The following is a 142,703-nucleotide window of genomic DNA, read 5'->3' on the forward strand; positions in this document are numbered from 1 at the left end:
CTCAGGAAGCTTCTACTTATTGTGGAAGGCAAAGCAGGAGCAGGCACATCACATGGCAAAAGCAGGAGCAAGAGAGTTGATGGGGGATGTTGCCATATACTTTTAAACAACCAGATCTCACGAGAACTCACTATCATGAAGATAGCACCAAGCCACTGAGGGACCTGCCCCCATGATCAAAACACCTCCCACCAGGCCCATGTCCAGCATTGGGGATTATAATCCAGCTTGAAATTTGAGCAGGATCAAAGATCCAAACTATTATTACCTGGTGAGAGGTAATGGTGCCCTAGACTACAGCAATGATAGTGGAATAGAGAGGAAGGGGACAATATTGAGGCTATTTAGAACACAGATGCATTGATTCAATAAGGGAGATGAGGTGAGGAAGATTGAAGAATCTAAGATGGCTGCCATGTTTCCAGTTGGGTGATGATAGTGTATTTACCACGATAGAGAATAAATGGAGAGGAGCACCTTGTGAGCAAGGTGACATGTTCTACTTTAAATATGTTGAGTTTGAAATGGATATCTGGGTGGGCTGGACATATTGATACATGGGTGGTAGTTGAAGCTAAATGCATGGATAACATTTTTGGAAAAATAATAAGTGCACAATAAATGTCTGTTAATGATCCATACATCATTACGGTCCCTTTGCTTTCTCTTCTGTGGTGTTCTTCATGTTTATTTTGGAGTTCCACCAAAGCCTCCAAGCCAAGCTTGTCCAACCCACCGCCTGTGGGCTGCATGCAGCCCAGGACAGCTTTGAATGAGGCCCAACACAAATTTGTAAACTTTCTTAAAACATTATGAGGGGTTTTTTTTTGTGATTTTTTTTTTTTGAAGCTCATCAGCTACTGTTAGTGTTAGTGTATTTTATGTGTGGCCCAAGACAATTCTTCTTCTTCCAATGTGGCCCAGCGAAACCAAAAGATTGGACACCCCTGCCTAAGTCCTCTCTGTCTGTGAATGTCAAGACTGTGGCCCCCTTAAGGATCTTTTGGATGTCCTATTTTTCGAAACTTAAAGTTCTTATACCAGCCTTGCAGGCTGGCCCTCAGACCATCTCACCACAGCCCCTCATCCATATTGACTTAGGAAGAGAGGGCGTTCGGAGTGTGAAGAAGCAAAACTGGAAGACTGTTTCTTTTTTCTTTTTATTTTGTGTTTTGTTTTGTTTTGTTTTTGGAGACAGAGTCTAGCTCTGTCCCCCAGGCTGGAGTGCAGTGGCGTGATCTCGGCTCACTGCAACCTCTGCCTCCCAGGTTCAAACGATTCACATGCCTCAGTCTCCCGAGTAGCTGGGATTACAGGCGTGTGCCACCACGCCCGGCTAATTTTTGTATTTTTAGTAGAGAGGGGTTTTGCCATGTTGGCCAGGCTGGTCTCAAACTCCTGACCTCAGGTGATCCACCCACCTCAGCCTCCCAAAGTGCTGGGATTACAGGCATGAGCCACCGCGCCTGGCCTGTTTCTAGTACATTGTCTGGTTTCTATTTCTCTCTTCTCTATGAGTAGAGTTCTCAAAAGTGTAACCTATACTTGCTAACAGTTTCTCACTTTCTAGTGGTAACTTGTAATCTGGTTCCCACCTTGCTCACTCTTCTGAAATTGCTCTCAAATGTCACTAGAGACTTTGTCACTGCCAAACCCAATGCCCCTTCTCTCTGTACCTGTTGGCACTGTTAGAACCTCCTCCTTAACAGTCTCTCCTTTCTTAGCTCCATGACATCTCACCTTCTTTGTCTCTTTCCTGCCTGTGTGGTGGATTCTCTTTCACTCTTTGGGGGTCCTTCTTCCCATCCCTAAACATAGGTGTTCCCTCTGTGCCAGGCTCTCATTTCTCTGTGCAGTCTTTGTTGGGAGCTACCCTGTTCTCACAGCTTCAACTCACCCTGCCCTGGCAGCAATGACCTCCTTTCTCTCTCTGGTTCTGACCCCTCTCCACAGCTTCCAGCTCTGAACTCATCACTTCCTCTTCCCCCACCTCAGTCTCCTCACCAGGTGTGATCCCCACCCAGGCTCCCCTATGCCTGTGAATGACCTCGCAGTTCTGATCACCTGACTTGAGACTCTAGTATGATCTCTGAAGCTTCCCTCTTTTGCTCATGTCAAGTTGGCTTCAAAGTTTTTTCATTTTCTTTTGATTTTTCTGTACTCCAATTCATTTTCTGTGTTCCACTTTCCACCATTGCCACACTGATTTGGGCTCTCATCTCTTCATGCTTGTATTATTGCAATTATTTTCTATCGTCTACTTGCCTACTATATCCCCTTGGTTCAAACTATTTTGTCACCTCCAGATTAATTTTCCTAAAATTCCATAGCTTTCTCCTACTCCATCCTTCCCAAGAACCTTCAATTGCTCTCCGTAGCCTACAGAAACTCTGGCCTGATCACAAATCAGCACAACTCTGTGTTTCTTCCGGATGTTGCCCTTAACACAAACACTGCCTATGGTGCCTAACCTTTAGTCCCGTCCTTCCACCTTCTCCAGTGAGGCTATTTGAATGGACATTTACTTATCTTATGGCTTTTAGCGGTTAAACTAAGCTACATTCCTAGTTTCTTTCCTTTTTTTACCTGAATTTATAGCAACTCAATATGGTAACACTTGATTAGCAGTTAAATGTTTATGATGATCAGAAATGAGGAAATAATTATATTCTTCTTTAATAAATGTTGGGGGTGGGGGTGAATTAAAACCTCTCAGCACATAGATTCAGAAAATTAGAGAAATCTTTGGTGATGAAAGGGTTGAGAACCATCACCCTGCACTCTAATCTAGTAAATGGGACAGTTTGATGCTGTTTCCCAGTGAACTTGTATTTTCACGTCTCCCCAGGACTCTGCTATGCTGTTCCCTCTGCCTTAAATGCAACAGAGTCCTGGGGACCATCTCTCAGCACCTGAATCTTCTGCTTCCTTTGGGACCCTAATCAGATGTTACCTCTTTCCTCCCACATCTGCTAGGAGCCCTCTGAGTAGAATGACCTCTCCCTTTTAAAACCTTCAGTACCTCCCGCACTTCGCTGCGGGTTCCGGCCTTATCTTTCCTTACAGAGAAAGCCGCTGCAGGTGGGCACGGTGTGCTGCGCGTCTCGCACCCAGCACCGCACCTGGGACTTAGGAGACGGTGAACAACACGGGAATTGTGCCCAAAAATACAGTCCTGTGGCCCAGGGAGCCCAGGCCTACTCCGCCCCAATCTCACTTCCAGGCGCCGCCTTCGGCGCTGCCTGCAGGACGAGTGGGCCGGTCCTGAATTCATTTCCACTTCATTACCTCGGCCCCAGTCCCGCCCCCCGGCTCCAGCTCTCGTAACCCATCTCTGACACGACCGCCTCCCTTTTCTTCCTTCTCCCTTCCCCTGTCACCCTGCCAGCTCAGCTCCTATGGTTTCGCATATCGTCTCTTCATCTCTCTTTCTCCCCGGGTCTGTCTGGGTCTCTGTCTTTGGGTATTTCTCTCTGCGCCTGCAGCTGTCTGGGTCTCCGCTTCCTTGCCCCGCACGCCCCGCCCCCTGCCCAAGCCCCTCCAATCCCGGCGGCTCGAGCCTGGCGCTCCACTCTCCCATTGGTCCGCCCGGAGGGCCCCCCCCCGCCTGCCCGGCCCCCCTCCGGGCCCCTCCATTCACACAAAGTTTGGCTCCGGCGCTGCGGAGGGAGGGGGCGGCCCGGCCCGGCCCAGCTCTGCCCCCGGCCGGCCCGACCCCGGCCCCGGCCCCCGGACAAGCCCTTATCTGATCCCAGCTCCGGGTTTAAGAGTCCTGGCCCGGCCCGTCGCACAGCTCTGCTCCTAACTCCTGCCCGCCCCGTCCGTCCATCTGTCCCGCTGCCCCGCGGCCCATCCAAGGGGCCACTCCACCTCGGACCCAAGGTAAGACCCTGGCCCTGATGAAGGAGTGTTGCCGCCCCGGCCGGGTCCTGTCCCCCTAACTCTCCAGAGACATCGGGGTCCCAGCTCCTCAGTCCCTACCCTGCCTGGCCTCAGCGGTACCGTCTTGTTCCCCTGCCTCCCGCCTTCGGCAGTCCCAAATGGAGCCTCCTGGGAAGGGCTCCCCACGAGGAAACTAGCCAGGCTGGTCACCTCAGCCCTTTCATCTAAGGAAGGGGCTTTCCCGATGCCCCCTCCCACTGGGCAGACCAGCAGTTGCATCCCCACTCTTCTAGTTAATACAGTGACAACCACGCATAACCAGGCACCCCATACACAGGCACACCAGACAGTGCGCCCTCCTCCCCATGTGGACAGGTTACTCCCATCCCCAGCCCCTCCCCCACTCCCCATACAGTGACAGTCACATAGTGACACCCATGATCGCTAGTTCCCACATGGGGAGAAAAACAGACACTGGCAGCTTAAACCGGGGAGACACCAAAGCCTGGTGTGCTCCAGACCCCTGCCCACCCAATCTCTTCCTTCCATTCTGAGTGGCTCCCATTTTAAGACATCCCTCCCCATTGCCCCTCACCCTCACCCCAGCTGTTTCACACTGAGATTTCCAGAAGGAAAGGAGCAGGGCCACTTCTGCTAGAGTGAGAAGGGCAGATTGGGTTCTATAAACTCACCCTCCAGACGGAGACGCCCCTTCCCATTCCATCCCTCCTCTCACCAGAACTAACCCAGGGCACTTGTGTTAGGGAACAGATGAAGGATGGAACTTCCTGATTTGGGGGAGGAGAGCTGAACCCAGGAATGGGTAGAAGGACAACACTGGGAAAAAGTGAGAGTGGGTTCTGGTGTCTTGAAGTTTAATCCCAGTGAGTGCCCCAGGCAGGGTGAGGCAGATGGGGAAATGGAGATGGTGAAGAAGCTGGTGCAGATTTGGACCCCAAAGAGGCCAGTGCTTAAAGCCTGCTTCTGTTGCTTACCAATACAAATTCTGACTAAAGATGTCTGGCCAGTCTGCTCTTGCTGTGGTGTTTGAATTTTTTTCTCCCCACTGGGACTGCTTTAGGCTGTCTGGGTGGGAGGGAGATAATGACGGGAGATTTAGGGCCCCCATGTGAGAGATAGCCTTGTTTAAGGGTGCTGAGGAGGGCCTGGAGTGGTTGTCATGAAATTAGCCCCAGGAGGGGCTGGGCAGCCACTACTGAGTTCAATTTAGTTTCATCCTGAAACTCTCTCCCTAATCTCCAAGGATTTTTGAACATATTCCCGGCATGATGGTGGGTACCATCCTGTGCCAAGTGGTAGGGCTTGTAAATTTCTCTGGGGGTAGACTGGGTATAAGGGACCAAGTTTGGAAGGAACCAGGCATCCTGACTCATGCTGGTTCTTCAGGGAGGAAGAAACGAGGGAGGAGGGGGATGGAAGGCATCATGCCAGGGAGAGGGTCCAGGGCTGGATTGCGGAGGCAATAGGCACGGCCCAGGCAGTGCCAACTCCTTTCCCCGCTGCCTCCCCGCAGTCCTTTGGTGGTAGTGGCAAGGGAGGAAGGGAGGGAGAGGGTGTTGGGGGGTGATCTGGGCTGGTCCAGCCTCCCAAAGCCCTTGCCAACCTGGGTCCTGAAAGGAGCTGCTGTTTTCTGAGCCATCCCCCCACCCCCCACTCAGAGCCTGAGCAGCCAAGTTGTCTCAGCGGATATCAAATGGCAATGACTCCACTGATGGAGGGTGGGTGGGGAGTGGGAGTGGCAGGGGTAGCAGGGTTATGGTTCCAGCCCCTCTGTGGCTCTAATGCAGAACCCCTCTGCTATCCCTTACCCTGAGGAAAAAAAAAATCCATCTCCCCCAACATCTGACCCACATCCAGTCTATGGGTGCATATGTTTGTGTGAGGGGATTAATGATCTGCCCGCTGGTATCCCCTATCTCCTCCGTGTGCCCCATTGAACCACATTCTAGCTCCCTCCCACCTGCATCACTGTGCATAAGCTCATTTACAGCTCCAGCTTGGTTGGCTTGAGCTACAAGGAAGTGACTGGCAGAGGACCCAGGGACCTTCCTTCCCTTGACCTTCCTAGGGACCAGAGAGGCTGGGACACTTGGATCATGGTGGGCTCAGATGAAGTCCTCTAGAGTCATTCTGTGATTGGTGGGATAGGGGGTTTAAAGCTCTAGGGGGTGGGTCATGCAGAAAGATCTGTTTCCTCAAAGGATACTCCTGAGCCTCCTAGTAAAACGCTTGGTTTCTGCACACAAGATGGAAAGATAGGCTGAGCCTCCTGGCATTGGTGGGGAGGAAAAGAGACATTGGGCAATGGAGTCCCTAAACTTTCCAGCCACAGGTTATTTAGGACGGAAGAAAAAAACCTCCACTCTCCCTCCCCTCCTCGGCCTAGATTCTTCTCTTGCCTGACTGGTCAGTGCTACTGTCCAGGCTGAGGCCAAGCTGTCCAGGATAGCAGTGGGGCCCTGGAAGGGGGCAGAGAAGGAATCAGCCAAGGCACATTGTTGAGATGAAACTACAGAAAGATTGGAGAGGAAAGGGAGATTTAAAATCTAAGTGTTTTAGCACCCAATGATGGGTTGTTGGCTGGGCAGCTCCTGGGAATGAGAGTTTGCCATGTCACCTCAGTCTCTCCGGCAGGCTGAGTTCAATGCTTTTCTTCCCTCATTTGAGTTTAGCCTACATGTTTGCCACCATTCTTTAGGGAGAGAGTGCATCTGGTGGCCCCTCTTCCTCCCCTCCCCATCAGAACCTTGAAAGGGCAAAGAGAAAGGGATTGTGGGAAATGCCCTCCCGTGGGTGTTTGCCAGCTTGGAGCCTGGATTTGAGGTGGTGGGGGAAGGGAGGGGCTGGCTCTGGAATGTGAGAGAGAAGTAAGAACAGAACTTTGTGGCATGGAGAAGGAGGTTGGAGAAGCAGGAGCTAGAGAGGACTGAATCAGACCTCAAGCCTCCAACAAGGTGCAGCACAGAAAGGGTATACATGGCCATTGTGCAACTTTTCTGATGGCAGAACACCTGGGGAAAGGATTGTGGCTGCAGCTAGAAGAACTTAGGTTAGATCTCAAGAAGCACATCCCAGAAAAGGAAAGACATTTGAAATGGAGACTGGGAAGGAAAGAGAGACCACTTTCTGGACCAAAAAAACAAACCAAAACAAAACAAAAACCACCAACCAAATCCCCAAACACAGAAGCCCATCCTTAAAGCTTCCAAGAGGAGTGATGGAGCTCAGAGTGCAGGGATTATTATGACAACTGTCAGGGGCCTCCCCTGGGTGGCTGCTGCACCTCTCTCTTGCTGTTCCAGGGCTACTTTCCGCTCTGAGAGACAGCAGGCACTATGGTTAAGAGCATGGCCTCGGAGTCCGACTTTGTGGGATTCAGTCCTGGTTTACCACTTAGTAGCTAAGGAAGTCTCATCCTCACAATAGGGCTCATAACTGCTGTGAGGATGCACAGTGACTACTGTAAAGGGCTTGGAATGGTCCTTAGTCTATAAAAAGTGGAGTTGTGGGCCATTACGTTTCTCCCACCACTCTAACGTTTTCTACTGTGTCATCTTTCCTGGTTCCTGGGCTTTGTCCCAGCCCTTCATTGTGGGTTTTGTTTTGAGATTCTGTCCTAGGTTTTTTCTTCCCACCCTTCTGGGGTTTGGGAAGGTAGAAGAATTATCAAGTAGTTTAAGATGCATTTCCTCCCTTGATTCCAATAGGCTGGGCATCGCTTGAGGTGGGATCTCCACACCCACAGCCCCTGCTTTCCACAAGTTTTTGCCAAGCAGATGTCCTGTCTTCAGATTCAATAAATGAGAACTGAGCTGTTGAGCTTTCACCAAATAGTCTCCTTCCCCATTCTCAGCAACTTCTCTTTCAGCCAAAGACTTCTGTCGGTCAAGACAACCCCCACATCTCATTCCTGCTCCCATGGTCCTGCTTATCGCTCTTTTCTTCTTCATCCTGCCTCTCCCTCTCCCGGCCCAGGTTTGCCCCCACAGCTTCTCTCAGGTTTATATGCCCTCCTCTTCTTGTGTCTCCTGATTGGCTTGTTCATTCCATCAGCCTGGATGCCCACAGCAGCCTCCTTAATGACCTCCCTGACTCCAGCCCCCTCTCTCCTCGACTCCTTCCCTGTACCCTATAATGAAATTATCACTGGAATTGTCATCATGAAGCATCAGTTTTATCTTGCCCTTTCTCTACCCAGACACATCTGTTGGCATTGGATAAAAATTTCCCAATCACAGTCTTCAGGAGACTTTATGCCTTTCTCCCATCCCCTCCAGCCCCACATCTTGTGGAACTGCACTCTTCAGACCCTGTTCCTGGGGAGCATATCCCAGGCAGTCTCTGAGCCATGCTCCTCCCCGCACTCTGGGCCCTCACAAAGGCCATTCCAAGTCTCACCCCTCCCGCAGACCTCTATTCTCCTGTTTCCTTCTCTGCTCTGCCATCTTGCTGTTACTTGCATCTGCAACTTGGCCCAGGGTTCTCCATGCATGGTGATGTTGGAGGAGACATCTTGTCTCCTTCATTAGCCGGGGGTTTCCTCTAGGGTAAGGCCTGTACCTCCGTCAGATTGGCAAAGGCATCTCTTCTCTCTCTGGACCCTCTGGCACCCAGCAAAGGGCCTGCCTCCTAAGACACAGAGTAGCTACCGTCCAGTTTGACTCTAGGTAGGAAAGATTTCTGATCACTTACTCTTGGGGGAGGAGCCTGACTTTGGAGGTTTATGTGAGCATCCTGCAGCAGGGTGTGTATAGGATCCTATTATCTAATTCTATAGGAGACCTCAAGAGAAACCCCTCTCCTACTAATGACCCCATCCTGTAGACATGGCTTCACCTTAAGACTACAAGCCCTAGAACCCCCAATTTATAGTCTTCTAAGCATTGTTGCTCCACCCACCCCCCCAACACAAATGCAGGTATGTAGGCCCCAGAGAGCCTTTCTCCCCTCACCAGGGCAGTCTGACTCCAGCCTGAGGCTGGGCTTGTCAGCAGCATTCTGGAGTGAAAAAGGGGGATGAAGGTCACAGTCTAGTCTGAGGCAGCCCCATTGTCCTGAGCATACCTCTGAGCAGGGGCTTGCAAGGTGGCAGACATGTGAGATCACCTCCCAAGTGGGGTATAGGTCTGATCTCTTAGCGTTGCATTCTCCCTGGACCAGCCTCCTGAGCTCCACTTCTGATCCCAGTTCCAACTGGTAGAGCCAGGCACACTCCTTCTCCACGTGTCTAAACCTCCTGGTTGACCCTGTGATAAAAAAGATATGGGCAACTGGCAAGAGGGGAGGGTGAGTGTATTAAAGTCTAGAGCACTGGTTTTTAAACTTTTTGACCTCAGGACCACTTTACATTCTAAAAAATTACTGAAGACTCCAAAGACCTTTGGTTTGTGTGGGTTCTATCTATGAATATTTACTGTGTTAGAAATGAACACTGGGACACATGAAATAATTATTAATTATTGCATGTTAACAAAATGACATATTTTTAATGAAAAACAGCTGTATTAAAGTAAACAAAAAGTTAATAAGAGTGACATTGTCTTATATTTTCACAAGTCTTTTTAAACGTCTGGCTTAATCAAAGATAGTTGGTTTCTCATCTGCTTCTGCATTTAGTGTGTTGCAATATCATATGTCATGTAGCTTCTGGAAAACTCTACTGAACACTGTGAAATAATGAAAGTGAAAAGGGCAAATAATGTATTGTTAGCATTATTATGAAGATAAGTTTGACTTTGTAGAGCCTCCGAAAGGGTCTCAGGAACCCTCCAAAAGGGTCCAGGGACCATACTTTGAGAACCGCTAGTCTAGAGGAACCTTAGAAAACAGTTTCAAAAACCTGGGCCAATTTGAATATCCTCGTCGATTTCCTTCAGCTGCCATGGTCTTTTGAATGTTCTCACCAGGGAGGTAGTATAGGGTAGTGGTTCATCATGTAAGTTCTGCCTCTGTTCTACTACTCACTAGCTATGTGGCCATGGGCAAATTATAAATATCTCTGTGCTTCAGTTTTCTCATCTATAAAATGGGACTTTAAAAAGCACCCACTTTTAGTGTTGTTGAGAATTAAATGATGTAATAGGAAAGGGCTCAGTGTAGTGCTCAATGATGTGAGCTCTCATTAAATTCCAGAGCCTTGACCCTGAATCCACTGTGCATTGTCCCGAAGGCAGGGAGCTGCAGAGGAGATCCATCCAATGCTACACATAGGAGCTCGGCCCAGAGAGGGAAAGTGACCTGTGAAAGTTCCCAGAGAGAGTTGTTGGGCCCTGAACTCAGGAGTTCTAAGGCCTAACTCCATCTCTGCTCTCCCCACCAGAATTTTTTTGTGGAGAGTGGAGGAGCAAGGTCCTAAGATGGGGAAGGAAGCAGACTTTACCTTTCTTTTCCCCAGCAATCTCAGGTGAGCCCAGGGCCAGGGCAGTACAGTGGGAAGCCTTGAGGGCAGACAGCAGGGAGAACTTCCGACATTGACAGCAACTGAAAAGAGGAGAAAGAAAGCTAGGAAGACATTGTCAAGCCCAGAGATTGTTCTGTCTTGCCTTGTGGGGAGCAGTTCTGCAAAGTGTCCCCAGCCTTCTCTTCCTGGGGCTCGTAGGAAGTCTGTGATTGGGCGACCCTGCTTCTCATGAGGTGCTCAGTCCCACTCGCTGCCCTCCTCTCAGCTCTCCCACCACCCAAGGCTCAGAAGCCTCTCCCCAGATCACGCCTTCTGGCCCTGCCCTTTGTGCTGAGGCACCACAAGGCACAACATGGTGCCTTGGAAAAGGCAGTTGGTGGTGCTGAGGGCATTAATTGAGGATAGGGGTGCCTGCTGGGGTTCCCTGGGCAGGAGAAGGGAAGCTTCTCCCCACAGACTGTAGAACAGGAGGAGGCAGATGGGGAGTTAGACATATATGGGAAGAGCTAGTCCTGGCTCATTGGCCCTTCAGCCAAATTCCCCTGAGCTGGGCTTCCAGCTCCACCTTCACTAGTTCAGGTTGAATTCCCTGGAAGAGCACAGGTGGCAGGCGACTCTTGTCCCTAACCCCTGCTTCCCCTGTAGTAGCTTCTTCAGCCTCCAGAACCACAGCAGGTGGAGATCTCAAAGAAGGTGGCACCCCAAGGAAGTAGAACCCCAAAGACCCCAAACCCTGAACACATGCCCTTCCTGCTGGGGTTGGAGAACTTGCTATGTATTACTCCGTTTTTCTTCTCCTGCCCACACAATTCCTTTGCATAGATGGTAAAACTGAGGCAAAACGTGGGAGGACTTAGACTGCCCACCCACTTCTTTCTAGAGCCCAGCCTGGGACCAAGGGGCTTGGCATCCCTCAGCCCCTCCCGCTCCACTCCTACCAGTCCCCATGGCTTTTTCCATTTGGAAAGTCCTTTCTGGCGAGTGGCAGGTTTGGAGGCCCTGGTCTAGTCTCCTCCCCTGTCTCCTGGGCAGTGCCCCCAGGGGAGCCCCTGTGGGCCAAGATCTCCTCAGTCTCAGTCCTGGGCCCCCCTCACCCTCTACCAGCAGTTCCCCAGCTCCCGCCTCTCGGCTGTGGGACAGGGAGAAGGCTGAGGGGCTGGCTCTGCATACTAATGTCCTGCCCATTGTCAAAGCCCCTTTGTGCCAGGGAGCTCCATTGAGGCGGCTCCGGGGCGGGCACAATGGGGGCTCTGTCCCCTAGTTCCCCCAAACAGTCACCTGCTTTCAGAGCCTTCCCCACCACCCCCCCCTTTGCCCCAGTGTCCGGAGGGCCCAGAGAGCACGGGGGAGTGGGCCCTGGGCCAGGGGGGATGGGCAGGAGGTGACCCCCCCCCACTCTCTGGGCAGGCTGGGGAGATGGGCATTTGACAGGACAGGCTGCAGAGGGCACACAGAGGGGAGAGGCCCTAGGCTCACAGGGGCGGGGGCAGTCTGTGGAGGAGTTGGAATGCAGGTTCTGTGAGGCCTGAGAAGGGGAAGGGGCACTCAGAGCCTGCCCACTCCTCAGTTCCATATGCCCAGCCTGGGCCTGTGGCTGCCACCTCTCCTCCTCCCACCACAGGACTCCCCGGGGCTCATATATGCAGAGACACACAGGCATACACTCATCTATGCGGCCCCACACACGGCTCCCAACACACACCCAAACGGATGTGCCCAGACACAACACACTGACCCCAGCACACAGATTGCACGTCCACACCACCACCTCCTGGCATATGCACCTGCACACCCACCCTCCCTCCACCCCACCCCCCTTTCCCTTTTGCACCCCCTCCACGGCCGCAGGCATCTCAGCACCATGTCCCTCCCCCCATGCCCTTGCTGCCCTCTGCTGCTCTGACACAGGTTATAACAAGTTTGCACTTGTGACCTTAAGAATGTGGCCCTGAGGCTGAGAATGTCCCGCTGCCCCAGACTGTACCTGCTTATACGTTAACCATGGACACAGCCTCTTGCTGCACTCTAAGCAAGGCTCCCATTCTTGCCTCAACCATGGAGGCAGTTAGGTGGGCCAGGCCCCCCACCCCAGAGCTGAGTCAAGTACCCTGGACTGAGCTCTGTGTGAATAAAGAAAGCCCCACCTGGCCTCGCTGGCACAGGTCCAGTGTGTCTGTCTTTGCATTTGCCCAGGGCACATAGGTATTTCCTAGCCCTTCCTGGCCCTGGGAGGTAGATGGAACAGTTATAATTTTCCCAGCAAGGCTCTGAGAGGTAAGATGATGGTGTCCAGGCAGCTGGTGGCAAGGCTGGGACTAGAATGGAGGTCTCTCACCGCTAGTTTTTTTGTGTTTTTTTCCCCCCTACTATTTGTTTCTTGGTTTCACTCAGATGACCCCACCCCCAACCCTATCTACAATTCCAACAAAGCTGTCTTTTAGCCACCTTTTTTTGGGAAGGAGTGGGGGCATGGTGAGGGGAAGGGGTGGGGAGAAGAATGGGTCTGGGGGCCTTAAGTGGGCCTCTGGGTCTAGAAAGAACCTCTGAAGGTCACCTTGACCCTTGCACTACTCCTAGGCAGAGTGAGCCTACCTCCTTTCACTTCCCACCCTCCTACCGGCTCCACTCCTGCTACGAACTCTGGATCACTGGAAAGTAACCCCACAGCCTTCTTAGCTAGGGTTTGGAGTTGGGGATCTCTATCAATTATAAGTCCTTCATGCTGCCTAGCACTGGCCTTTCCAGTTATTATCCTACGTCTGCATGAGGATCTGTAGGCTGTATCTATGGCTCGCCTGCTATTCTGGTCCAGAGCATCTTCTAGCAGTCGGGAGCAGATGCCCTAAAAAGGGAAGAGAGGAAGGCCCATTGGGATCCCAGAGACCTGAGGGCTGACTGCACAGTGCTGTGCTGGGGCCTGGGAGGGTGGATGGGGTCACAGTTGCAGAAACTCTGTTAGATAGAGAACTAAACTGATATTGGTTTGCTCATCAGCAAATATTATTGAGTGCTAATCTCTATGATGTTTCCTCACATCAAAATTGCATGGGAGAACCTCAGGGTCCTTCTACTCCTTCTCCCTTCCCCTCATCTAAAATGCTTCCCCTCTGGCTACTGGATTCTCCTTAAGCTGCCTCACCCGTCTGTCTTCCTTCGTGCAGGAACACACCTCCCCCAGCCCTTATACTCTGGTGTGATTCTTTTGCCTCCAAATGTTCCCTGCTGGAGAAAGAGAACTGCCCAATGTATGTAACTTCAGCTTTCCCTACTATGCTCGGGCAGTTAGTTACTATAGGAGACAGAGGACAGTGAGACACTCACCTCTGAATCTAGTTCTGTATCTAGTAAGTGTCCTCATGCCATCCCTACCCCATCCTCCTTCTTAAGGGAGGAATGTGGATAAGGAATAAGTAAAAAGTTGAGAGGGGGCAGAGAGATTGCCTCCCAGAGTCATGGTGAGCTCCCTAGACTTCTCTGAGTAAGGGTCAGAGGCTGCCCTTCATGCAGGGAACAGGAGCCCCAAGAAGGAAAGGGAGCTGAGAGGACACCTGTCAGGGAAAGAGGCTCAATTTTCTGAATATGAATGACAGGTACAGAGTACCTCTGCGTCTCCAGCTCCATTAAGGGTACAAATAAGAAGAAATTGCTCAGATAGCAACAGGTAAATTTTGACTTAACTTGAAGAATTCCCTGGGCATAAGGGGAGGGACAGAAAGAGGTGGAGAACTCATTGCCCTGATGAGAAGGAAAAGTCCCCCTTTAGTCACCTACTGAACAAAGCTTGAGTGGCCTGGAAGATAGTTCCAATGACTCCCAGAGCCCCTATGGGGTTTCCAGCAGCCTCAAAGGAATCCCTTGATCATTTCCACAGACCCCAGTAAGAGCATCACTGAATGTCTCCTCCTTGTGGACCTCACTATTTGCTGCTTATTCTAACTCTTCTTGTTGGGCCAGCTTCTGCAGGGGTGAGGGAGACCCTGAGACCTACTAGGTGGGAGGGCCAGATTGAAGATAATGGGCTGTGGTTGGGGTTGGCTGGGGAAGAGCTTCTGTGGATAATGCTCCAAGGTTGGCTCCACAGAAACTGGCACGTTCGGACCCCAGGGTGAGGAAAAGGATCTTGTAGGAAGAGATAAGTTGAGATGAAGAAGAAGGCCAGGGTTGTTGCTCTGATTCTGATGTAAAATAACATGAGCTACCAGCTAGCAGTGTGATCTTGGGAAAATTACCCACCTCTTCTAGGCCTTGGCTTCCTCTTTAGTAAAATGTGGGTATTGAACGTGATGACCGTAGAGGGCTTCCCAGCATGAATACTCTGTGACACAGTCCAGTAGCAAGTTGAGAAGCCCAGACTTTAAGCAGATTTAAGCAGGCCTGGGTTCAACTTGCAGTGCACCCCTATGAGCAGTACTCCTGGGCAAGTTAGTTAACCCCTGTAAGTCTAGTTTCCACCCATTCATCTGAGGGCAATGCTATTGCCCCCCTAGGGAGGCTAGGATGAAGCACGGCATGGAGCACCCAGCACAATGCCTGGCACACCCTAAAGCCTGAGGTAGGAAGTTCACGGTACTGTGGGAACACAGGGGGATAGCAGCACATGTTGCAGGTGGGGGCATCCAGAAAGGCTTTCCAGAGAAAGTGACATCTAAGCTGAGGCCTGAAGGAGGAGCAGAAATTAAGCAAGGTGGGAAAGGAAGAGTGTTCCATGCAAGAGGCCCCATTATTTACTAAGAAAAGCTTGGTCTGTTCAAGAACCCAGAGGTTTTGTGTGGCTGGGGACATGATGGATGCGTGAAGTGGGTGGGTACATATAGAGAACACTGATGCTAGGGAGGTCAGCAGAGACCAGGTCATAAAGGACTCTGTTCCACCAGTAATTCTAGGGGCTTCAGAGATAGGGTCTCTCCACTTCCTCTCCTCTTTTTCCTACTTTTCGTTCATCCTTTCTCCCAAGACTAATTTCTCTTGTCCTTGGTCACACGAGCACAAGGAAGCATTGGGCTCCCCTAGGATGACCTGGCCAGTGCAGGGAGAAGATTTAAGTTCAGAGTTCTCTGCCTCTGTACAAGTTTTGGCTTAGGCCCGAAGTTTTCTGCCTCTGTCCTTTCTCACCACTAGAGAGAGATGTGCCTTCCACAGAAGACCCTGGATTTTATCACTGAGGCACTCCTACTAAGCACTCCCACTGTGGGCCTCAGTTTCTCCATCTGCCCCTCTCATTGTAGAGAGTAGGGAGAGTGTTGACAGGGTGGGGCTGAGCACTGCCTGCAGAGAAGAGCTAGGGAAACTGACTCAGTGCCCCCAAGTGTCCAAACGTTGAAACTTCAATGGGAAGCTCAGAGGAAGGACTTCCGAAGGAAGAAGCAGGTGGCACATGGAAAAGGGGGCCTGAAGGAGGAAAAGTGATGTAGAACATCAATCCTACAGGCTCAAAATTTTAAGTCAAGAAATACCAGGCACTGAGAACGACACAAAGATGAACAAAATACAGATTAAGAAGCAGTCCAGAAAAGGTTCTCTGTTTGGGAAGATGGGGATGGTTCTTCCTGGAAGGCGCGGAGCTGATGAAATAGCCTCTACAGGAGCTGGCCCTGGGGGTGCTCTCACAATAGGGAGTAGCTCTTCTGCCTCCCCTACCCACCACTACCTCTCGGGCCCTCCACCAACTAGGTCCAAGCCTCCCCTCATTTCCAGCCAACATCACTTCAAGTTCAAAGACAGGAAAGTGTATAGAGAAGGGCCCTTCAGCTGGGATCTGGTCAGCCTCCCCTCCTTCTCTCAGGTGGAGAACCCTGTCTTGGCCCTGGGACTCCAAGGAATAGGCCTCATCATACCCTCCCTAGTTTCTCAAACTCTTCTGGTAGATCAGGTGACAAGTCAGTAGCCTTCAGCCCAAGAACATTATCTCCAGGGCCCTGGCCATCCTGGGCCTTGAGAAGGCTGTCAGCTGCCTGATACTCCTGAGGCTGGGGGCAGACAAGAGGGCGAGAGGCTGAAGGATAGTAATTAAGGAACTTGGCTCTACTCAGCAGTCCTCAGCACACACCTGCCCACCTCTTGGCAGGCTGAGAGGGTTTTGGAGGAATTATAGAGAGGTGGGATAAAGAATAGTGGGTTGGAAGTCCCCTTCAATTCTGGGGCTAGAGTAAATCTTACCCCACAACTCACCTGGAGAAAGGAGATCGAAGGAATGGTGTAACTTGAGCATCATCAAGGCCACTGGGGTGTGGAGAGGCAACGTGAGGGAAAAGCCCACAGGATTTGGAGACATGGGGTCTGGCTTTGCCATTAAATAAATGTCAGCAAGTGACTTTATGTCTCTGAACCTTAGTTTCTCTAATTCAGTAATATTTTTCATTCATCTGCAAAGTAGGATAATAACATCTTTATTTGCATAAGGGCCTTACAGATTTCATATGCGTTAAATCTTGTAATCCTGACCACACAGTGGAAGGTTTTATTGCCTCCTTAGATGAGGAAGCTGAGCTCTAGAGAGATTAAGAGATTGACTGAATTTCCCCTAGCTAGTAAGTGACACAGACAGGATGGCAAATAGCGGGAAAGGAGAATACATAGGGACCTTTGTGACTCAGACATGCCAGCATAAGAAATAGGTTTCATTTGTTGGGCTAACTCCATTTGATTGAAAATGACTCTCTGTATCACCATATTGAGGATGATTCTGAGGCTCAGTCAGATAAAAAGCACTGTGATGAATTAGTGTTATCTGCTAAGGGGTGGTGGGGTGATGAGTGATGGCTTACATGCTGTATAGTTGACATTCCCAGGCCAGAATCACCCAGAGATTCTAATTCCTCCCTCTATACTAACCAATTAGGTTAAATTTAAGGTAACAGCTTACAAAAGTGACTAAAATACAGTCTGTGCCTTCAAAGAGCTCACAATCTCTAGAGAAGAACAAAGGATGATGTGGCAAATGTCCCGGGAACATAGAGGGAGAGTAACTATTTCTACCTGGGAGGTGGGGAAGGCTCCACAGTGGAGAGGGCACTGGGGAAGGGCCTTGAAGGAGGAAGGGGATTTGAAAGGGAAGACAGCAGTCTGGAGGGGAGTCTTGGAGCAGGCAGAGGGTGTTCTAGGTAGAGCGAGCTGCCCAAGCAAAGACATGGAGACAGACAAGTGGAGCACAGGCTATGTTTCAGGTGGCTAGAATATGGGCTGCACAGGGAAAATATTCCAGGGGAGGCTGTGAACAGTAAGGTGGAGTCAGACATTGAAGGATTTTGCCAAGAAGTTTGAATTTCATCACGAAAGCTGTGGGAACTCATTGAAGATTTTAAAGCCAAGTGATGGGGTCAGAATGTGTGTACTGTGGCAGCTGAGGACCGAGGTGAGCACGGTGAGCCTGGGTGCAGGAGGACCAGGAGACCATTGCAACACCTCAAGTGAATGAACTAGGGCAGCCTCAATGGACATGAAGAGGAGTCGTGAAGAAAGAAATGATGGACCTAGTTACCAATCAGATGAGGGGGAAGAGAGAAAGCAGGGGTAATTCTAAGGCTTGGGCACCTAGTGGAGGGTAATTCTGTGAACAAGAAGGAAAACACAAAAGAGACTCTTTTGAGGAGACAGGATGCTGAGTCTGAACATGTTAAAATTGGAATGCTCCAGGTAGGGGGAGCCTGTAAGTACTTGGACACCCAGGGCAGAGGTGACGTGGAATCCACAGAGCAGGGGAAGTAGTTGAGGAAGATGGAGTACAGTGGTCAGGGATGAGAGCCAAGAGTGGATAGATTCCTGAGAAACACCAACACTTAAGGTGCAGAGGAGAGATTACAGCAAGAGAGATGATCCAAAGTAAACAGAGAGGTAGAGAGAGAACCCCAAGAACATGGTGTCCGAGAGTAACAGTGAGACTGTGCACACGTGTAGTGTTCACAACCCATGCAGCGTTCTCACACATATGATCACATGGAACTCTCCCGTCACCTCTGTATTATTATGCCCCTTTTGCAGATAAGGGAAATAGAAACTCATGCATTTAAGTGATTTGTCCCAAATCACAAAGCCTAGAAATGGCAGAGCTACTTAATGGCTAATCAAGGTGGATAAAATCAGTGGATTCCCACCACACCTCAATAAAAGCCAAAAGAGAGTGTTAAGAACAGACCGGTCAGTCATCAGTCTCAAATGCAGCAGAGACTGCTGGGGTCAAGGGCTGAGAAGACACCCTTGGATTTAATGATGGGAAGGTCAGCTGTGACACTGGAGAGAGCTTCCTGCTTCCTGTTGCTTTAACTGCCCCCCGCCCCCCCCAGATTGGCTGTGTGGGGCAAATGGAGTAATTCTGAATTTATACAAGTGTTTTGTAGACTTCAAAACCCCATATTACAGAGGTGATTGTTACTGTTATTTTTACTGTTATTAGGTATTGTTAGATTGAACCCTTTGATATTGCCAATAGGGAACCCATGTATTAAATGGACTATTTCATAGAATTCAACCTAATAGTAAAAGGAGTGAGCTGGAGTGGGGGTGGGGGCTGTGAGGTTATGAGACAGGCAACTGCGCAGGCAAGGGTGGCCCCAAGGGACTGGGGAGCCTCACCCCCTGATGGTTGGGGAGGTCAGTCTTCCGCATGGGGTGGAGAGTGGTAAATCGCTGGTGAAGCTTGAAATTTGCAGGAGTTCCCTTTCACCTCCACCACTTCCACACTCCCCATCTGCAACCTGGCCAGCCCCCTCTGCAGAGACTAGGGGTGGGGGTACACTCTCGTGAGGGGTTCTGCCTGAAAAAATACTTCTGGTACCTAAACTAGGTTGATCCCCTCAACTAGTGTCTTTGGAGATAAGTTGGGGATGGATTCTTCCTATGGGGAATCTCGGGGCCAGGTGATGACTGATTGGAGATCCAGACAGAGCTGACACAGGAAGGAGGGTCCTGAACAGACTTCTTGTTTATCACTCTGACTCTCCCTAACCTAGCTTGGATCCTCTTGAGATTTTCCCTAGTGTCCTTGGGAACCTTTTCAGCATCTCATGTCTTAGCAGTAACAACAGGAATAACAATAGCAACAAGAGTTATTTCTATAGATGCCATTGCTTCCAGCTGACTCTTAGCACTGATACTAATTCTTCTGGCTGTTCAGTCAAGATGAGGAGGGATGGGTTAACATCTCCCAGTAGATGTTCTTCTGAGATGAGGACCCAGATGGGGCCAGGCTGGGAGGCTACCAGGATTGCTGGAGCTGGAGCTGAGGAGACAGTGGTATAGCCTCTGTCCTCAGTTGAACCCTGCCTAGTGCCAAGCTCCTCACAAAGGACCAGCTCCTGTTGAGACTTGCTGGCCCAGACAATAATTAGCAGCAGATACTGGGATGGGGTGATGACTCAGGAGGGCGTGCAATAGGGGTAGTGTGAAAGGTTGAGAGGGCAGGTGCATCGAAGAGGCAGCACCCACTTGCCACAGGAACCAGGAAGTCCTCCTCCCTCTCCAGCCGGTGAAACAGGGGGCCCCCAAGATGCCACCCTGTGGGCAGTTCTCTACAGAACACTGTTCCTTTCTTGCAGGGGACAGAAGGCACCGCTTGGGGATTGAGGTGGAAGGGGCAGTGGTCCTAGTCAGCTCACATTGACAGGCAGGGGTGGTGTCTGGACAGAGAGCATCTGATGTGGCCCCATCTTTTGTCCCTCCCTCTCTTGACTGGAAAACACACAGGCAGGTCAGAAGGGCCATGCAGAGGTTACAGACTCCCAGGAAATGCTTTGAAGGCTTTTATCCTTTTCTTTTGATCAGACTATGAGAACTTTCCAAACGTTGACACAAGAGAAGAAAAGCCTATTCTTCCATGGGCCAGGGCCTCGGTGTCAGGCTGGGGCTAGAGGATGGGAGGGAAAGGGGGAAGGAGACCAGGGAGTGGGAGACAGAGGCAACAGTGATTCAGCTGGAGAGTCAGGCCCCAGGACACACACACACACTGCCCTCTTTTTCCCCACCTCAAGATTTGTGTGCATCTGGCTCCATTTCTATTTGTTTATTTTCCTTGGGGCAAGACAGGAGGCGGATTAATGCATAAAGACATCAAGTTTGAAAAGAGCCCCAAATCCAGCTCCATTCTTCTTCCAACCTTGAGGGCTTACATAACCCTGCAGTGCTTTTCTTCCTGCCCTTCCTCTCTTACCCCTCTCCTTCCTTTTCTCTTCCCCAACCCTCATTAAGAACACTTGGAAGCCCAGAAGTGCTTCTTTTTCATCCCAATGCAACTGATCTCCTTCTGGAGGACTCTAAGGTCGCTATTCAAGTTGGAACTGGTATCCAAAAAAGAGATAATATGGTTGGTGAGAGGAGGCTGAGTAGCTGTTTGCTCTCTCCACCGAGGCCAGGGGGAGGAGTGGGACCAGACTGCTGTGGGGGCAACTCAGGCTGGACATAGAGATTTACAGCAGGAAGTGACCCTAATCATCCTCTAATGTAGCACCTCCCAGACTGACCTCGCAATGTGTCCTGAAAGGCAGAGGAGAGGGAATTTGTGCCCTAGAATCTACAGGGATGAGCTGTAAGTGGCCACACACTGGACATCCTTGAAATCTCTTTTTGTCTCAAGCCATTCAAAATGTTTATTCTACTTCATTGTACATTGTTGGCATAATATTAAAATAACATTTTCCCTCAAAATCTGAGCAAAATTGATAACTTCAGGAAATATACTAAATTTGGTCCTGTGGCTTTGAGTGCCTCCTGACACACTAGTGCATGCCCTAGTTTGAGAAGTGTGGAACTAATACCAACCCCTATTCCACAATGAAGGAAATACAGACCCGAGAGGCTGAGAGGCTTGACTGAGGTCACAGCTAGTCAGTGGCAGAGTTGAGATCGGCACCCAAGTCTCTTACTTCCCAGTCCAGTGCATGTTCCACCAAGCAGTGCTGTCTCTTAGTTCTGAGCGGATTTTACACATCCTTGAGCCTAATTCTCTCACTCTATCTTCAGAATGCTGGGCATGGACAGACACCTAGCTCAACTGTCTAAGATAAGTATGGGTGTGGAGACCAGCCTAACCTCAGGTGCTGAGACATAGTGCTCAAAACCCCTCTACTGCATACAGGGCTCTCCCAACATGGAAGAGGAAGGAGAAGGATAGGACAGGAAGGGAAGGAAGAAAAGTACTGCAAGGATTATGTAAGCCCTCAAGGTTAGAAGAAGAACAGAGCTGGATCTGGGGTTCTTGAGCATGATGGACAGATAGTAGGACAGAGAGCAAGCTGAGTCCCTATTTCTATCCACCTATTCATTTGTCTTTACCAAACAGTGATTGATTCAGAAAGACCTTCAAACCTAAGATAATTGGATTAGTTAATAGCTATAGTAGGCACTGTTCTTATCTTCCAGGAATCTGCCTCCCTTTCTGATCTCATTTCCAGATCCTTCAATCAAAAGGCTCTTTTCTACAGGGAAGAAATAGGGAGAAGAATAGGAGGCTTTGGGGCTTAGAATATCTCTATTAATATGGACACATAGGCTGTGGGATACAGAAGAAGAATAGAAGGATAAAGTGTGGTAAAGAATTTGAAGGCGAGAGTTATGATTAGATGGATAGCATACTATTCCCAGGATGAGATACAGGAAGCTGGAGAAACTATAAGGAAAAGAAGGGACAGCCAGAGAAACGTATAGGCAATACAAAGGCAAAGAGGGAAGTGAGAAGGAGGACGGGGTCGGGGAGACATTTTAGTGACAGCCAGGATGAAAAGAGAGGACAAGCAGAGAAGCACCATTGATAGAGATGAGAAGACTGTTGGGAGGAGAGTCCACATGAAGGAAGTGGGGAGAATAAAGACAAGTCATGCAAAACTAGGGGAGAAACAATGTGATCAAGCAGCCATGAAGGAAGGGCGTCACCTCCAACCCTTGGATACAGCCTGGGCATCACTGCTGGTGAATTTTTCATACCTGTCTGGCTCCTGCTAACCTCCACTATGCTTAAGGTGTCATCTCTGCTTGTTGAGTGTTGAGTTTGCTCAGCGAAGACAAATAAACTATAGTATTAATTTGAAGTTATGGTGGAAAGGACTTTGGAATCTAGCCAGAAAGAGGCATAAATTTCAGCTCTGCTACTGATAAGTTGTGTCACCTGGGCTCTCTGAACCTCAATTTCCTCAGCAGTAATTACGAAGATAATAAGATTTGTTTTACAGAATTGCAAAGATGAAATATGAAGTGCTGGTCTAGAGTAAGCATTCAATACATGATAGTTCCCCTCCATCTCTCCTTCCATTTCCCTGAACCAAGCATTTGCAAGAGGAAATACTCCACAGTCAAAAAACAGAAATCATCTAGTGGCTTTAAGAAAGAATGACCAGCAGGCTAGGCTGGGCACCGTAGCTCATGCCTGTAATCCCAGCACTTTGGGAGGCTGAGACAGGTGGATCATGATGTAAAGAAATCGAGACCATCCTGGCCAACATGGTGGCCAGCTGGCCAGCTGGGCATGGTGGCTCATGCCTGTAATTCCAGCTACTTGGGAGGCTGAGGCAGAAGAATCGCTTGAACCCGGGAGGTGGAGGTTGCAGTGAGCTGAGATTGCATCACTGCACTCCAGCCTGGAGACAGAGTGAGACTCTATAAAAAAAGAAAAGAAAAGAAAAGAATAGAAAAGAAAAGAAAAGACCAGACTAGCAGGCTAGAGCACCATGGAGGAAGCCAAGGCTGTGTATCTGACCCTTGCAGGAGCTGCAGGGCCTGACCCTGGCCCTGCAGCTGGCCATGAAGGAATCCACAGGGGCTGGCCACAAAGCAGGAGGGTGTCGAGGGGTCACAGCACATCACTGTTTTCCCAGTGTGTCCTATTAAGATCTTTCATGTGCTCCCAACGCTTCAACCAAAATGAATGGATCCTTATTTCCTTATTTCCTGGGTGGCCCTGGATTTCCTCATCTTTCCCAATCCTGTTCCCTTGCACTAGATGTCAGTTTTCCCTTCACAAGCTCTTCTTGTACTTCGCTGACGCCTTTTCCATGGCACTTATCACTTCCTGCCTGTTTTACAGTTGTCTCCTTTATTAGATTGCAAGGTCTTCAAGGAAAGAATCTACATCTGATCCATCTCCATAATTCCATTGTCTTGTTTAGAATTTGGTACCCAGTAGTTGCTGGAAAAAAAAATGTTTACTGAGGCTGGGCATGATGACTCATGCTTGTAATCTCTGCATTTAGGGAGGCTGAGGTGGGAGGATGGCTTGAGCCCAGGAGTTTGAGACAAGCCTGGGCAACATAGTGGGATCCCATCTCTAAAAAAAAAAAAAAAATTAGCTGGGCGTGGTGGTGTGCACCTGTAGTCCCAGGTACTCAGGAGGATGAGGTAGTAGAATCACTTGAGCCCAGGAGGTCGAGGCTGCAGTGAGCCATGACCACACCACTGCATTCCAGCCTGGGTGACTCAGGAGTGAGACCCAGTTTCAACAACAATAACAAAGTGTTTATTGTATAAATGAACAAAAACACAACTCAAACTGAATGTAGTGGGCAACATTAATACAGATGAAAACATTTGGTTTGTTTGCATACCTATTAGTGTTGATAATTAGTTATCTGGGGTTTCCATGTGTACAAGGAAAAAAGAAAACATCATTAAAAAATCAAGAGAAGATACAAACAAGAAGGGGGAATGAGAAGGCCCCAGAGTGAGAAGTGCTGGACCAGAGTGAAGTTCCATCCATTCTACCTAGGACAAGAACTTCCACACCTCCCTGGCCCTGTGATGATGGAGTCAGTTAGATTGGCCCCTATGGCTGGAGTGGGTTAGGAGTCCCCTCCTACTTTTAATTCAATCATAAAATACTTCTTGAGCACTCACTATGTGTCATACATTGTGCTAATCTTTAGGATAACATATATATATAATGCTGGATCCTTCTTTCAGTGACCTTATTTGTAGTAGAATAGAAATGATACATCATGTACTAAGAGAGGTGCCATTACAGGTATAGTTGGATATAGATATACATACGTGGAAACTCAGAAAAGGGAGGCATTACTTAACGTTGTAGAAATGAGAGAAGGCTTCATGGAAGAGGGGTTATTTGAACTGGACTGTGAAAGATAAGACTTGGATAGGTAAAGACAAGGAGGAAGGGGAGCCCAGGAAGAGAGAAGTGCAGGATCAGGGAAGGCAGGAAAGCATGGGTGTGCACAACAGGGAGCAGGGAGTGGTTGGTTTGCTTGCAATATGCAGTGTGCCATAGCAGAAAAGTGGTTGGAGATAAGGCTGGAAAGCAGGTTCAGAAGCAGACTGTGGAAGGCCTTATATGCCAGCCTGGGTTTGGCCTGTCTTTGATAGATAATGGGGAGACATTAAAACGTTTTTAGCTGGAGAAAGAACTAAGACAATTACAGTAAAATGAAAAGTGGATGGATTTGGGAGATGGGACCTGAGCATGAATCTAATTCCACAGTTTACTGAGTCACACCATCTCTCTGAGCCTCAGTTTCCTCATTCATAAAACAAGGATTATAATCTTAATATCTCATAGGAATGCCATGAGAATAAAATTTGAAAGTGCTTTCTAAAGTACTGGATAAATGTTCATTGATTCCTGATCAGAGGTGTATTTGAGGAAGAGAAACCCAGGAGCAATGTAGGATGGATTTCAGGACAGAAAGAACAGAGACACGAGATGAGTAGGAGGCTGATGCAGTGATTCAGCCACAAGGCATTAGGACCTGAAGTAAGACAATGGAATGAAGGGGAGGAGGCACAAATAATAAATCCACAGCACATGGCTTTAGATAAATGTTGAGTTGAGGCAAGAAGAGAGTTTGAGATGATCCTGGCTTTGAGTGTGGGTAATGGGTAGGATGATGGTCCCTTTAACTATTTTAGGAACCAAAATAGAGCAGCAAGTAGGAGAAGAAAGGATTTGTTTACAATTGGAAGTGAATGCATTTAGTATTCATATCCCAAAGCTCCTTTCAGTCAGCTTGCTCTTGCAACAGAGAAAACAGACAAAGCACTTTCCCTGTGGGTGCAGCTTTTCCCCTCCCCCTGCACCTGCTGCCCCTGGGAGGGGGTTGAAGCATCTTTTCTAGTCACCTAATTTAGCATAATCAACTCCAATGCTCTGTAGCAGTTTACAAAGCTCATTCTCTCCCCAATCCCCTGCAAATGGAACAGTTGACCCAGAAGAGAGCAGGGACTGATATCTTGGGCTTTTATTTTCTTACCTTCTGAAAACAGGGTCGTAGGCATCTGCAGCATTAGCAAAGCCTGTGTAATCCTGGGTCCCCTCGCACTCTGAAGTGGCTCCTCCTGAAGGTCTGTGTGAACTAGGTGTCTCCTGTGAGGCAGATAAAAACTACAGCCCTCAGGGGGGCCTTGGCCCGTCCAGATCAGGCTTTCAGTCATTCCCTTACTCTTTCTTAACAAACTATACTAGGCACTGGGGAAACAGATGAAAGGCAGAGTCAGTGGTCTTAAATTAGGAGCACAAAGATGGTAAACAATGATAAACAAACCATCTCAAAGCACTATAATGCTTCAAAATAGGAATATGTACAAGAGGGCCAGGCACAGTGGCTCACACCTGTAATCCCAGCACTTTGGGAGGCCAAAGTGGGCAGATCACTTAAGTCCAGGAGTTTGAGACCAGCCTGGGCAACATGGCAAAACCCCGTCTCTACTAAAAGTACAAAAATTAGCTGGGCATGGTGGCACACGCCTATAGTCCCAGCTACTTAGGAGGATGAGGTGGGAGGACTGCTTGAGTCCAGGAGGCAGAGGTTGCGGTGAGCTGAGATTGCACCACTGCACTCCTGCACTTCAGCCTGGGTGACAGAGTGAGATCCCATCTAGGGGGAAAAAAAGAGAATATGTACAAGAGCAAGCATAGTAAAGTAAACCCATTCTGGGCAGGGATGGGAGGGACAGAGAAGATGAATTGTTTTTTTGAGAGTCAGGGAAGGCGTCAAAGGGAGTAACTAACACTTGAGTCGAGTTCTGAAAGATAAGGAGATCATCAGGTAGGGATGGAGCAGGGCAGTGCAGAAACAGGTCCAAAGGTAGAAAGGATTAGGTAGTGAGGCTCTTTGCTGGAGTTCAGGGGGCCTGTGAAAGATTGTCAAGGGTAAAGTCAGAAGCAGGCAGAGACCAAATCAGGAATAGTGTGCTGAGAGGCTACAGAGAAAACAGATAAAGCACTTTCCCTGCGGGCGCAGCTTTTCTCTTTCCCCTGTACCTGCTGCCCCTGGGAGGGGGTTGAAGCATCCTTTCTAGTCAGAAGTGTATTTGAGGAAGAGAAATCCAGGAGCAAAGTAGCAAAAAGCAAAGGGGAGCCACAGATCAAGTTATTGAGAGTCACAAGAACAACAGTGTCCTTACTGAAGAAAGGCCCTGATAAATCCATGTATTATCCTGGAGAATAAATGACTCTCAAGTAGAATAAATGACTCTCAAGTAAAATAAATGAGTGCTCAGGCAAAAAAAAGACAGCTCCAGGAAGAACTTCCGGGGGTAGCAGTGAGTGGGAGTGGTACTTGCTGAGGGAACCTGCTGATCATCACTGTAGCTATGACTGGCCTTTGTTTTAGGGAAAGGATCACTAGTTCAGTTCTTAGAGGAGAAAGAAGGTGAATATCTCTGTTTCTGTCTCTTTCGCCACTCAGAGGCTGGTCTTCAGAATTCTGTCTCTGGTATTTGGCTGGCTGGGACTGTTTTGGGGAAATAGCACCCTCTAGAGGAAAGAGTATGTTTTATTTTGCGGGGGTGCCCCGGGGTGGTGGGGTACGCAACAGATGATTTCCAGAGCTTTGGCTCGCTTCCTTCCCCAGGGGCCTGGCCAGATTGGGGGTGGAGTGTAGCTGATTGTTTATCCGCTTCTGACTCTGGCCACCGCAGAGAACAAAGCTGCCTGGCTGTGGGAGGTGGCACAACAGCTGGGAGCAGCAGATAACAGCTGGAGGTGGCAGATATAAAGGCTGGCAACCACAGGCACAACAGCTGGAGGTGGCAATCACAACAGCCAGAGGCAACAAAGAGGCTAGCAGTGGCCGAAATCTCCAGTGCCCATGAGTCTAAAGCCTTAACCCTGGGATGTGTGGTCTTACATACAGGGTACCGTAGTGGCACCTGCTGAGAGCATGAGGTCCAAGAGAATGAACCTGGGGCATACAAAAGCAGTTGCTACAATTAAAAAGTTCTGGACCAGGAGCTGGGAGACCTGGATTCTTGTTCCAACTTTACCACTAATCTACTTGGGGAAAAGCCCTCTGAGCCTTAGTTTCTATGGTGTCTTTCCTACCTACCTCATGGTGTGAGGATCAAACTATATATTTCATAAACTTTAAAGTGAGAAGGAATTATAGACTAATATTTTGGGAATGATAAGCAAGACTTTTCTTGGGCCCTAAGAGCTTCCATTCTCCAAGATATGTAGACTCTCCCCTCAACATAAACAAAGCTAGGACTTCAGTTAAGGATCCCTGAATGTCACCATGGAAAAGTGCAGGGGTAGAAGTGGGGTGGAGAAGGCAGGCATCCTGACCCACCATGAGTATAGACAGAATCTTCAAGACAGTCTTTCAATCTCCCATCCAAAGCTTTTATCACCGCCATAGGATCTCTGCAAAGTGCTTGTCCAAAGTGCCTTCCTGATTGTTACAGTGCTCTTTATAATATCAATTTGCAATCTTTATCCCTGCAGTATGAACTCACTGATTGTTCCTCTTGGAGCTCAAAGGACAAATCCAAGCCTTTGATCACATGACAGCCCTTCAAACCAAATATTTGCACACATCCATTATATCTTTCTGATTGTCTCTTCTCCTGAATGAACTTCCCTATTTCCTTCAATCATTTCTCATGTGGTCTGGTTCTGAATCCTCTCATATCCTGAGCGTTCCTTGATGCTGGATACTGCAAGTGTGGGATGAACAGAGCAGAGTAGAATCAACTACTTTTTTGTTCTAGAGACTTCAGTTCAACTGAAGTAGCTTAAGATTAGTTTGCTTTTTTGGCAATCAAAACACGTGAATAACTCATATTGGATTATTTTCTGCTAATGTGTTTAATTTTTTTATATTGTACTGCTTTGCTAAATCACATCTTCTCAATCCAGAACTTGCTCAGGTAATTTTTGGACCCAAGTACATAATCCAGCACTTAACATTTTTGTTAGACTTGGCCTACTTATTTGACTCCTTTTGGATCCTAATTCTGCGCCAGCTCTTGCATTTGCTATCTGTCCCAGCTTTCTGTCAGGCACACAATTGATGGCCATAGCATTCTATAGTTTTGAATGAAGTTCATGTTAAGAAAATTGAATACGGCTAGGCCAAAGATGAAGCTCTCTGGTGTATCCATAGAAAATGAATTCCAGGCTATCACGGTCCACTCACCAGTACCACTGATTTTTAAAGTCACTGAATTAGATTAGCATTCTCCTCATTTTTCTTTATCTTATCCCCAGGTCATAATGAGAGATCTTGTCAAAAATCTCCTGAAGTTTAGGTACACGTTCTCTGTTGCACTTCTTCGATTTGTCAATTTAGTAGCCTTATCATAAAAGAAAGTTAGGTTATTATTATTTTTGAGACAGGGTCTCATTCTGTTGCCCAGGCTGCAGTGCAGTGGCATGATTATAGCTCTCTGCAGCCTCCAACTCCTGAACTCAAGCGATCCTCCTGCCTCAGCCTCCAAGTAGCTGGGAGTACAGGTATGTGCTACCATACCCAGCTGATTTTTAAAAATTTTTGCTGATACGGGGTCTTGCTGTTTCCTAGGATGGTTTTGAACTTCTGATCTCAATTGATCCTCCTGCCTCAGCTTCCCAAAGTGTTGGGATACAGGTATGAGCTACCACACTCAGCCAAAATTAGGCTATTTTGATGTGACTTGTTCTTAGTAAATCCACACTGGGTCCTACTGATAACTTCCTTTCCCCCATCCTGCCTAAGTACTCATAATCTTAATATTCCATTCTAGAATCTTGCCTAGGATCAATATTTTACCTGTTTGTAGTTTGTGAAAGGTACTTCATTTTTCTTTTTGAAAATTAAAACTATGTTCATTCATCTCCAATTTTACAGCACTTCTTCTGTTCTCTAATATTCCTCAAAATCTCTTATAGGAGTTTACATCTTTTTTTTCAAGAGTTTGAGGATCAAATGACAAGGTATTCTAATGTGTGAATTCTAAAATGGTATATAGATACAGACAGTATGGTCGTTATGTTATTATTACTACTACTGAGTACTAAATAGGGCTTTGTTTAGACTTGACATACAAATTCTTCAAACTTCAGAGTTGCAGAGCTTCCTTTTTGTTCCAAAGCAGCCAAGGATATAGGGAAGTGAATGACATCCAGGTCTGGTTGAATAGTCTTGCATGAACAGAAGTTCCAAATGGCCTGTGGGCTGGTAAATTGGGCATCCTTGTTGCCTCTGAACATTCTCAGGGTTCTCATCCATTGGTGATCTCCAATTCAGTGCCTACCTGGTTGGGCATATGGTCAGGCCCAAATAATTTGAAGTTTTCCAGGGGCAAGGCCATGGGGAAAATAGAGATGGGGGGTGGGGTGGGCAGTGTGAAGAATCATAAAATGCAATGGTTCAGACATTTTCGAATGGAGAATGTAATGAGCCTCTCCAAGAAGGGCCAAACTCCCCAGAGATCACCCTGCTCCGCAGAAGATCTGGCTATCAGATCCAGGGTCCAAGGGCTCAAGTGATTAAAATTCTTTCTGTGCTGGAAAAGTACAAGTTACTGCTTGGGCAAGGGTGCCAGGCACCTTGTATTAAGTGAATTGTCTCCTATTTCAGTGGCTTGCCCCACTTTCTGCTATCAGAACAAATAGCAGTCCTGAATTTGAGCCTGTGCAGACATAGCTGCTAGTTAATATACACCCCTAGCTCTTCTACTTCATTCCGTCAAAACAATTTTGCCACCCACAATCTGGCATTTCTGCCAGTCCTTGAGAAAATGTCCCAGTGCTGCCAGGAAGTTTCAACATGTTGTTTCTCCTCCACCACTGCTTATTTCTTTTTGTTCAAGTCCCATCTGTACTCTTCCTAACACTGCCCTAGACTCTAACTCAGAACAAATTTCCCCAGATGATGCAAACAGATGATGATGATGATGATAAAAAATGAAATGGTCTGGGTGCTTAGAGAGCATCTTGAAGGGTAAAAGAATGGGTAGTTTCTGCTATTCTCTGAACCAGATGAGTATCTTAGTATCACCAGTGGGTATTGGCTTGGGGATAGAGCAGAGAATGAAGAAATTAAGGGTGTGTGTGTGTGTGTGTGTGTGTGTGTGTGTGTGTGTGTGTGTGTGTGTGTGTGTGTGTGTGTGTTAAGGGGGATTGGCCTGGAAGGATTTCAACAGGATAGCTTGTCTTGCTTCATAGCCATTCATGAGGGTGGGGAGGGATCCTATTTCAAAATTAGAGATCTTCGGAGGACTGGTTTTGTGGTGAAGGCTCTCATTAGTCTCACCCTCACCTTCAAGGAACTGTGAAGCTACTACTCTTTCTTTTCTGCCTCTCTTCCTCTAAGAATTACAAATATCAGACTGTGTTGCAATTATTTGCTTACTAAATAGGCATCTTTCTCACTAGGCTGTGAGTTCTTGGAGAGCAGAATGATGTCATTTTATTTTATTTTATTTATTTTATTTTATTGTTTTGAGACGGAGTCTCGCTCTGTCACCCAGGCTGGAGTGCAGTGGCGCGATGTCAGCTCACTGCAACCTCTGTCTCCCGGGTTCAAGCGATTCTCCTGCCTCAGCCACCTGAGTAGCTGGGACTAAAGATGCATGCCACCATGCCCAGCTAATTTTTGTATTTTTAGTAGAGACAGGTTTCACCATGTTGGCCAGGCTGGTCTCGAACTCCTGACCTCAGGCGATCCACCTGCCTCGGCCCCTGCACAGTGCCTGGCACATAGCAAGTGCTCAATAAATATTTGGTAAGACAAGAACACATAAGCGACACCCAAATGAATGTTAATTCCTCCCTCCCATGGGGTGAGGGTTAGGAGTCAGCCGGATTTCTACGATAACCTCCATTATGCTGTCTTGCTCCCTCCAGATGACGTCAGTTGCCAAGGTGTATTACAGTCAGACCACTCAGACAGAAAGCCGGCCCCTAATGGGCCCAGGGATACGACGGCGGAGAGTCCTGACAAAAGATGGTCGCAGCAACGTGAGAATGGAGCACATTGCCGACAAGCGCTTCCTCTACCTCAAGGACCTGTGGACAACCTTCATTGACATGCAGTGGCGCTACAAGCTTCTGCTCTTCTCTGCGACCTTTGCAGGCACATGGTTCCTCTTTGGCGTGGTGTGGTATCTGGTGGCTGTGGCACATGGGGACCTACTGGAGCTGGACCCCCCGGCCAACCACACCCCCTGTGTGGTACAGGTGCACACACTCACTGGAGCCTTCCTCTTCTCCCTTGAATCCCAAACCACCATTGGCTATGGCTTCCGCTACATCAGTGAGGAATGTCCACTGGCCATTGTGCTTCTTATTGCCCAGCTGGTGCTCACCACCATCCTGGAAATCTTCATCACAGGTACCTTCCTGGCAAAGATTGCCCGGCCCAAGAAGCGGGCTGAGACCATTCGTTTCAGCCAGCATGCAGTTGTGGCCTCCCACAATGGGAAGCCCTGCCTCATGATCCGAGTTGCCAACATGCGCAAGAGCCTCCTCATTGGCTGCCAGGTGACAGGAAAACTGCTTCAGACCCACCAAACCAAGGAGGGGGAGAACATCCGTCTCAACCAGGTCAATGTGACTTTCCAAGTAGACACGGCCTCTGACAGCCCCTTCCTTATTTTACCCCTTACCTTCTATCACGTGGTAGATGAGACCAGTCCCTTGAAAGATCTCCCTCTTCGCAGTGGTGAGGGTGACTTTGAGCTGGTGCTGATCCTAAGTGGGACAGTGGAGTCCACCAGTGCCACCTGTCAGGTGCGCACTTCCTACCTGCCAGAGGAGATCCTTTGGGGCTACGAGTTCACACCTGCCATCTCACTGTCAGCCAGTGGTAAATACATAGCTGACTTCAGCCTTTTTGACCAAGTTGTGAAAGTGGCCTCTCCTAGTGGCCTCCGTGACAGCACTGTACGCTACGGAGACCCTGAAAAGCTCAAGTTGGAGGAGTCATTAAGGGAGCAAGCTGAGAAGGAGGGCAGTGCCCTTAGTGTGCGCATCAGCAATGTCTGATGACCTGTTCCCACTCCCCCATTCCTCTGGTCTCTTTTCCTCTCTTCCAATGCCCTGGTAAGGAATACTACCCGGGTTTACTGGAGCTCCCCCGAAGCACCCATCCTCCACTCCCTCTTCTTTAACCCAGTGACCTGTTGGTAGCTTAGGCCAACTGGAGTCCAGGTTCACCTCCCACTGTCCCCTTTCCACTCCCCCAGCTTCTGCCCCAATACACATACCTCCCTTAAGCCAGGATGGGGGAAAGAGAGGGATTAGGCTGAAGTGGCTTAGAAGGCCTCAGCCATGCTTGGATACTCACATTAGGAGGACCATGTGTTTGGAAGGATAGACTCCCCCCACCTCCCACCACCACCATGAAGTTTGGTGACTTGAGGCTGGAGCTCCCTCTGTTACCTTTCCATCTAGCAAGTTCCCAAAGGCAAGACTCTCTCTGATGGTCACGTTGTGGTCTGTGCTTTCAGAAATATAGGAATCTGATATCAACATATCCTAGGGTTTCTACCAATCTCTGTTGAAAGAAGCCAGGGTTTGCCACTGTGAAGCTGATTTCTGCTGGTGACTTCTGACCATAACCTAGAACCATGGTCACCACTATTTTCCCTCTGTAGTTTCTCAAGTGAACACTCTCAGGATACCCAGTTCCCTCATAGCCTCTGTTCTCAGAGAATTGGAGTTGGCCCAAGAAACATAAACATATAACCACCCCTATCTATCCTGGATTCTGAACTCTTCAATTTGGAGTGACTAACACAAGTTGTTATCTAAACCTTTAAACCTATCTTCCAGGCAGCCCAGAGAAGATCTGTTTCCCTGTGTCCTGTGAATGGAAGGACACAAGCCAATATGTTCCTTTGAAAAGAGTCCAGTACCCAGGCCCCATGGAAAGGTCTGAAAATAATATTCCAGATTGTACTGTACCTGGCTTCTCTTCTTCCTTTCCTGCCCAGCCTAGATCCTTCTTCCTTAACCCCAACTCTTTGGGAGAAGGGAGGGAAAATGCAAGGGCCTTCCTCTCTTAACACGGATGCTCAAGTAAAACTAGATTCACAGGGCACAGTCTCCCCAGAAAGTTAACCCAATCCGACCATGAGGGATGGGTAAATTCTCAGATTTCCAAACTGCTGTACAGAGCCTCTGAGAATTGGTGATGCTTTGTTAAGATTTGGGCAGAAGCAGAACTCTGTGGCTGGCAGCCATTATTCTCAGTTACACCTCCCAGTGCCCTTCTGAAAAGTGCCAGCAATTTCATTAGTCAATGCTGGAAGGAAAGGAAATTATACCCTCTGATCAAATAACCATGGCTTCCCTCAGCCATTCCTGAGACTTGGTATAAAATGAAGAAAATCAGTGTCATCTCTACTCTCCTCTGCCATGAGGCCATTTTCAGGCAAGTTAAAAAGCAGACTTTAAGAGATCAAACTCAGCCTATTCCTTGTTCCCTGGTGGGGTCTGTGGTAAGGGTCAGGGAAGGGCATATAGGCACCAGAGCTTTATCCAAAGCCCCAAATCCCTAGAGTGCTTTCTGGTCTCACTTTGGTACCAAGGAAGCCCCACACAGTGGTACTGCATAGTCCCACTATGAGTCAAGTGGTAGTTTATTTAAGGTGGTCTCAGCCAATTGTTACAAGCTACAGAATATATACATGCATCTATGTACAGAGCCTTGCAGAGAAACACAAAATTTTGAGGCTAGACCCATGATCACCACCAACTATAATCGCACAAGGTCTTGTTATATTGATCTCTCCTCGAATTCAACTAACTATATCTTGAAAACGAAGACCCTTCAGTGTCCATCTACTGTAAACCCCACCATTACCTTCTAGTTGGCATAAAAACAAGAACAACAAAACTTGAAAAATCTGAAACAGAGAACAGAAGGCCAAGAGCCAGCTTCTGTGTTCTCAACTTTATTCAACATTAGACTTACCTGATTTCTTTCAGTGTGTAGGGACAAGATGTACTGCTGTGTGTGTGTGTGTGTGTGTGTGTGTGTGTATCTGTACCTTCTTATCTATTGGCAAGTTAACCTCCATCTGGTTTATTTTGCCATGCTGTGCTTTCTTCCCATTCCCCTGCTGTTTATTCTAAGCCCCCAGACTCAAGCCTCTAGACTCTTGGATGAAAAAGTGAGAAGAAAACATTTTCTGACTTACCCTTTTGGAATCTCCTCCATTATTATCCCAGGCTTTGCTTTAAGTTGCACTTTAAATCACACTGTCCTATTAATGCAATCTGGCATCTTCTCCCACAAGCCCCTCACAGGGAATAACAAGCCCCTCACAGGGAACATCTACCCCCAACCTTAACTCTAAATGGTTCTTTAGACTATAGTCTGTCTCCTCTGACCTGAATCCTCTTTTAGGCAATAGGCCGAGCTTCAGAAGCAGCCAGGTCTGGTGAGAAATGGGCCCCCATACCAACCGTGGACTTGGAATATCAGCAGAGTAGTAGGCACAGGTGTAAAAAGGGGAGATTTCAGTAGGCACAGGTGTAAAAAGGGGAGATTTCAGAAGACGGGCAAAACAACTGATGGGGGAAGATACCTGGGGTATGAAGATGAGAAAGAAATGATGCTGAGGGACCTAGTGAAATCAATGAAACTCTTGAGTCTTGCTTCGGCTCGCAAACAAGAAGTGGGGAGGCTTGGGAAATTAGGATATGACACATATGAAAGGTTTATCTAAGAAGAAAGAAACAGAGATAATATATATATAGACAGATGTATATAGATGTATATATGCCCAAATATATTGAATGTACAGAAGGGAAATATTCAGAGACTTTAGCATTGGGGGCAGATATCTCGGCCTGGTTATGGGGTAGGACACCCAGATTTTCAGACTTACAATCAGTGGTCCTGGTTTCAACATGGAAGTGAGATAGCTGATGAAGGATTTCAAGTCTGGAAATGGGAAAGGGAGGGGTAGAAGTTCCTTTTCAGAAATAAAGAGGCACTCATGAAGGCTTTTGTTGAATCCTATGCTACTGATAGGACCAGGAAGAGAGGAACTCGGAGGACAATAGGGACAGGAAATCTTGGAAAATCTACCACTTACACTGTGTGCCCCCATCCCCAGCAGCGTCCTGCCACTGTAGCGCCTTTTTAAAATAAATAAAATAAAATAAAATAAAATAAAATAAAGCACCCTTTTGTTTCCCTTTCATGAAGTACACTGTATTTCCCTGTCTTCCACAGGGGTGGGAGCTGCTATTGCTCTAGGCCCTGAAATCAAACTCAGGAGCTGAACACCTTGGTGTATGGGAGGCACTAATGGGAAGCCTCAACCTTGGAATCCAAACGCCAGGACTAATAGCTGTTGGGCTCAAGATCTCCCAAGGTCGAGGTCCAGCCTTTTGTGTGGCTGCAAGCAGCCCAAAGAGAAAGCCATGGATTCCAGAAGAGTTCCAATCCTGGCATTCGGGCATGGAGGGTGATGCTTTGGTTTTGATGCTTCTGAATGAAAATGAGGAGTGGGGTTACCAGCAGCTCTAGGGGATGGTGAAGTTCCATGAGAAGCTTCCGAAATCTCTGCAATGTGCTTCACCCCATTATTCCCCCAACCCCTGTCAGCCTAATAAAATCATCCAGGAGTTTCCCTGTAAGGTCTGAGCAGGGAAAGGAAGCCAGTTATACTATTGCTACAAGTCCAGGACACTGTGCCCTCCCCACGGCTGCTGCCCTGGTCCTTTATTCTTGCTAGCTAACCTAGTTCACTTGTACAGTAACACACTACCTTTGCTGGAAAGTTAGCATGGGTCTCCAGGCTCAGTAATGGCCAACTCTACTGATGCAGAAGTATTTAGGGATGTTTTTTCCATTCATTGCACTAAAGACTAAACCAGGTCAAATTTATCTAGGAAAACAAGGTGTGTAAGATTTGTTTGTTTTTTGTCTGTTAAGAACAAGCTACTAAATAAAATGGATGACTCTTTGGTTGTCACTCTAGCTTCTTTTAGAAATCTAAACCACGACTGTCAAGGTCTGAACTCATAGGCCTACCCATGAGTGTGGAGGGTTGAATTCGGCTGTGCTGGAAGAACTTCTGACTGCATGGCCAGGCCCCTTCTGTTTAATTTTTCTCTCATGCTTTAGCAAGTTCCTTTTACATTCAGTTTTCATGGGACAATACTGAAAAAACATTAAGACCCAGGAGTATGAAAATTGGCTCAGCTTAATCCATAAAAGTCAAGTTGCTTTGGATCCTGGGCATTGTCCCTTTTGGCCAGTGATCACAAGCCCAATTTCCCTTCCAGGCTACCATGTAATCTTGTTGCCAGTTTTCCTTATATATCCTCAAGGTTCTTTGTAAGCTTATTCCTTTAATCACCAGGCATTTCTTCCCTCAAATCTCAAAGAAATGGATTTCTCTTCTACTTGTTTGTCTGTCAGTAGCCTGAGAAAGGTCTGGTTGTTAATATCCAGCCCTGAATTTTCTCTGATGAGAGGCAAAAGACCCTATGGTCACTGATTTTTGCTCTCCAGAAGTGGAAGGAGAGAGAGAGGAGGAGGGAGAAAACTGGGTCTCTTATCATGATCAATAAATACTTAAGTACAACATTTAGGAAATACTAGGAATGAATCCTAAGATATATGAGATATATAAGATATAGGACATGTATAGTTCCTAAAAGGCCTAAAAGGTTGAAGAAACCTACAAACTTGTAAGAAAACAGAAATAAAACAAGTAGCATATAACAAATATAATGAAAAGCAATAGCAGGTACCATGTACTAATGCCAGATATAACATTAGCAAAATGTTCCAAAAAGAGTGAGATCTCTGTGGGAAACATTTCACAGGGACAGAAACTAAGCGAGGGATGGTATCAATCTAACATGTTTGGTTAGAATACATTAAGATTTAAGAAAAATCAGCAAACGCTGAGTCCCTATTATGTGGAAGGTATCATTCAGCTAACAAAGAAATATAAGACATGATGCATGAATCAAGGGATGTACAATCATGGCACTTTCCACCTGCTATTCCTTCTGTGGAACTCTCCCCACTGCCTGCCAACTGCCAATTTTCTTTTTTTTTTTTTTGAGACGGAGTCTTGCTCTGTCACCCAGGCTGGAGTGCAGTGGCACGATCTCAGCTTACTGCAACCTCCGCCTCTCAGGTTCAAGTGACTCTCCTGCCTCAGCCTCCTGAGTAGCTGGGACTCCAGGCACACGCCAACACGCATGGCTAATTTTTGTAATTTTAGTAGAGACAGGGTTTCACCATATTGGTAAGGCTGGTCTCGAACCCTTGACCTCAGGTGATTCACCCACCTCGGCCTCCCAAAGTGCTGGGATTACAGGCGTGAGCCACTGTGCCTGGCCAACCTTCTTAACTCTTACACTATGCCCATCTGAGATCAAATAAATCCCCTTAAAAGCTAGAGCACTTACCACAACTGCATTTGTATATTATTTGTCAATTTATTCGACTAATGTCTGTGTAGCTTACTAGACTTCAAATGTCACGTGAATGGGATTCATGTCAAGTGTTTGGTCATGAGTACAGCCCAGCACCTCATATAGTGCCTGACATGTATGATGTTTGATAAATTAGTAGGAGGGAAAGAAAGAAAAGAGAGAGAGAAATGGCCTAAAGTATGCAGTGGAGCTTGTATATCTTGTTAAATAACTATAAAAGAGTTAGACAATGAGCATGACATAATTACTGTTAAAAAAGAGAACAGACAATAAACACCACTGTTTTGAGGAGGGAGAGACTATTTCACTTGTTAAGGTCTAGGAAGAGTTTACAGAGGAGTTGAGGGTTGGGTTCAACATTGAAAAACCAAATAGCATTTAAGTAAGTAAAGAGAAACAGGTGTCTTTGTAGGAAGTACAGCATGAAGAAAGTATCATGAGAAGAAAGCACAAGGCATATTTTGGGAAAAGTAAACCTAAAACAGAGGCTTTATAGGTGAATAGGATGGAAAGCTAAGGTAAAGCCAGAAAATAGGGGAACTCAATATCAGGCTAAAGCGTTCATTATTTTTTTCTTTAGGCAGTCAGGAACCACTGAAGATGTTTGATGGAGGAAAGAATCTAAGTAAAGTACTATTAATTAATATCAATCTGGTAGTAGAATTGAGACATAAGACTTTAAATCAGTTAAGAGATTTTTAAAGCTTGAGGGAAAGGCAATTATCACAGATCCTGGTATAGTATAGTATAGGTGTTCGCTACGTATTATTTGAGTTGTTGAAGGTCTGAACTAAGGTGCAGGATGCTGGGCATGGAAAGAATTAGAAATAGATTCCAAAGAAATGACAAAGCAAGACATATGAACAAAATCTAGTGAAAAAGAAAGTGATTAAAGTAGTCAAGGTTCTAGCAGGAAACAGATGGTATACTCAAAGGGCCAGTGGACGTGTTTTAATGAAGAAATTATTTGCAAAGGCATGGACAAGTTTAATAAATCAACAAGATATGGTGATGTACCCAGGCACTCGCAAAGTAAGACGCCTTTACCAGACTTAAGCCTGAAGGGACAGTTACTGGAACCACGAGACTTGTACCCAAAGGAGAGAGCTATAGCTTCAACAGGAGCCATGGCTTTAGGTGAGGAATTCCAGACACTGCCAAAGATCTGCTAGCGCCTCCCACTGGTCTATTCTAATGGGAAGACAGAGAACAAGGGAGATTGAGTGATGCTACTGATACAGCCTAACCTCTTGGAACAGAGAATAGGGCAAAAAAGATGAATAGTGGATATGGAAGGGTAATGAGAGTATATGCAGCATAGTGAACAAGGACAAGGTTCCTGCTAGGGAAACTAAAGTTGAGCGATCCATGTTTGTGCTTTCCTTAGTCATTGGCTCTAAAAGGATAGAAATCTAGGAGCAGATAGTGAAAGGGGGAATTAAGAAGGATTGTAACAGTCCAAGAGGTAAGGAACAGTGGAGCATTTGAAAAAAATGTAACTCTTTCAGAAAGAGGTAAGAAGATACAATCCCTAAACCCAATGCAAAAAGTTCAATATGGGGTCCTCGGACCCTGTGATGTATCTCTTCCATCCAGAAATAGTAACTAAAGTTGGACCTCTCTGTCCAATTTGTCTTACACACTCCAGTCTCTTCTTCGTTCCCACAACTACTATCTACATCTCACTCCTTTGACTTCAGTGACATGCTTAGTTTTTTATTTTTTATTTTTTTTTAATTATTATTTGTTTCCTTATCTGCCTAAATTTGGTGCCTCCCATTTGTCTACTAGGACAGCCATGTAGGGGCAGATTGACTGAAACCTTTCTGCTATACTACTGAAACCAATCCAGCCACAAGAACCCTTACTTAGTTAATCCTCAGACACCTACCTCCCATATTTTCTATCTTAGGGAACTAAGCCTCACTTATCTATTATTTGCAGAAGAAAAGAATAAATCAGAGGTAGAAAGAGTCACAGTGAGAGAGAACATCCAGAATATCCAGATGAGAGATCAATAAGAGAAAACACAGGAAAATTAGAATTTGTGATCAACATTTTACTGGCAAGTCAGCCACATAATGATTAAGATATTCTAGGTCACACAGACTGGGTTTTGAGTTCTAGCACTGCCACTAGTTAGCTATGTGACTTAGGAAAATTACTTAATCTCCATAAGCCTTGGTTTTCTTCATTTGTAAAGGTGGGAATATCTACCTTACATGCAAAGTACTTAGCATAATGCCTGGTACATTGCAAATGAGTCCTCAACAAATCCAGCTATTATAAATAATAGTAATCATCATAATCATCATCATCATTATATGAGTGGTGATGTGCTGCCACTATATGTATGGCTAATATACTGCAAAAAAAATGGTTAGAATTATCAATCTAAGGCATGTAATTATACCAAGGCGTATAAAAGGACATAGAGCTCTCACAATATGAATATGGAATATATAAGATTAACACAGTTCATCTCCAAAGGATAAATGTGAAGTGTAGGATGGATGAGCAGCAGGTAGTCCTGGGAGCTGCATGTTCAGACTGGATGAAGTCACCTCTTTTTCTTATTCTAGTCTAGAAGACTTCCCCTAGGAAGCAGGCTCATTCTATAAAATCCAATTAATCTGTATTTACTAAACATTTACCATGTGCCTAAGACTACAACAAATTACACATAATTGAAAAAAATTAAGGACAAGATATAATTTCTACCCCCAAGAACCCTACAATCTCTTGTGAGGGCTGTGAATACAATCTAAAATAAAGTATCAAATTCTACAATGCGGACTATGTAAGTGCACTAAGTAACCACGGAAAGGGAAGATCTAATGGGTTACAGTCCTTGGTAAGAAATTCACGGAAGTAGGGTTGGAGTGGGGTGGGGGGAGCAGGGGACCTTGACATACATAAAGGATATTTAAAAAAGAAAATAACTGGGAGTTGGGAGCAATCCAAAGATGCCACTCTAGAAATATTCTGGTAGGAGGAACCTCTAAAATCAATTCAACTTTACTGAATGGCTACTAGTACTGTGTTAGATGTTGAGGTAGAGAAAAGAACAAGATAATCTCTGATATCGAAGAATTCAAAGTGTCCTGATGGAAAACTAGGAGAGCAAAACAAACAAAAATAGTTATTACAAAGCAGTGTGACAAATGCTGTAACAAAGGAATGACCAGGGAGTTCTGGAGCACTGGGAGAACTTTTAGTAGCATGGCAGGGTCTTCTGTGTGAGTGATTTTCTGGAGCTTAGATCCCGTCCGCCCCAGTCCACCTATCCTCGGACAGGAGAGGGGACTGGCATCTAAGTCATTCATTCTGCGTGATGAGGAAGTGAGTGGGAGCTGGGAGCTAACACTTGCACTGATGCCTGAAGGGTTGGGTAGGTATTCGCCAGAGTGATTGGAGAGCGGATGGCAACTTTGACAGAAGAAATAGCAAACACAGAGATACTGAGGCATAAGGGGCTGACAAGTTAAGGAATTTTGTGACGCTTTCCTGTCTTCTTTCTCATCACCTTCACTTAGGGTTGCCGGATAAAATACAAGCTGCCCACTTAAATCTGAATCTCTGATTACCAACTAGTAATTTAAAAATATAAGTATGCCTCCAATATTGCATGGGACATACACACTCAGCTCCCTTCAACTCATCCTGTCCTGTCCGGGGGCCCAGAAATCCCCGGTGAATACCGGCGGGCTAGTGGAGTAAAGCATGAGAAGGCTTATCTTCCTTTCACTCCTACATTTTTCACTCTCGGATCTCCAGCCCAGGACTGAGGGATGTAGCGCACAGCCCGCAGCTCGCTACGCGTCGGAGGGTTTTCCTTTGAGGACTGGAAATGGGGCGCGGGAAGAGGGCGGGGGGCGGCGGGTTGTCACTTACAAAGAAATCTCACTCCACTCCATAAAATCCTCAAGCCAGTGCCGGATTTCCCGGCAAGCGAACACCTCCCATCCCAGGGACCGGAAATCCCGCCTCCGCCGGAAGAAGAAGCGGAAGCGAGACAGTCCATCCAGAGGAAGGCAAGTTTTTGGCTCGGGCGGCTGAGGAGCCCGCGCGGGGCTGGAGACAGGTAGCAGTACGGGGGCGGGGCTTCATGCCGGAAGTGATAGTGCGCAGCAGTTTCGGTTGGCAGCCTGGCGGGGGGGAGATGCGGCGGCCACCTGCTGCGAGGAACCGAAGGGAAGGTTAGAGGTACGAAGGCAGTTTGGAGGTGGGGCTAAGCAGCTGTCGCACAGTCCGATCATGCGCTCGACCAAGCACTGGGGCGAATGGCTCCTGAACTTGAAGGTGGCTCCAGCTGGCGTCTTTGGTGTGGCCTTTCTAGCCAGAGTCGCCCTGGTTTTCTATGGCGTCTTCCAGGACCGGACCCTGCACGTGAGGTATACGGACATCGACTACCAGGTCTTCACCGACGCCGCACGCTTCGTCACGGAGGGGCGCTCGCCTTACCTGAGAGCCACGTACCGTTACACCCCGCTGCTGGGTTGGCTCCTCACTCCCAACATCTACCTCAGCGAGCTCTTTGGAAAGTTTCTTTTCATCAGCTGCGACCTCCTCACCGCTTTCCTCTTATACCGCCTGCTGCTGCTGAAGGGGCTGGGGCACCGCCAGGCTTGTGGCTACTGTGTCTTTTGGCTTCTTAACCCCCTGCCTATGGCAGTATCCAGCCGCGGTAATGCGGACTCGATTGTCTCCTCCCTGGTCCTGATGGTCCTCTACTTGATAAAGAAAAGACTTGTCGCGTGTGCAGCTGTATTCTATGGTTTCGCGGTGCATATGAAGATATATCCGGTGACTTATATCCTTCCCATAACCCTCCACCTGCTTCCAGATCGCGACAATGACAAAAGCCTCCGTCAATTCCGGTATACTTTCCAGGCTCGTTTGTACGAGCTCCTGAAGAGGCTGTGTAATCGGGCTGTACTGCTGTTTGTAGCAATTGCTGGACTCACGTTTTTTGCCCTGAGCTTTGGTTTTTACTATGAGTACGGCTGGGAATTTTTGGAACACACCTACTTTTATCACCTGACTAGGCGGGATATCCGTCACAACTTTTCTCCGTACTTCTACATGCTGTATTTGACTGCAGAGAGCAAGTGGAGTTTTTCCCTGGGAATTGCTGCATTCCTGCCACAGCTCATCTTGCTTTCAGCTGTGTCTTTCGCCTATTACAGAGACCTCGTTTTTTGTTGTTTTCTTCATACGTCCATTTTTGTGACTTTTAACAAAGTCTGCACCTCCCAGTACTTTCTTTGGTACCTTTGCTTACTGCCTCTTGTGATGCCACTAGTAAGAATGCCTTGGAAAAGAACTGTAGTTCTCCTAATGTTATGGTTTATAGGGCAGGCCATATGGCTGGCTCCTGCTTATGTTCTTGAGTTTCAAGGAAAGAACACCTTTCTGTTTATTTGGTTAGCTGGTTTGTTCTTTCTTCTTATCAACTGTTCCATCCTGATTCAAATTATTTCCCATTACAAAGAAGAACCCCTGACAGAGAGAATCAAATATGACTAGTGTATGTTCCACACCCTCTGCTACTGTGTTACATTCTGATTGTCTTGTATGGACCAGAAGAGAGCTTTGGGACATTTTTTCTGAACGTTCTAAGCATTCTAGTGAAAGTTCCCATGTTCCAACGGAAGTTAAAAGCAATGTTTGCCTTATATATAAAAGGGACACAATAATTGAATTCCACCTTCTAGGAAATCCTAGGACTCGTTTATTTGGGACATGGTGGGAATAAAGGTCACATATTGGAAAATGGAAAAGCTGATGAAACTATCAGATACTAAAAGATTCTTAAAATAGAGGAATATAGTTAGAGACATCAGGTTTAAGCCAGTATTTGTTCCTGTTTTACAATGCTTCTGTCTTAAGCTGTGTCTTAACTTTTAACCCCCATCTTTTCTTTCTAAAGCTTTCCTGACAGCTGTGAAAATCCAAAAAATATTCTTAGACTGGGTATGGTGGCCCTTGCCTGTAATCCCAGCACTTTGGGAGGCTGAGGTGGGAGGGTCGCTTGAGTCCAGGAGTTCTAGACCCACGTGGGGCAAGGTAGTGAGACCTAGTCTTCAAAAAAAAAAAAAAAAAAAAAATTAGCCGGGCGTTGTGGTGCACCCCTGTAGTCATAGCTGCACGGGAGGCTGAGGTGGGAGAATTGCTTGAGCCCAGAGCAAGACCCTGTCTCAAAAAAAAAAAAAAAAAAAAAAAAGGAAAGGACAACTTTTTAGATATAAAAGTATTAAATAATACTAAGATGCTTAGTATTATTTTAGAGAGTTTTAAACTTCTATATTAAATGTGGGGGCTTACAAGATAATCCAAAGACTTTGGGAGGCCAAGGCGGGCAGATCACGAGGTCAGGAGATTGAGACCATCCTGGCTAACACGGTGAAACCCGTCTCTACTAAAAATACAAAAAATTAGCCGGGCGTGGTGGCGGGCGCCTGTAGTCCCAGCTACTCCTAGGGAGGCTGAGGCAGGAAAATGGCGTGAACCCAGGAGGTGGAGCCTGTAGTGAGCCGAGATCGCGCCACTGCGCTCCAGCCTGGGCGACAGAGCGAGACTCCATATCAAAAAAAAAAAAAAAAAAAAAAAAAGATAATCCAAAGAATTTAAATTGTAATCATGTTTCATGTATTTTATTACGTAGTTTTATAGCACTTAGTCCCAGTGGTATTAGACTGCTATTTGGTTTCATACAAAAAGGATTAAATTTAAATTCATTCATGTTTAGACTTGAGTTATTACATTTTTAAAACTATCATCTTGCCTTTAATGTTTGAGGTCCTACACAAACTATTAGGACATTTCAGTATCCTCTTACCCCTTTGTTTTTAAGTTTTTGATTGCTAAAGCAAGACTTTTTTCTTCTAGAATTTAAGTCAACCAAGTGTTATCTGTGTTGTAAAAATGGATTATAGTAGATTTTAGGTGATAAAACAACTTGTTAGTAAGACATTTCCTAGCTTAAAAAAAAAAATCAAAAATTCCATGATAGAAATGCAGACCTGTGAGGGAAACTCCTGAAAAGCATAAGAAGCATCACAAAGAGCCATGGGTTTTCTAGACCAGGAAATTTAGAGGGAGATTGTGGAAATGAGGCGTAGGTGGGCAGATCGTTTCCCTTATCACTATAATATTTCTGGGGGAAAAATACTTTCTGAGTTGTTTAAAGAAGCATCCTTACTTTTTTTTTTTAATTAAACAGCCTGTCTAGGCTTGGGATTCCCTAACACTACAGTAGCAGTATATGAATATGATTCTGTGATTGTGTTTTTTAAAAGATAAGTAATTTGATAAACTGTTCTTTTGCATCAAAAAACACTCACAAAAAGACAAAAAGATTTCCATAGTAGTATATTTCATGTCAGTTCAGGCCTAAAAGCCTTTGCAAATGAGATGTCTATAGGCTGGTCACAATTAACAATGTTATTATTGGCAGCACTTCTTGGATGGATACCTTTTGGGAACTTTCATTAGAAAGAGGGAAAGAATGGGGTGGTTTTGTATGGGCTCCTGTTTGGGGTAAAAATAGAGTCAGTTGCTGAGGACAATGACCTTCCTTATAACATTTAGTTTCATACCCATATTAGGTCTTGTCTTGAGGACTCTTTATATGTGCTTGTTTACTAGTGGCCTTCCAGCCATAGCATTCTTACCTTTTTTTTTCCTATTCTAAGAATTTTAAAAAAAATTATACAGCCAGCAAGGGAGGAGGCAGGAAACAGAAATCAAATTTCATCATTCCAATATAATTGTCCCTTTTTTTGTATTTCTGACTTGGTTTTATAATTATATTTACTTACTAATTATTATTTTTTAACATTCTTTAGTGTGGCTTACTCTTCATACTTAGAATTGAAATTGTTGGACATCACATGTATGTTCACATTATAAATACATCATTCTTCCACTGTTAGACCTTTAGATTGCTTCCAGTTTTTAATATTCTAAATAAGACTTTCAACATTTTCTGTGTTTTAGCTCATTCTCTTAGGACATTCTTAGAAGTTAGAAACATTTCTGCTGGGATCATTGGAGGGAACTTCAAACTTTAGAACCTTTCCTGCAAGAAATTCTTTACCAAAGAAAGGCAGGTGTTTCTTAAAGGGATGCAAAAGATATTTTGCAGTTTGTATGTTGTAAAACATTTAGTAAGTTAACTAAAAAAATGAGTTAATTTGGTTTCTTGGGGGATTTTAATTTTTTAATTTGTTTTCTGGTTATGTAAAAAAATTTTTTTTTTTTTGCTTCTTATCACAATCCTTTTGTTTCCTTTTTAGTCCTTTAATAACACCTTCAAATTTTATAAGACTTTGGCTTATTTCCTACATACTTCTTTTTTTCTTATACCACCCCTTAAGATTGATTTGTTCATTTACAGATAAGCATTAATCATTAGATAAAGAGGGATGGTTCTCAAGATTGTGTGTGTTCTGAACAGAGGGAACTACATGACATTTTCTTCTGTAATTGCCTTTGTAACGTCTTTAGAATGTGGTTCCTAAATATTCCTAGATAAATTCTCTTGATAGGCCCATTGGAAAGGCTAATACTCCCACCCACTGCTTTGTTCCTTCCTGGCAAAAGAATTCTTAAAACCACTGATTTTAGTTACTGACTTCTCACCATCTGGACTCTTACAAGATGTTTCAGAAGTTGTGTAGAACTTGTCTTTCAGTTAGTTGACTTGTGGCTGAATTTATTGTTACTTCTCTAATATCAGTTGTTTTCTGCATACCACCCTCTCCCCTAACCATCTGTACTGTGAATAGAAAAGGAAAAAGGTGGAAAATTATACCTAGGATTGTCCCTAAATGCAACCTCTTGGTTCCCCCCTCCCCTCCTGTTTTATTGTCAACTATTTTAAGGGCTGGGTGTGGTGGTTCATGCCTATAATCCCAATGCTTTGGGAAGCTGAGGCAGAAGGATCACTTGAGGACAGGAGTTTGAGACTTAAGGGCTGGGTATGGTGGTTCATGCCTATAATCCCAATGCTTTGGGAAGCTGAGGCAGAAGGATCACTTGAGGACAGGAGTTTGAGACCAGCCTGGACAACATAGTGAGACCCCCATCTGTACAAAAAAAAAGTGCTACTTGGGAAGCTGAGGTGGGAGGACCACTTGAGCCCAGGAATTCGAGGAGGTTATAGTGAGCTATGATTGTGCCACTGCACTCCAGCCTGGGTGACAGAGCAACACCTTGCCTCTAAAACAAAAAACTCCAACTATTTTATTTTTTTATTTTTCTGAGACAAGATGTTGCTTTGTCACCCAGGCTGGAGTGCAGTAGTATAAACATGGCTCACTGCCGCCAAACTCCCAGGCTCAAGTGATCCTTCCTCCTCAGCCTCTCAAGTAGCTGGGACCACAGGTGTTTGCCACCATGCCTGGCTAATCTTTTTACATTTTGTAGAGACGAGGTCTTGCTATGTTGCAAGAGGGAGATCGCTTAAGTCATCTTCCCTCATTGGCTTCCCAAAGTGTTGGGATTCCAGGCGTGAGCCACTGCACCCAGCCTGACCTAACTATTTTAAACACTACTCATATTGCCATCATCTAAAGTCAACAACAATTTTCCGTATTTGCTTTATGTGTATGTATAATTATATATCTATATAATTTCTTGAACCATGTGAAGTTGCAAACATCATTGAACTTCACCACTAAATATATCAGCATGCATCTCCTAAAAATAAGGTATTTTCTTACAAAACCATAATTCTGTTATCTATTATGATTTAACATTCTGTCATTTTCACATTTCTTCAGGTATTTTTTGTTACATCTTAAAGAACAAACATTCTTGGATCTCAAAGATTCTGAGGAAGGAAAGAACATGATGGATAATCCATAATTAAGAAGTTTGAATCTTTTCCTAGTCTTAAAAACAAAGTGAGAACTAAAGGGGTTTACCTTCCATCAAAGTTGAACAAATTAATTCTTTTGTGTGTCATAGTTTCTGTCTCTCTCCCTAAAAACATGGGGGTGGTAATCTCTTTGTTTTATCTGGTAGGTTTTCCAGATAAAAGATTATACATGTTTGGAATCTTAATATCCAACCTCCAACTCCAAGCCCTGCCCCAACAACAACAGCTAATTATTTTACATCTTGATGATGGTAAATTTTTCATGATTAACCAGTTTTGGGCACCTATTCTGCCATATATGGTTTTATTTAATTTTCACAGCAACACTTCAAAGTTGATATTCATATTCTAAATTTATAGATGAACAAAGAGGCTCAAAGATTAAATAACTTTCTAATAAGTGATTTTTACCCATGCTTTTTCCATTATATTATGTTTTGGATTTTTCCAGAGTACCCAAACCCAGCAGATGCATACTGCTCCAAAATAAATGGAACTCAACACTGGCTCTGTCAAGTGTCTTGCCAATCAATTTGTCTTTCTAATCTTTTGAGGGGCAGTTCTCTCAGTTGTACCAAGTCACTGTCATCCCCAAACTTTTCTCTTCAACGATTCCAGGCCTTTAACAACTCCCTTCCACCTCCAAACCCTCTCTCACCAAATTGTGTAATTTCTTTGTTTACTGCTGGCTTCATCATGCACTTTTCCTTCATAGCCTATTTTAAGAAGTTGATTTGCTGAACACTTTTTAGCCAAGCTATTTGTAAATCAAGCTACAGAAAGTATGTGGCCATAATTTCCAAAAGGCAAATGATCATTGTTCAATTTCTCTTGCTCTGCAGTGTGCATTCATGCAGTTAAAAATTGTCCTGCACTGATAGTACGGCATCAGAGTATAGACTCAGATCACTTAGGTTCAAATCCCAGTGCATGATCCTGAGCAAGATTATCATATCTAGATACATTAGTTTTAATGTGTGAAATGGGAATGATAGCACAATCTTCATAGAATTGTTGGTAAGGATTAAGTGAGTTGGTATGCTCAAAGTGTGCATGCTGGCATAGAACAAGTCACTGTTTACAAGCCTTTAAAGAAGGAGCTGTTCTGGCACTGTAAACTTGAACCTTTTTTCCCCAAATCTAATGGATATAAGGCAAGGAAATTATATTTATATAAAATAAATGTTTGACTACCTTTGGTCATAAACTTTATTCTCATCTTGACCTGTTCCTTTGAAAAGATAATAAATACTGATATGTGAAAAATGTATGGACAGATTATTCAGATGTCTGGTTGAGGCTTTACAGTTTTGTATATTTCTGTCAGACATTAAGCTGACTCTAAGCAGTGGAGGTTTGGTTTATGCCCCTAAATTACACAGCACTTCTTTTCTCCATTGTATCAAGGGGTCATTCAGGGGTTGCTGTTCTGGAGATGGAAGCACATGTCTCCTGCCTGGGTCAGAAGCGTCACAATAGCACAAGCATTTATTCAGCACTGGCCTAGGCGAACCATTCATTTAGTCAAAACAAGCATTTATATTCATTATCCTGAACAAAAACCAGACTAAATGAGAACATTTCTAGCTGCTCAGGCACTCTGCTAATTGCTATGTCTGCTAGATAAAGTGAAATGACACTTATAGTGACTATTTAAAAATAATTTGGAGCATGAATATTTGAAGCTCAGTTCATTTTACAAAGGAAATGTATAACCTTTGCTCTTCATTTTTTTTGGCAATTATTTATAGATCCAGGCCCTGTGTCAAGTTCTGTGATAGATGAATAGACAGTTTATGTTCTTGGAGAGTTAACAGTAAAAACAGAAACCCCACTGATAAAGTGTTCTATAACACCCCGTTAAGTTCCACAATGATGTGATTTATGAAATGGAGGGGCAGTAGGGCAAGGTAGAGGATATTTTTATTTGTATGTTACAGATAAGAAAACTGAACTCAGAAACAAGTGACTTTCCAAGGCCAAATAGCTAGTTAATGGCAGGATTGGGGTGGGACCCCGGATCTTCTGATTCTAATCTTTTTTTTTGCAAGTCGTTTTTAATGCTATACAATGACAGGTGATTACAGTGGAAAACTTCACTTATTTAGCAAATGTCATTCACTTAGCAAACTACTTAGCAAAATGCCATGAGTATCTTCTGTGTGCCAGTCATTGTTCTAGGCATCGTAGATGCAGTCAGTGAGAGAGGGAGGCAAAGACCCTATCTTTATGGATCTTACATTTTCATGGGGAGGCAAAGAATAAGCAAGTACAGGATTGTGATGATGATATATCATAAATAAAAATAAGACAAGCTAAGGAAGTAGAGAGTGATGGCGGTGCGGAGAGTGGAGTAGGTGCTTCTTTAGATGAACTGGTTAGGAAGGTATTGTGATGAGAGGGCACTTGAACAAAGACCTGGGAAGTGAAGGCGTGACCTTCATGCAACCATGGTGCGGGGAGGTAAGGGAAGAGCATTTCACTCAGCATCCTTCCCTGCTGAGTGAAAGCAGTGCAGAGGTCCTGAGTTAGGAATGAGCTTGGCAGGTTTAAAGAACAGTAAGGCAAGTATTACTAATAGGAGTGAGCAAGGAGCAACCAGAATCTAATTCACATTATCCAGCAGAACGACATGAATGCTAGTTGAAAAATACAATTAACATTAGCATTTTTACTGGCTTATAATGCAATAACTTTGAGTCCAACCTATTTTTTTTCTCTGACTTCTGAGCATATGCTAATATGTAAGGAAGATGAAACATATATGTAAACAACTTATATTTTAGTAATGATACAAAATATTTTCACAAATTTTGTGATGTGGGAATTTAAAAAAATTCCATTTTCACAGATGAGGCCCCTAAAGCTCAGAGTATATGCACTTTGCCCAAGGTCAGAGCTAGTATGTGAGACAGGACTAGACCCTAGATCTTCTGGAGCTAAATGTACTACTCATTTCTCTGTACTACCCTTATCATTTAGCTATAGTGAACAGAAGATGAACCACTGGATTCTAGAAAGCAGGGAGTTCAGGAAAAATGTTGTCCAACCGATGATTCATTCATCTAGTAAATACTTAGGAGCCTACTTTGTGCCAGGCACTCAGCTAGCCTGGGGGTATAAGGATGGTTAAGACTAGAGTCCTGCCTTTAAGGAATTCATAGTGCCTGATGGAGGAGACTGGTGGAAAGAGGATTATAACTCATTTATAAATCAATGGCTAGAGTAAAATACACCTAAAGTAGTTCTAATATATTAATTGGACAAAACTAGTGCAGAACCTGATATATACTAGGTACTGAGATGTTTGTTATCTTACCTGTTTTTCTTTAACATTGTTAAGTACTGGGGGATTTCTTTGAAACTTTCCTGCTTAAAATCAGTCAGTGATTGGCAGGCTCCTTTGCACAGTGTGAATGGCGGGGGCTGTGAAAAAGAAGAGAAAACAGTTTCTCAGTGCCTGTCATTTCTAAATGCCATCAGTATCCACCTAATTTTCTAAGCTAGAATCTTATAATCACCTCCTATTCCTTCTTCTCCTTCACTTGTTACCCGCCCCACATCTAATCAGTCACTAAATTCTGTCAGTTCTACCTTTTAATGACCCTGGAGCCTGCTGGCATCTTGCCATTGTCATTTCCAGTACTACAGTTCAGGCCCTCATTATCTCCCATCTGGAATCGATAGCTCCTGACTGGTCTTGTTGCTTTTCGTCTCTCTCGCCCTTCATTCCACCTCTCATTTATCCTCCCCAGTGCTGCCAGAGTGTGCTTTCCAAAGCAGATCTGATTGTGCCACCATTCTGAAAAAAAGCATCCTGGGGGACTATGTGACCTGCAGAAAGACATCCAAATTCCTTAGCATCCTCCATCTTGCACCAATTTCCCCTACTCAGCCTCACTCTAGCCTACTGGATAATGCAGTTTCCTGAAATTACCACACTATTAAGCCTTTGCCCATGCTGGGTTTGTGTGTGTGTGTGTGTGTGTTTTGAGACAGAGTCTCACTCTGTCGCCCAGGCTGGAGTGCAGTGGCATAAACTGGCTCACTACAACCTCTGCCTCCCAGGTTCAAGTTGATTCTCATCCCTCAGCCTCCTAAGTAGCTGAGATTACAGGCACGTGCCACCATGCCCAGCTAATTTTTTTGTATTTTTAGTAGAGATGGGGGTTTCGCAATGTTGGCCAGGCTGGTCTTGAACTCCTGACCTCAAGTGATCTGCCTGCCTTGGCATCCCAAAATGCTGGGATTACAGGCATGAGCCACTGCGCCCAGCCTGCCCATGCTGTTTTTTCTGCCTAGTGTGCATACTTCTCTTCTGGCCTTCAGATGACCTGTCACTCGTTTTTCAGGACCCAACTCATAGGACACTTCCTCTTTCAAGAGGAATGCCAGATGAGCTTTTGGAGAGAGAAGGTTAGCCATTAAGGGGGAAAAAAGAAAGATAGGGCCAGAGTTGTAACATTTGGTAAATAATCTCTATTAATGGACTTGATATGTTATGGTTATTTGTGCCTTTGTCTCTTTCTCTCAGACTTACTGTTTTATGTTTATATCCTTAGCATACAGCATAAGTGCTCAACAAATGTTTGTTAAATAAGTGAAGTAGATATGGGGAGGGAACAACTGTTTATTGAGCACCTATTGTAAGCCTATATGCTTTTCACACATCATCTCATTTAAACCTCAAAACAATTTTTTTGATTATTATTTGCTAATAAGAAACAGCCGCAGAGGACATAAATACTCCCCTCTCTCCCCACCCACCAAGATTATGGGTTTGTGAGGAATGGAACTAAAGTTGGAACCTAGGTCTGTCTGACTCCAAACCTTTCCTCTCTTGTGTGATTCTCAGACAGGGACAATTTTGTCCCCCCTTTCTGGGGACATTTGGCAATGTCTGGAGATATTCTTGGTTATTATAATGGGGATGTTACTGGCATCTAGTGGGTACAGGTCAGGTATGCTGCTAGGCATCTTCCAATGCACAGAAAAGCCCCACAACAAAGAATTATCTGGCCCTGAATGCCAGTAGTGCCAAGGTTCAGTGTCTTCATCTGTTTGAGCTGCTGTAATAAAATAGCATAGACTGGATAGTTTATAAATAACAGAAATTCATTTCTCACAGTTCTGGAGGCCAGGAAGTCCAAGATCAAGGTGCCAGCAGATTTGATGTCTGGTGAGGGATACTTCCTGGTTCATAAATAGCCATCTTCTGTTTTTGTCTTCACATGATGGAACGGGTAAGAAAACTTACCAGTCTCTTTTGTAAGGGCGCTAATCCCCTTCAAGAAGACTCTACCCTCATGACCTAGTCACTTCTCAAAGTCTCCACCTTCTAATACCACTACCTTGGGGGTTAGTCTTCTTTCCTTTCCTTCCCTTTTCCTTTCCTTTTCTCTTTAAAGCAGTTGTTAACATTTAATGAACCTCCTTCTACGTGGCTTCAAGTCACCAGGACAAAGCTCCCCCAACTGAATCTTCTCCCGAGCTGTTCTGCTGAAGAATTTGGTGTTCACGATGACAGGCTGGTTTGGGAACTTTTCCCTTCCCAGAACTCTGTAGTAGCCCGATGACACCACATCAGTGATGGGAGCTGTTCCAGGCTTGTTTTTAGCAGCATTCACCTGTGTCTGCTTCCTGACCAAAGCCCACAATTTGTCAAGGTTGACAGCTGGGTAGAAGCTCAGGTTCCTCTTTAGGTGGTAATGCCTCATACCAACTTTCCTAAAGTAACCTGGGTGACATTTGCTGAAGTCGATCTTGTGGTGACGCATGCCACCAGCATTGCCACGGCCTCCTGGGTGCTTTCAGTGCTTGCCGACATGGCAGTGGCTGTGGCTCACCTGGCCCCAAAATTTCTGGTCCTGTGGTGATTACATTTCCTCAGTCTGGATGGCTGTGTGGAAAAAGAAGCTTAGTGGTAAGGCCTAAGGAAGAAGGAGCAGGGGCAATGCTTGCCAGCCTGAGATGGGCCCGTAGGCCTGTGGGCCAAGGACCTGCCATCTGGAGCATTTGGCAAAGTGGAGGGGCCCATGTGTCTTCGAGACCCGAATCTCAGGCTGAACAGGGCCCTGCCCCAGACCCACCTGAGCCACACTGCCCTGCTGATGGTCAGGTGTGGCCTGGAGGTCCCAATCAAGGTCAAGGGTGGGTGGCTGAGGGCAATGGGAGTAGAGCTTAGGGTCCCTGCTAACAAGGAAGTGGAGGCAAGAAAAGGATCCTAGTTTTCAACATTTGAAATTTTGGAGGACACAGACATTCAGTCTATTACGTTGAGAAATCCTGCTCTATTCTATGTTGACTCTAATGAAAAGCAATTCATCAGACAAAATAAATGCATCCATGACTCCATGGGGAGTCAGACTGGGCTTAAGAGAAGTCCTAGGTGCTTGGGGCTATTCATGAGCCACTGGCATTGGTAGGATAAAAAGACTATTCTGTCTAGTCCCTGACCTGCCTTTGGTCATATGGTTCTTTCTCTACTGCATCCACCCAGTCCTTCTGTCTCTTCTCCACCTTTCCTTTTCTTCAGTAGACTCTAATTTAGCTTGGGGAAGACAACCCAGAAAGCTCCAACATTTTCTAACCTCTTTTCCAATTAGAAGGTAGAGGTATCTGCAGGTTTCAACTTGACAATATCTCTAGAACTAAGAACAAGGCCAAAAATGTCACCCTCTGAAATTGACAGTAAAATAGATGAGATTATTCACTGTGACAATCTTCCCAGAAAATAACCCACCTAAGAAATTCTTGGTAAGTGTGCTGCTAAGACTTGGCTGTTTCATAATCTCAGCCAGGGTCCAAGAATGCCTCCCTGTAAAGAAAAGCATTTAAAATGTAATTTGTGCATTCAACTAGTAATCTAGGAAATTATAAAGTGTTTGCCCTGGGGAAGTGTTCTAATGGGGGACGCTTTTAATGACTCTTAAGTGTAACTGCCTATAATTGTTGGGGATGCTTTGTGTTTTTGTTTTTCTATCTCTCAGCATAAAAAATATTAGGAGAGAGGAACCAGGTTTATTTCACTGGTGTCCGGCAGCAAAGGCATGGGTGAGTCACTGCTAGTGAAGGCTAGGAATTAGTGGTGTGTGTGTATGGGGGTGGCGGATGGTCACAGAAGTCTTTTCCTTGGTAAAGTGATTTTAATTAGAAGCCCATAAACCTTGCTTGTGTGCAAAATGTGTGTCTATTTGTGTGCATTTTTTCTGTAAAAAGTGTTTGTAGCATTCAAAGCATTCTCTGACCTCCAAAAAGTAAAACCCCTGCCTTGGTGATTGGAACATAGCTACTAGGGACAATGAAATAGAAGATAACCCAGGAAAGGCAAGGGAAGTGAGTGCCTCGTAGGAGAGAAAGGATTCATTTTGAGCTCACATTTATTGATTGTGCATGCAGAAGGCCTCTTTACATACATAAATAGGGTTCCTAATTTTATAACAAATATTGGGAGCCCAGCATGCAGTGGTAGGATGAACTGTGAGAAAACATCAAGGCAGAACAAATCCAGCCTGGTGGATGCTGGAGAAAAGTACAAAGGGTGATGAGAGGGCTTGGAAAGAATGCAGTGTGGGGAGAGAAAGGGGGAGAGAGAGAGAGAGAATATGTGTGTGTGCGCACGCATGCATGTGCACGCATGAATATGAGGTGGGGAAGATGAATATTAAGTTGTTCTACATATGTCAATATCCATGCTGAGTTTAGATTCCACAGATGCCCTGGGGTAGCCAATACTAAGAGAATGGTTCTGTAAAGCTGAGTTCTAGGAAGCTAACCAGACAATTAAGAAGGGATTCTTCTAAAGTTCTTTTCAATTTTAAGTTACAAAAACCAACTTTAGCTAAAGGACTTAAAGGATACTGGACAATCCATAAATCCCAAGGAAAGAACTGAACAAGGAAGTCTGGGGAGGCAAGAGATTGGACAGTTTGGGGACTTCCACAGCAGGTGACCAGCTCCAGTGACCTCGTTTCCAGATCTCTATATTTGGGTTTTAAATTAACAAGAGAGGAGTTAGCTGTTAGGACTTGTCCCAGAGAAGGGGAAATCATGAGCCAAGGAATCACCTTGGTTGTTGACCAAAGTCATTATCATATTGGTTTAGAGCAGGTGTCCTATCTTGAAAAGTGTGCAAGACTAGTACCCAAGTCTTCTGATTGCCACTTACACGCAGCATGCTCTCAAGGCATATTCATAATTTCTTAATATTTTAAAAACTAATTAATAGGGTTTGGGCAGGAATAGAGTGGGGGACATTCAGGCAAAGGGAACAAAAAGTGCAGTGGCCCTCAGGTAGGGTGAACTTGGCATCCCAGAAACAGAAAAGGCTCTTGTGGCTAGAGAATTATCTGCAAGGAGTAAAGAGTAGCAGAAGGGCATTCAGAGGCTTGATTGCATCATGGTGAGAAGTTCAGAGGTTTTTTTTGTTTGTTTGTTTATTTTCCTATGTGCAGCCAAAAGCCACTGAAGAGATTTAAGCAGATATGAATTACATTTTTTGAAAAACACTCCAGCTGCTCAATGGAGAATGGATTCTGTGAAGGCTTGAATAAGAGTGACAGTACTAGAGATGGTAAGAAGTGGGTTGATTCAGCATGCGTTTTTGTATCTTGGAGAGAGAACTGGCAGAACTTGCTGACGGATTTGGTGTCAGGGAAAAGAAAAGGGAAATCCAAAGTGGGTGCTAGGCTTTTGGCTTGGGCAACTAGATGGATGGTAATGTTCTTCACTGAACTATGAAGACTGATGGAAGGAGTAGTTTTAGGGAGGAAGACAGTTTGGAATCGATCATGTCAAGTGTGAGATGTCAGCAGTCTTAGTGAGGAAGTCAGAGGGACAATCAGATATACATTTGGGAATCACCAGATTATAAATGTTGCTTAAAGACAAGGGCCTGGATGAGATTGCTTGGGGGGCCTAAGACTGAGCTCTGGGCACTGTAATATTAGATAATCTAGCTGGGCAGCAGTGGGCAAAGGAAACTGGGGAGAAGTCAGTTAAGTCAGAGAAATGCTGTATTATTTTTAAAGTGTGGGTTTTTGTTTTGTTTTGTTTTTTTTTGAGACAGAGTCTCACTCTGTTGCCCAGGCTGGAGTGGAGTGCAGTGATACCATTATGGCTAACTTCAGCCTTGACCTCCTGGGCTCAAGCAATCCTCCTGCCTCAGCCTCCCAAGTGGTTGAGATCACAGGTGCATGCTGCCATGCCTGTCTAATTTTTGTTTTTTGATGTTTTGTAGAGAGGAGGTCTCACTTTGTTGCCCAGGCTGGTTTCGAACTCCTAGGCTCAAGCTATACTCCTGCTTCAGCCTCCCAAAGTGTTAGGATTACAGGTGTGAGCCACTGCACCTGGCCAAAGTTTGGGCTCTTAATTTATAGTTCTTTATAGATGTTTGTAATTTCTCTATATGATAGTTTATTTTGGACACTTGTGTTGTTTATGAATCTATTCTTATATGAGTCTAGTAAGTGTTACACACTTTGCAGCTCTAGATTTTTTCTTGCTTAAATTGTTGGCAAAATCTCTCTAGTTTTCGCTTTCTGTGTGTTTGAGGGGCTGGGAGCCATCCCCTGTTAACTGGGCATGGAAGGAAGGCCAACTCTGCCATTAAGTCTCTTTTTGAGCCTGTAAATATTTGCATAAGGTCCATTAACTATATTAAGTGGTCATAGATAAACCAGGTACTTATAGGCAACTCTAATAAACTACATGCAGCTTTGTAGATTATTTGCAATAAAATTTTAATTTTAACAATCCTTTAATTGTTAAATTAAAGCCTGCCTAAGCTCTCTTGTAGTATTTTGCATATGTCTGGGGTGGATCTCTTTATTGGCTTTTAGCATATGCATTTGGCTTAAAGCAGTCCAAGCAAAACATAAGTAGAAAGGTAAGCTTACTGATTACATATGGTATATATATTTACACACACACACACAGAGTAAACAGCCATAAGAACTATGTCCAGCTCTTTCTAATATAGCTAAGTAACTATAACAGTCAGTTAGTCCACCTGAGGACCCCAGCTTTATTTTTCAAGTAAAAATAAAAATCTTACTTGTTATCAAAACAATAAGTTCCTTATAGTAAAACAGACGCAAAATTTTTAAATAGGAAATTTGGAACACAATAATCGTAACTCCACCATCCAGGGATAACCACTGTTAATATCTAAGGTTGTATTCTTCCAGATCATTGTATATATACTGTAGAGTTTGGAGTCATACTATTCATTTTAATTTAAAATAAAGTGAAAAAAAACTTAGCAATGTATTGTGACTATCTTTCTTTCTTTCTTTTCTTTCTTTTTTTTCTTTTTGGAGACAGGATCTCATTCTGTCACCCAGGCTGGAGTGCAGTGGCACAATCATGGCTCACTGCAACCTCAACCTCCTGGGCTCAGGTGCTCTTCCCACCTCAGCGTGTCAGGCAGCTGGGATTACAGGTGTGCACCACCATACCCAGCTAACTTTTGTTTTTGTTTTTTTGTTTTTTGTTTTTTTTTGAGAGATGGCCTTTCACCATGTTGCCCAGGTGGGTCTCACACTCCTGGGCTCAAGTAATCTGCCTATCTCTCAAGTAATCTGCCTATCTCAGCCTCCCAAAGTGCTGGGATTACAGGAGTGAGCCACCACACCCAGTCCCTATCTTTCCTTCCTTCCTCCCTCCCTCCCTCTCTCTCTGTCTCTCTCTCTTTCTTTCTTTCGACAGACTCACTCTGTCACTTAGGCTGGAGTGCAGTGACCCGATTTCTGCTCACTGGGACCTCCACCTCCCGGGTTCAAGTGATTCTCCTGCCTCAGCCTCCTGAGTAGCTGAGATCACAGGCGTACGCCACCACACCTGGCTAATTTTTGTATTTTTAGTGGAGATGGGGTTTCACCATGTTGGCCAGGCTGGTCTCAAACTCCTGGCCTCAAGTGATCTACCTGCCTTGGCATCCCAAAGTGCGGGGATTGTACGCGTCAGCCAACGTGCCCAGCTGGGCCCCTATCTTTTAATAATAATAAATATTCTTCAAGACTTTCTACAGACTTTAAATGACCGCCAAGAATTTCACAGTATGAATGTACGAATTTAGCTATTTATCTATCAGTGTTCGCATTGTTTCTGTTTTTTTGTTTTTGTTTTTGTGTTCTGCTAGTGTATCAATAATGCCATCCTGGCTGCGTGTGGTGGCTCACGCTTGTAATCCCAGCACTTTGGGAGGTTTGGGAGGCTGAGGCAAGAGGATTGCTTGAGGGCAGAAGTTTGAGACCAGCCTGGAAAACATATGGATACCTTGTCTCTATTAAAAAACAAAAATTAGCCAGGCATGTTGGTGTGCACCTGTAGTTGCAGCTACTTGGGAGACTGAGCCTGGAAGATAAGGCTGCAGTGAGCTATGATTGTACCACTGCACTCCAGCCTGGGTGACAGAGTGAGACAATGCTTCAAAAAAAAAAGATATCCTTGCAATTAAATCTTGTATACAGTATATTCCTATTTCCTTAGTCTAAACTTTGAGAAGTAGACTTGCTGAGTCAAAGAGTTCTGACACATATTGCCAAATTTTTCTACAGGCTGAATTAATGTCTACTTCTACCAAAAATAAATGCCTTTGTTAACACTGGGTCTCAAAAACAATTTCAAAAATGTTTGTCAAATCAATAGGGAAAATGGTATGTCATCAGTGGTTTAATTTGTATTTATTTGATTACTTGTGAGGTTGACTGTTTTTGTCTTACACTTGTTAGCTATTGGCATTTCTAATTTAATGACTTGCTTTTCTATATCCTGTACTCAATATTCTCTGAAGATGCTTGTTATTGATTTGTAGGACCAGTCTCTCTATAAATGAATATTGAGTCTATGTGTTTTAAATATTTTTTCTAGTCTGCCATTGGCCTTTTATTTTTTTATCTGAAATGGTTAAAAAATATATGTAATTTAGGCCAGTTTTTGTTTTTATGATTTCTCTGTTGCCATTTTTAAAATGTTGTTATTGTAGACATTATTTTTTGATACATATTTGTACATATTTATAGGGTACAAGTGCTATTTTGATACATGCATGGAATGTGTAGTGATCAAGTCAGGGCATTTAGGATATTCACCACCTCAAACATTTATCATTTCTTTGTGTTGGGAACATTTCAAGTCTTCTCTCCCAGCTATTTTGAAATATACAATGTGTTGTTGTTAACTATAGTCACCCCACTCTGCTATTGAAGTTTACAGCTTTTTCCTTTCATCTAAGTGTTTGTTTGTACTCATTAATCAACCTCTTTTCATCCCCCCCATCCACACACACACCCTTCCCACCCTCTGGTATCTATCATTCTACTCTCTAACTCCATGCGATCAAATTTTTTAGCTCTCACATATGTGTGATTTGTCTTTCTGTGCTTGGTTTATTTCACTCAACATAATGACCTCTAGTTCCATCCAGGTTGCTGCAAATAATAGGATTTCATCCCCCTTTTTATGGCCAAATAGTATTTCATTGTGTATATATACATTTTCTTTATCCATTTCCCCCCTGATGTACACAGTTTGCTTCCATATCTATGCTATTGTGAATAGTCCTGCATTAAACATAGGAGTGCAGATACCCCTTTGATACACTGATTTCCTTTCCTTTGGATAAATACCCAGTAGTGGAATTGCTGGATTGCATGGTAGGCCTACTTTAAGTTTTTTGAGAAATCTTCATACTCTTATCCATAGTGGCTATGCTAATTTACATTCCCACCAACAGTGTATAACAGTTCCCCTTCTCCACATCCTTGTCAGCATTTGTTTTTTCCCCTGATAATAGCTATTCTAACTGGGATAAGGTGATATCTCATTGTGATTTTGACTTGCATTTCCCTGATTAGTGGTGTTAAGCATTTTAAAAATACACTTATTGTGTATTTGTATGTCTCCTTTTGAGAAATGTCTATTCAGATTCTTTGCCACTTTTAACATAATTATTTGTTTTTTGGTATTGAGTTGAGTTGCTTGTATATTTTAGATATTAGTCCCTTGTCAAATGAATAGTTTGCAAATATTTTCTCTCATTCAGCAGGTTGTTGTTATTTTTAAGAAGGCATTTCCCAACTTGAAATTATATAAATACTTACCTATATATATTTTTCTACTGCTTGTTTAGTTCCATTTTTTACTTTAAATCATTACCCTGTAGACTTTATTTGGTATAATACAAGAAGTAGAAATTTAATTTAATTTATTTCAAATGATTCACTATTCAAAGATTAATCAATTTTTTATACCATTTCACATTTCTTCTGCTATATTTGCAGATTAATTATAAAGGAAAGCACTGATCAAAAGTTGCACACTGGAGGCCCATGGCCATATCTAGCCTATGAATATATTTAGTTCAGAATATTTTTGAATTAGTTATCTGCATCTAAAAATCAGAAAGTTTTATACAAGAATCTGTTTTTACAAATTCTCCTTAAAAATCAGAATATCTGGCAACTCTAGACTCACAGTCTCCCTTGACAAAAATGTGCAGGAGCTGGGAGGCAATTGCTTCCTATAATCAGGAAAGGCCCCCACCAGTGTACTTTATTCATTTTTGTTGTCTGCCTGATCCCTGAGGACATTTCAGGATGCTATTAAGTTTTGTATATTTATTTTGCAATTGGACACATTACACGAATTCTCTAATTACTACTAACCATTTTGTGGCTAATTTTCTTGGGGTTTCAAGTAATTATATCATCATGCAAAAGATTATAATTTTGTCTTCTCTTTCCAAAATATATATTTTCTAATTCTTTCTTCTCGCCTTATTACAGTTGCCTAAAAATTTCTCACATTTTGAATAATGGTTATGACTGTTAATTTTAACTTTAATTTTTAACATGAGGAGACTGAGAGTTGCCTAAATGGCTGGTTTGTTTCTGGGTGTGTCTGTTTCCAGGAGAGATTGGTGGGTGAGTCAGTGGACTGAGAGAAGACGACTTGCCCTCGACAGGGGCAGGCATTGTCCAACTGGTTGGGGGCCTGGTTGGAACAAACAGGAGAAAGACGGGAGATTCTCTGTCTCTGCTGTCTTTCCTCTGGAGTGGGAGGCTTTTCCTCCTCTTGCCCTTGGACATCAGGCTCCAGGTTCTTTGGCTTTTGGACTCTGGGACTTGCACCGGTGACCTCGCAGGGCTCTCAGGCCTTTGGCCCCAGACTGGGGGCTGCACGATCAGCTTCCCTGGTGCTGAGTTCCCTGGTTCCCTTTAGCTTACAAGTGGCTGGTCGTGGGACTTTGCCTCTGTGGTCATGTGAGCAGCCAATTCCCTCGTAAATCCCCTCTCATATCCTACTGGCTCTGTTTCTCTGAAGAACCTTGACTAACACAATGGTCATAATAGCAGGCATCTTTATACGGTACCTAATTTTAATGGGAATGCCCCTTGTGCTTGACTTTTAGGTATGAAGTAAGCATTTTTTTATTGTGTCAAGGAAGTATACTTTTTATAGTTCTCTGATGTTTTGATTTTGTATTAGTATCAGTAATATATGTGGAATTTCATCAGACCAAATGACTTTTCAATATCTATTGATATTATCCTGTGACTTCTCTAAATTTAATACATCATAATAAGAGATTTTCTAAGGGTTCATATGCTTCACATAGTTTAAGCCATGTATGTATTTTTATTATGAATCCCACCAATGTCTAACACTACTTAATAAACTCTAATAATATACTTCTAATCTAATTTGCCTTTAAAAGGCAATTAGGAAATTTTTATCTGTTTTCATAAATGAGATTTGTCTATTGTAATTGTTCTTTCTCTTTTTGGTGCTTTGTCATGTTTTTTCTTATTAGAAAATTTATTTCAACACAACTAAAGCAGCAGCTCAAGTTTTTTTTTCTTAAAATATACTTCATTTAATATTTCTACTGCTGACCATACTTAATTCTTTAATTGCATTAACTTTTTTTAAATTTTATTATTATTATTATACTTTAAGTTTTAGGGTACATGTGCACAACCTGCAGGTTTGTTACATATGTATACATGTGCCGTGTTGGTGTGCTGCACCCATTAACTTGTCATTTAGCATTAGGTATATCTCCTAATGCTATCCCTCCGCCTGCCCCCCACCCCACAACAGTCCCCGGTGTGTGATGTTCCCCTTCCTGTGTCCATGTGTTCTCATTGTTCAATTCCCACCTATGAGTGAGAACATGTGGTGTTTGGTTTTTTATCCTTGCGATAGTTTGCTGAGAATAATGGTTTCCAGTTTCATCCATGTCCCTACAAAGGACATGAACTCATCATTTTTTAATGGCTGCATAGTATTCCATGGTGTATAGGTGCCACATTTTCTTAATCCAGTCTATCGTTGTTGGACATTTAGGTTGGTTCCAAGTTTTTGCTATTGTGAATAGTGCCACTATAAAGATACGTGTGCATGTGTCTTTATAGCAGCATGATTTATAATCCTTTGGGCATATACCCAGTAATGGGATGGCTGGGTCAAATGGTATTTCTAGTTCTAGATCCCTGAGGAATCGCCACACTGACTTCCACAATGGTTGAACTAGTTTACAGTCCCACCAACAGTGTCAAAGTGTTCCTATTTCTCCACATCCTCTCCAGCACCTGTTGTTTCCTGACTTTTTAATGATCGCCATTCTAACTGGTATGAGATGGTATCTCGTTGTGGTTTTGATTTGCATTTCTCTGATGGCCAGTGATGATGAGCATTTTTTCATGTGTTTTTTGGCTGCATAAATATCTTCTTTTGAGAAGTGTCTGTTCATATCCTTCGCCCACTTTTTTCATGGGTTTGTTTGTTTTTTTCTTGTAAATTTATTGGAGTTCATTGTAGATTCTGGATATTAGCCCTTTGTCAGATGAGTAGGTTGCAAAAATTTTCTCCCATTCTGTAGGTTGCCTGTTCACTCTGATGGTAGTTTCTTTTGCTGTGCACAAGCTCTTTAGTTTAATTAGATCCCGTTTGTCAATTTTGGCTTTTGTTGCCATTGCTTTTGGTGTTTTAGACATGAAGTCCTTGCCCACGCCTATGTCCTGAATGGTATTGCCTAGGTTTTCTTCTAGGGTTTTTATGGTTTTAGGTCTGACATTTAAGTCTTTAATACATCTTGAATTAATTTTTGTATAAGGTGTAAGGAAGGGATCCAGTTTCAGCTTTCTACATATGGCTAACCAGTTTTCCCAGCACCATTTATTAAATAGGGAATCCTTTCCCCATTGCTTGTTTTTGTCAAGTTTGTCAAAGATCAGATAGTTGTAGGTATGTGGCATTATTTCTGAGGGCTCTGTTCTGTTCCATTGGTCTATATCTCTGTTTTGGTACCAGTACCATGCTGTTTTGGTTACTGTAGCCTTGTAGTATAGTTTGAAGTCAGGTAGCGTGATGCCTCCAGCTTCATTCTTTTGGCTTAGGATTGACTTGGCGATGCGGGCTCTTTTTTTGGTTCTATATGAACTTTAAAGTAGTTTTTTCCAATTCTGTGAAGAAAGTCATTTGTAGCTTGATGGGGATGGCATTGAATCTATAAATTACCTTGGGCAGTATGGCCATTTTCACGATATTGATTCTTCCTACCCATGAGCATGGAACATTCTTCCATTTGTTTGTTTCCTCTTTTATTTCATTGAGCAGTGGTTTGTAGTTCTCCTTGAAGAGGTCCTTCACATCCCTTGTAAGTTGGATTCCTAGGTATTTTATTCTCTTTGAAGCAATTGTGAATGGGAGTTCACTCATGATTTGGCTCTTTGTTTGTCTGTTATTGGTGTATAAGAATGCTTGTGATTTTTGTACATTGATTTTGTATCCTGAGACTTTGCTGAAGTTGCTTATCAGCTTAAGGAGATTTTGGGCTGAGACGATAGGGTTTTCTAGATATACAATCATGTCATCTGCAAACAGGGACAATTTGACTTCCTCTTTTCCTAATTGAATAACCTTTATTTCCTTCTCCTGCCTGATTGCTCTGGCCAGAACTTCCAACACTATGTTTAATAGGAGTGGTGAGAGGGGGCATCCCTGTCTTATGCCCGTTTTCAAAGGGAATGCTTCCAATTAACTGGTATTTTTTAAAATTCTCTAAAAAGTTAATTTTTTGTTTACGTATTATGATGGTTAATTTTATGCGTCAACCTGACTTGGCTAAGGGATGCCCAGATAGCTGGTAAAACATTTCTGGGTGTGTCTATGAGGTTATTTTCAGAAGAGAGTAGCATTTGAATCAGTAGACTGAGTAAAGAAGACCACTCCACCAGTGTGAGCAGGTGTCATCCAATCTGTTGAGGGTCTGAATGGACCAAAAAGGTGGAAGAAGGGTGAATTTATTCTCTCTTCTTTTTTCTTAATTTATTTTTTATCTTAAATTTTTTTTCCCACCCAGCTGCACACTGATGTTCTCTCTTCTTGAGCTGGGACATCTAACTTCTGCCCTCAGACATCAGCTTTCCTGATTCTCTGGAGTTTGGGCCTGGACTGGAACTATACTGCTGGCTCTTCTGAGCCTCCAGCTTGCAGGACTCAAGAAGATTGAGGGACTTTTCAGCCTTCATAATCCCATGAGCCAATCCCTCATAATAAATCTCTTTCTGTATATGTCTCTCTATATATACCTTTTTGGTTCTATGTCTCTGGAGATCCCTGATTAATACATATTATTTTCTTTTCTACTTTTTTTTCCAATTTTAATGTGAAGCATATTATAAATACAGAATAGTGTATAACATGCATTTGTACAGTTTAAGGGATAATAATAAAATAAACACCCATATAGTCATCACTTAGCTTAAGACATAGAACATCATCAATGCCTAGAGATTGTTTTCCAATTGCATTTTTCTTCTTCCTCAAACAAAACCATTATCCTGAGTTTCGAGTTAAAATATCCTTGCTGTTTGCTGATAGTTTCGCTTCTTAGATATGTATCCCTTAACAACATGTTGTTTAGTTTGGCTGTTTTTAGTCTTCACATATGCAGCTAATCCTTGATTTATGATGGCATTACGTCCTGATAAACCCAAACCTAATGTAAGTTAAAAATCAGATGGGTTTATCAGGAGTGTACTGAATGCCTATTGCTTTTGCACCATGGTAAAGTCAAAACATTGTAAGTCAGGGACCATCTATATAGAATCATATGGCATATATGTTTTTATGATACCCCTTTTTGCCCAGTATTATGTGTATGTGAGCCATCCATGCTGACGTATGCAGCTGAGACACACTTATTTACACTGCTGTATATATTCCTTACACACATGTATTATCTCGTCTGCCTTTGAATGACATTTTTGCATTTAAGGTTGCTGAGGAGAAATCTGCTATTTCTCAGTGTAAGTGGCCTGTTCCGTTTTGTTTTCAGCCTGGATGGTTACAGGCCTTTTTTCTTTATCTTTGACAGTCAATGTTTGCTAGAATAAATCCAGATAAATATTATTTTATTAAGTTTGTCTGGCACTCCTCATATTGGCTCCATTATTTCTATATGTGGTCATTTTTCTCCATTTTCTCATCCTTACAATGGAAGGCTTATTATGCCTGTTCAGCATGGGAATGGGTAAGTGTTCTTTCAGAGATTATGCATCCTTGTGAAAGCCTTTCAGTCTTGGCACAGGAAATAAGTTTATATTTTCTTGACCTTAACCACCTTAGAAGTGTCATGGTGTATGAGAAGTAAGAAGAGAGGTGGCCATAGGTAGGCAGCCTCATCTCTGCCTGAAGGGCTCCTCCTGGGATTGTCACAGCAGCTGAAGCCCACCGGGGCAGGCAGCAGTACCCCTCCAGCCAGCATGGTGGCCCTCCCCAAGAGCAAACCTCATCAGAACCTCTGCTCCATTCTCCATGCCTTCTGTGCTGTGAACAAGCCTTGAGCATCCCTGGGACCACCGGGCCCTCCTTGAGAGTTCCAGCACCTGTTTCCTTCTCAAGGTGGTGGTGGAGTTTGAATTTGACACTGCCCTCAACAAAATGACAGTCTTATGATCATCACTCATCTCTGGTCCCGTCACACCAAGGAGTGGAGTGTTTGTCCTCTTCTTTTGTGTAGGTCATTTCAGCTGCAAGTTACGAAGGGAGAGTGTTAAATGCATTGACTCAGATCGTCATGCTGAATTGGAAACACTGGCTATTCCACTTGTATTGACTCTCAAGTTGAAAAGTTGGCCTTTTGTGCATTCAGAATGCCTCCCAGAGCCTAGCAAGGAGGGTAGAGATGGATAGGCAGCTTCTTTTTTCCAATCCATACTCAAGAAAATTTCAGCTGCATCAGCAGGTTACAAGGGAAACTACCTGAATGCCACCTGGGATTTATAGCCACCTGGGGGATAAGCATTTGTTTCTAACATGGAATAAGATAATCTTTTCCTCCTAGCCTCTGGACAATAGAAAGGGAGTCTGACCATTTGCCAAACACAGTGTGGAAGGGGAAAGTACATAGAACTGGAGATTGGACAATGTCCTTAGTATTCTTCCTTTACAGAAATTCTGTGACTAGTGTTTTCTTTGACTAGAGATGGAGGGCTCCATCTCTCTAATCTTGAAGTCCTGAGATATGTGCCTGCTTGTTCAATGTCACCTAAGGCTTTTTAGTCAGTGTTGAAGGATGGGGCTGTCTTATGATCACACAGATATGTTTTATTGTCTTAAGGGCCTGACAAATCAGGGATACCTTCTAGTTAAATTCCTCTTTAAGGGCCTGAAGTCTCCTTAGTACTCAGCATGCAGTTCAGATGTTTCCCTTTCTCCTGGGAAACAAATAGGATTCTCAAATTGTGACTTTGTTAATTGTTCTTAAGCAAGTTGCATTAAAATTTATATGCACCTTTCCAAGAGAAGATAAATTACACATATTACAAGAAGGAGAAGAAAAGACACAGTGGTTATGAAATTCCTCAGAGAAAGGTTCTTTGTTTTTTGCGTGCCTCATAAAGTATCTGTCAGAGCAGACCTGTCCATTCAGCAGGTCTAAGATGGCAGTGAGTTATGACTGGGGGACTCAAGCTTATCATCCTCAATATTGGGAATATAATTGAAAGGTCAGAATACTTCCCCTTTGAGAGTTATCCAGCTGTGCCCAGGGGCTTGGCTGTGGTCTATGGGTCTTTAACTTGAGGACGGGGAAGGTAGGGTAGGGAACGTGGTCTTAGATTTCTCAGATATTTGAAAATAACTTTATCTTCAGTCAAAATCTGGAAACTGTACACATTACAATCAAGTGTTTCTTGGACTTTCTAGGGTAGAGGAAAAATGGAACAATAAAATAACTCTTATTCTTTTATGTCTGTTGGAGTCTTGAAACTCTCATTACTTTGCCCCTGATATCATTCAGTTGGGCCCAACCTGAGGAGAACATCTCTTGATTTGGTAAGCTTCAAAGTAGTGTACATATTGCATTTTGACCACAATAAGACAGATTACACAGGGTGCTATGAGACAGAGACAGGCCTAAAGAACTTCACTCTCTGTTTCTTTTCTTTTTTTTCTTACATAAAAGGCTGGGCACTATTCAGGCATTGCCCATGCCACTCCTAACCTTGTGCAATTGTCCAGAAAGTCCCTGAGCCCAGAGCTGGGTGCAGGCTGTGCCTACAGCAAAGTCCTTGGGGGTAACCGGTAGCCTGTGGGGGAGGGGGACTATTACGACCTCCTTTTACAACTTTCGCAAGGGCAGACAATCTGGATCAGTGGAGTTAGCTAATCATAACTTCCTCAGTTATTTTATAACTCTGTGCCTCAGTTTCCTCTTCTCTCAAATGATGATAAAAATAGAATGTACTTTTTAGAGATCTGAAAATTAAATGAGGTAAAGCTGTTAGGAGAGTTTCAGGGCTAGAGTAAGTGCTTAATCAATAATTATTTATGACATAATTATTACCTTATTTGGATCATTGAGGAGTAAATTTCTCCCTATTCTTGAATAGAAATGCTTAATAAGCAAACAATTTGGTTTCTAAGTGAAGATGAGCTTTTAGTGGGAAATTTACAGATATCTTATGCCTCCCCTTCTTGCCTATACAAAGCCTATATTCTTGGTTGGGACACCAAGAGCCTTATAAACTTTGCTTAAGCACAACAGAGAATATTCACAAAGTCTCTTAATCTCATCTAATTCCCATGAGAAGGAACACTGTTACATAGTGATGACAGTGGATCTCAACTTCATCATGAATTCTTCCCAAGAGATTCCTGGAACATTTATTTTATGGCAAAGATGCCTTCCAGCAAGATTGACTATAAAAAGAATTTTCTGTCTCTCATTGACTTGTTTTATAAAATCAGAGATATGATCTCATGGAAGAAAATCTCCCAATTGATTTGACAAAAATGCTTAGTTAAGGAATGAGTAGATGACGTGTTTGTTTTATTCCACAATTAAATTGTAAGTTCTTAAAGGGAAGGGAGCTAGATTCCTATTTTTGTAGATTACAAAGATTCAGTACATCGGACTGACTTGGTGGCTCATGCCTGTAATCCCAGCTCCTTGGGAGGTCAAAGTGGGAAGATTGTTTGAGCCCAGGAGTTTGAGGCTGCAATGAGCTGTGATCATGCCATTGCACTCCAGCCTGGGCGACAGAGTGAGACCCTGTCTCTAAAACAAAACAAAACTAAACAAGAATAGACTTAGTACAGGACCCTAAAATGTGCTGGGTACAGTAAATGTTGACGTGGGCTGACCAGGTCCGAATAGTAGAAACAGAATATTTTTGAAACTTTTAAGAAGAAAATTCATGTATGAAAAGATAAAAATAGATGTGCCGAGATGTGGGAGTGAAGACAATAGCCACACTCACTTGACTCTGCCTTTCCTAGAGGGCCCTGAGGGTGTCCTTTAGTGTTTTGAGGGCCTCTGAGAGGGCGTGACCCTGTTTGATTGAAGCCGAGGCTCCTGAGACCAAGTGACTTAACCAAGTCTATACCAAGTTATTTATGGTAAAATCAGGACTAGGACTCAGACCTTTAACTGAACATGGAGATTCCAAGATCTCCCTTCTGCTTTCTCTGTATGAAAGGAATTTTTCTTATTTTGATTTATACCTGAGACTACTATAATTCCACATCAACCAGCTCCTATTATATTTCCTGTGAAAGGAAGTTGGATGCAATATCACAATTGACCAATAGATGTCACTATATGCCATATTATTGTGCATGTGGCTGCCTGCCTGAATTTTGCTTGAATTTCTTAATTGGGGTGGGGTCTGCAGACTTCTGGGAATCACTGGATCTATTTGGGAGACACAAAAGAACTATGAGAATTTTAGAAATTGTATTTTAAGCTTGATAAAAGTTTTATCAAATCAAGAGTTATTCGACCTGCTATAAAGGCAAAACTCTTACTTGAAATCTTTTTTAATAGGAAAAAAGGGATGTTTTTTCAAGTTGAGCTCCCTGGATGAGAAGTGGAGTTAGTGGGGCTGTGGGGAGCCCCTAACTTCTATTCAACTGGCAAAACCTCCCCTTCCACTTCATAGAGAGGAGTCTGAGGCATTGAAGGGCATGAGATTTGAAGTTCAACACAACTGGGTCTGAAATGGTTCATTCATTAGCTGTGTGATCTTGAGTATGTTATTTAATCTCGTCTAGCCCCGCTTCCCTCAGCTATAACATAATGACACTGATCATATGGTGTTGTAAGGATGAAATGAGACAATATGTGAAAACACAAAATTAATTGTCATTATTAACTATGACCATTTCACTTTACGAAGGCATTTTTATAACTAAGAATGCTTGGAAAGTACTGACTAGTCCAAGTTTTCATTTAAAAAATGGGACTTAAGAGGCCAAGTTATTTGGTTCTCTGATTATGTTTTACAATTTCATAATACAAGTATTTATGTAAAACAAGACATGCCTGTTCTAAATCTTTTACAGGTGTGTCCCTCCGTACTTGGGGAAACATGATATGTCCCTATTCAAATTTATCAAACTGATGAAATACAAAACAACACTTCACTTTGTAATTTAGCAGTCTAAATAATCCAGTTTATTTGAAACTTTTATATTTATTTTTTCTGTTTACAAAAGTATTCTAGAATAAGTGTGTAAAATTTCAGCAAATGATGTGTTTAAGTAATGATTTGATTGATGTAGTTAAAATATGATTTAATAATTAAATATGGATGTTTTCATAACTTTTCAACCACAGAGTTTTAATGTTTTGATTTAGTTGATTCATTTATTAGGCAAATATTTTCATTGGGAACATTCGTATTCATCGAATACATGTATAGGCTGCTAAGTGAAGGCTTTAATGGAATGGGAATTCATGAATACTTGGCCTTATGATGTCAGTTGCTCTGATAAATTGTTAGCTGAAAGAATAATTCAAAGTGTTGTGGGTCTATCCTCATTTATAATGTAAATTTAATTTTACCTTTCTATTGACATCTACCTGTACACTACAATTTAATTTCTGTTTCCCCAAATTCCTAAGGTTTCTAGATAGTTTTTTAAGGAAATGCAATTTTATGATGATGGAATCCCATTGCAACTCCATATGCTGTAATGTCTAGGGTTGGGGAAACCTCTGGATCCAGGAACCAACAATTCAAGGACTGGTTTGATTAGACCAGGGTATTCTGGCTATTTTGAGTGTTGTCTGTGGTAGTCAGGACAAAGCAGAGAGGCCACTGGAACCACGGGCCACTAGTCTCTAAAAAGTGACTTGGGCTTCCCTGAGGGCCTCTACTGCTGCTGCCGACAGATGGCGCAGGCAGGTTTGTGCATCTCCTGAGCAGGTGGGGTGCTGTGAGTTACATCTGGGCCAACTACCCATTCAGGAGGCACACCATCTGTGGCCATGATACTTACTGGGACCCATGAAAATGTTTTAATTTTAAGTTCTTTTGAAATGCAAAGAAAAAATAAATATAAGAATAATGAATATAATAAGGAATCCAGCTTACATTACATTTTGTCTGGGAAACAGCCAGATCCCATCTCTACAAAAATAAAAATTAAAAATTAAAAATTAAAAAAAAAATTAGCCAGGTGTGATGGCAGGCACCTGTAATCCCAGATACACGGGAGGCTGAGGCAGGAGAATTGCTTGAGCCCAGGAGTTAGAGGCTGCAGTGAGCTATGATGTCACCAATGCACTCCAGCCAGGGTGACAGAGCGAGATCCTGTCACAAAAAAAAAAAAAAAAAAAAAAAAAAAAATTATGGAGGTGAGGCTCTCTAAGGCCCATGAAAATTATCATGTGATCCTGAGCTACACTTCCAAAAAATTTGGAGTCCTAAGTTTACTGTAAGGGGAGAGGGGGACGAGGGAGAAAGTTGGAGGAAGAGGGAGTTGCTGAAGGCAAACTCGGCCTCGGGCCTGGGACACACGATGAAGTAGGGTGAAGGTTTAGCTCACCTGGGCTCTGACTGACTATAAGGGAGGTGACCTGGGAGTGTAGGAATTATTTTAAGTTACAAAACTGTTTGTACAAAGACCTTTCTGACTTCATAGCTGCCAAGCTCCTAGACTTTTACCTGCTTCCCAAATCTGCAAAAACAGGCCGTTTTATTCGCCTCGCTTGCAGTCTGTAAAATGTCTTGCTGCCTATAAAATGTCATAGGTCTGGACTGGAAAACACAGGGTGGACAGGCTGCATGATTTCTCCCCATCTAGGCCTAGGGAGAGCTATGTTTCAGGCTAAGCAGTAGTGCGGGTCAACTTTTCCCTCCTTGGAAAGTTACCATTGGAGGAACTCTGAGACTTCCAAGCAGGTATCTCTGCCTGAACATGAGGGGAGAAAACAGATCACCCTCTGGGAAAAGAGCAGGCTTGCTGGTAACTCAGAGGACACTTTTCTGACAGGCAAGAGAAGGAAGCTAGGTTTCCAGTCTGTGGCTTCTCTCTCCAGTGACAGTGTGTTCTGACACTCCCATATATTATTGCCTGGTTGCTTAGGGATGGCGCCTGGACCCTTGGCCTGGGGTCTTTGAGGGCTTCCCTCCGGGAACGGAGAGGGCAAGTGAAGCAGGCTAGAACACGGCCATCTGGTGGCACTGGGCAGTCGACCAGCATCCCCTGCCATCCAGTGAAACACCTGTGAGACTCATGGGTGGGATGGGGAGATGGGGTTGGGGAGGCTCTGCCCTCAAGAGCTTTGGTGCCATGCACCCATCCAGCCCCAGAGAGAGGGGCAGCAGCGGAGCAGGGGCAGAAGTCTAACAGTCACTCCTGACAGCTGGGGCCAACAGTGAGCCTGGGGAGACCTTGGCTGTGGAGGGGGAATGGAGGTGGCTGGTGTGCCTCTCAATGGAGGGAAAAATGGGGATGCATGTGTGCAGATATGGTCTGGCTTTTCTGGGGCCAACACCACTCCTACCTGCCTCTTGGCGAACACGCTGCATCCATCATGTTAGTCTTTTAGGATTAAGTGGTGGCTTTGGTTATTTAACTCCTGGGGTGCCTCGTGCCCTGAGGATACCATGCTGATCTTGCTCTCTGGCTGGTGGGTGGGTCCCTTTACTGGCTGACTCTGGGGGGCAGCAGGAGAGATGTTACTCTGTCATTCCTATGTTGATTTATGGCTTCATATTTTAGTCCTTATGGAGTCAGGTCAGGGGACACAAAGATGAGTAATATATGGTCTCTGCCTTCAAGGATCTCAAAGTCTGTTGGGAGAGAAAAAAAAAAAAAAAGAAAAAAGACTACTGGCACACAGTGACAAATGCTGGGCTAAGGCCTGCCCAGGAAGGGGACAGCTGCTGGGAGAGGTGTGTGAAGGGGCAGGGTGGGCCTTGAGACAGGGAAGGTGGGATTCCAAAGGAACACAGGAGTCAGCCAAGTGGGAAGTCAGGGAGGAACATGTAAAGCTCTGGTGCCATCAAAACCCAGAGGCGCTGAGGACTGCTAGCCCTTGAAAAGGCAAGAGCTTAGGGGACGGGATGGGGAATGGAAAGAAAGAAGAATGGAGAGAGGCAGAGCTTCTGGTTATGACCGAGAGCCAGGCATCCCCCCACTAAAGGATTGGGGAGGAACTGCAAGATTTCCTCAGGGGAGAGACAAGACCAGACTTGAATTATACGAAGATTGAGTCTGGGAGAGGTGGGGAGATGAGAGCTGGAAGCAAGGAGGCCTGTTAGAAGGCAATTACGAGTAGGAAATGATAAGAACCTAAGATCACCTGCAGTCAGTGCGGATTACAGGCTTGCAGCTCCCAGGTGCATGGTGGTGAGTGGGTCGTGGGGCGCAAGGATGGGAGGGGCCTCCCAACTCCTCCTGCTCTTGCTTCTCCAGCCCCAGGGAGATGAGAGAGCTGGGCCAGGTCTTGTTCTAGGAAGGTGCCCCTGCTGGGTTCTGGTTGAGGCGATTTGGCCAGGGTGGAGCCTTTCGCCTCTGCACAGGCTGCTCCTCCTTCCCTTCCCAGCACACTTCCCTTCCCTATGTCTTGTGGTCAACTCCTGCTTGTTCTTTAAGGTGAAGCTCAGGTGTTACCGCCTTCAGAGAGACTTTTGTGACCTACTCCTGCCCCATACCTTGGGTCAGGAGCCCCACTGTTGTGGCATGTGGTTACTGTGCTTGCAGTAAAGGCCTCTGTCATCATGCACTAAAAGGGCCCAATAACTTGCCGTCTTTGCCCACTACACTGAGCTCCATGAGTGCAAGGTTCATCCTGATGTATTATGTATTAAATGAATATTTACCAACAGCCTGCTTGGTAAGCCAGGAACAGAGCTAGGCATTTGGGATAGAAGAGTGAGGGGAAAAACAGGCACTAATCATGCAACCATGAAATTTAGAGCCTATAAGCAAAGCCTCATGCTATGATGAGGAGGAACACAATGTTATAAGAGCTCCTCGTAGGTACCCACATTAGTCAGGGTTCTCCAGAGAAACAGAACAAAGAGGATGTGTGAGTGTGTGTGTGTGTGTGTGTGTATACACATATGTAGATATAGGGAGAGAAATTTATGATAAGGAAATGGCTCTCATGACTATGGAGACTGGCAAGTCCAAATCTACAATGTAGTTCTAGTCTGAAGGCCAGCAGCCTGGAGACCCAGGAAAGCCAAGGTTCCAGCTCCAGTATGAAGGCAGTCTTTTGGAGAATTCCCTGTCGCTCAGGATAGCTGGTCTTTTTATTCTATTGAGGCCTTCAACTGATTGGATGAGATGCACCCACATTATGGAGGTCACCCTGCCTTACCCAAAGTGTACTGATTTAAATGCTAATCTCATCCAAAAACACCCTTCAAGCCTGGGTGCAGTGGCGCATGCCTGTAATCCCAGCATTTTGGGAGGCTGAGGTGGGCAGATTGCTTGAGCTCAGAAGTTCAAGACCAGCCTGACCAACATGGAGAAGCCCCATCTCTACAAAAAATAGAAAAAAAAGCCAAGAGTAGTGGTATATGCCTGTAGTCCAAGCTACTTGGGAGGCTGAGGTGGGAGGATCATTTGAGCCCAGAGGTCAAGGCTGCAGTGAGTCAAGATCATACCACTGCACACAAGCCAGGAAAGGGTGAGACCCTGTCTTAAAAAAAAAAAAAAAATAAATAAATAAATGAAAACCAAAAACACTCTTCAAGTTGACACAAAAAATTAGCAATTGCAGTACTCGGGCCTAATCTAGGAGGTCAGGAAACCCTCCTTTGAGAGAGGAGCAATAATGCTGAGATCTGAAGAAGAGCCAAGGGCACATGGAAGAAGTGAGGGTGAGGGGGAAGAAGGGAGGCCGTGTCAGGTGGAGAAAACAGCCTATGCAAAGGTCCTGTGTCAGGAGGGAACACTGCATTCTGGGGGATCTGAAAGAAGGCCAATATAGCCAGAAGGGAAAGAATAAGGGAGCTTGGTGTGAGATGATTCTGGATAGGTGGGAAGATGGCAGATCCTGCAGGGTCTTGTAGGCCACAGTAAGAGGTGTGGTTCATATCGCAAGAGCATTGCGAAGCTATGAAAATGTTGTTAATGAATAACGTGATCAAATTTGCATGATTGCATGTTGAAGTTCCCTCTGGTGGCAATGAGAATCGGGTGTATATAGGCAAGAGTTGCCATGGGGTGGCTGGTTGTATTATTCAGGATTCTCCAGAGAAACAGAGCCAATAGGACACATATAGATGCATGAGAGGAGACTTATTATGAGAATTGGCTCGTGTGACTATAGAGGCCAAAAAATTCCACGATATGCTGTTTGCAAGCTGGAGAACCAGGTAAGCCAGTGGTGTAATTCAGTTCAAGTCCAGAGGCCTGAGAACCAGGAGAGCCGATGGTGTAACCGTCCAAGGCCAAAGGTCTGAGAACTGGTTCTTGGGGTTGGGGATGAGGTGGGGAACTGCTGGTGTCAAGTCCTAGATAGAGTCTAAAGGCCTGAGGAACAGGAACTCCAATTTCCAAAGGCAGCAGCAGATAGATGTCCCAGCCCAAGAAGAAAGAGTAAACTGTAGCACTCCCTTAAATTTTGTAAAGTGATGCCTCCCTCACCTTATCCTCATTCAGACCTTGGCCCAGAGAGTCCCAGAGCCAGGAAAATCTACGTCCAGTGTCCCAGATAGGAAGGCATGCACCTCTCCCTAGAAAATGGAAGTTCCCCAGAAAGATTGGGGGAACACTGGGAAGATGGGGCTGTCTGTAACATCAGCGTTTCTTCACATAAATGAAATGACTCCACATTCAAGGTCAGGAAAGAAGGAATATAGTGTATGCCCCACTTCATCTCTGTCATAGAGACCTGATGAACAGAAAAACCATGATATGAGCGTGCTTAGAAACCACAGTTATGCTATCAATATCTTTTAATAATGTTTGTTTAATAAAAACAAAGTGATATTGTTATCATTAACTATTACACTCTTTTCATATTTTTCTGTTTAGCAGGTAGATTTTTTTCTAACAGGCTTTGTAATCTCTTGGATTATGTTTTTCTTTAGCTATTAATGAAATTAATTTGGGTTCCTTGAACATAGCCATCATTTCACAAATGTTCTGCCTAGATGACAGAGAAAAGTCTGCCTAGAATGGAAAAAAAGTATTAATAATCCACAAAAGGAATAATCCGCATTATCATTTGGATTAATTGAGAATTGATTGGAATCATCTTGAGTCAGGTAACTTCGCTGAATTAGTAAAACTGGCATAAAACTCTTCCAGGGCTGAGAGCTTTATCAACAAAGTTAGGTGCTGTATCTGCCTATTCCTCTGGCCACTAGTTTCTGCCTCCTTTGAAGGTAGGAAGGTTTCACATGATCATCATTTATGAATTGAATTCTTTCCATGCAGAAGGTATTGCATATAAAATCAGCTTCTGGCTCTGAGTTATTTGCACTTTTTCTTCAGAGACAGGCAAGGTCGGTGGTGAGCTAGATTCATGAGCCCTTGGATTGGTATCCAGGTTGGCACACACTGTGCTGATGCTCTAGCTGGACCCTAACATTGACGAGGTCAGTGCTTAGACCATTCAAAAGTCTGCACATTTCTCCTATCACTGACATGTCCTCCACATTATTTTCTGTTCTTGGACTTTCTTCTTCTAAGTCACCCATCAATCCTGATTCCTCAGGCTTCAGCCTTTTTCATCCAGTTGGGCAGAGCTGCCAAGGTTGTGTAGTTATATTCTATGGCTCTCCTCCTTAAGGGAATATTATGCTAAATGTTCCCTCCCCCAACACCCTGTTCAAAGAGGAGGAGCACCCCAATGAGAACTTCATGGCATCCGTGAATTCTTCGTGCAGTATCTTCCATTGATTAATCAGACTTCCTAGTTTATTTCAGACTGATTCTCTTCTAAATTCACAATAAATTGATGACTTAACTAATTATATTTGCAAAGACTCTATTTCCAAAGAAAGACACATTCTGAGGTTCCATGTTGACATGAATTTTGGGGTTGATGCTATTCAACTTACTACACGCTGTAACCAGTGATGTACATCACTTACATATTTGATCTCAACCTAGGAGTCTATTGTCCCTTACATATTTTATGTAGACAAATGACTGACATAAATATTTTTGGAAAACTAAACATCAAGGTTGATAGATTTTATCAGATTTTATCTGTGGTTAAAATTCATGGGCCATGAATCTGGTCAAATGTCTGTGAGTTTGATTGACTACTCCTAAAAGGCAAACCACAGTATAAATCTAGGAAATACATGGTATAAATCCAGGACAGGCTTCATCCATGTTTTGAACCTAAGTGTTAATGTTGTGAATTATTTAATAGTTGCTTTTTATTTTCTCTTTGCTTGTCGACATCTTTAAAGTACACATTTTAGGCTTTAATTATACCTATTTATAAATTTGCCTTTTCTTCTAAGTTGATTGGTGAGAACTGAGGGCAAAGGAAGCTAAGATTAAGTGAAAAGTATTTACATTTGAAAAATACAAAATGAAAGAATGATTTTTTGTTATTATATCTGATTACTTGAAAACATAACTTTTATAATATAAAATTGATGTATACTCATTGTGGATGCTTTGAAAAAAAATAGCCCAAAGAGAAAATAAAATGCTCTTGTAGTCCTAATCATCAGAATGAAGTGTTGTTAATATTTTCAGAGTATGTTTTTTCAGTCCTTTTTCTAATTGTATGCACATGTAAACATGAAGTGTGAAGAAAATGAGACCTGTATTTATACATATGTACTTACAGGATTGTAGCTGCTCCTGCCTTTAAGAGGATGGTAGAATTCATCTCAAGAAAGATTTAAAAAAATTATAAACATTCTTAATGGTCCTGAAAAGCATGCATGGTGAACTCGTCTCCCTCTTTTTTCAGGGCATGGAAAGAGGAGGTGGGACTAACAGAGCAGTGAATCACTCCCCACAAAACAGCAAAACAGGAGGGAACTGAGTTATTTGTTGGCAGCTCAAGACACTGGAGAAGATGACGGGCCAGGAAGTCGAAAGAAGGTGAGAGGTTGAGGAGAGAAGAGGGGAGCTGGGGAGAAGCTCTGGCCACGTGGAAACCGGTAGAGCCTCCAGAAGACTGCAACCAAGGAGGAATTCCTTGTGGCAAGAAATGTCTGATGTTGAATGTTAGATGGTTTTCTGCTCTGTGCTGGGATGATACAACCTGACTCAACTCTTCAGTTGATTGTTCCCTACTAACAGCACCCGGGGTTAGTGTTGCTTTGGTTGAAAGGAAGCATGAAAAAGTTCTATGATTTCATTTTTTTTTTTTTACATCCAACTCTTTAATCCATTTAGAATTTATTTTGATATAAAGAATGAGGTGGAACATTAGCTTAATTTTTCTCCTGAAGGTTAGCCAATGATCTGACCATTTTTTAAATGATTTTAAATGCCACCTCGACATTATATTAAATTATACTAATTGCTCAAGTATACTTTGGTCTATGCTTGTCTGGAAGAGACATTCCAATGTTCCCTCTCTCTTTTAGCTTTAATAATAAGCTTTCAAATTCATCTGGACTCATGATTCTTCTAAATCATTACTATGTCTCCCAACTTCTTTTGCTGCTAGCTATGACCATTGAGATAGAAGCAGGAATGATGTATGTAGCTTTCAGGATGGTCCTGAATAAGAGGGGCCATGCTCCTTTTCACCCCTTTTCCTCCTTTCTGACAACTGTGATGTAAATAAAAAGAACTCTGGCAGCCATCTTGGACCATGACGTAGAAGTTGCTTGTTGAATGTTATTGCAAAATAGAAGTAGTCTTGGTCTCCCAAGAGCCTTTGATGATTTTCTGTCACCTGTAGATTGCTTATCTTTAGACTTATAATGAGAGAAAAATAAACTTTGATGGGGCTCAGGACACACCACTCCAAAATATCACTGTAGGAGACCAAAATAAGCCATCCCAAAATATGCCTCTTTGTTATATTCGTCATTTTAATTTGGTTATTTTTGAGAAACTGCAGACATAGGAGTAGCTCTGAAAAGTTGCCCTTTTGTAGGAGAAATTTACATCAATGAAGGAAACCTCGATTTTTAAGGGTGTTTTCCTCTCTGCACCAAGAAGAGAAGGAGAACTAAATCACTAGAGACTCTTATCAATGGAAAAGACATAGACTTAAATCCACATAACAAACCTCGTCCTTGTTTTGTGGCGCTTTTCCTGGCCATCTGCTCTTAACCTGGCTTTTACCCACACTCTTCTTTCTTTGTTTCAGAGAAAAATGGCATTTACGCCTGAAGTTTACATGCTTTTTTTTTTTTTGAGATCTACTCTAGAGATTTACTCATTTCTCTGGGTTTTCTTTCATGTATATATGAGGCATACATGTTAAGAAACTTCTATTTTTCTCTTGTTAATCTGTCTTTTGTTATAGGGGGGTCCCAGTTAAGAACTGTGAAGGGTAGAGAGAAAATTATTTTTTCTTCCCCTGCAACTTCTATCTGATTTGAGCCCTTTTTAGTGATCATTGCAGGTGAACCTAATCCTAAGTGATGGGACTTTGTGCTAGGTTTCACTGCTCTATCTGCATATTCATCTAACAAGGTTATGCAATTTGACTTTAACATTGTAACATATTTTAATATGATACAATACAGGTACTTCTCTTTCTTCTTTTTCAATATTTTCTTGGCTATTCTCATCTGTTATTTTTCTTGTAGACCTTATTATAATTATGTTAATTTGTAAACAAAAAAAAAATCCCTTTTGGATTTTGATTGAAATTGCATTACACTTAACGAATTAATATAAAAGCACTGGGCCGGGCACGGTGGCTCACGCCTGTAATCCCAGCACTTTGGGAGACCAAGGTGAGCGGATCACGAGGTCAGGAGATCAAGACCATCCTGGCTAACACGGTGAAACCCCGTCTCTACTAGAAATACAAAAAATTAGCCGGGCGAGGTGGCAGGCGCCTGTAGTCCCAGCTACGTGGGAGGCTGAGGCAGGAGAATGGCGTGAACCCTGGGGGGCGGAGCCTGCAGTGAGCCGAGATTGCGCCACTGCACTCCAGCCTGGGTGAAAGAGCGAGACTCCATCTCCAAAAAAAAAAAAAAAAAAGCACTGAAATCTTTATAATATTGAGTCTTTAGTATCCAGAAATAGGATATGTCTCTCTCAAACCTTTTTTATATTTCTCAAATAGGTTTATATTTTCTTTTATATCAGTTTTATATGATTTTTATACTTAATATTGGATATATTTTCATTGTTTATATTGAAAATTGAATTTATTCACATAAATTATTACTCTAAGATATAGTTGATTTTTGCAAATTCATATTGTTAAGAGGGCAGAAAAAAATAGATTAAGAAAAATTCAGCTACTTCTGCCTCCTAGGGCAATGTCATAACTTATCTCTGGAGTCCATAGTCCTCCTATGTCTTAAGCAAATCCTTTAGTGGGCCTTTTTGGTTGAGAAAGTCACAGCCTGGTATTTGGTCTGGCAAGAGCAAAGAGACCCAGATGACTGTATCATAAAGTATTTTAAGTGATTGCAGGCAGGCTGGGAGAGTGGGTGAGGGACCAAGAACAGAAAGGTGAGAAGAGTGTGAGGAATGTGTAGAGAGGGAGCAGAAGAAGAACTAGAGAGAAGGTGGTAGAGATGCCAGTGTAGACTGGCACCTAAGGAGGGACACAGCTAGTGAAAAAGAACCTGTATTGAGCAATGGAAAATGCATTTCTTGACAGGGATGACTTATATTCAGTGTTGTTGCCTCTGCTACTCTGCAATAAATATGCTCTTTATTTTCCCAGTTGCTCTGGGGAAAAGCCTACTGTATGTAAAGGGCTTGGATTAATGATGCTTTGGTGAATGAAGGAATGGGGCAGTGTTCAGCATGGGGCTAAGAGATGCAGGAAGAATAAAATTGTAATGAGAGGCAAGTGAAGAGCAAAGACCAAGAATCCAGTGAAATTTAGAAGTTACAGCAAGAGGTAACCAGAAGTATAAAGTCCCCTGATAATCCTGCTGAATTGGAAAAATGCCAAGTTTTCTACTTGGGATGGAGGATCAAGCTATTCTGTTTGAATTAACAAGAAAGGCAATTCAAGAAGGCTGAATGACTTGAAGATACTCTGGAGGCAGAAATCTAAGTTACAACTATACTTCCTTACATTATGTTGTTACTAGTTTTATTTTTTGATTGCTATTGAGAGTGAATATACAAATAGACCATGTTCAGACCACATATGACAGCAGAAATCTGACCCACAACTTTTGCAGCAACCAGCCCAGGATGTCAGAGCAGGACCTCTTCAGCGGTCGGCCCAGATATCAGTACTTAGTCAATGATGGCCCGCTCCCTCAATTTTTGCTCCTGCTTCCAATTCAAGACCAACAAAAGAAAGCCAAATATGCTCTCCAATTGATCACATGGGATGCTTCTAGTTAGCCTACCTCCTGCTTTCCCATGCCAAAAATCTATCAGAATGTCTTAGTTCTGGCTGTTTTATCAAAGTACCATACTGCATGGGTTATAAACAACAGAAATTTCTCACAGTTTTGGAGGCAGGAAGTCTGAGATTAGGGTGCCAGCATGATTGAGTTCTGGTGAGGACCCTCTTTTGGGTTGCAGACTGCTGATATCTTGTTGTATCCTCACTTGGCAGAAAGAGGGTGAGTGAGGTCTCCGGCCTCTTATAAGGGAACCAGTCCTGTTCATAAGGGCTCCATCATCATGACCTGATTACTTCTTGATATGGTTTGGCTGTGTCACCACCCAAATCTCATCCTGAATTCCCACATGTTGTGGGAGGGACCAGGTAGGAGGTTATTGAATCATGGGGGCAGGTCCTTCCCGTGCTGTTCTCGTGATAGTGAATAAGTCTCACAAGATCTGATGGTTTTTAAAAAGGGAATTTTCTCTACACAAGCTCTCTTCTCTTGTCTGCCACCATGTGAGATGTGCCTTTCACCTTCTGCCATGATTCTGAGGCCTCCCCAGCCATGTGGAATTGTAAGGCCAACACAAGTCTCTTTTTTTTTTTTTTTAAATTGTCCAGTCTCAGGTATGTCTTTATCAGCAGCATGAAAATGGACTAATACAGTAAATTGGCACCTGTAGAGTGGAGCACTGCTGAAAAGATACCCAAAAATGTGGAAGCAACTTTGGAACTGGGTAACAGGCAGAGGTTGGAACAGTTTGGAGGCTCAGAAGACAGGAAAATGTGGGAAATTTTGGAATTCCCTGGAGACTTGCTGAATGGCTTTGGCCAAAATGCTAATAATGATACAGACAACGAAATCTAGGCTGAGGTGGTTTTACATGGAGATAAGGAACTTGTTGGGAACTGGAGCAAAGGTGACTCTTGTTATGCTTTAGCAAAGAGACTGGCTTAGCCTCCAAGCCTACATCTTTCTCCTGTGCTGGATGCTTCTTGCCCTTGAACATTGGACTCCAAGTTCTTCAGCTTTGGGACTGGCTTTCTTGCTCCTCAGCTTGCAGACAGCCTATTGTGGGACCTTGTGATCGTGTGAGTTAATACTACTTAATAAACTCCATATATATATATATATATACTCGTATATATATATACTCATATATATATACTCGTATATATATATATACTCATATATATATATACTCATATATGTATATACACTCATATATATATATGTATATATATGAGTATAAAGGGATATATATCCTATTAGTTCTGTCCCTCTAGAGAACCCTGACTAATACACTTCTCAAAGGTTCCACCTCCAAATGCCATCACATTAGGATTGGGTGTGGGTTTCAGTATATGATTTTTGTGTGTGTGTGTGTGTGTGTATGTGGCAGGGGGCCAAACATTCAGTACATTGCACAGAACATATCTGAAATATTCCCTTCCTTTTTCCCCTGCTCTAATGCTTTCCTACTCCCTGCCTGCCTGTGACTCTGCTCAATGCAAGTGATGGTGGCTGACCACCTACTAAAAATAGCAAGCTCAGAATAAATAGCCTCTGCTTGTTTTCTTTGAGTGGCATTTGTTTATTTCTACAATATTCTTGTGTTTTAAAGATAGGCAATTATGTCAACTGCAACTAAGACTTTCCTCCTTCCTTTCTTTTATTTGAAATGGGGGTCTCACTTTGTCACCCAGGCTGAAGTGCAGTGGCACAATTATAGCTCACTGCAGCCTCAGTCTCTGGGGCTCAAGTGATCCTCCTGCCTCAGCCTTCTAAGTAAGTGGGACTACAGGCATGCACCACCATGCCCAGCTAATTTAATTTAATTTTTTTTTTTTTTTTGTAGAGACGAGGTCTCACTTCATTGCCCAGGCTGGTACCAAACTCCAGGGCTCAAGCAGTTCTCCCATCTCAGCCTCTCAAAGTGCTGGGATTACAGGCATGAGCCACTGCACCTGGCCAAGACCTTCCTCTTTTCTGATAGCTGTACACTTATTACATTTCTGATTCTGATAGCTGTACATTTATATTTCCATTATATTATGATAGCTGCACATTTGTATTTCTATTATATTATGATAGCTGTAAATTTCTCTGCAATGAAACAGAAATGTACATCTATCAAAAATAGAAATTTACAGCTATCATAACAACATTATATAATAGTGACAATGGCAACCATCTTTACTGTACTCTTTATTGATAGTGTCTCTACAGTTTTTCTTTTAAATATAATATTGCCTATTGGTTTGAGATAAATATTTCTTCTCCCATTAAATAAGTATATTTCCATTCTAGTTTATTTAGTTTTCTTTTTTAATATCAAAAAAAGTATGTTTTTAGTGTCTATTGAGTTAATCTTTTTCTTCTTATGGGTAATATTATATTAATAGTTATTCTAATTTTGGTACTTGCATTCTTATAAAAATAAACCTACTTGATCACAGTGCATTATTCTTTTATCACACTGGTGCATTTAATTGGATAATATTTTATTCAGGATTTTTGCATCTATATTCATAAGTCAGGTTGGCCTGTAATTTTCTCTTTTTGGTGCTATTTTAGTCATATTTCTGACTTGAAATCTATTTCATCTACTATTAATATTGTAGAGTCTACTTTTTTTTGGATAGCATTAACAACCGGCTGTTGGTTTGAAATATATATTTTTTGTCATATTAAGGAGCTATCTACCTAGACCTATTTACCTAGATCTACCTTTGGAGGATGCAATTCTTTGCCAATGTTTTCCAATTTATTCCATGTTTGTTAGTTTTTTCAGACCTACATTCTCTCGAGTTAGTTTTGATTACTTATATATTTCCCATAAATTTACCATTTTATTAAGATTTTCAAATAAGTTAGTATAGAGTTTTACATAGAAATATTTAAAAATTTTTATATATGTATGGTGTACAATATGATGCTTTGAAATATATATACATTGTGGAATGGCTAAAGCAAGCTAATTAACATATATATTACCATATATATATATATATATATATATATATATTCTTTGGTGAGAACACTTAAATGTACTCTCTTAACAATTTTCAAGAATATACTATATGGTTATTAACTATAGTCACCATGTTGTACAATAGATCTCTTGAATTTCTGCCTGCTGGTCTAACTGAAATTTTGTATCTTTTGACCCACATCTCCCTAACCCAGCACCCCCAACCCCTGCTATCATTCTACTCTCTGCTTCTGTAAGTTCTTCTTTTTCAGATTTCACATATAAATAAGATCATGTGGGATTTCTGTGCCTGGCTTATTTCGCTTAACATAATATGTCCTCCGGGTTCATCTATGTTGTCACAAATGACAGATTGTTTTGTTTTTCTTATTCAATGCTTTTTCTGAGACATAGGGCTTTTCTCTCTTATTCTGTTAATATGGTGATTTGCATTAATAGATTCTCTAATATTAAGTCAGCTTTGCCTTTCTGAAATGAAGTTTATCATGTATTTTTTCAACTATAGTGAATTTGGTGTGTTAATATTTTGTGTAGGAAATTTGCATTAATATATTCAAGTGAAATTAAAAAAAATTTTTAATCTATAGGCATGGTTATAATATTTAGTTTTAATCTGAGGCTATAATGTGTCATTCCTAATATGGCCCATTTTTGTTTTCTTTCTTCCCCCTCCATAGGTGTAGGGTATTTTCTTTCTTTCTTTCTTTTCTTTTCTTTCTTTTTTTTTTTTTTGAGACGGAGTTTCACTCTTGTTGCCCAGGCTGGAGTGCAGTGGTGTGATCTCTGCTCACTGCAACCTCCGCCTCCCGGGTTCAAGAGATTTTCCTGCCTCAGCCTCCTGAGTAGCTGGGATTATAAGCATGCGCTACCATGCCCAGCTAATTTTGTATTTTTAGTAGAGATGGGGTTTTTTCATGTTGGTCAGGCTGGTCTCAAACTCCTGACCTCAGGTGATCCGCCCGCCTCTGCCTCCCAAAGTACTGGGATTACAGGCATGAGCCGCTGCGCCCGGCTGATTTTTTTTTTTTTTTTTTAATGTTTATTCAGTGTATGGCTTGGGTTTCCCTCTGAGAAAAGGATTTGAGTTCAAGTTGTTTTTTGGTTGGTGCAGGAAAATCCTGGTGGGGAGCAGGGAGGAGACACAGGGGTAGAAATGTGGCCCATAGAGGAGGAATTATCCAGCCAGCTGCCTCTGTAGGCACTGGGACATGGTGGGAATATCTGGGGAGTAAAAGCATGCCTCAGAGGGGTTCCGCTCCTGAGGTGGCAGAGGGGAGTTATTTATATACAACTCCTGACAGTCACCGGTTGAAGGTTACTGCGTGTGGTGGTGGGTGGTGTCAGGGTGTTAATTCCCTGGCACTTATAGCCTGTCTCAGGCACAGGCAGAAGGGCTTCTTACAGCCTCAGAAAAGGCTGGTAGGCAAAGGAGTGCAGACACTGACATTGGAATTCTTTTGGAGGACGTTGAAGTGATGTGGCTCTGAGCATATGGCAGGAGCACGACAGCTTCTGCTATGTACACCTGCTGGGGCTGATTGATCAATTCTGTTCCTTCACAGGTTTCTCATGAGTTTCATCTCTTAACTTTATTACTTTATTCTGTTTCTAAAGCTTAATTTAACATCCCTCTTTTTGACATCTTGAGTTATATGCTTACTTCATATATTTTCATTCTTTCTTATTTGATAATTAAAGCAATTCAGGTTAGTTATGGGGAATCATTGAGAAACCACTTGTAAAAGTGCTTAGCACAGTGTCTGGCACACTGTAATTGCTCAACAAATGTTCATTACCATTTTGCTCAAACCCTTTGAAGTCACTTCTGTTAAAAGATAAACTTTAGACAAATTAACATTAGCAGAGCTTAACTGGGCAAATAATGACTTGTGAATCAGGCAGCTTTCCAAACTAGAAGAGGATCAGAGTGACTATGGTGCTGCTGTGTGGTGGAAGAATATTTACGAACAGAAAAAGAAAAGTGACTTACAGGAAACAGAAGTGAGGCGCAGAAACAGCTGGATTGGTTACAGCTCAGGCATTTGGCTTATTTGAACACAGTTTGAATGGTTGGCAGCCTGTGATTGGCCCAAACTTGATGATTGGCACAAAGGTAGGCTACAGTCTGTTTATACATCCAGGTAGGTTACAGTTCACGATGTACTGAGAAGTCTTTAGAACGAACTTAAAATAAGTAAGTCTGAAGCTTTAGGCTAAACTTGATTTTACACTTCTGATTACAGATGTGGATGTCTTCTCTTGATGTTGATATGTGGTATTTTCATTATCATTATTGTCCAAGAGTTTTGTAAATTGCAGTTTTGGTTTCCTGTTTGATCCATGGATTATTTTGAAGAGTGTTTTCAAACCAAGTAGTTGGACGATTTTTGTTTACACATTTTTTCGATTTCTAGTTTTACTGTATTGTGGTATGCAATGTAGTCATGAAATTTCTGGGCTTGAAATTTATTTAAGGTTTTTAGTGGTGAAATATGTAATCAATTTTAAAAAATTGTTCCATAGACAGGGAAAAAGATTTTTTTTTTTTTTAATATTTACAAAGTGGATCCCAGCAATGACTTTTTTCTGACATTCTACATCTTTTGTTGGTTTACTTGATCTGTTAAGAACTGATGAAATCTCCATAGCAATTGTGTTTTGGTCATTTTCCTCTTATTCAGAAACTAAAGATTTATGACAAACATATCTTCATTGCAGATCTTGATTTTTACTACTTATCCTTTATTTTAATAGTTTAGGACTTTAATTCTTTTTGTATACTATATCTTTTTTTATCTTTTTATCTTTTTGTTTTTATTTATTTTTTGTTTGTTTTAGATGTGCCTCTTGTGGACAGTATAAGTTTAGATCAAATATGACGATCTTTGTCATTTCATAGAAAAATATAACTTATTTAGATATACTGTGACAACCAATATGTTTGACTTTCTGATGAACTTGTCTGGATTCATTGGAGTATGTAATAGGAAAAAAATATTTGTTCTTTGTCCTTGGCACAAAACTCCTGAAACCTTTGAAATTTCCTGAGCGATAGGAGCATCTTTTGTTATTCATTGTGCACCCCTTTCGGCAATCTGTGTTTGTGCTAATGAGGTGACTCTTGGCAGGGTCCCCTAGATCACTTTAAGATGGGAGCTAGTTCTGATCAAGTTCTGATAAAGCTCAGAAGTTTCAGCTCCACCCCCTCCTCATATGGGGAAGGGAGAGGGGCTGGAGATTGAATTTAGTCACCAATGACCAATGATTCCATCAATCATCCCTATGTAATAAAAGCTCCATAAGAACCTTTAAACAATGAGGTTCTGAGTTGGTGAACACATTCACATACTGGGAGGATGGTGTATCTCAACTCCATGGGGACAGAAGCCCTGTGCTCCGGACCCTCCTGGACCTAACCCTCTGGGCCTGTTCCTTTGGCTCTTCATTTGTATCCTTTACAATAAATCGGTAAATGTAAGTAAAGTGGCCCCTGAGTTCTATGAGTCATTCTAGCAAATTATTGAACCCTGGCAAGGGGTGGGGTGTGGGAAGCCTGACTTTGTAGCCAAGTCAGATGCAAATGTGGGTAGCCTGGGGATCTGATGCTTGTGACTAGCATCTGAAGTGAGGGCAATCCTATGGGACTGTGCCCTTAAGCCTGTGGAGTCTGCCCACCACTGAGTCTCAGAGTTGAACTGAATTATAGGATGCTCAGTTGTTGTAGGAGAATTGGATAATAGGTTGGTGTAGGAAAAAAACACACACTTGGCAAAGATGAAAATCTGTTTTTAGTGTGTGTGTTGGCTAATATTTTAAAAAATATATTTGCTAGTTAGACTATAGGGATTGGACCAGACCAGTTCAGAGGTGATCCATGTTGCTTGGGAACAAGGCCCTTTATAGCTGCTGCTGCTTTTTGTTTGCAGTAGCGTCTCATGCCTGGGCCCTTCTGCCTGTTTCTCATGAAGGCTGCTGTGCTGCAGAGCCTGTCCAGACCATCCCATGTGGCCTGCCCCTGTGTCCAGCACTTGTCTCTCAGAGTCTCACTGTGTTGCCCAGGTTGGTCCTTCCTGGGATCAAGGGATCCTCCTGCCTCAGGATCCCAAATTTCTGGGATTACAAGCATGAACCACTGTGCCTGGTGTATTCCTACAGTATTGTAAAATAACCTAGTCCATAGAAATCATGCCCCGTACTGCACTGAAAGAACACTTAGAATTTTCTTTTGCCTAATTCCAAGTCTCAGGTTATTTTAGTGACACAATTTTGCTGTTTTTCACTCATTATGAATTATTCTTTCTGGGGTGGATGGAGATAGAAGATCTGTCTTGAGTCCTTTTGTTGCCATGTTTTACACATGGCAACAAAAAGAAGCATTCATATTCTTTTGCAGCTACCTCCTGAAAGAGGATTTTCATTTCTCTTGTCAATGGACTATGGGCAGGTTCAATATGGTCTTGGCTAAACTAGATGTCTTAAAGTATAAAAGAAGCTTCTCCAAAATTTATTACAAATGTCTTATTAATTTAAAAATGCAAACACAAAATCTCAAATAAGGAATTACATTATATGCTTGTTTAACTTAAGCAAACCCAACTACATATTGAGCAAGGGAACACTTACTATTATTATTATTAATCTTTTTTTTTTTTGAGATGGAGTCTCTATCGCCCAGGCTGGAGTGCAGTGGCACAATGTTGGCTCACTGCAACCTCTGCCTCCCAGGTTCAAGTGACTTTCCTGCCTCAGCCTCCCAAGTAGCTGGGATTACAGGCATGTGCCACCATATCTGGCTAATTTTTGTATTTTTAGTAGAGATGGGGTTTCACCATGTTGGCCAGGCTGGTCTCAAACTCCTGACCTCAAGTGGGAGGTCCACCTTGGCCTCCCAAAGGGCTGGGATTACAGGCATGTGCCAGTGTGCCCGGTGAGCAAGAGAACACTTTAAATAGTAAGAGAATCTCCACCTGCTATTCCATTCAATGAATATACACCACAGAATGTGAGTGAGAAGGAGAGGCAAATCTGCTTTCCCTAAATCTCAGTTATCTTGTGTGATATCTTAGTATGCTGAGTGTGATTCTAATGTTTAAAAACACTTGTAGTTTTGAACCACATGGTCCCTAAATGAAAGCCACCTTCTTTGATTGGTACTGTAAGTCCCAATCTGGAAGAAAAAACCTGGCTGTGTTGGGCTGTTGGTGTCAGCTCTTCTGGGATTTTCATGGGTACTTTGAACAGTGTTTAGTTTGCCTCATATGAAGTCTTTAGATGTTGTATTAGTTTCTATTGCTGCATAGCAGATCACCAACACATTGAGCAGCTCCCAACAATGCACACATTTATCAACTTGGCTTCCGTGGGTCAGGAGTCTAGGTGTGGTCTACCTGAGTCCTCTGCTCAGACTCTCACGAGACTGCAGTCGAGGCTTCAGCTGGACTGAAACTTCAGCCAAAGTTTTCATCTGGAGGCTCTGCTGGGGGAAAATCTGCTTCCTACCTCATTCAGGTTGTTGGCCAAATTTATTTTATTGTGGTGGTATGGCCGAGAGCCTGGGGTTTTGCTTGCTGTCAGCTGGAGGCTTCCTCGGGTCTTGGGGGCCATTCTCAGTTCTTTGCCATGGAGGCTTCCTCAGAATGGCTGCTACTTCAGCAAGGAGAATCTCTTCAGTCTCAGGGAGGGCCAGGTTCCTCTTTCAAGGTCCTTCACGAGCCTGATTAAGTCAGGCTCGTTCCAGATCACCTCCCTTTTTGTTAACTTAAAGTTAACTGCTTTGGGACCTTAACTCCATCTGCAAAGTCCTTTCACCTTTGCCACATTCTATGGGTAGACCCACGTCAACACGTCTCACCTCCACTCAAAAGGAAGAGATTATACAGGCCATGGACACCAGAGACAGGAGTCATGAGGGTCACCCTAAGGGCTGTCTGCCACGGACCTCAACCCCAGATAGTACTCAGGGCCCAGTCAGAAAAACAGCAACCACACAGATATTTTAACAGGAAATGTTTAATATAGGAAATTAAATAGTTATTGGTGGACTAAAAAAAAGCAAAACAAGACAACAGTGATATAACAAAGAAAAAAGGGCAGGAAACAATCTCTCCCTCCCACCCCACTGGCTGGGGCAGTAAAGGGTTAATGAAGTCAGGGTTATCAGGACCTCCAAACTTGGAGAAAAGTCCTTAGCCAGTGAGTTAAGTCCCCCTCTGACTGATTCTGTTTATCGTGGAGGGGCCCTGCAGAGCTCAGATCTCTGTAGAGTGGGCGCTGCTTCATTCACACGGTCCTTCTGAGGAGGTGTCATGAGGCTTGTTTTGAGGGCACTAAAAGAAGCTGGTGACTGGCACAACCTGCTGCTGGGATGAAGCGCCATTCCTGGGCCTATTGCCAGGAGTAGCCAGCTGATAGGAAGGACAGTTCTTCCTTCTCTTGCCTTCCAGTCTCTCTCCAACATCCCTGTCAGAGGAACCCAACAGTGAGCAAGCTGGCAATGGAGAAATATGCTTACTAGAGTCCTGGATCTAGCATCACGAAACAAACACAAAAGGGTAGATTTAGATCCTAGAGACAATAGCTTAATAACCAGCATTTAGTAACCACCTTCCTTAGACAAGCCTGCTGAAACTTAGGTCCAGCAGAAAACCCTGGACTTCATTTTCTGGTCTAACACTGGTCATGCTTGGATTTTAGGGAATCAATGAATAAGACCTTTTTTCTTTCTTGCCTGGTTCTGAATCAAAGTTCTTGATAAAGAGAATTAGAGGGGAACTTAACTTGGCGGTTAAAGACTTTTCTCCAAGTTCATAGGTCCTGATAAACGTGATCTCATCTCCTTATTCTCAGTAGTCAAGAAGATGGTAATAAAACTATCAGCTTTATTACTAACAGAATCTGATGTCAGGCATGCACCCAAATGTGCTTGTGTTGCTAACAGCCCCTGATGTAAACTTATTGCCAAAGTGCAGGCCTCCCCTGTGGGTTCTGGGTGGAAGCATCCAGGCCCCTGAGATCAGATAAATATGCACCTCCCAGGTGGCCAGGAGATTCTAAGGAGAGACAAAGATACATCTGAATGAAGCCCACCCTTGGGGAGGAGTGCCTAGAACTGAGAGAGGTTGGTGGGGGTGGGGGGTTTCCTTGGTGGAGGTTCTTCCTTTAGGGAATGTGAGGAGTGGGGAATGAGTTTTCTCAAATTGGTATACTTGAAAACATATTTGATTGCAACCTGGCTCTGGTTAGAAATGTTATAAGAACAGATTTTAAAAAAATTAGAGGTACTTTTAAAAAAGTGATAAAATACGCATAACAGAATTTACCATTTACAATGTACATTTTTAAGTGTACATTTCAGTGGCATTGAGTACATTCACGTAATTGTGCAACCATCACCACCGTCCATCTCCAGAACTCTTTTTATCTTGCCCTTTAAACTCTGTACCCATCAAAAAATTGGTCCCCAGTGACCCCTTGCCCAGCTCCTGGCAACCTTAACCTACTTTCTGTCTTTGTGAAATTGACTAGTCGAGGTACCTCATATAAATGGAGTGATACAATATTTATCCTTTTGTGTCTGGCTTTTTTGCTTAGCATTGGGTCTTCAAGGTCCATCCTTGTTGTAGTATTTATCAGAATTTCCTTCCTCTTTAAGGCTGAATAATATTCAATTGTATGTATATACCACATCCTGTTTATCCGTCTGTCAAAGGACACTGGGTTGTGTCTACCTTTTGGCTGTTTTGAATAATGCTGCTATGACACATGGGTGTACAAATATCTGTCTGTGTCCCTGATTTCAATTCTCTTGGGTATATACTCAATAACGAAATTGCTGGATCTTATGGTAATTATATTTTTAATTAGAAACACAGTTTTTAGTGGACATTGTGAGGAACATCAAGAGGTAGAGGCCAAGAACCTGTGAAATGCACATCACCCAGCCTAGAGGCCTCTTAGGTAGAAATTGCACACTTGTCCCTGAGGGCAGCACCTGTTCTTCTGCCTCTGCTGCATCTTCAGGCCTACAAAGTGGAGAATGGGCTGAGCCCACATCTCCTTTACTTTCAGGCACTGGGTGGTGAGCTCCACTCTCGAGAATAACGGCAGTGGCCAAAGTCCCTTTCAGTCCCCATAGACCTGGGCCTGTGGCTGATATACCTGAGTAAGATTCTAGAGCCCTTGAAGCTTGCCTAGCTTTGTTATTGTTGCCATCCTTTGTCATCAGTATCACTGCAGTAATTGGCAGTGGAGCCTTTCACAAGGAAGCGGACCATGTGTGCGGTCTTTAGGGACTAACAGGAGAAGGGAGTTGGGAGGTTTCTTCTGGTTTAGGGCCACTCTTGGACAGAGGGTGAATGGGCAGGGTCAGAGAAGGAAAGAAAGCAAGCTCAGTTCCTGATGGCTCCTGAGGTTCAACAGCTATAAATCCTGTGCACGGTCACCAGACAGAGTTAAATTTCCTGTTCCAAAGAGGCACCCAAATGGTAGAAGTTCAAGCACCATGGCAAACTGTTGGGTAAACATTTTGGAGCAGACGGTAGGGATTAAAGGAATAGCCACCGCATGGAGTGTACAGGTGCCCACTGAGGCACTGTGTGGGGGTGTGGTGCTCTGAACTCATTGGACATTTAAAAGAGAAAGGAGCAATTACTTCCTTCTGTCCTGGTGCAGGGGCCTGTGTTGTCTCTGAGGCCAACTGAATTCACTCTCTTGGTTTAGTTGTACCTGTCAGTCCAGAATTAATGGTGTGCTCGGGGATGTTCCTCAGTCAGCATTGTAGAAATTCAGAGCCCAGGGAGCAGATGAGTACCAGGGGTGACTGTAAAGAAGTCAATGTATGACACCACTTTCCCTAAATGTGTAGGGCTTGCTTCTAGACTGTTCTATTCAGCAACAGGTCAGAGACTAAAAAGAGCACTGTCTGAAAGAAATATAATGTGAGCAACATACGGAATTTTAAAGTTTCTAGTAGCTACACTAAAAAAAAGGTGAAATTTAATTTTAATATATTTTATTTAATTGGATGTGTTAAAAATGTTATTTCAACAAATAATTAATATTAAGATTACTGAGCTATTTTACATTCTTTGTTTTATACTCAGTATCTGAATTTTGGTGTGTTATTTTACACATACAGCATACCTCACTCAATTCAGAAAAGCCACACCTGTGTCGAATGGTCACATGTGGCTTGTGGCTACCATATTGGACAGTGCAGCTCTAAGAGATCCAAGGGTATAATAGCAAACATTTATTGAACAATTACTATTACATGTATTGAATCATTTAATAACAAGCAATACTCCAAGGCAGCTGCTATTTACTGAAGAATACAAGTGTATTCTTTGGTTTGTGGCCCTTTCCTCTGTCTTTAGGAAGCCAATAGCATAGCGTCTTCTGTCTCCAGCTCTGCTTTCCTCTCTGCTTCTGTCATCATGGGGCTGCATCCTACTTTTCTCTTAGAAGAACTCTTGTGATTACATCAAGCCTACTCTGATAATCCAGGATAATCTCCCAATCTCAAGAGCCTTAATTCAATCACATCTACAAAGTCTCTTTTGCCATGTAATAAAACATGGACAGGTGCCAGGGATTAGAATGTGGACATCTTGGGGGCCATTATTCAGCCTGCAACAGAGGGTGACTTTATTTTCACAAGCATGTAAGGAAAACTCTGAGCTGAGACTGCAGTTTCTCTACTTCCTCCTTACATCATCTGTGTAACTTGGCTCATACTGCTCTAGAAGAGACCATCTCCCCTGCTCCATCATATCTGCAGCCCTGGCTGCTGCAGGGAGAGGCACTGCCTTTCTTCTCCAGGCGTCTTTTGTTCTTCTCCCGCCCTGGCCCCTTGCTGCCATGCAGGACTCTGCTGGGAGTGACGTGGGTCTCTTTCCCTGAGAGAGCTGAAGATCTGCAGGGAGACCTTCTCCCTGCCTTTTGCTTCGCATTTTGAAGGGAGAGAGTAGACTAGCCAGAACCATTGATCAGGGAAAGCACTCTTATCCTCTTAGAAAGGACCTTAGAGATCATCTATCCCCTCCACCCCATCCCTGCCCTGCCACGAGGATTAATTGCTCTCTAAGTGCCTTGGCCAATGTTGACTTTCAACCTAAGCTTGACCTCTCAAGCAAGTTATTTCCTTCCTAGCAATAGTGTTTCAAGTGAATTCATTAAAACTTTTTAGTTGCAAGTAATAGAAACTAACTTAAATTAACTCAAGCAAAACAAAAACAAAAACAAAAACAGAAAAACCAAAAAAACAAAAAACAAAAAACAAACCAAGGAGTGGTCAGAAATCCACTTCTTGGGGGAATTTGATCTCTTGCTTTTCTTGACAACTTGAGGACCCTTTTCCTAGGAAAGGGGGGACTTTCCCTGTCCCCCTCTGACTTCCAGCACATAATCAGTGATTGTGACTCCAGTCCAGGGCCACTCAATACCCACTTATCATATGTGCTGCATTCCAACCAACAGATGAAGAGGCACAGATGGATGCCTCTTTCATCTGGTGAACTGATAGAAGTACTGTGATGAACCTCCACAGTAGAAGAAAAGAAAAAGGATGAAAGACACATGTTGCTAATTGGCCTTAAACCTCCTCTGATGGGAACAGGAGGCAGAAGCTGGTCATGAGGGTAAGTTGATAAGAGAGGAGCCTAACCGGGGTGCTAATGAATGGCCAAGATATTGGGACATAAGCCAGAAACTCTAATGTTGTTATTTTTTATTTATTTATTTATTTTTTTGAGATGGAGTCTCACTCTGTCACCAGGCTGGAGTGCAGTGGTGCAATCTCGGCTCACTGCAACCTCTGCCTGCTGGGTTCAAGCGATTCTCCTGCCTCAGCCTCCCAAGTAGTTGGGACTACAGGCATGTGCCACCACACGTGGCTAATTTTTGTATTTGTAGTAGAGATGGGGTTTCACCTTGTTGTCCAGGATGGTCTCCATCTCTTGACCTCGTGATCTGCCCACCTCCGCCTCCCAGAGTGCTGGGATTACAGGCGTGAGCCACCGCGCCCGGCCATGTCGTTATGTTTCCTGTGTGTATGCATATGTGTGTGTGTATGCACATGTACCCATATAGACATACTTAACATTACATGATGTACTATGCTAGTGTTGGAGACACAGAAATGACTTTATGCCTACCCTAAAGGCTTCCCTAAAAGACAAAGAATTGTGGGACAGTTTGATAAATGTCATAAAAGATATTAGTAAGTGCTAAAAATAACACAAAGAGAGGCATGATTTCCTCTGCTTGGGTGTGTCCAGGAAACCTCTATCGAGAAGGGAACATTTGCGTGGATCTTAATAGGAATTCAAAGATCACTGGGAGAAGTGTGTGTGTATGAGTGAGTGAGTGTGTGGCAGGAAGGGGTGATGAGAATGGAGAAAGATGTTCCAGAAAGGAGGAGTTATATGGCCACAGGCCTTGATGTGAAGTGGCATTGACGTTTAGAAGAGTGTAGATAGTTCCATGTGGCTGTCAAGATGGGGCCTTGGGTAGGGAGTAAGAGAGTGGACAGTTCAGCACAGGCTGAGTCTCAAGAGACTTAAGCTTCTAATTTATCTTGTAAGTAAACGGGCATCTTGGAAAGAATGGAAGCAGAATGTGACAAGATCAGATCTGGACTTTAGAAGAAGGAGGACTCTAACAGTGTGGAGGATGAATTGAAGGAAGGACAACTAGGGGCAGCCAGATCTGTTAAGAGAAGCAGAGGCCAAGACAAGATTAGACCTGCAGAGGCATTGTGGGAAACACCACACCTGTGAAGGATGAAGAGCGGGCAGCAGGAGTGGTCAGGAGAGACTTCAGACTGCAGTGCAGGTCAGACACCTGGGAAGGGAGAGCAGGCTGGGAAGAGGATCGGGTAGGATGATCCTCAAACTGTGGTGCAGCTCCAGGACGTCCCCACCAGGCTTAGCGTCCCAGAACAGAGCTCGCCTCTTAGCGAGGCCTCACATCAGGCACAGTGGCCTGTTTCTAGCCCTGTTTCTGGCACCTTCTGTGCTCAGTCATTGGCTGGGAGCAGCATGGGGCGGTGTGAACACCCAACACATCCAAAATGTAGCAGCAGGAGGCTGGAGGCTTCTTGCACCAGGTTCTCTTGAAGGGAGACCTGAGCACACTCCCTGCCAGCACAGAGATGCCTGCGGCAGCACAGTCTGCTCTAAGGCAGTCACGGGAGAATGGAAAGCAGATGGGAAAGAGGAGCTTGCCTTGTTTGCCAGCACCTCCTGGTCTGGGAAGGCTGTTTCCCCTCTGGCTTGTGAGGTTGCTGCCCTCGCTCCTTTCTTGGTTGGGGCCAGAAGTTGTCCTCCACTTTTCTTGAGGACATCACAGGCTTGGAAGATGCAGAAGTCAGCTCAGGCTGCTGTAACACATGGCACAGACCAGGTGGCTTAAACAACAGAAATTAATTTCCTCATATATCTGGAGGCTGGAAGTCTAAAGTCAAAGGTCAGCAGGGTTGGTTTTTTCTGAGGCCTCCCTCCTTGGCTTGCAGATGGCTGTCTTCTCCTTGTGTCTCCTCACAGTCTTCCCTCTATGTGCATCTGTGTCCTGGTTTCCTTTTCTTATAAGGACACCAATCAGAATGGATTAGGGCCCACCCTAATGGCCTTATTTTAAATTGATTACTCTTTAAAATACCCTGTCTCCAAATACAATCATATTCCGAGATACGGGGGTCAGGGCTGCAACATAGGAATTTTGGGGGCACAATTCAGCCCATCACAGAAGGTAAGAGATGTGCTGCTTCCACTGCCCTTTCACACATCGAGAGCCCTGGTCCCTTAGTGTATGCAGGCTTCTCCCTCCTGTGAGTTCTGCTTCTGTGTGTCACACAAAGAAAGTCAAGTGGGTCCAAGAGACGCCAACATGCAGAGAGTGATGGAAGAGAGCGTGGAAAGCATTAGAGAGTGAACAGTAGTAAGGCTGGGCGTGGTGGCTCACGCCTATAATCCCAGCACTTGGGGAGGCCGAGGCGGGTGGATCGTCTGAGGTTGGGAGTCCGAGACCAGCCTGACCAACATGGAGAAACCCCATCTCTACTAACAATATAAAATTAGCCGGGCGTGGTGGCGCATGCCTGTAATCCCAGCTACTCAGCAGGCTGAGGCAGGAGAATCACTTGAACCTGGGAGGCAGAGGTTGCGGTGAACTAAGATCGCACCATTGCATTCCAGCCTGGGCAACAAGATTGAAACTCCATCTGAAAAAAAAAATAGAGTGAACAATAAGCATTAAATAGGGCTGAGCTCTGATGTGAGGTGAAATTAAATCCACTTTAGCCCTTGCTCCTCAGGGATCTCTGTTGCCCATCAGTGAAGGAAGTGGGTGGGCACTTGGGCAGTGAGGTTGGGTGTCTTTCTACCACCAGTCACTTTCAGCCATGAGGTAAAGGAATGAAAAGTACAAGGCTGGTGGAGGGCGTCGGGGGATGTGGCAGAGGGGAAGAGGCTGAGAAGAGGGGTCTCAGGAGGATGGGCACCGAGCCAGATGAGAAGGCGAGTCCCCCTGACAGGAGCAGGTCCAAGGGCACAGCCCACCGTGGGGAGGTGCCTGCAGCCCAGAAATCCCTCCTGGGAGTGCGTTCAGAATCATTGTTCTGTTGGCTGGAGAGGGATGAACCCTCCACAGCAGATGAAAAGGAAAAGGATGGAAGACACACGTTGCTGATTGGCCTTAAACTTCCTTTGCCTTGGTTTTGCTCAGAGCATCTCAATCTTCTCCCCCACCCTAATTTTCCTCTAACTCCCCACTCCGATTTTCTGTGCTCCATCCAGACCTGACCACCCAAAGTTTCCTAAAACGTCCTGTGATTTTCAATCTCTGAGCCAGTTCCTTCATGTACGGTTTATTAATTTATGGCTGCCTCCAAATCCCTTCTCAATGCTATTGGTGAGACCTCCAACAAGATGGGCTATCTCCCTTCTTTGAACTCTCACAGCAACCTGACACTTTGCTTTGTGTCTCCATACATATTTTGTCCTGCATGGCTATACTGTCTGGGGACAGACTGTTTTATGCAACTCTGTGTCTTCAGTTTTACTTACCACAGTGCCTTACATATAGTAGAATTAAATACATCTTTGCTGAGTTGAATTAAAGTAAAAAAAAAAAAAAAAGATTGCCTTACGTTATTTTCTCTAGGTCATTCATGGTAAAGAGTCTCATGAAGATCTCTTCCAGTCAAGAAAATATTTTTTTGTCTACCATACTTTGACTTTTAACTATTGCCTTTTGAAGCTCAGATTGATTTAAAGCACTTGGCTTAAATGCTAAAGCTTGCACATTTGCCAACATGAGCTCATAGTTTCATCTAAGCCTGCTTACCCAAGGAGATTTACATTTTTTTCTGAACATTTATAAACATCTTAGACCAGTTTCTAAACAGAGATATGATGTGATTTCTTCTTATTTTCCTACCAGTGTTTGCATATTAAAAGAACTTCGGGAACATAGTGGCAACCAAAAAGACATCAGCGGAATTTCATGTGTGTTGGGGTGGTGTCCTAGAGAGAGGTGATTAAGAAGGGCTTTCCCAAAACAACTCAAACCGTACCACCTAGGTAGCCTTATGCTCCTCCTGCTTTGTAACCATTATTACAACCTTTCCTTACCTCCACCACTTTTGCAGGGTTTTCTGCTCATGCTAAGTGATCCACACATTCAGAAAACTGAACATCACCAAATAGAAGTTAAAATGAAACAATGCCGACAGCGTTGATGAGACACATTTAATAACATACAAAGCTAATTTAGTGCCTCATAAAGAATAAGGATAAATGGATCCCTATGCCCTCAAACAAAAAACAATCTTTATTTTCACATAGTCGAATTAAGTATTTCTGGGGCCAGTGTGGGGGAAAGATGGTATGGAATGGGAGAATCCCTCCTTCCTGCAAGAGGAGAAAGCCAGGGACTGCTCTGTCTATATTTTTACAAGGAAATTTTTCCTTCATTTCTAGTAACCAAACTCAGAGGAACCGATGTTGGGTTGGAACAAGGACTTTCTGGTGGGGAGGGCAGCTGGACTGCATAGACTTGAGGTTCCATTTTTGAGGTTCACCTTGCCTTGGGGTCTGTCCTTGGTTACCACCACTGATGTCTACCATGCTGGAGTTTGGAGAACTTTGCTTCCACTTCAGCACAGCTTGGTACCTTCAGTCAAGTTTTTATTAAAGACTAGGGAAAACAAAAGGGAAATTTAAATAAGAAAAGAGTGCCAGGAATCTGTCTTATAAGATACAGTTTATGCATCCTCATCTGTCTCCCTTCTTAGTTGCTGGCCTGTCTGGATGCCATCTTAGCATCTGTGACCCAGGTGGCTACATTTGTCCATCTACCTACCTTAAGGTAGAGCCAGGTTCTGGAGATATTAGGAAATCTTCCTATGTGCCTGAGACCCACCTCATCAGATCTGGAGTCCTGTCTAAAGCCATCCTTTTCCTAACAACCCCAAAGTCAAGGTCTCCTTTATGAAGTTCCCCACCCCTGCCTACCTCTCCCACCCCTAAGTCTTGTCCTGCCTGCTTCTTCTTGGAGGATGAAGTGGTTGTCACTGAGGTCTCACCTGGCCCTTTTGTCTTGTTCCTCCTGAAGTGGGGAGGGGTATGACATGGGCTCACTCTGTGGAGACCCTAAAGCCAGGATGGCCAGGATGCAGTGCAGAAATGTTCCTATGGAACTTGATAGGAACTATGACTTGGTGGGGTGGGGCAGTGGTGGGGGCTGGCAGTTTTTAAATCTGTGTAGGAAGAGGGAGGAAGAAAGGCCACAGATCCTACTGTATGTACCAGTCCCACTTCTAACCACTCTTTCTGTCAGGAGGTCCTTATTATCTAATCTCACCCTCTCCCTTTTCCCCATGGCAGGTCCCTGTGATGGAAAGTTTGGCGAGCCTTTGATCTCATGTTCCTGCATGTCTCCATGAGTACGCCTATGTTCATGTCCCATTCTGATCATTCGGGTTGTTTGGAAATGTCTGTCTGAAGGGACAGCTGTCTGGCTGAGGTGTAGATGGCTGGCTCCATCTTACTGAGCTCAGGCTTCTGTGCCTGTCTGCACAGGGCTGTGGTCTGGGTCTAGGCGAGAAAGACTCAGGGTCCTCTCCCTCCCCAGTTCCTGGTGGCAAATATCTATGCCTGGTCACATTCCGCTTTTCTTTGGTCATTTTCTTCCATTTACACCAGGCTTCTCTACTGAGTGAAGTTCTAGCCCTACCAGCAGTAGCTGAAGGATGCTGTCACTGGCCCTATAGAGAGCTAATCCTGCAGGGACATGACTAATCTTTCCTATAACTGGGGAGATGGTGTGGGAGGAGGGTAGAAAAGAGACAAGAACCAACTTCTAGCAGAAAACTCTTCTTTTTCTCCTGAAGTAAAGACTACATCTGCTAACCTCACGTCTTCCAGTACTACCTGGGAACTCAGACTGTAACTACAAGGATATCAACTCAGCCATTCTGTCTCTCTCTAATCTTCTGCCTTCAACAAAAATGCAGGACTAGGGAAAGCAAAAAGGAAACTTAAAAAAGAAAAGAGTGCCAGGAATCTGTCTTATAAGATACAGTTTATCCTTCCTCATCTGCCTTTCTTCTTAATTCCTGACCTGTCTGGATGTCATCTTAGCATCTGTGACCCAGGTAGCTACACTTGTCCATCTACCTACCTTAAGCTAGAGCCAGGCTCTGGTGAGATTAGGAAATCTTCCTGGTCACGTTGTTCATCTTTTCACCTACTCTTCCCCTAGCTACAATCTTCTTTTCTTTTCCTTCTTTCTCTTTCTTTCTTTCTCTTTGTTTGTTTGTTTGTTTGTTTGTTTCTTTCTTTCTTTCTCTCTTTATCTTTTTTTCTTTCTTCCTTTCTTTCTCTTTTTTTAGAGAGATGGGGGTCTCAATATGTTGTCCAGGTTGGACTCAAACTCCTGGGCTCAAGGAATCCAAATAGGACTATGGGTGCTTGGCTCTGGATTTTTGATACTGTCTTCTACTCTTTACCTCCTCCCAACCATTCCCATTGTATGCTGAGAAACCCAGTTCCTTAGAATCTTCAGTTGCAAGGAATGGATCCATTCTCAGGTAGCGTCAAGAAAGAGAGGTTTATTGAAAGCTATATGGGGAAATAAAGAAGATTGGAATATTTTATTTAATCTAGCTTTTTAATTGAAACATATATGTGAATATAGTAAAAGCATTAAGTTTTTTAAAAAAGAACCAAGAAGCACATTGTGAAAATTATTTCTCCCTCACACTAGCCCATGAGTTGGTTACCCAGTCTTCCCTTATATTCTAAACATTTTATATGCATATGCAAGCATACATATGTGTGTGAATATGTATGCATGTTTCTTTTTATATACAAATGGAGGTGCACTCTACACATGGCCTCACACGTTGCTTTTAGTGTTTTTCACTAACACTTTATCTTGGCCTCATTCCATATAGGTATTTATGGATCTACCTTGTTCTTTCTCATGGCTATGTTATATTTCATTATATGGCTGGACCATAATTTATTTAACAAATTCCTTATTAATAACCATCTTAGTTGTTTTTACCCTTGTGCTATTTTAAGCCATATATATTATATAGATATTCTTTATATATAAAAAGCAACAGGGTAAAAACAACTTACACACACACACACACACACACACTACAATCTGTACTCCTTCCTTGAGTTCTGGAGTGCTCCATCCACACAGCTGGCTTCAAGCACCACCAAATGTAAATGACTCCCAAGTCTCTATCTCCAGCCCAGAACTGATCCTGAAGTTACATATAGACTTTAACTGAAGGATATCTCCACCTGGCCATGCCAAGAACGTGTCATCTGAAGATGGACACATTTTAACTTACATTTTCCTACAGATCAGTGTCTTGTCCTCAATTTCCTATTATCCTGAATTCCTCCTTCTCTTTTGCCCCTCACTCTCATCAAATCTTCAAGTCTGTATCATCAAGTCTTATAGATTCTACCTCCTTAGTGTCACTCAGATCTATGCCCTCCTTTTCACCTCACTGCCATTGTTTCAGCTGACACCTCTCTCTTTTGCCCAGGCAATTGCAATAGGCTCAGTCTTTTTCTCACCCCGTTCTGATCATTCTTTACTTGGCAGCCATCAGATCTCGAATGCAAGTTTTATTCAATTACTCCCAATTTCAGATCCCTCCTTTCCTTTCCCACTGCTCTGGTGTAATTTGAGTTCATCTGATTACTGCCTCCCCGGGCTTATTTCTTAGCACACCCTCTTCACAGCCTGCCTCTCCAGCCATGCCACATTCCACCAATTCCCAGACTACTCCTAGCTGTGTCCTCGCTCATGTGGCTACATCTTGAAACAGCCTCTCCCTACATCTCCCTTATACTGAATACTTATCTTGCAAGATGAGGTAAAGGCAACCTCACCTCTTTGGGTGTCCTCCCCAGGTAGAACTAAGCAGTTCCTCTCTGTGCCCCCTCTGTCACACTTGTCACACTTTGTCTCTTTTTTTTGCTTTCTACACTGTGAACTAGCATATACCTGAGGGCCTGGCATATAGAGGTGCTCAATAAAGGATTGATGAATGAATAAGTCAATGAATGAATAACAAATAAATCCTGCTTCTCTGCCTTCCATTGAATCAGTACCTTTGTTAAAGAGATGAAATCTCTGACATACATATGAGTATTGAGACTCCCAGGGAGTTATCTATGTTACTGCTTGGGGAAGGAGTTCAGACCACACTTGGAAACCCAAGTGCTCTGTGGTTGGTGGTAATAGAGAAACCAGGTTTGAACACCCAGGCCTATGCTCAGGGACCTTGTGAGCCTCATAAGTTCCAGGAGTGATGGAAGGTGCCTATGGTCCAGGAAGAGGCTGATTACATCTGTGTTCTTCTTGCTCATAATGGGAATGAGAAGGGAACTCTTCCATGAACCCCATTTCTGCCATCCTTCATCATGATCCTCAGGCCTGACTCCCAGTGATGGCTGTTGGCTCTTGAGGCTACCTGATCTGTGGGAGATTCCTTACCTGGGGAGAGACCCTTGTCCTGCCCAATCAGGACAGAGAACGTAAGTTCAGGATGAGAACAGACAGGACAGGGCCTCTGCATGGCTGGGGTGGAAACTGAATCCCCTACTGGGGATCGGTATTGGTGTGGGGCATCGATGGAGTCTGGACCTCCGGGAGCCTTTAAGGAGGAAGGTAGGAGCGAGCCAGATCAGGCTCCTTCAATCCCTGGATTCTCAAAGGTCCGGACCTGGAGCTGTCACTGGAGGTGGGGACTATTGGGTCAGCCTGGACTGGGGCAGCATGTAAAGTGTGGAGAAATTGGAATCTGTTCGGGAGGAATAAGATAGCTATATAATTGGGATGATTCCAGCTGGAACCAAACATATCAATGGGGAAGAAAACCCAATATATGGTAGGATCAGGGAGAGAGAAAAAGGGAGAAGAAAAGGGAAAGGATAGAGGCAGATGGGAAGAGAAGAGGAAGGAGAGAAGGAAAGGGAGGAGAGGGAGGAAAGGAAGTCCAGGTCCTGCCCTTCTCTGGTCAGCATGAAGGACTGGAGACAGTGACACTGCACCAGTACCATCCAAGGGCCTCCATCCCCAGCAGAGGCCTTAGGCTGGAGGACAAAGGGAGAGAAGTGACTGATGGGACCTGCAGCTCCAGGGCTGCCCTGTTCCTCTGTCTCACAGCCTGGCTGTACCTCCAAGCCTGGCCAAACTCTGTGTTTGAAGGAGATGCCCTGACTCTGCGATGTCAGGGATGGAAGAATACACCACTGTCTCAGGTGAAGTTCTACAGAGATGGAAAATTCCTTCATTTCTCTAAGGAAAACCAGACTCTGTCTGTGAGAGGAGCAACAGTGCAGAGCCATGGCCAGTACAGCTGTACTGGGCTGGTGATGTACATTCCACAGACATTCACACAAACTTCAGAGACTGCCATGGTTCAAGTCCAAGGTAAGTCACCAGCTTGGGAGTTTGTGGGGCAGGAGGTGCCTCTCAGGGGTCCTGTCTCCAGAGATCAGTAGCTCTCTGGACAGGACCCCTGTCTCTGGCTGCCCCTTATGCTGGGCCAATGTGTGGGGCCCCGAGGTTTCCCAAGATGTTGTCTCAATACCCCCCTCTCCCCACCATGGGGCACACATGGAGCCAGGGGAAGGAGGGGGGAGATTCCTGGGAGGGGGGCACTGGGAAGAGCCTGGACCAGTCCAGGCTGTGTGGGAGTCTGGCTGTGTTCAGAGCTTGTTCAGGGCCTGGCTGTGTTCTGAGATTGTGGGTGAGGACAAGAGGACAGGTCTTGGTGATGAAACTGCCTCCCATCAGGGTTCCCAGGCTGCAGCCCGGGATGAGTACAAGCTCAGGCCTCAGCCTCCTGGGGCTTTATCCACCAGGACTCCCCTCCTGAGCCCTGGGCCTGCATCTCCCCAGAGCGGTTCCAACCTCCTGTACTGAGTGCTGCCCCCTCTCCTGAGCTCTGAGAGGGAAGCCTGGTTACCCTGAGATGTCAGGCAAAGCTGCACCCCCTGAGGTCAGCCTTGAGGCTTCTCTTCTCCTTCCACAAGGATGGCCACACCTTGTAGGTCAGGGGCCCTCACCCAGAACTCTGCATCCCAGGAGTCAGGGAGGGAGACTCTGGGCTTTACTGGTGTGAGGTGGCCCCTGAGGGTGGCCAGGTCCAGAAGCAGAGCCCCCAGCTGGAAGTCAGAGTGCAGGGTAAATGAGCGAGGGAGTGGCGATGCCCCCAGGGGTCTGGGCATCATGCAGTGGGACCCCCTGGGAGGAGAGGAGTTGTGGGAAGTGTCCCCAGGAGAGCAGGGAGCCAGGGTCCTGGGTGGTCAGGCTGAGCTTCCCATCCCATGTGTGTCCCAGCTCCTGTGTCCCGTCCTGTGCTCCACTCTGCACCACGGGCCTGCTGACCCTGCTGTGGAAAATGTGGTATAGCTCCTCTGTGAGGCCCAGAGGGGCTCCCCTCCAATCCTGTACTTGTTCTACCTCAATGGAGAGATCTTGGGTATCTGTCCTGGGGGTCACTCAGCTCCCCATGGTGGAGCTGTTTCCCTCTTGTTCCCAGTGAAGTCAGAGCAGGATGCTGGGATCCCATCCTGCAAGACTGAGAACAGCATCTCCAGAGAGAGGAGTGAGCCCAAAAGCTCTCCCTTGTTGGTGCATCTTGTCTTTTAACTGGGTTCTGAGCCCTGGAGGCTAGGATAATGGTTTAGTCATCACTGCACCCTCAGCAGCCTGGCATGGAGTGAGGGGAGCTTGGAGGAGGCAGATGTGTGAAGGGAGAGGAATCTCAAGCGTTAGGAAAACAAGGGCAACAGGGCCCAAGCAGTGAGATATGTCTCCTTTTCACAACCACAGAAGTTGTGGATCCTTCCAGAGAACTGGTTTCCTGTGGTCTCACCAACACTGAGCCTTCTAGCTCTTGGCCTAAGACATAGGCAACTTCTCTCCTGCAGTGAGGCTGTAGGGTGTGTGTGAGGGGCGAGGCGGGGGCCAGAGCTAGAAGCACACACAGGGCATGAATAGAGAGGTGGAAGGAGCTGGAGTCTTATGTGCTTGTGGGCTTGGGAGACCTACAGGAGCCCAGAATCCTCAGCTTGGCCCTCATGACTCTCCAAGCTCTCTGGGCACCCTCCCCCGAGGCTTGTCTACGTCTCCTGCTTCCCGTTTGCTGCTGGGGTGAGCCATTGACATGGGTCTGTATGCTGTTCTGCAGAGGGAGCTCCGTGGCCTTCAGACCAGTTTTTTTTGTTTTTGTTTTTTGTTTTTGGTGGTGGGGGCAGGGGGGCAGTCACAGGCCTCTGAGTTCCCCAGGACTCCTCAGAGTGCCAGGGGAGAAACAATAGCTGTTTTGTCCAGATGCAGCCTGAAGATTCACAAAAGTAGCTCTAAGAGCCTGGGTGTCAACTGTGACCCTGACCCTGCATCCTTACCAAATGGTCCTGCAAAGCTGCCAGGACTCCCACTTTCTACTGCACGTCCTAACCTTCTATGCCTGGGAATCTTATCCAATAAAATGAGGTGACAGAATGAGTCCAAGTCAGCCTTGATGTGCGTGAGCATCTCTGTACCTTCCTTGGTCTCAGAGGACACTATGTGATACCTCTCCTCACCTCACTCAGAGCTGGGTGGCACCCTTAACCCCCCTTCTCCAACCCAGGGTACCAGCTTATAAAGCAGCTCAACGGTTATGAGCACAGAGGGTCCCTGCTAGAATCCTTCACCATGGACTTCTCCCTGAGGGACCTTGTTCTCCAGCAGTGTCATTGTCAGTGCAGGGCAGGATTGAGGAGTCCGGTTTGATTGGTTGGTTTGTTCCTTACTTCCTTCCTTCTCGTTGCCTTGTTCTAAAGATGAATTTTCATTGCCTAGCGAAGAATCAGCCTTTCCCAAAGAGAGGTCTGGCCTTTGCCCTCCACTGTGGGCTGCCGATCTCTAGGCCCCAGAATGCCATGCCTGATAAGAGTGTCTTTGTTTGTCTAGGGGCCTTGGCCATCAGACAGTTCAACAGTGTGATTTATGATGAGGGATTTATGCCAAGCACTATCATTTCTACCTCCAGAGGGACTGGAGAACAAAGGTGTCAGCCTGACCTTTGGAAGGGCCGGTGACTGACAGTCAGCCACGTGGGCAGTGTGTGATTTAGTCCTAGTAAAAACTCCGAGGCTTAGGCGAGTTTTCCTGGTTGGAAATATTGTGTGTGTATTGTTACACACTGATGCCAGAAGAGTACCTTGTCCTAACCCCATGGGAAAGGACGTACTTAGTACTTCCCTGGACTCTGTGCACTTCTTTCCTAGGCTCATTTTAATATGTGTCCTTCCTCTACAATAAGACATAACCATGAATATAACAGCTTTCATTGTATTCTGTGAATCCTTCTAGCAAATTATTAAAACTGAGGGTAGTTTTTGGAACTCCTTGAACTTGCATTTGGTGGTATCAGAAGTGAGGGCTGTCCTGTGTAGACTGTATTGTTTCTGACTGTACACTTGACTAAACTCTCACACACGTCTTACAAAAGGTACACACTGTCGCAAGATAAAATACTAGTTAGGAAGATGAGGTTAGAAGAAAGTAGGGTAGGAAAATAAGTTGCAGCAAGGAACAAGCTCAGTATGCAAACTATGCTTTAGTGTTCTATCCATGGCTATGGGAGGGCTACAAATGCAGCTTTCTGCTTTCCAGCAGCAACTCCAAGACGACAATAAAGTCTACTGTAAAATCACAGGGCTGCTCAGAGAAATGGCCCTGCTGTTCCTACCACTGGGAGGCATTTTTTCTCAGGAAAACACTGTGCGATGATAATGAACAGCATCTTTAGCCTTATCTTTTCCATAGCCCCTCTGAATATTCCTGCTTTATAACACTCTTTGACACAGGCCATGGTCATTGATTGCAACAAAGCATTTCAGGGGAGCAAGTCTGCACTATCCTCATATGAGGTGGCTTGGGTTTTATCTTTCTAATCATTCAGCTAAACCCAGGTTAGTGATTCTCAATGGAGGCAGAAAGCCCAACTTTAAGGACCTCTGCCAGAGTGAGCCATGATTACATATAGGAGCATATGGCAGCTTTTGTGGTTTTAAGGCTACACAAAAGGTGATAAACACTATTTTATTTATTTATTTATCTATTTTATTTTATTTATTTATTGAGAAGTGTCTTGCTCTGTCACCCACACTGGAGTACAGAGGTGCGATCACGGCTCACTGCAGTCTCCACTCCCCCTTCACCCCCGGGCTCAAGTGATCCTCCCACCTCAGCCTCCTGAGTAGCTGGGACTACAGAAGTGCACCAGTGCACCACTATGCCCAGCTAATTTTGTATTTTGGGTAGAGACAGCGTTTTGCCATGTTACCCAGGTGAGACTTGAACTCCTGGGCTCAAGCAATCTGCTTGCCTCGGGCTCCCAAAGTGCTGGGATTACAGGCATGAGCCACCGCACCCGGCTAATAAACACTATTTTAAAGGATTTTGAGTGGGGTGTGGGAATGTGTTTTTAAGGAAAATATTCCTCTCCCCGTCCAGGAAATATTTTCATAAACCCAATATGTAACTAGGTGAAAATCCAGCTATTCTAGTTGAAATGGAGATGAAAGTCCAGGAATTACACCTGCCAATGCTGCCCCATTGTTTTGCCCATCTGCAATCCCCGAGCAGAGGGGCTCCCTAGAACCCTTAAGGCTCCAAGGCATTGCCTTGGGGTTTAAGCAAAGTGCTGAGATGGGATACTCCCTCCAGCTTCTACAAGAATAGTTTATTTTTTATCATATTGAGTTTCTTGTAATACTTCCATTGAGGAAAGTTTGCATGGATTTTTTTTTTTTTTTTAAGTTCAGCAGCCACTGTTCTAGAGGAAGGACTTAGCTGCATAGCCTTTGGGTAATACCTCATCAGGTGAGCTTGGGAAAATAAAGAGTTAGGGACTATACCCCTTCCCCCCTTATCCATCCCCCCAGGCAGCTATCCACAGTCAGCGAAATTGGCTATCCCTAGTGCTAGAAATTGTCCGTCATAGAAAACTTCTCTCCACTTCTTCTTCCTCCATCCAGAGAGTTGTTGGAGTGGTTGCTCCTTGACCCTCCACTTCTCCTTCTGTTTTCCATTTCCTCTTCTAGTAGTTTGAGGGGGAATCCCCAAGCTCTTCCTTACCTCTTCTTCTTCTTCTTCTTTTTGAGATGGAGTCTACTGCAACCTCTACCTCCTGGGTTCAAGTGGTTCTCCTGCCTCAGCCTCCCGAGTACAGGCGCCTGCCTCTACACCTGGCTGATTTTTGTTTTTTTAGTAGAAACGAGGTTTCACCATGTTGGCCAGGTTGGTTTCGAACTCCTGACCTCAGGTGATCCACCTGCCTCAGCCTCCCAAAGTATTGAGATTACAGGCGTGAGCCACCATGCCCGGGCCTTCCCTACCTCTTAACCATTTCCATAGACTAGAAGAAAATGTCTCCATTGTTGGTGTGCTGCTACCAGGCTTCTTTCCTCTCAGAGGAAGAAACCTCTCAGACATAGGAAATACTGCCTCACAATCCAATGACTCAAACTCCAAGCCGCCTTCAATGTTCCAGGGTCAGAATCCCAGACAGTCCCTCTCTCCCCTACAAAGAAGGATTTGACCATGAGAGAAGAGTACCATGGGTGCCACAAAACTGTTGTAACTGGCAGGGTATTTGCGGAACTTGATAGGGAAGAGAGAGGATTTTGCATGTGATAATGGAAAATATTTAATGGGAAGGAGAGGAGTGAGTAGCCCTGAGAAAAGAGAAAATCAGATTGTCTTTTGAGTCTCCAAGTGCTAAGTAAATACTTGGTATATCAGAGATGAGGCATGCACGTTATCCCTAAAGAATTACAAAAATGAGATGGGGTGGTGTGAACAGCTCTCAAAAGAGTAAGTATGAGAGAATGTACCTCAACACAATAAAATCCATATACAACAAGCCCACAGCTAATATTATACTCAATGGAGAAAAGTTGAAAGCTTTTCTTCAAATATCAGAAACATAACAAGGATGCCCACTTTCACTACTCGTTTTCAACGTAGTTCTCGAAGTCCTAGCCAGAGCAATTATTCAAGAGAAAGAAATAAAAGCCATCTTAATAGGAAAGGAAGAAGTGAAATTGTCTTCATTTGCTGATGAAATGATCTTATATATATAAAAAACCCTAAAAATCAAAAACCCTTAGAACTGATAAATTCCATAAAGTTGCAGGATACAAAATCAACATATAAAAATTAGTAGCATTTCTGTATGTTAATAACAAGCTATCCAAAAAGAAAATTAAGAATGATCCCATTTACAATAGCAACAAAAGATAAAATAAAATAGTTAGATGTAAATTTAACTAAGGAGGTGAAAGACTTATATACTGAAAACTATAAAACACTAATGAAAGAAATAGATGAAAACACACATAAATGGCAAGATATTCCATGTTCATGGATTAGAAAAGTTAATACTGTTATAATGTCCATATTAACCCAAAACAATCTACAGATTCAAGGCAATCTCTATTAAAATTCCAATGTCACTCTTCACAGAAATAGAAAAAAATCCTTAAGTTCGTAGGGAACAACAAAAGACCACAAGTGGCCAAAACAATTCTGAGCAAAAATAATAAAGCTGGAGGCATCACACGACCTGACTTTAAAGTATATTATAAGGCAATTGTAATCAAATACTGGCATAAAAACAGATCCATCAACCAATGCAACAGAAGTAAACCAATGCATTTATAGTTGATCGATTTTTGACAAAGGTTCCAAAAGCCTACCATGAGGAAAGGACAATCTATTCAATAAATGGTATGGGAAAACTGGTTATCCATATGCAGAAGAATGAAATTAGATCTTTATCTTACACTATGCATAAAAATCAACTCAAGGGAGGGATAGCATTAGGAGAAATAACTAATGTAAGACAAGTTGATGGGTGCAGCAAACCAACATGGCACATGTATACCTATGTAACAAACCTGCATATTGTACACATGTACCCTAGAACTTAAAGTATAATAAAAAAAAACTCAAAATGGGAAAGACTTTAATGTAAGACTGGACACTATAAAACTACTAGAAGAAAGCATAAGGGGAAACCCTCATTACATTGGTCTGGACAAGAATTTTTTGGATTTGACTCTGACACCTCAGGTAACAAAAGCAAAAATAAACAAATGGGATTGCATAAAACTAAAAAGTTTATGCATAGCAAAACAAAAATTAAAACAAACAAAAAAACAAAAACAACAAAGTGAAGAGACCCACAGAATGGGAAAAAATATTTTCAAACTCTACATCTGATAAGGAGTTAAATCCAAAATATATAAGGAATCCAAACAACTCATTAGCAAGAAAACAAGTAACTTGATTAAAAAATGGGCAAATGACTTGAACAGACACTTCTCAAAAGAAGGCATACAAATGGCTAACAGGTTCATTAAAAAATGCTCAGCATCAGTAATCACTAAGTAAATGCAAATTAAAACCACAATGAGGTATCACCTCACACCTGTTAGAATGGCTTTTATCAAAATGATAAAAGATAATGTGTTGATGAAGACACAGAAAAAAGGGAACACTTGTACACTGTTAGTAGGAGTGTAAATTAGTACAGCTGTTATGGAAAACAGTATGGAGGTTCCTCAAAAAACTAAAAATGTAACTTCCATATGATCCAACTATCCCACTTCTGAGGATATATCCAGAGGAGTTAAAATGACTGTGTTGAAAGGATATCCCTTTAACATGAACTCCCATGTTTATTGTAGCATTATGTACAATAGCTAAGATGTGGACTCAATCTAAATGTTCATCAGTGGATAAATAGATAAAGAAAATGAGGTGTATACACACAATGGAATACTAATCAGCCTTTAAAAAGAATGAAATTCTGTCATTTTGGACAACACAAACGAATCTAGAGGATACTATGCTAAGTGAAATAAGCCAGGCACAGAAAGATAAATATTGCATGATCTCATTTAGATGTGGAATATAAAAAAAGTTGAATTTGTAGAAGAATAATGGATCCCAAAGGCAGTGGGCAGAGGAGGAGTGAAGGAATGGGGAATTACTGGTCTGAGGGTACAAAGTTTCAGCTAAACAAGAGGAATAAGTTTTGAGATCTACTGCACAGCAGGATGACTGTAATCAATAATAACATGTTGTATATTTCAAAATAACTAAGAGTGTAATTTCAAATATATCACCACAAAAATATCAAGGAAATGAAGTGATGGATATGTTAATTAGCTTGATTTAATCAGTCAGAATTGTAGACATATATCAAAACATCACATTGTACTATATAAATGTAATATAATTATGATTTGTTAATTAAGCATAATTTATATCTTTTTAAAAAGAAACATTTTAATGTGGGGGCTAAGGAAAGTGAATAGCCCTGGAAAAGGAGAAAATGAGATTGCCTTCTGAGTTCCAAAATATTAAGACAATACTTAATAGATCAAAGATGAGGTATGCAAATTATCCCTAATGACACAAATAATCAAATGAAGGTACGTACCTTATTAGAAAAATGAGATGGGTGGTGTGGGCCCATTGCAAAAGGAGAGTCACAGAAGTACACACCCTGACAGTGCCTATTCAAGTTCTGTCTGGGGACTCTGTCAGCCAGACGCAGTATCCAGGCAACCTCACAGAAGGAGCCTCGCTGGAGATGGACACCATAGATTGTCATCAGAGTGTTGAATCTTAGCTCATCTCCTTTCCTCTAGCACCATGTTCCCTAGGCAGCCTTCCGTTGACAACTCCCCAAACTAACTGTGTACAGGGAGGGAATGTCAGGGCGATGGAGCTGCAACTGGCCTATTTATTCAGAACACGCTAACCAAAGTAGGCTTCTTGCCCCCATCCCTTGGTGTTCCTTTATCCTGCCTTGTTTTTCCTCACAGTACTTTATCAAGTGTTCTGATCAGACGGTACAGATCTGTTTGTTGCGTATTGCTTTCCCCCAACCTTGACTCTGACAATAATGTAAGCTTCAAGTTTTCCTGTTCACTGCTGTGTCCCACACCTAGAACAGTGCCTGGCATTTAATTGAAGCTTGATAAATAATTGTAGGATGAATGGCTAATTTTATATGTCAGTTTGATGACATCTCTGATAAAATGAGGCAGCATTCCAGATTCTGATCAACTCTGGGACATTGATGAGTTAGAATTTGAGCCTGTATTGTGAAAAGTGCTGAATTAACTAAGAAAAATGGCATCGTGTGCAGACCCGTCTGGGTGGCCCAGGGCTTCCCTCAAGCCACTCCCCTCTGTTTCCTTTGTGCTTTCTTTGTGTGCCTCCAGTCTCAAATACAAATTAATAACAGCAAAGGAATACAAATACAAATTATTGATGACAACAATAATAATAACACTGAGGGCTTTCTATATGCCAGATATAGTTTTGTTACTTATCAAATTTGTTTAATCAAGTAAAATCCTGCCAACAAGACACTGGGAGACCTGAGTTTTGGCCCCAGGTTTGCTGTTAAACTGTGACCTTGAGAAAGTCTCTCCACCACCCTGAACCTCTGGTTTTTGTTTGTTGTTTGTTTGCTTTTTAGTTTTTAATTTGTGAAATAAAGGGTTGGACAAGATCCGTAGATTCTAAACTTTTTTCTTTTAGCAAGAGCACCCTATTTTCAAATAAGTTCTGCATCAGAACTCCCTGTGTGAAAAGATAAAAGCAGGCTGTCTGTGGTTGAAGCTCCCTGGCTTTGCACCTGCTTCCCTGCGGCAGTCCTTGAGACAGCTCCTCAGAAAGCCCAGGAGAACAGATTAAAAGCTCCTGGAGCCCCTCTCATGTTCTCCAAAGGCCAGACCAAGAATGAAGCAGAGTGTTGTTTCATGGCTTTACTTAGGGGGAAAGAAACCCTTTGTGATTGGAAACAAAAGATATCACTGGCTGGGGAACTTCCTCTCTGCTCCAACAGAACAGAAGAGCAGGTGAAGTGAAGTGATTCCCAAACTTTAGCTTAGAGTAGAATCACCGGGGGACCTTGATAAGCAGGTGGATTCACAGGCCACACTCTGCTTTCTCCCATCATGACTCAGTGGGTCCAAATCAGCATTTCTGTTTTTTGTTTGTTTGTTTGTTTGTTTGTTTTTTGAGACAGAATCTTGCATTGTCACCTAGGCTGGAGTGTAGTGGAGTGATCTCTGCTCACTGCAATCTCTGCCTCCCAGGTTCAAGCGATTCTTCTGCCTCAGCCTCATGAGTAGCTGGGATTACAGGCACTCGCCACCTTGCCCAGCTAATTTTTTGTATATTTAGTAGAGATGGGATTTCACTATGTTGGCCAGGCTGGTCTTGCACTCCTGACCTCGTGATCTGCCCGCCTCGGCCTCCCAAAGTGCTGGGATTACAGGCGTGAGCCACTGCGCCTGGCCCGAATAAGCGTTTTAACTAGCTGTCAGCTTGATTATGATGCAGGTGGTATGAAGCCTACCTTTTGAGAGCAATAAGCATCAGGGAGTCACAGGACATGCAATCAAGAAGAACATGAGCCGAGTCCATTTTAGGAAAGAAGGGCAGACACATTGTACTTAAGAGGTAAGTTGAGGAAAGGGTATGTATGTGCATGAACCAATCCGAGATATGTGAAGCCTGAGAGACAAGGAATGGGTTGCCCTTGCAGTGTGGTTAAGGGGATTAGCCCAGTGTGTTCCATCTCTTCATATGTAACAGGCTGATCTGGTGAACAGGCGGCTGGCATAGAAAACATTGAGCTGGGTTGTACCTCCCAAAGCAATGCTTGCTGTCTCTTTAGACTGTGGGCTGATTGGTGCTGCCAGCTAACGTTCTTGAATAAACCTATTCACGTGTCTTATGTTAGAGACTTCCTGTGTATTCTCTTCAATAATCACAGACCCTGGCCAATTACCAAGGGGCCCCAGGTCTTCCTAATGCCAAAGCCCACTGTCTTTATGCTTAACCAACCTTCAGTAATAACCATGACTCACATTCATTGAGCCTTCCCCATGTGCCAACTCCATGCCAAATGCTTTCTGCCATTAGTTCATCTGATTTTCACAACCACCCTATAAAGCGGGTACTGTGAATATTCCATTCTGCAGATGAAGGAACCCAAGCAGTTTGGTTCCAGAGGCATGCTCTTCCACACTGCCCCCCCACCATCTCCTTCTAAATCTTTAGGGCAATTTGTTGACTGAAAAAGGTAAGGGCAGCCTTGAACTCTTAAAGTTTAGCTGTTTCAGTATGATTCCTTTAGTAAGATTTTGCTTCTGCTCTAGGGTAACCATAACTTATCCTCCAAACTACAGCACTTTCTGAGAGTGAAAGGGGGCACTATTAATAATTAGGGCAGGATAACAGGCTTACATGAGGACCTTCCTAAGAAACCTTAACACACAGTTACCTCACCTGCTTCAAACTGTGTCCATTCTCTTGAAATGCCTGCCTTTCACGTAAACCTTCAGTTTTAGCCGATAACTTTGACTCCACTTCAGAGAAAATCGAAACCACTGTGCAGGCCTTCCCTTAACTGCTTGTCACATACAAACCTATCTGCATTTCTGCCCATTTTCTTCTCATTATAGCCGAGGCCCATCTTGTAATCCAAGGTCAGTTCCTTTCCCTTGGCTCTGAATCTCAGTTCCCTCCTGTCTTCTGGGTGTGTGTGGGGTGGGGTGGGGTCAGGGAGAGGCCTTGTTCCATTATCATCACCTTTTCCCCAAATCTTCAACCCCTCTTCCTACTGGCTCTGCTCGTCAGCATTTAAATATGTTCAAATCTCCGCCGCCCGTCTCGGCCTCCCAAAGTGCTGGGACTACAGGCGTGAGCCGCCACGCCGGGCCAAAGGTAAACTTCTTGAGTGCATAACTTACAAACTCAGTAGGTCTATACACCCCCATTGAGCTGCCTGCAGTCCATCTTTGTAGCCTCATCTCCACTCTTAAAACGAAATCATTGGCAATAAAATTATCCCTCTACCCCATGTTTTCCCTTTGCCTCCCATCCTCTGTTTCCCCCTGCCGTCAAAGGTAAACTTTTTTTTTTTTTTTTTTTTTTTTGAGATGGAGTCTTGCTCTGTCCCCAGTCTGGAGTACAGTGGCGCTATCTTGGCTCACTGAAACCTCTAGCTCCTGGGTTCAAGCAATTCTTCTGCCTCAGCCTCCCAGGTACCTGGGATTGTAGGCATGTGCCACCACGCTGGGCTAATTTTTGTATTCTTAGTAGAGACGGGAGTTTCACCATGTTGGCCGGGCTGGTCTCGAACTCTTGACCTTGTGATCCGCCCGCCTCGGCCTCCCAAAGTGCTGGGATTATAGGCGTGAGCCGCCACACCTGGCCAAAGGTAAACTTCTTGAGTGCATAACTTATAAACTCAGCAGGTCTATACGCCCCCAGTGAGCTGCCTGCAGTCCGTCTTTGTAGCCTCATCTCCACTCTTCTCTGCCCGCATCTCTTGGCCCTGCCTGTGTGGGCTTCTTCTGTATTTCAGTGTGCCCAGCTCTCTCCCCAACCCCAAGGATCCTGCACAGGCTGCTCCCTCTGCGAGGAACACTCTTTTCTCCTCTGTTTCACAATGACTCCTTTGGGTGCACTTCAACAATTTGCAGACTCTTACAGTTCTCTCCATCCACCTTCATGGTTCAATTGAATAATCACCTTTTTAACACTGACACTTAAAAAAGAAAAAGAAAAGAAAGGAAAAAGAAACCACGTATCAAGCGCACAGGCCGGCCTCAGAATAGGATAAAAGACACGTGCAGATCTCAACACACATTGCCTCGGGAGGGAGGTGATTTCTTTGGAACTTACTTGTTAATGGCTCCTCCAGTACCATGGCTCTGCCATGTGGGTCCCCAGCTTTCCAGATCCAAAGGGAAGCTGAGGAGAAAGTTTGAGCAAAGGTTTGGCCTTTTATTATCTTTCCTCCATTCTCTCCACCACAGCAGGACCAGCTTTTCACTGCAACCTCTTTCCCAAGGCTGTTACATCAGAATTGGGGTGTGGGTCTGATTTCTCATTGGCTTAATTGCTCCTAAAGATCCAGGAAGAAGAGAGAGAAAGTCTAAACATTACTGGTGCAACTACTTTATTATATATAATAATGTCATAGTTTGGTCTCTCTCCAAAGCACACCCTTAGATAAAAACTTGGGTGGAGGACGTCTTTCTGGGAGATAATCCAAGAAGAAAGAATGAGGAAAATGAGACAAGGAAGGGAGGAAAGCCAAAGAAAAAGGTGTGTTAATAGTTGATTACCATTGTGGACAACTGGGGCCCAATCCCTCTGAGGAACCAGGGAGAACATGCCTCAGAATTGCTCATGGAATAGGGCAGGGAGGCTGGAACATTTATCCACGTTTACCCACCAAGGTGGCACTCCCTTAGCTGCACCCACCCAACCTGCATACTTCCCAGTTGCTGGGCTGAGTGGCCTTCCACTGTCATAGGGAAAGCCTGGAAGTGGCCGGGGGCGGTGACTCATGCCTGTAATCCCAGCACTTTGGGAGGCCAAGGCGGGTGGATCACGAGGTCGGGAGTTCAAGACTAGCCTGGCCAACATGGTGAAACCCCATCTCTACAAAAATTAGCCGGGCGTGGTAGCATGCGCCTGTAATCCCAGCTACTCGGGAGGCTGAGGTGGAAGAATTGCTTGAACCTGGGAGGTGGAGGTTGCAGTGAGCTGAGATGGTACCACTGCACTGAAGCCTTGGCAACAGATCGAAACTCCGTCTCAAAAAAAAAAAAATAATAATAATCAGAGAAAGCCTGGAAGCAGAAAAGCAGACTGCCCAGGTGCAAACTTCATGGGGCACTCTATCATGAAACTGTCCACACAACAGTGTTGATGCAGCCATAAAAAATGATGAGTTCATGTCCTTTGTAGGGACATGGATGAAGCTGGAAACCATCATTCTCAGCAAACTATCGCAAGGACAAAAAACCAAACACCACATGTTCTCACTCATAGGTAGGAATTGAACGATAAGAACACTTGGACACAGGATGGGGAACATCACACACCGGGGACTGTTATGGGGTTGGGGGAGGGGGGAGGGGGGAGGGATAGCATTAGGAGATATACCTAATGTAAATGACGAGTTAATGGGTGCAGCACACCAGCATGGCACATGTATACATATGTAACAAACCTGCACATTGTGCACATGTACCCTAGAACTTAAAGTATAATTTTATATATATATATATAAAATTCATATATATATATGAAGAAGTCAGGTGGATAAACAGGCTGTGCTACAGGGAACCCTAAGTGTCTGCTACAAGCAAGATGTTAGAATGGGTCTCTTCCTGCCTTAGTTACGCTATGCTAAGCTGACAGTGTGATGGGTATCAGGAGATCAAAGGCAATGTGAGGGAGATCTGCCCTTGAGGAACGTACAATGGGAGTCAAGGAGAACTGGTGTCACTGCCTTTGGAACCCCCTCATCTATGGATGGAGGGCTGAGAAAGGGAGATCAAGAAAGAGACTTCTTCGGAAAGAACTTTACTGTGAGTCTACACCTCTTCCCCAAGGTATAGTGATGTCACCTCTGACCACAAGCCAAGTAAAGAAGACTTCAAGGGGAGGGCTTAGGGAGCTTTGGAATGTGGCCCTGCAGGTGACAGTCAGAGGCGACAGGCACCTATGACAGGTCTGGGAGAGTTAAAACCGGTAATGGGCTCCCACGAGGGAGCCAGGAGTATGGTGCCATGTTGTAGATCCTAGGATCTGCCGGGGCAAGGAATGTTTGTGATGGGTGGCTAAGGGCCACCCATGAGACACAGCCTGCTTGGTTGTCCTGGGTGCTGTACGATAGGGGCATTTGGACAGGCCTCTGGGGAGGAGGAGATGAGATGTGTGGCCAGATGTCCAGGGGCTGAGGAAGGAGTTGCAAAGGACCACCCAGAATAGAGATGCATCCACCTCCCGGTCAGGGGTAAGAGAGAGGGAACCAGGGGTAAGAGAGAAACTTAACCAGCAAAACTTCCCTTAACAAAAAATAGTTCATCTTAGCCATCTGTGAGGCCCACAGAGTGCAAAGCCACTCAGCTAGGTAAGAAGAGTTTTAACACCTCCCCACGCTCCCCATCCTCCTGGAGTGGGGAAACCTGAGTTGGGGGAGGAGAGTTGAGGGGAAGGAGGAGAACAGATGCAGAGAGGCAAGCTGAACATAGTAGAGAGCAGAGACTGCTCCCTCCCTGACTGCCGGCCTCTAGCCTGGAAGACCTAAGCCAGGGTAAGGGAGATTATTTGATAATAAGGTAAGTTTGGAATTTTGAATATTACATGGGACAGGAAGTACTCATTTCTAAACCGAGACCAGTACTCATTTTTGGACTGAGACTGAGGCCAGAGTTCACATCTGAGGCAGAGAAGACTACCCCACTGAATAAGATTAAAAGGGCAGTGAGAGAAAAAAAATTGAAGTTCTATTTGAATCACAATCCATGAGCAAGAATGAAAATTACACTTGGCCAGGCACTGTGGCTCACACTTGTAATCCCAGCACTTTGGGTGGCTGAGGCAGGAGGATCCCCTGAGGCCAGGAGTTTAAGACCAGCTTGGGCAACATAGCCACATCCCATCTGTATATAAAAAAAAAAAAATTAAAAAACTTAGCTGGGCATTGTGGTGCTCACCTGTAGTCCCAGCTAGTTGGGAGGCTGAGATGGGAAGATCACTTGAGCCCAGGAGGTTGAGGCTGCAGTGAGCCATGATTGTACCACTGCATTCCAGCCTGGGTGACAGAGCAAGACCCTGTCTCTTTAAAAAAAAAAAAAAAAAAAAGTAAAGAAACGAAAATTTGACTTGACAATCATGCTCTCAGAAGTGACTTTCTCCACACTGGACTCAGAGCACTCAGTGGGGTGGAAATTATTTTCCTCTCCTCAGTAGGCATCATGGACTGTTTATGCCTACTTATGGAGACAGGTTTAATAAATCTGAACAGTTACCTCCTGGCTATCAGCATACACACTGTAGCAGCCTCGGCTCCCCCTTCAAGAGTAAACACATTTTTGGCTGCAAGAAGTGCGGTTAACCGACAGGCTCTAGCTGCAGCACCTTCGGGATCTACGCTCTTCCCGGCAGCCCCAGCCCATGGCTGTGCACATCAAGAGTCCTGGCACTGGGACATTCTTGCACAGCTAGAGTCCCAGTGCCTGGACATGCCTGCCCACCACGGGCCTTCTCTAACGGGCAGTCGGTGCCAGAGCTCCCTGCTAAGTCAGCTGAGACTGTGAGACCTGCATCGAGGTCTGAGGCCCTTCTGGCTCCACCCTGCTTCCTTCTCCATTTATCTTTTCCAGGCCTTTCCCCACATTAAAACTCTTTTGCTCTGAACTCCAGCTTCTGCTTCTCAGAGAATCTAACTGATATTCTCACCCTTTAAGCTCTGAGCATTATATTCATGACCCTGTTTTCTTTTCTTTCCTTGCTTTTATTTTTTATTTCTAATTTTTAATTTTAATTCACAAAAATTTATACCTATTTATGGTGTACAACATGTTGTTTTAAAATATGAATATGTTGTGAAATGGCTAAATCGAGCTAATTAACGTAAGTATTGTCTTATACAACTATCTTTTTTTGTGGTAAGAACACTGAAAATCTACTGTCTTAGCAATTTTTTTTTTAGATGGAGTCTCACTCTGTTGCCAGGCTGGAGTGCAGTGGCGCGATCTTGGCTGACTGCAACCTCTGCCTCCCGGGTTCAAGCAATTCTCCTGCCTCAGCCTCCTGAGTAGCTGGGACTACAGGCACCCGCCACCACACCTGGCTAATTTTTGTATTTTTAGTAGAAGCGGGGTTTCACCATGTTGGCCAGGATTGTCTTGATCTCTTGACCTCGTGATCCACCCGCCTCGGCCTCCCAAAGTGCTGGGATTATAGGTGTGAGCCACTGTGCCTGGCCTGTCTTAGCAATTTTTGAGAATACAATACATTGCTATTAACTATAGTCACCATATGGTATAATAGATCTCCTGAACTTATTCCTCCTATCTGACTGACTTTTGAAATCTTTCGATCAACATTTCTCCAATCCCCACCCCTCCCACAGCTTCTGGTAACCACCACTCTACTCTCTACTTGTAGTTCAACCTTTTTTTTTTTTTTTTTGTCTTTTTTTTTTTTTTTGAGACAGAGTATTGCTGTGTCTCCCAGGCTGGAGTGCAGTGGCGCCATCTCAGCTCACTGCAACCTCTGCCTCCTGGGTTCACGCCATTCTCCTGCCTCAGCCTCCTGAGTAGCTGGGACTACAGGCGCCTGCCACCACGCCCGTCTAAGTTTTTTTGTGTTTTTTAGTAGAGATGGGGTTTCACCATGTTAACCAGGATGGTCTCAATCTCCTGACCTCGTGATCCGCCTGTCTCGGCCTCCCAAAGTGCTGGGATTACAGGTATGAGCCACCGTGACTGGCCTAGTTCAACCTTTTTATAGATTCCACATTAAGTGAACTTATGTGGTATTTGTCTTTCTGTGTCTGGCTTATTTCACTAAACATAATGTCCTCCAGGTTCATCCATGTTGTTGTAAATGGTAGCATTTTCTTCTTTTTGTTGTTGTTTTGTTTGTTTTGTTTTGTTTTGCTTTGCTCCGTCTCAACTTACCACCCCCTCCTCAGGTTTCCTCACTCCAGGAGGATGGGGAGGTGTCAAAACTCTTCTTACCTAGCTGAGTGGCTTTGCACTCTGTGGGCCTGGAGGATGGCTAGGATGCCCTATTTTCTGTTAAAGGCAGTTTTGCTGGTTAAGTTTTGCTTGTTCCCTCTCTCTTACCCCTGGCTGGAAGTGGATGCATCTCTATTCTGGGTGGTCTCTGCTGGAGTGCAGTGGCATGATCATAGCTCACTGCACCCTCAAACTCCCGGGCTCAAGAATCCTCCCACCTCAGCCTCACAAATAGCAAGGATTACAGGCATGCATCACCATGCCCTGATCATGTTTAAAATTTTTTTTGTAGACATGGGGTCTTTCTATGTTGCCTAGGCTGGTCTAAAATTCCTGGCCTCAAGGGATCTTCCTGCCTTGGCCTCCCAAAGCACTAGGATCATAGGCATGAGCTCCCTTGCCCAGCCTCCTTTGTTTAAGGATGGATAGTATTCCATTGTGCATATATCTACAATTTCTTTACACATTCATCCATTGATAGACACTTAGGTTGATTCCATATGTTGGCTCTAGTGAATAGTGCTGCAATAAGCATGGAGTGTAGATACCTCATTAACATACTGATTTCATTTCCTTTGGTGATATACCCAACAGTGGGATTGCTGGATCTAATTTTATTTGTTAAACAGATTTATTACATAAAAACGTTCTATACTCAGACTGAAATCTGGTTCACCTTTAAGAAAAAATTCTAATCCCTCAGGTTTTATACTCATAAACTGAACTTTAAGAACTACTCACTTCATTATCTTCTTCACTAAGCAGATTCTACCAATCTTTGAAGAACGGAGGTCTCATCTTAAATATCTCTCCTCGATAGCTTTTCCCCAACCCTCCTGACTCCAACTTTGCCAAATCCCCTTGTTATAGGCTCCTTCAATTATTCCTTTGGTAAGATTCATCAAACTTGTAGTTACTTGTCCAATGTCAATTGTTAGCATATGAACTCCATGAAGTCACAATCTAAAATTCTTGGTCACTGTTAATTCCCCAGCACTTAAGACAGTGTATGGACCGTAGAAGCTACTCAATAAACATTTAACAGATTTCTGAATTTGCTAACCTAAAACTATGAAATGTTGGCACAAGACCAAAGCTGAATACATCTTCCCCTATTGTTCCCTTGGTCTTGAGACATTGCTCTTACTTCCTCATCACAGCACGGCCTCATAAACTTGATTATTAGAAGAAACTTAAAGATTATCCAGTCTGAGAATCCATCTGATGCCAGAGATGTTGCAGATAATCCAAGCAAGTGATTGTCCTCTTAGCTTGAATACTAGGGACAGAAGCTACTTTCTAAGGCAGCCCATTGCATCCAGAACAGCTTTGACTGCCAGGAAGCTGTTTAATAACGCTGATCCTCTGCAGTCTCTTCTTGAATCTGAATTCATCTAGGTTTGATCAACATCATATTCTCACAAAACGATTTAAAGTCTTTTCATAATATGAACGACATAGATCAACTCTCTGGTCAAACTACTTTTTTTTTTCTTCTCTCTTTTTTTTTTTTCTTTGAGACAGAGTCTTGCTCTGTTGCCTGGGCTGGAGTGCAGTGGCACAATCTTGGCTCTCTGCAACCTCCGCCTCCTGGGTTCAAGTGATTCTCTTGCCTCAGCCTCCTGAGTAGCTGGGATACAGGTGCACACCACCATGCCCAGCGACTTTTTGTATTTTTAGTAGAGACGGGGTTTCACCGTGTTGGCCAGGCTGGTCTCAAACTCCTGACCTCAGGCGATCTGCCTGCCTCGGCCTCCCAAAGTGCTGGGATTACAGATGTGAGCCATTGCGCCCGGCCAAACTGCTTTCTTAAAGAGGATCGAATCAAATGTTTTTCCCCTGCGAATAGCCTCTCAGGTGGGAACATAACTAGCTTTAAATAAAAAGGCTTAATCATTCATCCATTGTAAAGCTATCAATTGAGTGCAGACACATGTCTAGTATGGGGCCAGCAATAGTGGGACATACACAGGAAATGAAAGATGAAGTCTGTCTGGGGAGATATAGATGTTTATAAGACCAAATGATCACAGCAACATAGGAACTACCCAGAGAGAGCTAGGGCAGAATATCCTGGGAGCCAAATAACAGGATAGGGAATGTTCTAAGAGTTCGGGGCATGCAGTACATGCGGGGACCTGGGGCGGGTAGGAAGTCTTGAAAGACTTCATTTAGGAAGTGGGATTTGGGCTGAGTTTGGTGGATGGCGTCATGAGTCACTGAGTAAACTGTCTTGACAATCAGGATCTGAAAGAGAACTAAGAGAGTCACAATACATAGGGAGGGGCTTAGTGAGGACAGAGGACGTCAGAGGGCTGCAGTCAGGGGAAAATCATTTCCCTTTTCTCAGGACCGTCAGTCAGGCTCTCTGTCTCTAGGATCCTCCTAATGCAGTCTTCTGCACAGTCCTGGGGACCGACCGACTGAATCACACCTCTGGGGCTGGGGGCTGCTGACATGTGTGCCTTTCCTTGGCTGCTCCTTCTCCTGCTGCTCCAGGAGGGTGAGTGAGGCTGCCAGCTCCTGCACAGGAATGTCCCCTTCCACCTCTGTTCCCTTGCCCCACTGGGTCTGGGCCAGCAAGACCCTTTCTTAGGGGTTGAATATGTCAGCTCTTCTGGAGTTACAAGGAGTAGGGTATGTGGCTTCAGGGCAGGACCGAGAGACACCTGGGGATATGGAAGAAAGAGCAATCCCAAGACGGCAAAGGAGAAGGTAAAACTTGGAGGGTGAAGGGACAGATGGAAGCAAACTGCTGTTAGGTGCTTAACTCAGGGACAGGGGAAATCTAGAGCCAGAAGCAGCAGCTGGAGAACGGGATTTAGTGTGAGAGTCATAGAAGCTTCCCAGCTGAGATTACGCTACTCTGGCAGCTCCACTGCCAGGTTCAGCAGCCCAGAGACAGCAGCTGGGTTGTTTGCTTCTCTTTTCTTCCTGCATATGCAGCCAAAGGAGACTCTGGAGATTGTGTGGATCCTGAGGAAGTGGTTGCGGTCCTTCAGGAGTCCATCAGCCTCCCCCTGGAAATACCACCCGAGGAAGAGATTGAGAACATTATCTGGTCCTCTCACAAAAGTCTTGCCACTGTGGTGCCAGGGAAAGAGGGACATCCAGCTACCATCATGGTGACCAATCCACACTACCAGGGCCGAGTGAGCTTTCTGGACCCCAGCTATTCCCTGCATATCAGCAATCTGAGCTGGGAGGATTCAGGGCTTTACCAAGCTCAAGTCAACCTGAGAACATCCCAGATCTCTACCATGCAGCAGTACAATCTACGTGTCTACCGTGAGTTTAGGCTGGGAACCATAAAGCTGCTTTTTGGGGGCTCTTCTGAGCTTCTCACACCATGGAGTAGGGGTCTCAGGACTCGGGGTTATGGTTTGAGGGGCTAGAACTGGAGGCAGACTGTCTCCAATCTAGATACTGGGATTGAGTGTGCCCAATCCACCTGTTGTAGCTGAACCGCAGCAACAGGTGGGGTGACCTGGAGCAAGGAGGCTATCTGATGAAGTGGCAGGGATCAGGGGCTTCATGTACAGACCCTGTAGAGGGCTTTTCTCTTCCAGTGAAATTGTGTCCTGGGGATGAACACCACCTACATTCTTGAGCCTTTTATTTCCCTGTGTGATGAGGGCAACTAATGAGTAACTTCTCTTTACTTGAACCCAAATTTCTTCTTAGTGTCTGTCACACTGCATCTGCCTTGAAGCTTGAAGAGACACTGATTAAAATGTAAATGCCCCTGAGAGGGGTGATAATATTTTATGGGATCAAGGAGACAGAATGGGGTTTGGAGGAAGGTAGAGTAAAAAAGTAAGAGAGAGAAGACATAAAGGGGAGGTGGAAGATGCCAAAGGCAGCTCTGTCTTCCTTGACAGTTGCCTTGGGGACCTTGGAACCACAGGTTTTATGGTGGTTGGGTTTGTTTGCTTTTGCTTATTTGTTGTTTAGGTGAAGGGGCTGTCAAGGGGTAGCATTAGTGCCCCAGGTTTGAGGAGCTTAGGAAAACATACCCAATCCCTGATTGTTTAGAGGGTCTTTGTGTTTCCCCTTCATCTAGGACGGCTGTCAGAGCCCCAAATCACTGTGAACTTTGAGAACTCTGGGGAAGGTGCCTGCAATATGTCCCTGGTGTGCTCTGTGGAGAAGGCAGGCATGGATGTGACCTACAGCTGGCTCTCCTGGGGGGACAGCGCTTATACATTCCATGAAGGCCCTGTCCTCAGCACATCCTGGAGGCCGGGGGACAGTGCCCTCTCCTACACCTGCAGAGCCAACAACCCCATCAGCAACGTCAGTTCTCACCCCATCCCTGCTGGGCCCTTCTGTGCAGGTACCAGAACCCCTGAGACATCCCCTGAGCTCATGAAAGATAGTGCCTAGAGGCACCATCTCCCTCCTCCAGCTCTTCCCAAGAGAGCCCAGGGAATTCAGAAGTTAACCCCCTCCCATGGAGGCTTGACACCTGGATTGGAGAGGAGACTCTCCCTTTTTCTAGTGCCCCCAACTTCCAAAGGTCTTTTCTTTTCTCTTGCTTGGCTTCAGAATGATTCCTAGATCTCAGTTCCTGAGCTTCTGTGCATAGAATATATTTCCAGAGACACTTGCAGGGGGACATCAACTGATTGTGAACTTGAGACCCCTGCATGAAATTTGGGTAGGAGTGTGCCCAAATCTTAACCCCAGCCCTACCTCTGATGGGCCCCCTTCCTCCTTTCTTCTATCCCAGATCCTAACTATGCTTCTGAGAAGCCTTCAACAGCCTTCTGCCTCCTGGCCAAGGGATTGCTCGTCTTCTTGCTCTTGGTAATTCTGGCCATGGGGCTCTGGGTCATCCGAGTCTAGAAAAGACACAAAATGCCAAGGATGAAGAAACTCATGAGAAACAGAATGAAATTGAGGAAGGAGGCAAAGCCTGGCTCCAGCCCTGCCTGACTGCTCCTTGGGAACCCCAGTTCTGAGCTTGGTTTCTTCCCAGCACCCAGATAATCCTTCCTCAGCTCTCTTCTTTCCAGGGGAAGGAGGTGCTCAGGGGTGGGTATCCAGAGAGCCATACTTCTGAGGGAAGACTGGCTGGCAATAAAGTCAAATTAAGAGACAACAACTCTGCAGGAGCTGTGTTGGGTCCTTCTGTCCTCACTGGGTGGCTCTGGCAAAACCCACTCTGCTCTCTTTCCCCCAACTCCTAGTGCCTTCCCCCAAGTTCACGTGCTTTTTAAGGCCCTCCTTTGGGGGGAGAAGTGGGTCTAAAGGGCCCCCTCACAGGGAAGTTTTGGTATGCTGTCACTTACCACCTATCCCATTTTCCACCAACATGCTTGCCATTTGTTCATTAAATAAGAAAAGTGAGAGACTTCTTTGAACCTAACTGAACCTGTGACTTGAGAATTTCAGGCATTTTGAATCCTGCATAAAAGTGGCCTTATTCCTGTTAAGATTCTTCTGCTCCCTTACCCCACTCTCATCCTGGCAGTTACATTTGCTTAACAACTCCATCCATCCCAGACTAGTCTAGAAGCTCTCCTAAATAGGGAGGTAGGAAGGACCTCGTTCAGACCTACCCTGGGTCTGAGTTGAGCCCGCAACCTCTCCGTCATCTCCTTGATGCCAGTTGCTCTGGGCCTCTGGCGCCTACCCCATAGGGATGCTGGATTATTAGCCGAGATCATGGAGCCTTGACTTCTGCTTGTGATTAGTATTACTATCCTGCCTGTGTCCCTGCCTATAGATTTCCATGTCTTAGGCCTTCTCTTTGGAGTCTTGTCCTGGGTTAATGCCCACCCCCAACTCCCTGGCAAAGGCCCTTAAGTTTATGTTCCTGCTGTTTCCCTAGACCAATGATCAGCCTCCCAGGCTTAATGTGTCCCTGCCCAAGTCTCCATTATTCCCTCCAAATCAGATCTTGTGGATGTTACTTATGCAGCTGCCATGGGGCGGGGGTTGGGGGAAGCGATGACTGGGGAGAGAATTAGAAAACACCCAATTGACAGGACAGGTGTACGCAGTGGGTGAATTGAGGGAAATGGTGAAGGCTGTGATGTATGGCGGGGAGCCTAGGCGACATTTTGGAGCTCTGGGCTTTGATCTGCCACTCGCCTCTGGCCTCTGACCCTGTGTTCAGCAAACTTCCATTGAGCCACAGCACCTTTCTCCAAGAAGTGCACACTGGAAGAGAGAAGCAGGCAGAGAGGCAGCTTGGAGCTCCCACAGAGACACCGTTAGGCAAGCACCTTGGTGCCACAGAGACAGGGTGGGTTGGGGGCCCTGGAGTTTCAGAAGAGGCATCTGAAGGGTGGGGAGAGGGCCGCATGGCAGGAGGCATGCCTAACATTGCTGTGGGTCTCTTCTTCCTCTTTGTTTTTGAGCGGGAGGATGCTGATCTCCAAAGTGTCTTCCAAAAAAGGAACAAGAAGTCTGTGCAGGGGTCAGTGGAATGCATTCAACAGGGCAACCAATGAGACCAAGGATACCTTCCTTTTAGGAAAATAGGACACATGGGCTGGCACAGGACCACCCAGGAGGAGGGCCTTGAGAGCGGCATGGGGCAGGGCTGGAAGCCAAGAGTAGGGGTCTCCCTAGGTATTTGTGCAGGAGTTGGAGCCCCTTGGGGCTTGGGAAGGAGGTAGTAAGGTTGGGAAACCAGCCCCAAGAGCTCCTAGTGCTGGTAAACTGGTCCCCTTTACTTTCTGAGGGTCTGAGCCCTTGTCCCTCTGGAAGGCAGTCCCTTCTTGAGGCTGGTTCTCTGGGCCTCCCTTAGGCCCTGAGCAGTCTTCCTTCCAAAAAAGGCCAGCAGCCCCCAATCCCTTTGATTCCTTTTATATCTTTCCTAGGAGGCACCACTGCAGGGATGGGGACTGACTGGAAAGGCCACCTTGAGTCCATCTTGCACATAAAGGGGCAGCTCATTTCTCATGTTATTGCAGGATTGAATTCATAGAAAGTAAACAAAAGGATGAATAAATAAAGGAATGAATGTATGACAGGCCCAGGGATTTCCCTGGAAGTTGGCAAAGTTCTTTCTTCTTACAGCCAATCTCTGAGCAGAGAAGGGTTGAGGCCTCAAAAGAGACTGAGCTTCTGGAAAAGGAAGGATGAAATCTTAAAGAAAGTTGAATATAAACTCAGAGAGGCACAAGTCTCTACCTCTGCAATACGCCAGGAACTTGGCAAGCACTGGGGAGGCAAAAGAGACACCTCTGCCTTCAAGGAATGTTTTGTGGAGTGTGTAAAGATACAATAACAAGGTGGGAAAAAGGCTGGGGTGAAGGTGAGGGCGTGGTGGGAAGAGTCACAGAATGTGTCCTGAAGGGAACAGATCAACAGAAATTTGACCTGTGGTCAGCAGTGAGTCTGGAAAGGAGAAAAGGGCATTCTATCCAGACAGAAGCTAAGTGCTAAGACACTGATATGTGAAAGAGCACAGTAGTTCTAAGGCCTGCAAAGCCATGCACACTATGATAAAGGGATAGGTGAGAAACCAGGCTGGAAAGGTAAGCAGGGCCTTTCTGAAGCGGGAATTCAAAGACAAACAGGACAATATCCACACCATTGTGGGGCTTAGTGTTTCACTGGGATAGAACACCTGCAGACAAAAAGTTAAATGACAATATATGAGAAACCACACTTCTTTACTGATCTGGTAATAAGACTGCTGCTTACAGGCATGTGGTCAACAGAGTCCCTGGATGACAATCTTTTCTTTTCTATTTTAACTCAGATATAATTTAATATATGCCAGGTTAACAACATCCATATTATTGATTATTAAAGCCACCCTTTCTATTCTAGAATATGGGATAGTTATGTGATGCTTAGTTGGTACAAGCAATGTTAACACATCAAATGTGGTTACTACTAAAAGTCCATGTGTTCCACTTTTCAGGGTTCATTTGATATCAAGTAATTCTCTGCTTATCTATAGACAATGAGAAACTTTGCTGATTAGGAACACCTGTGCTTAACAGTGCCAAGCAGACATCTCTGAGGTCACACCATCCTCTTTGTGCAGGGCTATGGAGCAGCTCAGGTCCTTTCTTCCCAAGGCCTGCTGAAATATTAGGTATATACCAGGAAGACAGAACCAATAGGATAGATAGATAGAGATATAGAAATATGAGATGAGATTTATTAGGGGAATTGGCTTACATGATGGTGGAGGCCAAGTCCTACAACACGCACAGAGAAGGCCCTGGGATGGCAAAACTGTGGCTCAGTCCAAGTCCAAAAGCCTCACAACCAGGGAGGCCAATGGTATAACTCACAGTCCCAAGTCTGGAGAGCCTGGAGTTTTGATGTTCAAAGGCAAGAGGAGGAGAATATCCCAGCTCTGAGAGACAGAGAGAGAGAGAGAAAAGAAGAAGAAGAAGAAGAAGGAGAAGGAGGAGGAGGAGGAGGAGGAGGAGGAGGAGGAGGAGGAGGAGGAGGAGGAGGAGGAAAAGCAGCAGCGGAGGAGGAGGAGGAGGAGGAAAAGCAGCAGCAGAGAAGGAGGAGGAGGAAAGAGGAAAGAAGAAAGAAGAAAGCAGGAGAAGGAGAAGAAGGAGGAAGAGGAGGAGGAGGAGGAGGAGGAGAGGGAGAGAGAATATTTTCTGATATCCTTGTCAGCAATTTGAAAATATGGGGGCTGCCTGATACTTAGGTTAGGTGGAATCCTCGTTGGTTGAATAAGCTTTCCCAGAGAGTAATGACTATGAATCAAGGACAACCTAGACGAAAGTCTTTTGTTTTGAACCTCAGGGACTATTTTTTAAATCATCTTTCACTCCTGGCACAGTGAGGGAACAAGTTATAGGGCTAAGTTCCTTTTCTTAACAAAAAATCTCCAATATACATATAAATCAGACAAAAAATGGCAATAACAATAAAACTCACAAAATAAGTTTCCAGAAAAAAAAGGCCATATCATAAACTTTTAAAAATTGAAAACCATTTAAATGTCATTTAACAAAAGTTATTTTAATGTCCACATGAGATTAGTTTATCCTCAAGAAACCACTGGAGACAGTAGTTTAGATCAGAGGTGTGGCCAATTCTAACACAGGGGAGGGAGATCCTTCCCAATGATTGGTGAAGATCCAAAGACTAAAAAACACTTGGCTCTGCCGGGGGCAGTGGCTCACACCTGTAATCGCAGCATTTTGGGAGGCCGAGGTGGGTGGATCACGAGGTCAGGAGTTCAAGACCAGCCTGGTCAAGATGGTGAAACCCCATCTCTACTAAAAATACAAAAATTAGCCAGGCAAGGTGGTGGCTGCCTGTAATCACAGCTACTTGGGAGGCTGAAGCAGGAGAATCGCTTGAACCCGGGAGGTGGAGGTTGCAGTGAGCTGAGATTGCACCACTGCACTCCAGCCTGGGTGACAAAGTGAGACTCTGTCAAAAAAAAAACAAAAAAAAAACCCAAAAAACCGCTTCGCTCTTTTACCATTTCTTCTAGCCTTGCTTCCATGCTGCATTCATTAACATGTTTCCATTATAGTCTTATCAATAGATCAGGGTATTGAAAAGCATTGTTGAAAAGCTGCTACTTTGGGAGTATTTGCAGGAGGGAGGGTGTGAGAGACTGGCCCACTGCTCCTGCCTCTTGTCTTCCATCTCAGTCACCCAAAAGCACTAAAACCTTTACACCTGGAAGAACTGTCCAGCAGGCAGAGCTTACTAAGGATGGAATGGGTACAACAGTAGTGCTGAGCTTCCTGGCCCAGGATGTAATGAGATAGGGGCTTGGATGACTACATGGAGAAATGATGTGCCAGGGATTCTGGGGCCAAGCAGTGCTTAGGCCCAGCCCGGAGGGTCTCTCATGATGCTGCAGCAGTGATTCTGTGAGTCTGATGCCTGGTGCACTCAGTTTGAGTCTTAGTACTTCGGATTGGGATGAGATCAGCACGTTGCTTTCATAGAAGGCTTCCAAGGGGGCCAACTGAATGGGAAGGACCTGGACAGGCAACGTTGCTTAAGCCTACCCTGCATCCCTACAGCATCACCAAGCTGAGGAGGTGGAATCTCTGAGGGGCAAGATATGCAAGATGTCTTTGTGTCTGAGAGTGAAGTCTCCAAAGGAGTGGGTTTGATGAAGTTTGGGTTGGGTCTCAATCCAGCTCTGCCATATCCTAGATGGGAAAGCTTGGGCCAAGTTACTTCATCTCCCTGAGCCTCAGTTTTCTCATTAGTCAAAGGGAGCTCTACTTACTTCCCAGGGTTTCTGTGAAGGTTACACAGGAGTTATAAAGCATCTAGTCCAGGGTCTGGCACCCTGCATGGGTCCAGTAAGTGATCTTTTATTTCATTCCTCCCTTCCAATCTCCCGTGTCAGGATATCTCTCGTTTCTCCCCTCCGGGCCTGTTTCTCTGGGTCGTTGGTGCCAGAGCTGCCTCGGGAGCTGACTTGGCAACCCCACGCTCAGAGCACAGCCTTCCTCAGCTGCGCACAGTGGGAGGCGCCTGGGCAAGATTTGGGAGCTCGCCAATGCAGACAGGTATTTCCAGTCCTGCTAGAGAAGCAATGGGTGGAGGTGGAAATGGGGATGGGGGAGGAGATCGGATGAGCCCCGGACCTGGGTGGATCCCCTGGGAGGAGGGCGGAGAGTCATGCTCCCCGCCTGGTGCTCCTACCCCCAGGCTCAGATTTCAACCCTCGCTGCCGCCTCTGTGGCGCGCCCATTCGGGGAGCGGAGAGGGTCGCCCGTAGGTTCCGAAAGAAGGACGGCGTACCAGTAGCCTGGCAAGGGGCCAGCTCCCGCAGCCTTGGAGCGCGGGCCGGACCCGGCTGCCCCTCTTGCTGGTTGCGGGAAGCGGCCCACCGGCCTTTCCACGCTTGGCTGTGCAGAGGTCCACGAGGGGGCGACCTGAGCCCACGTGCCGCCGAGCCCTTCCCTCCTGAAACTACAACTCCCAGGCCGCTCGGGGGTCCCGCCCGCCTAGCCGCGCCTCTGGCGGCTCCAATTGGCCGCCGCGGGAGGGGGATTGGCGGTCTCCAGGGCGACGGGAGGCGCTCGGGGCATCCGAGGCGGGGAGGCGGGTCCGCCCCCTATTGTGTAGCGGCGAGAGTGGAGCCGAGCGGTGCGGAGCAGGTGAGGGAGGGGGCGTACTGGAGGTATAGAAGCGGGGGTGCTGGCGGGGGCATGGAGAGTAGTGCGGAGTTATGGGGGACAGGAGAAAGCGGGGAGTTCTAGAGAGAAGTGGAATTCGTTGGGGGAGCAGAACTAGGCGAGTTCTGGGGAGTGAAGTGGAATTCTTGGCGGGTGGGTGGGGGTTCCCGGAGAACTGCAGGAGTTCTGGAGGCAATGTGGGGGAGTTTTTGCTGGGTTCTAAGAGAAAGGTGGAGTTCCAGGGGACCAGGGAATGCGAAGGAGAAAGGAATTGTTGGGGGTGGGGTATCATAATTGTATTATGGGCTGAGGCAGGAGAATCCCAGGGAGGGGAATTCTCGGGAGGAGAGGATGGGGAGAAGTGGCTGGGGGGTGGGGAGACCAGAAGGGAGTTCTTTATAGTGCAGGAGACCTGCTGCAATTGGAGATCAGGTGCGAGAAGCTGGAATTGTGGGGGGACTGTGCGTAGTAGCGATAACTGGGAAGGCAGTAATGGGAGGATGAGGGAGTGGTGTGTGGGGAGACTAGCAGGGTGAGGAAATAGTGGAGGCTGGGGGAGTTGGAAAGATATTAGGAGACTCGGAGGAATTCTAGGGATGCCTAGTTACTCAGAGTCTCGGAAAACAGCCAGGAGAGGACTAGGGGGTTCCTATATACTTGGAAAAAGGTTTTTCAGGGAAGTATGGGAGAGCCGCCTGGAGGCAGTGGGAAACAGGGGGCTTGGTTGCTAGTGAGTTGCCAGAAGTTAGACGTACAGGATCATTAAGTAGAGGCAAGGATCAGACTCTGTGGAGGATGTTTTATAGTCTGTCCGGAACTTTGTGGCCAAGAGTGGGTTGGAGGCCTCAGAGCAGAGTCCACTTGGCAGTGCCAGGCCCTGGCATTGACCCTCTGGCTCTCTGAGACTGCCCTAGGATCTGTGGGGCTGTCAGAAGCTCCTCCCCTCCGTGCCCCAGGGTTAATTTTGTACACTTCAGGGACTCCCAGGCTTTTTTTTGGACCATGCCTCTGGGGTTGGGGAAGAAAGAGCCTGACAAACCCTAGCACCCCGAGGATGCTGGAGGGGAGTGAGTGGGAGGGATTTGGGTGAGGTCCTTGGGTGGTGGTGCCTGGCAGGGGGAGGGCTGCTTGGCAGTATCGTGAGGAAGTGGCGCCAGCAGCCAGCCCTGGGACCTGTCCAGACTTGGAGGATGCTGCCTGGATCCCCCATACCGGCAGGTGGGGGAGGCAGCTCCTCCTCTCCCAAGTGCCTGACTCACTCATTGCCAAAGCAGTGTAGGGAGACTGAATGGAGAAAGGCCTTCGGTCCTCAGCTTCCAGAGTTTTTCATAGAGGCTGGGGAAATGGGACGAGGGATTGTATGGGGGTGTCCTGGGGACCACTTTCTGAGGCTTAAGGGCCCTGGATTTGCCCTTGACTGGCTCTCTGCCCCTGAGCAGAGATCCTCAGGGCCTTTATTTGTCACAGAGGGGTGAAGGCGACAGCACTGGTTCCATCTTGCTGCCATACCTTGTGAGCATCAAGAGTAAGGAAAGAAGCGAGAGCAGGCTAGGCCATGAGAGTCTTGATCTACCATACTTCCTTCAAAAATATTTTTCCAAGCATATAAGGAACCCCAGTTCTCTTCTGGCTTAGTTTTTCAAGACCCTCAGAATGCAGGCATCCCCAGAATCCTTCCACATTTCCTAAGACCTTCCCAACTCTCCCAGCCTCCCCCATTTCCTCATCTTTCTGGTCTCTGCATTCAGCACTCACCATTCTCCCAGTACTCCTATCCCTGCACTTACTCCCCAGGGCTTCAAGATCCCCCCCTTCCCCCTACCCCTCACTTACCTATACTCCTTCCTCCTTTCTCTTCCCAATGCCTCTCTCTAATGGTGGGGTTTCTTCTGGGCTCCAGTATTGGCCAACTCTGCATGTTGCCTTGCACTTTGCATTTAGATCTGGTGGTTCTCCAGAGAGCAGCTTCCTTGGGTGTTACATGAGCCAAGCCCTCACTGTACAGAAGAGAGAGAGCTGAAACCTGTTCCCTGAGCTGATCAGAAGGACATCCCTTGGCCCCTCCATCTGGGCTCCTGTGGATAGGAGGGGCTGGACGAGCAGGCCAGCTGGGCTATGGTGTGGTGCCTTGGCCTGGCCGTCCTCAGCCTGGTCATCAGCCAGGGGGCTGACGGTAAGCTGGGTTCTTGGGCTCAAGAATGCCCTGTTAGCCTTGGGGTGGGTATGGGGGTGTTCCTCAAGGGTTCCTCTTTGAGCATGTGAGGGCAGGGGAGGAATAGGCTGGTTCTGGAGAAGCTGAACTGGGGGTTTCTCTAGTCACCCAAAGTCCTAAGGTGCCTACAGAGATACTGATGGCACTTCCCCTCCCAGCACTGACCCTGGCCCCCCGTTGTGCCCTCATGCCACCCATCATGCAGGTCGAGGGAAGCCTGAGGTGGTATCGGTGGTGGGCCGGGCTGGAGAGAGTGTGGTGCTGGGCTGTGACCTGCTGCCCCCGGCCGGCCGGCCCCCCCTGCATGTCATCGAGTGGCTGCGCTTTGGATTCCTGCTTCCCATCTTCATCCAGTTCGGCCTCTACTCTCCCCGAATTGACGCTGATTACGTGGGTAAGAGTTCTCCTCAGGTGGGAGGTAGGGAGGTATCAGCAAGAAAGGTGGGCTGGGTAGAGTCGCACAAGGCCTCCTATGAACTGCTTTGTCCCTGCCCCGATCTCATCTCCAGCTCTGCTGCCTTAACTCTGCTTAACAAGCATGGCTGTGCTCCCAAGCAGTGTTAATTCATTGAAAGATTCATTCATTTACACACACACACTCACACTCTTACAGCTGTGCTATTTAGGACTCCACGTGGTCTGTTCCAAAGGAGATCCTGCAGCCCTATTCCAAATATCCATTCTAATTCTGTAACTGCTTTTTCTACATCTCATCATGAAACCTCCCAGACTTCATCCTGATCTGTAGTCTCCCCTCTTGGCCCTACCTTGGTCCTGGCTCTACTATCTGCTCCCTCCTCTGCCCTCTCCCCCTTCCTCATAGTCTTAAATGCTAGTTCGGGGGTTCAAGTCTTCTAGGGAGTGGGCTGGTGGGGCAGCAGGGTGGGCGCGGCTGTGACCTCGCTGCTTTTCCAGGGACACTCAGCCTGCTTCTGAGTAGAGAAGCACAGGTGTACAGAGAGGGTGGCTGGGGAGGGCCCAGGATCCCCAAAGGGCAGTGACTGGATGGGGCTGGCCTGGGTTGCCGCTTTAGGTGGCACCTGTTGGGACTTAAAATCGTGTTTAGCCTCCCTGGGCGCCTTCTGCTGCACCCCAGCTGGCTCCCTAGAATGGCTACAATGGCTCTGCTTCCTCCTAATCCCGGATGGAGCCTTAATCTAAGCAGTTTAGTGCCAGGTCTCAGAGGGCAGTGTGCAGGAGGCCCTAAGGACGGGTCTGGGCTATGGGGCGAGAGAGAGTCTTATTGCCTCCTCTTCAGAGGGGAGACCCAGGAAAGGCCACCAGGGAGGATGTTGATGGGGAGACCCCCACCTTTTCCCTCTTTAGTTTGAATCCTGTGAGAAACCCTGGGATTGGCTGAGCCTTGCCACAGGGCGGGCTGAGCAGAGAGGGGAGGAGGTGCAGGCAGGTGATGCAGAAGGGAAGTTTCTTTTCAAACTGGGGGCAGTTATTGGCAAGCAGCCTGGTGGGAGTGTATGTGTCTACACAAGCCCTGTGGGAATGGATAAAAGCGGGCCCCAATTAGCACCAGTGGAGAAAAAAACGGCTGTGCCCACCAGCCTTCCCTCCCTGCCTCCGCCTGCCCAGGCCTGGGAGGGGTCTCGGGCTGCCGGGCTGAGGCTGGACAGATTCATAATGTTGCCTGACTGAGGGCAAGGCAAGGGGAGGTGGAAGAGGGAGGGGCTTTTCCTGGGACTCCACTAGGGAGACTTGAAGCTCTTCCTTCTCTCCAGCTTGTGTCCTGCCTTGAGGTCCCTCAGGCCTGAAGCCACTGGATGGTTGGCAACTTTGTCTACCTGTGGGTCTTCTGTCTGTGCTGTTGCTTGAGCTACAGGGGCTGTTAGCAGTAGCCTCTGGGACTTACTGTCTACTCCTATCCTTTGTTCACACCCCTACCTCGATCTGGAGCTCTTGGTCAGGCCAGAGCTGGCTGAGGGAGTTGAGACCTGAGGGAGGCCCCTGAGCCCGTTAACCCTTTTACTGCCTCACAGTGTGGAAGGGGCCTCTCAGCCTTTGTGTAGGGGACTCGGAACTGCAGTTGCTAAGCAACAGGAGGTAGAGGTTGCTAAGGACAATGCTCTTCTGTCATAAACCCTCTGGGCAGTGAAGGGGAGATGGGCCGGGGACTGTTGTGGGGCTGGTGGCCTAGAATGTGTGCGGAACCCTGAGAGAGACTGTTGGATTAGGGACCACACAGAAGGGAAGGCTTCTCATCTTTGAGGACTCTAGAAGCATCTAGCAGAGGAGACTGGATTTATCAATGATGCCATGGAGTGAAAGCAATATAAAACAAGCTAGGACTAAAGAGTAGGATTCAGTTAGCTGCTGTGTGTAAAGCGCCCCAGCCTGTGCCCACGCAGTGTCTGTGTGGTGTGAACCCATGACCAGGCCTCCGGAGGGAAGGAAGGTTAGGCTTAGTGGACACCAGCTTTCCTAAGGTGGATCTTAGACCAACTCATTAAAATGGCAGGATGGGCTTTTGTGCTGTATTTCTTGGGATTTTCAAGATGCCCCACACCGCAGAAGGGATGTGCATTTTTTTCTCTGCCCTGAGTTGTTTGATAAAAACCAGTGATCTCGTTCTCCACTTAGAACTCCCCTGCTTGCTCTAGTCACCTCCCCTCACCACCTTTTATTCTTAACCCTCTCCCCAGTCACAGCTTCCCAGAAGCCTTCCTTACTCCTCTTGCTTCACAGTGCAATGTCTGGGCGCAGTTAGCACCATTTTTTGAACTTCTTTGTGGATGTGTGGACATGAACTTGCCCATTTAGGTGACTGTGGGTTCCCTGCCTTCCGAGAGCTTAAGAGAGCAGAGACTGTGTCTCCTGTTTTCTTCACACACCCCTGCATATGGGACGATCTGAAGTCAACAGGCGTTAGCCCTGCAGGTGGAGGGAGGCCTCCAGGAGGTGGGCCCAGGACTCAGGACGACTCAGGGCGGCCCTGCTGGCGATCTTCCTGTTCTTCTGTAACACTACAGGTCTAGCAGTCCAACTGTTACAGAAAAGCTAGGACATGCGGTATGCTTCTTTGGATATTCTGAGTAACATTTGGACTGTTACCCATTGGCTACCAGCATCTCCCAAATGAGAACACGTAGATTACCCCTAGTGCCCTGAACAGCACTTGGTCCTAACACCCGTGTCCATGGAAAGCACGCTGCGTCTGGAGAAAGAAGCCTGGCTTTGTCACTTACTAGCCATGTGATTTTGGAAAGAAACTTAACATTAATTCCTTCAGCTACAATGGAATTCTTGGGAGGATTAAATACGGTGACAACACCTAATATTACATGGCCTGTATTCCACACTCAATCTTCCTTCCCTCTTCTTCCTTCTTTGTAGAGCTATAATGAAAAGTATCATGTGGGACATAGAAGAGGTTGCAGTCTGGGGTCTGCAGGGCTCAGCGGCCAGGCAGATTAGCTTTCTTGAGGAATCCTGACAGTGGGTGGAAGGGTATGATTATGTTAAATATTTACCTGCTAGGCCTAGTCTTATCTCCCGGGTGGGGATTTCAACACCTAGCCCTTTAAGCAGGTCCACCCATCCTAGAGAATCCACACCCTGGAACTCATTCTAAGTAGAAAAAGACTCTTGCCTAAGATCACAAAGCCTGCCTCAACTTGATCCTTCTCTTCTTTCTGAAATAGATTATCTTATTTCTGAAACAGATCACTCTAGAGGTAGAATGGAAGCAAATTGGAGGGGCTGAGCGCATTCACAGCTTCAGAATTTCTAGTATTAGGAAGAGCTGGGGTGGATACTATGCAAAGGGACTTGGAGCTGCACTTGCATACAACATAAGATTAAGAAAATGCAGCCAGGCACAGTGAATCACAGCTTAATCCCAGCACTTCGGGAGGCTGAGGCAGGAGGATCCCTTGAGGCCACGAGTTTGAAACCAGCCTGGGCAACATAGCAAGTCCCCTCTCTTCAAAAATTAAACAATTAGCCAGGCATGGTGACATGTGCTTGTAGTACTAGCTACTTGAGAGGCTGAGCCCAGAAGTTCGAGGCTGCAGTGAGCTACAATCAAACCACTGTACTCTAGCCTGGGCAACAGAGTGAGACCCTGTCTCTAAAAGAAAAGAAAACAAAGTTCCATTTGTTCATAGCAGAGGTCAAGGTGGGGATGAGCAATGTGATGTAGAGGGGAGGAGGCTGGAGGCAAGGAGACTGGCGAGTAGGCTGTTGGAGAAACCCAGGTGAGACATGCCACAGGTGTAAAGGTGAGGACAGCAGAGAAGGGGAAATGTTTAGGAGGTAGGATTTGAAAAACCTAATGAGCAAGTAGATATGGGAGGTAATCGAGGAATCTAGGAGATGCCAGGTTCCTGATAAGGTGACTTGGTGTGTGGTGGTGCTGTTCACTGATGCAGGGAGAGAAAAGGAAGATGATGCGTGATCAGTTTAGGGACAGGGCCAGGACTTGAGTGCAGCTTTCTGATTTCAAATCTAGAGCTCATTTATTTGTTCAACAACTTTTATTTGAGCATCCACTGATGCCAGGCACCATGCTACATGCCTTCCCTACATTATTTCTCTCCTCCACCCCACCCCAATTTTGTTTCTTTCTCTTCTTTTCACAGATGAGGAAACTGAAATTGAGAGAGGTTAAGTAACTTGCCCAAAAGAGTACACAGTCGAGCTGGACTCATGCCTAGGTCTATCTGGCTCCCAAGTGTGTGCTTGTATCACGAGGCTGCACTGCCAGGGACCCATGAAGCTGTCTCGGGTGCACAGTTGCATCCAGAGAGGGTGCTGAGGGCTTGGGTAGGCACCCTCGGTCTGAGCCTGGCAGTGTGGTGTGGATGCTGACCAAGAGTGGGATTGAGGTGTCTGGTTGTGCTGTGGTTGTGTGGCTTTGTGGAACTGTATGTGATCAGCCAGCTGGGACCGGAGTGCCCCGGGGCATGGAGAGGATAGGGCGAGGAGGCTGCTGACTTTGCTGCTGGCTGGGCTGGACTCTGGCCACCCTAAGGCGCTTAGGCTGCTGATAATAGCCCTGAGGGATTAGGGGCTTTGGCAGGCGGGGTCTGGGTTCCCCTGCTAGGGCCTCAAAAACTGCTGAGGTTTTCAGGGAAACAATCCTCTATCAGGAGTACTCCCAGGAGCTCACACCTTCCCCTACAAAAAGATCCCAGAGGTGGACAGATCCTCTAAGAGTCCAGAGGAGACTACATGCTGGCTTTTCACCTCCTTCCCCAACAGTCCTGGATGCCGAGTGCAGTTCAGGGGAAGGTTTTGTCCACCTGCTGTCCCCCTAGGTTTCTCTTTGTCTAGACAGGGTCCCAGCTGTCGAATGGCAAGAGCGGTCAGAGAGGCCGAATGGAGGGACCTGTCCTGAATGACCCCAACCTCATCTGCGTCTCTCTGGACCCCAAACTCAGAGTAACTGGGAGAGACTGAGCCTGTTCTTACCTCTAAGAATTACCAGTGTGACCAGGGGATTGGGGCTTCCATGGGGTTCCTTCAGCACACTTGATTCAGGGCTCCTCCCCCAGGACGAGTCCGGCTGCAGAAGGGGGCCTCTCTCCAGATTGAGGGTCTCCGGGTGGAAGACCAGGGCTGGTACGAGTGCCGCGTGTTCTTCCTGGACCAGCACATCCCTGAAGATGATTTTGCTAACGGCTCCTGGGTGCATCTGACAGTCAATTGTATGAAGCTGGGGGCAAGTGGTGGAGAAGGACGGGGAGGAGGAGGATGGGGACCTCTGGCTGGTGGGAGAAAGGGGAAGAGGGAGTTCTATTTCCATCCCACAAAAGCTCCGATGCCCCACCCTTCCTGAGAGCCCTTGTTTGCTCACTTAGTAGTTGCATCTCACCCCTCCCCCACACTCCTGCCCTTTTCAGTTCTTCAAATATAAATTCAATCAGCCTTCTAGGCTCTGTGTCAGGAACTCCCTCTTTCTCTTCCCTCCTGCTTCCCCGGCCAGGGAAGTGGGTGGGAGAGAGGAGGCTCTTGGGCCCTGAGTGAAACACAACTCACATATATATAGCACTTTGTGTTTTCAAAATACTTTTTCATCCAGGCCCTTATTATTTCTCTCTCACTCCTAAGTAGGAAGGAGGTCATAATCATTCCCATTGCACAGATGAGGCTGGGTCATGCCACTGATTAGTGGCAGAGCAGAGTCTAGGACCCAGGCCTCCTCACTCCCAGAACAGTGCTCCTCCTGAGGGGACTTGGCTCTCCCCCAGGCTCTGGACATCCAACCTGGGTTCAGCCCCAGGCCAATGTGTGGGGGTGCGTTGATAGAATCCTCACTTGGCCCGGGTGCAGCAGACAGGGTGGCCCTGGGCTGAGGATTCCTATGAGGCAGGGCTGGTGGGTGGGCAGCAGGCTGGAGCCGAGTGGTCTCCCTGGCCCTTGGACACTGCTCTTTGGGCTGACAGCCCCACTGGGGCCCCTGATGCCTGTCTCCCTTGCAGCGCCCCCTCAATTCCAGGAGACACCTCCTGCTGTGTTGGAAGTGCAGGAACTGGAGCCTGTGACCCTGCGTTGTGTGGCCCGTGGCAGCCCCCTGCCTCGTGTGACGTGGAAGCTCCGAGGAAAGGACCTTGGCCAGGGCCAGGGCCAGGTGCAAGTGAGTCCTGGGGGTGGACAGAGTGGGCCATATAGAGTGTGAAGGGAAGGTGGGGGCCTGGCAGTGGGGCCAGAGGACACAGGAGGCAAAGGCCAGGCTGGAGGATGGGCCAGAAGAAGGGCTTGGCATTGTTTGCCCCGAGCCTGGGGTGCTGCCTCCCTCTGCTGGCCAGTCTCGGAAGTGCAGGATCTGAGGCTGACAGGGGAAAGGAATCTTCTTCACCCACTCCTTCCCTAGGTGCAGAACGGGACGCTGCGGATCCGCCGGGTAGAGCGAGGCAGCTCTGGGGTCTACACCTGCCAAGCCTCCAGCACTGAGGGCAGCGCCACCCACGCCACCCAGCTGCTAGTGCTAGGTGCTGTCTGGCGGGAGGGCTGGGGTCCAGGGTTACCTATGCAAGGGGGCTGTGACCTGTGGCTGAATTGGTTCACAGCAAGATAGGAAGGAGATTTGTGCCTGAGGGCAGGGCCTGTGGAAGCTAAGGGGGCTCCCAGTGCAGGCCGTTGCTCTGAAACCAGCACCTTAATTTTAAAAGGCTCAGTAAACAGACAAAGTGATCTTAGTGCCCAGTAGTGTGTTGCAGTGGAAAGGACATGGGTGCTTGTGTTAGGCTGTGAGCC

The 142,703-nt window shown here is 45.0% G+C and overlaps 4 protein-coding genes, 2 long non-coding RNA genes and 1 pseudogene across 14 annotated transcripts in view; 6 read left to right on the forward strand and 1 right to left on the reverse strand.

Moving 5' to 3' along the window:
- The first annotated feature begins 3,743 nt into the window (after positions 1-3,743).
- KCNJ10 (potassium inwardly rectifying channel subfamily J member 10) lies at positions 3,744-36,420 on the forward strand. The gene is made up of 2 exons (XM_054461593.2): positions 3,744-3,882; positions 31,341-36,420. The coding sequence occupies exon 2, from the start codon at positions 31,341-31,343 to the stop codon at positions 32,478-32,480; it is 1,140 nt and encodes a 379-aa protein (XP_054317568.1). The 5' UTR covers positions 3,744-3,882; the 3' UTR covers positions 32,481-36,420.
- A 3,243-nt stretch (positions 36,421-39,663) lies between these two features.
- Positions 39,664-44,171, forward strand: PIGM (phosphatidylinositol glycan anchor biosynthesis class M). The gene has a single exon (XM_054461609.2). The coding sequence runs from the start codon at positions 42,165-42,167 to the stop codon at positions 43,434-43,436; it is 1,272 nt and encodes a 423-aa protein (XP_054317584.1). The 5' UTR covers positions 39,664-42,164; the 3' UTR covers positions 43,437-44,171.
- Positions 44,172-52,741: 8,570 nt separating this feature from the next.
- LOC134737933 (uncharacterized) lies at positions 52,742-79,352 on the forward strand. The gene is made up of 3 exons (XR_010123382.1): positions 52,742-53,036; positions 56,247-56,365; positions 78,494-79,352. It is a non-coding gene; the product is annotated as an uncharacterized LOC134737933 (long non-coding RNA).
- A 24,828-nt stretch (positions 79,353-104,180) lies between these two features.
- Positions 104,181-106,206, forward strand: LOC129039344 (Fc receptor-like protein 6; annotated as a pseudogene).
- Positions 106,207-114,143: 7,937 nt separating this feature from the next.
- On the reverse strand, positions 114,144-137,497 carry LOC129019345 (uncharacterized). Of its 2 annotated transcripts, XR_008495615.2 has the most exons (5): positions 137,391-137,497; positions 135,116-135,279; positions 126,888-127,036; positions 117,331-117,553; positions 114,144-117,193 (listed from the first exon to the last, which is right to left on the reverse strand). It is a non-coding gene; the product is annotated as an uncharacterized LOC129019345 (long non-coding RNA). The 2 variants fall into 2 exon arrangements; XR_008495616.1 differs by lacking the exons at positions 114,144-117,193; positions 117,331-117,553 and adding an exon at positions 124,186-125,212.
- Positions 124,499-127,308, forward strand: SLAMF9 (SLAM family member 9). 2 transcript variants are annotated; one of them, XM_054461714.1, is made up of 4 exons: positions 124,499-124,695; positions 125,139-125,480; positions 126,256-126,528; positions 126,925-127,305. In XM_054461714.1, the coding sequence occupies exons 1-4, from the start codon at positions 124,650-124,652 to the stop codon at positions 127,038-127,040; spliced, it is 777 nt and encodes a 258-aa protein (XP_054317689.1). In that variant the 5' UTR covers positions 124,499-124,649; the 3' UTR covers positions 127,041-127,305. The 2 variants fall into 2 exon arrangements, with proteins under 2 accessions (XP_054317689.1, XP_054317679.1); XM_054461704.1 differs by having other exon boundaries at positions 124,528-124,907; positions 126,925-127,308.
- Positions 133,144-142,703, forward strand: part of IGSF9 (immunoglobulin superfamily member 9) — an 18,784-nt gene continuing 9,224 nt past the window's right edge. For 2 of the 7 annotated variants that reach the window (XM_054461622.2, XM_054461671.2), the window contains exons 1-6: positions 133,144-133,264; positions 135,224-135,455; positions 135,700-135,888; positions 141,002-141,154; positions 141,929-142,083; positions 142,321-142,438. In XM_054461622.2, the coding sequence (XP_054317597.1) occupies positions 135,398-135,455; positions 135,700-135,888; positions 141,002-141,154; positions 141,929-142,083; positions 142,321-142,438 (673 nt within the window). In that variant the 5' untranslated portion in view covers positions 133,144-133,264; positions 135,224-135,397. Of the gene's footprint in view, positions 133,401-133,637; positions 133,715-135,223; positions 135,456-135,699; positions 135,889-141,001; positions 141,155-141,928; positions 142,084-142,320; positions 142,439-142,703 lie in introns of those variants that run through there. The other 5 variants (XM_054461661.2, XM_054461654.2, XM_054461629.1 and 2 more) reach the window with 5 other exon arrangements.

This window comes from Pongo pygmaeus, chromosome 1 (assembly GCF_028885625.2).
Source record: "Pongo pygmaeus isolate AG05252 chromosome 1, NHGRI_mPonPyg2-v2.0_pri, whole genome shotgun sequence".
Taxonomy (NCBI): Eukaryota; Metazoa; Chordata; class Mammalia; order Primates; family Hominidae; genus Pongo; species Pongo pygmaeus.

Bases quoted from the DNA above. Each gene is read 5' to 3' on its own strand.
- SLAMF9 (XM_054461704.1), top strand. From the start codon at position 124,832: ATGTGGCTTCAGGGCAGGACCGAGAGACACCTGGGGATATGGAAGAAA. The intron at 124,908-125,138 runs GTAAAACTTGGA...CTGCATATGCAG, and splicing joins CCAAGACGGCAAAGGAGAAG to CCAAAGGAGACTCTGGAGAT. The intron at 125,481-126,255 runs GTGAGTTTAGGC...CCCTTCATCTAG, and splicing joins GTACAATCTACGTGTCTACC to GACGGCTGTCAGAGCCCCAA.
- KCNJ10 (XM_054461593.2), top strand. From the start codon at position 31,341: ATGACGTCAGTTGCCAAGGTGTATTACAGTCAGACCACTCAGACAGAA.
- PIGM (XM_054461609.2), top strand. From the start codon at position 42,165: ATGCGCTCGACCAAGCACTGGGGCGAATGGCTCCTGAACTTGAAGGTG.